The sequence below is a fragment of the Zalophus californianus genome, chromosome 8 (assembly GCF_009762305.2).
Source record: "Zalophus californianus isolate mZalCal1 chromosome 8, mZalCal1.pri.v2, whole genome shotgun sequence".
NCBI lineage: Eukaryota > Metazoa > Chordata > Mammalia > Carnivora > Otariidae > Zalophus > Zalophus californianus.
The window spans coordinates 128,518,473-128,661,817 of record NC_045602.1 but is presented as its reverse complement, the minus strand read 5'-3'; the positions used below and the strand labels follow the sequence as shown (position 1 = coordinate 128,661,817).

Sequence of the window (143,345 nt, the reverse complement as noted above, 5' to 3'; positions counted from 1 at the left end):
TTTCAGCAGAGGCAGAGAGCTCCATGTGCTTCTTCTCTGTTACACTTCTAGGCCCCACTAGGTTGGCAATGAAGGGATTCATTTTTTAAAAAGCCTAAGTCCTCTATCGCTTCTTGGCCTTTTGGCTAAGATCAAGTGTAAAAGCCTAAGTCCTCAAGGACTAGAGAACAGGAAAGGAGACAACGGTGACAACATCTTGGGGAAGAGAAAGCAGGTGGGTTTAAATGGCTCAACAAAACTGAGAAAATCCAATCCTCAGGCAGCAGAGGGGAAAGCCACAGTCCAGCCTGATTTACACCCCCACCCCGGAAAAGCCTCCGGAAGGCTCAGGAATTGGTGACACCAGGTGCCTTTGAAAGTAAAACTGAAATGGGAGTGGTAAGTGGGCGGAGGAGAGGAGGGTGTGAAAGAAAGGAAATTGGCTAAAAAGAAGCAGATTTTCATATGCTCCCAGCCCCCACTCAATTCTAGGCAACTGGGCACCTACTCGGGTGAGAGGTTGGAGGACTATTCTGTGGAGACAATAAAACAGGAGTGTGTCTGGACTTGTGGACCCCAGCATGCTTTAGGGCAGTGGCACTACATTGATAGTGGGGGATTCACTGGACACTAGTAAGTATGGCAGCTTCCTGGGGCTGCTATAAGACATTATCACAAACTGTGGGGTGTCACAATAGAAACATATTCTGTCACAGTCCTGGAGGTCTGAAATCAAAGTGTCAGCAGGGCTGTGCTCCTTCCAGAGGCTCTAGGAGAGAATCCATTCCTTGTCACTTCCAGTTTTTGGTGGCTGTTGGCATTCCTTGGCTTGTGGTCATATCTCTTTCCACTCCGTCTTTGCATTGTCCTCTCCTCCATGTCTCTGATCTCCCTCTGCCTTTCTCTTATGAGGATGCCTGTGATGGTGCTTAGAGCTCACTTGGATAATCCAGGATTATCTCCTCATCTCAAGAGCCTTAACTTAGTTGCAAAGATAGAGAGCATTCCCATGTTCCGGGGATTTACGTGGATATCTTTTTGTGGGCTGTTTTCTGGCCTGCATGCTGGGCTACCCTATTCTAGTCTTTCCCTACACCTGCAGGGCTGGCCCCATCAATCACATCCAGAGGAGCCAGGCAAATTGGATGCAGTGTCCCTACCCACATGGCTCTAGAACAGGCCAACCAGGCCATTCATTCTATTTCAGGCAGGAGACCAGGAGAGTCTTCTGCAGAAAATCTCAGACTCAGAGGAATCACCTAAAGATAGTTTGACATCAGGGGTCCCTAACAAAGTTCACAGGCATAACTCAAAGTCAACAGCCCCCTTTCCAACATACCCAATAATCAGCTTCTTGGTTCCCTACACTTAAACATGACCAGAAAATGAAGAAATATCAGATACCTGAGGATATCCTCCTTTGTGAAAATTTGAGACTAAACAAATAGAGAAAAGTAACTAGAGGAAACAGAAACAATGCGAGAGGAAAAAAAAAACAACAAGTTTTCAGAGAGCAACCCTGAAGGAAGAACAAGATGCTGTAAAAAAAGAAATATTTTGAGAACAAAGAGGGGCTCTTGGGAATTAAAAGCATGACAGTAGAAATTTTAAAAATTTAGTAAAAGGGTTGGAAGATAAATTTGAGGGTTTGTCTCAGAAAGTAGGACAAACAGACAAAGTTAGCAAATAGGAGAGAAAGGATAAGATGTTTAGGATAAAGATAAAAAAAAAAATCCCGCAGCTGAAAAATAGGCATTTTATCGAGAAATGCCCAATAGGCATTTATCCATTTATCATGGATAAAATAATTCACAAAAATTCTCCAGAACTAAAGGACATGAGTTTTCAGACTGGAAGAGTTTACTGAGTGTCCAGCATGTTGGATAAAAATAAATGCATAGTAAGGACATCTTCATGAAATTTCAAAATACCAAGAACAAACTTCTAGAAGGGGGGGTGTGTGTGGATAGGTCACATGTAAAACATTGAGAGCAGAACAATTTTGGACTTCTCAACCAAAACTTGGAAGCAAGAAGATGATGGAATAATACCTTCAAAATTCTGAAGGAAAAGGATTTCCAACCTAGAATTCCATACCCAGCCAAACAATCATCAAGGGAGCAAACAGAATAAACACATTTTCAGACATGGCAAGTCACAAAATTTCTGTCTCTCAACACCCTTTCTCAGGGAGCTGCAGAAGGCTGTGCTACCAAAAAGGGGGATCAGATGAGGAAGAATAAGACACATGACCCAGGAAACAGAGACCCAGCACAAAAGATAAACAGACAACATCCCCAGAAGATAATGGAGATCTCATGATGGCTGGGTACCAACGAGTACCAGTTCAGATACCAGTAGGTGTGAAGGCTCCACAGAGATTTCTTCCAAAAGATAAATGGATAGAATTTCTGATGCATTGGAAGGTGTTGAGAGGACACTTGGACCCTGGCAAAGAGTTCACAGTTAGACTGATAACAAATAATGAGAAAATTAGGTTGGCTTGGGGTGGGAATAGGGAATAAGACAATTATTAACTCAAGGAAAAATAAAAAAGCTGTGCAGGAAAGTAAAGGACAACCTGGTTTACTGTGGAGCTCAGCTGTGAGTGGCATTTACATAGTCACAATTATGTAAATAGTGGATATTGATCTCACCAAAATTACCATATAGCCATCTTGAGAGGATGGGGGGATGGGAAGGGTGTGCCTATCTGCTGGGGCCAAGTTCAGGGAGGGAAAGACAGCAGAACCCTCACATCCTAGGGTGGAAAAGCAGATTATACTGAAAACTGAAAAAAAAAAATTAGAAGTGGAAATAGAAGCACGTTATTGAGACATACGGAATTAAACATCAAAAAGTCAGCTAAAAGTGGTCAAAGTGGTTGCCTTTGGGGAGGGGGAAATGAGCGGAGGGTGTGAAGTGAAGATTACTGTTTTTAGAAAATGTGACTCTTCGATTTATGTGACTATATAATCTTGATACAAATAAAATCTAAAGCCAAATAATAAAAAAGGACAGGAATAATATGTATTAAAATGTTGTTTTGATAGTAGTTGTCTCTGAATTGTGGCTCATGGGTATTTTTCTTTTCCTTTTGCTTATTTGTTATTTTTTAACAGTTTTGTTCTGCAAATGATATACAGTGTGAAAAAAATAGGAGAGAAAAGAAGTTATTTTTAAAAGGGAGAAAGAAAAAAGTCATGCCCGGGGGCAGCCTGGAAACTAGTGTTTCCATCTGTCACCAGGTCGCAAAGTGGGGACAGTTGGAAGGATCCAAGAGTGAAGGGGTGAGGGACGGGGGAGGAAGAACTGACAGAGCTTGGTGACTCACAGAAGAGGGAGGTGAGGCAGTGTCAAAGACAGAAGTATCAAATAACCAGGGCCTTGACTTCTTGTTCTTAAATAAATATGACAAGCTGGCATAATGCTAATTTGTGAAAGCTGACTGGCAGTTCCTGAATGTTTCCAGTATCGGGCACAGTGTCAAAGGGCTTTGCTTATATTTTCTGCCTCTACTTTCACTTGCCTGCTATTTACTTTACGTGGCAGTCCAAGCCGTCCTTTTGAAGCATTTATCAGATCGAGTTGCTCCGCTCAAACCATTCCATGGCCCCTCATTTCACTGAGCACAAAACCCAAACTCCTCTTAGTGGGTCTGCAGGGCCTGGTTTGGGCTGCTTCCTGTCCCCCCCCCCCCCCGCCCCCGGGAGTCTCTGAGCCCTTCTTACACCTTTTCCACTGTACTGCTCCAGCTCCTCTCACCTATATCCTCCTTGAAGGTGCCAAACTTGTCCCCACCTCAGGACCTTTGCACATACTGATCCTTCACCTACCTTCTTCCAGATATTTTTATAGCTGCCTCCTAGTCATAATTCAGGACCTGTCACCACTGTCACTCCCTCAGAGGGGCCACCCTGCTCCCTTGCAGTTATTATCTCTGCCAACAGTTTACTCTCTTGGCCTCACTGTACATATCACTGTGTATCATATATGCGCTTTGTTTTAAAAATTATTATTGAGGGGCGCCTGGGTGGCTCAGTCGTTAAGCGTCTGCCTTCAGCTCGGGTCATGATCCCGGGGTCCTGGAATCTAGCCCCACATCGGGCTCCCTGCTAAGAGGGAAGCCTGCTTCTCCCTCTCCCGCTCCCCCTGCTTGTGCTCCCTCTCTCGCTGTCTCTCTCTCTCTGTTGAAAAATAAATAAAATCTTTAAAAAAAAAATAAAAAACATTATTATTGAGAGGTAATTCACATAGCATAAACTTCACCATTTACAAGTGTGCAATTCAATGGCATTTAGTATATTTGTTATGTTGCGTGGCCATCAAGACTATCTGATTCCCAAACATTTCCGCCACCCTGACAAGAAATCCTGTGCCCGTTAGCAGCCATTCTCTCTCCCCCATCCCGTGGCAAGCACTAATCTACTTTTTCTGTCTCTATGGATTTGCCTTTCTGAACATTCCATAGAAATGGAATCATGTATATGGCATTTTGTGTCTGGCTTCTCTCTCTTAGCATAATATTCTGTTTCTTTTTAAAAACTGACTTCCTTATTCATCCCCATTAAACTCTCAGGACCTCCGATACCTAGATAGTGCCCAGCATAAGTCATTAAATATGGATTAAGCATCTCTTATGTGCTATACACACAGTAGCACAAAAAAACCCTCTCTAGGAAAGACTTCTCTAACCTCCATTTTCCCCCCAGTAATCTTCAGGTCTCCCCTTGTGCATCCCCAGGGTGGGTGATGGGCTAAGGGTTAGTGGGCTGGTTTGGGGAAGTCTACCCTTTCCTGGCTCAGGAGCCATGGCTGAGCTCTTCTAGAAAGGAACACTTCACACCAGCACAGTGGTCCCCACCAAAACTGAAACAAAAGAAAATTCCCACTGAGTACCTGTTTCTAAGGGGGTTCCCTGTCCTTTTGTATCTTATTCAAGACAAATCTGTGGGTCAGTTAAGATCGTCACCTTAAGGAAAAAGTGGAAGGAACTATATAAGACAAGGAGTGTGGGACACCTCTAGTTGCAGGGAGAATAGCCTCCACCAGCAGCAGCAAGCGAGGAAACTGGGGCCTCAGTCCCAGCCTACAGGAAACTGAATCCTGCCCACAACCTGAATGAATCTGGAAGCGGATTCTTCCCAGAGCTTCCTGATGAGGAAGCAGGCAGGCTGCCATCTTTGACCTCGGCCTGTGAGACCCGGGGCATAGAACACAGCAGAGCCTGCACGGGCTTAGGACCTAAGAACTCTGAGCTGGATGTTGTTTGAGGAAAAAATTTGACTTGTGCTTTCAGCCCCGCGCTGAAGGCAGGCTTGCTTTGAAGACCCCAGGGCTGGCTGGCTGGCTGAGTTGGGCCAATGGGTAGACAGAGAGTTAGAATAGGAGTTAAGAACCCATACCCAGTGCAGCCAAATTTCCAGGGTTCAAATCCCAGCACGGGGCTTATGATCTCCTCTTGTCATCTTGGGCAAGTTAGTCCCCCAGTGCCACAGTTTCCCCGGTAGGTATTTCAGGATATTCTTTTTGGATCAAGTGAGTTCACATTCATGAAGTGCTTAGACCCATGCCTGGCACAAGATAAGTACTTTATGGATGTTTTGCAAATAGAAGTAACCGCCCCCCCAGACACCAATGTATGTGCACATAATGGGGTGACTGCTTCCAAGTGGTGCTGAACTCCTTTATTGCTTCTCTTTGATTAGAAATACTGGTTGGGAGGGGCACGTGGGTGGCTCAGTCGGTTAAGCCTCTGACTCTTGATTTCAGCTCAGGTCATGATCTCAGGCTCATGGGATGGAGCCTACATCAGGTTCCGTGCTCAGTGGGGAGCCTGCTTGAAGATTCTCTCTCTCCTTCTCCCTCTGCCCCTCCCCCTGCTCACACACACTCTCTCTTTTTCTCTCAAAATAAATAAATAAATCTTTAAAAAAAAGAAAAGGAAAGAAATACTGGTTGTGGTAACATCTACCCACAGTTTTCTCAGCTCATTTGAAGACCAAAAGGGAAATTTTTCTCTATTTCCTAATAGGGGAAATTAGAAAAATCCCATTTATCCATTAATAGAAGGATAAATGCAGATACTGAAAAGGGTGACTCATATCATCATCAGTGATGATGCTGAAAGAAGCCTGCCCTCTGCCTTGACCATGTAGTGGAGTAGTTAGGTTCACAGGCTTAAAGCTAGACCCCAGCTTGGTCACCTACAGCTGTTTGAACTTAGGTAAATCACTTAATCTCTCCGTGTTTCAGCTTCCCCATCTGTAAAATGGGGTTAATCAGAGTGTTTATCACACAGAACTATTAATATACAAGGAGCAATGAAAACATGCATTGTAGATACTCAATAAACTTTAGTGATTACTGTTGAATAAAAAGTAGCACAGATTCGCTTTAGTGTTTAAACGTATGTTGATGAATTGAAAAAAATCTATGAGATAATTTACAAAATGTTCTAAAAGTATGACTGTTGGGTGCCTGGGTGGCTCAGATGGTTAAGCGTCTGCCTTCGGCTCAGGTCGTGATCCCAGGGTCCTGGGATCGAGCCCTGCACCAGGATTCCTGCTCTGCGGGGAGCCTGCTTCTCCCTCTCCCTCTGCCTCTCCCCCTGCTCATGCTCTCTCTCTCTCTCTCTCTCTCTCTCTCTGTAACTCTGTGTCTCAAATGAATAAATAAAATCTTAATAAATAAATAAACAAATAAACAAATAAATAAAAGTATGTATGACTGTTTTTCACCCTCACTTCTTTTCTGTATTGTCTGAAATTTGTAAAATAATAACAATCCAATACTACTTTTGTAATTAGAAAAACTTTTTTTAATTAATTCCATTTGGGAGTGGAGGGCTTAATAAACAAGTCTGCCCTCCAGTGTTGAGGTGATCACTGAATTATTTGTTTGTCCTTGCCTTTGTGTGTTTGAGGACTGTTTTTGCCTGGGAAATTCTTGAGCTAGAACATGAAGTCATCCGTGTCTGCTCACATCCTCTCTCTGTGAATCAGGATGAGCCTGTTAAAGGCTGGGAGGATTCTCTTTCCCCATGCCCTACTGTGTGTCGCAGGGGAGGAGGTACTGACCCACCAAACCCCTGGTTCATTTGGCTTCCTCCCTCCCTCCCTCCCTCCCTCCTTTCCTTCCTTCCTTTTTAAAAAAGATTTTATTTATTTATTTGAGAGACAGAGAGAGCATGAGTAGGGCGAGGGCACAGGGAGAGGGAGAGGGACAAGCAGACTCCCCTTCGAGCCCAGAGCCCAACCCAGCTCGAACCAGGGCTTGACTCCAGGACCCTGAGATCATGACCTGAGCTGAAGTCAGACACTTAACCCAACTAAGCCACCCAGGTGCCCCCATTTGGCTTTTTATTTCATTCAGTTATTCAACAGGGCTTGGGAAAACAAACATGGCCCAACAAATCAATAGTGTTCTATGCATTTGAATCAAAGATTGAGGCAGATCCATATCTATTACCCTGAAAAGATGTTTGTGATCATACTGCTCAGTTAAACGTACCAACTACAGAATATTTATTCAACAAATAGGTATTGAATATTTAACCACTCTGTTCAAGGCACTGGGGACATGGCAATGGTAAGCAGAGAAAAATCCCTGCCCTTATAGAGCTGACATTCTGCAAGAAGAGAAAGTGCACAAGTAAACAAAATAAGTTAATTTGGGTAATGAAAAATGCTGTGATGCAAGAAAGCAGGACTAAGGTGGAGCTATTTAGATGGGGTGATCATGGAAGGCCTCTTTGAGGAGGTGGCCTTTGAACTGAAAATGTACAGTGTGATTCCATCTTTGTAAAAATATTCCTCAAGGGCGCCTGGGTGGCTCAGTTGGTTAAGCGACTGCCTTCGGCTCAGGTCATGATCCTGGAGTCCCGGGATCGAGTCCCATGTCGGGCTCCCTGCTCTGCGGGGAGTCTGCTTCTCCCTCTGACCCTCTTCCCTCTTGTGCTCTCTATCTCTCATTCTCTCTCTCAAATAAATAAATAAAATCTTTTAAAAAAAAATTCCTCTATGTGTGTGTATATGTCTGTTTATTTTTTTTTTAAAGATTTATTTATTTATTTATTTGAGAGGGAGAGAATGAGAGACAGAGAGCACAAGAGAGAAGAGGGTCAGAGGGAGAAGCAGACTCCCCGCTGAGCAGGGAGCCCGACGCGGGACTCGATCCCGGGACTCCAGGATCATGACCTGAGCCGAAGGCAGTCGCTTAACCAACTGAGCCACCCAGGCGCCCCTATATGTCTGTTTATTAAAGCATAGAAAAAAAGTCTGGAGGGATACTCACCAGACTGTTTGCACTTTTAACTCCAATTACTTCTAGAGTTCTATTCTATGCATGGGCCTGAACAAAACTCTCAGGACACCAAGCTGATTTGGGCAGGCATGGTCCTCAGAGGACTACCTCCTTCTCTGATTCTCCAACTTAGCAGGGCTAGGCTGCACTATGAACTCATCATCACAAGCAAAAGAACCTCAAGCTAGTTTAAAGGAGATGTGGTATAACTAGTTCAGGCATGGTTGGATCCAGGAGCTCCAGAGTGTCAACAGGCCTCTACCTCTCTCATCTCCCTCTCTACTTCCCCTTCTGTTGGTTTCACTCTCAGGCAGGCTCTTCCCAAGAGGTGACCAAGAGTCTCCAGTAGCTCCTAGCTTCTGTTCTAGCTCAGAAATCCTAGAGACAAAAGAGAGTACCCCTTTCCTTGGCAAGACCAGCAAAATTCTGGAGCTGCCTATCATTGATATATTTTGGATCATATGTGTTCCCTGAACCAATCACATTGGCCTTGTTGCAGGGGGAGGGGGGGCAGTGCAGGAATCCAGGTGAGGATAATGCATCCATTCCCGGAGTCAGAAGGAGGAGTGTCCCTCACTTGGAGCACATCTACTGGAAGGAAAGGTCACCCAAATTGCTACTGGGAAGATAACAAACAAACAAACAAAAAAAAACAAGCAAACAACTCCCCCAAAAAACAAATAACAAAAACCCAGCACAGATTGAGCAGTAACTATTTGCCACACAATAATGACATGGCTTAGGAGCTCTTATCATTTCCGTTTTACATAGAATTGAAGGTTGGCAACTTGTATAAGGCCACCCCGCTAAGAAGTGGAGAAACTCTTTAATTGAAATCTGTCTGATGCCAAGGTCCCCAAATGATGATGGTGATGTTGATGATGACAGTAATAAGAACTACTGTTTATGAAATAACCAGTGTGTGCTAAACTTTGCAAAGCATGATGTCATTTCATTCCTTCTGCTACTCTTTGAGGTTTAGGGGACTGTGCAGGTAACTCCTTGACATCCATTCCCGCCCAGCCTGGGACCCAATTAGTCTGAGCCAATCATAGAATTGCATCCCTTCGCTAGAGATTGGTTCAAAAATAGGCATGTGACCCAAATTTGGCCAATGAGAAGCGAGGAGACGTCTGCCAGGAAAGTTCTTCCTCATTCTTCCAGCAAAGGGTCTGGAAGGGAGCGTGTTTTGCAACTGAACATGAAAGAGTCTGATAGCCTTTGGCAAGTCATCCTGTGATCACGAGGAGGACCAACCTTAGGATGAAACCAACACGAGTCAGCAGAACAGAGAGATGGAGAGAACCTAGGTCCTTGATGATAGCATTAGGCTGCTAGATCTATCACTGTCTTGCAGTTGGTCTGAGCTGGATATCCTTTCGCGGGGGGGAGGGTTAGGTTAAGTGGTTCTGGCTAGGACCCTTTGAATTTTCTCAGCTTCTTCTTTCTAGCAAAAGGCATTCTAATGGGCTCAGTACGGGTTTTTAAAATCTTTATTTCACAGATTGGGAAACTGAGGCTCAGAGAGATCAAGTGAGTCGCCCAAGGTAACACAGTGAGTGGGCTCTGAGCCAGGGTTTGTCTGATTCCAAACTCATCATGCAGCAGTTTCCCATACAGTCGTAGCTTTCCTTCTGTTAGATGCTTTTTAAGCACCATAACACTGAATCCTCATGACTACCTTGCGAAGTTAAGTGCTTTTCTTATCCCCATTTTGTTGATCAGAAACGTCCATAGGAGAGGGGAGGCTGTTTAGCAGATAGACTTTGGATCTGAGGCTTTGCTTTTAAGTTTATGATTCAGAGCCAAGGGCAGACAATGGTCAGGTGGGAGGTGGGAGGGGGGTGGGAGCAGGGAGTAAGGAAATCCTGGAGGTTACAAAACACTGGAATCTTATTGCAATCCTGATGAAGTGTTGAGCCAGGAGGATTGGAAAAAATAGAGCCTCAGAAACTCACTTGTCCTCTCTCAGGATTGGCTCTTAATTTTAAATTTGAGTAAAAAAAAACACATGTAGGAAATACATCACCGTTTCAGAAAAAAATGAAATATAGGCACATAATAAGATAAGAAAATTCAAAAATCTTACCCATACTCCAGCTGTGTAATTACAATTATGCTCAATCTCTTCATGCCTTTGTGTCCTCTAAACAGGAGAGTCAGGAAAGCCTCTCTGAGGAGGTGGCATTTGACCTGAGGCCTGAAGGTTGAGATGGAGTTGCCATGAGAAGAGCGTTCCAGGCAGCGGGAATAGCACATGCAAAGGCCCTGAGGTAGGAGTGAAGTTGGCTGACTGAAGGGACAGGAGGATGGCCAGTGGGGTTCACAAGAAACAAGGAGAGGAGATCAGGGAGATAAACTAGAGTCAGATCACAGAGGAGAAAGTGGGTTTGGGGCCAGGGAGCTGCTCATGTGTCCAGCACACAGACGATGGGCCAATAATATAAGCAGAAGTGTTATTAAGCACCATCAGGCTTCTGGAAGGAGAGAAGGGTGAGACACTCTGCCAGTTCAGTCTAGTACATTTTTACCAAGCGCCTACCCTGTGCCAGGCTCTGCCTGGAGTTCTGGACTCTAGGAGCATCTGCTTTGAAGATCAGAAATCAGGAGCAGCCAAGGCTAAAAAAAAAAAAAAGGCATTTTTTTTTTTCCAAAGAGGACACCTGACAGGCCATCAAATGGATGGAACAATCCTCAAGGTCCCTCCAAAGTAGGCAACGAAAGGTCAAATATTTATTGATATTTCGCAGCCAGAGACAACAATTTGAAAATCAGAAAATACCAAAGTATAGAAACACTCTGCCATTCCTAGCTGAGTGATTTGGGGCTAGTTACTCTACCTCTCTGTGCCTCCCTTTTCTCTCTCTATCAAATGGGAATGATCATTGATTTTACCTCAAAGCTTTTTGGGAGGGTTACATGAGTTGTTTCATGTTAAATGTTGAGAAAGTGTCTGGCACATAATTAGTGCCATATGTGGCGGTGGTGTATTATAATTGGTGAGGGAGTGGGGTAATGGGAACTCTCCTACACTACGGTTTGGCAAATTGGAATGCATGCACTCTGTGACCAACCATCCCACTTCCAGGTACTCACCCTAGAGAAGCTCTAGCATGTGCGAAGCCCGGTAGCTTCACCCATCATAGGCAGAATCAACTGGATAGGCGTCAGTGGGTAAATAAGCAGTGACATACTCCCATAAAGGAATTCCAGTGAGCAGTAAAAGTGAATAATCTAGATCGAAATAGGTCTTTATAATGTTGAGTAAGAAAAGAAACTTTCAGAAGTAAACTCTTAGGATCATACTCATGGAACCATTAAAGCCACAAAACAACATTTTATGTCTACGGTAATAGCAGGGGTGATATTGAAAGATTTAACAACTGGCACGATCCAGGCACCAACCAGGCAGAACAGAGGCTGACCGTGTGGATCCCGAGGGGCAGCCCGTGGTTCCCGTTGCTCCTCAGATAGGGATGTGGCTTCTCTGTCCTCACCAGCCCTCCCATCTTCCCACCCCTGTTCTGACCATTCTGTTGCTTCTCAGCTGTGTGACATCAGGCAAGTTGATTAATCTCTCTGGGCCTCAGCGTTTTCATGTGTACAGTGAGAATAATAGCTGAAAAAGCTGACACAGACATGGTTTCCCATGTGCTAAACATTCAGTATAATCCTCATAATAACCCTTTGTGGTAAGTTCTGTTATTACCACCATTGTGCATATGTGAAAACTGAGGCACAGAGAGGGGTCTGAGAAACTTGCTCTTGTCCTGTAGAGCCTGACTTATAGGACTGTTGCAAATAGATGCTAAGTGATACGTGTTAAGAGCTTAGAAAAAGGTCCGTCTCCAAATAAGTGTTCAATAAATGTTAGGGGTTGTTATTATGTCACTGCCCTGCTCATGTGTCTTTGGTGGGTCACCATTGCCCTTAGGAGACATGGACTGCAAGGTCAGGGTCTGTTGCCTTCTTACTCTTCTACTGCCTTCCCCCTATTTCCCCTTGTTCTCTGTCCTCCAGTCATCTGGCCTTCTCCCAATTGCTCCCACAACCCTCACCTTTCCTGACACTGGCCCTTTGCACAGGATATTGTCCCTTGCCTGAAATGCTGTTCCCTCCTGCTCTTTTACATGGTTAGCCTCTAACCCCCTTCACAAGTTCCATACAATGACACCTCTTTCAGGAGGCCCTGCTGGAATGGGTTAAGTCCTCCTCGTCTATGTTCTCATAATTTCTCAAATTTCCCTTGAGTAATACTTTCCCCTCCCGGAATTATTTCATTAGTGTTGGCCTCCCCCTATCAACTGTGAGCTCTTGGAAAACAGAACTTTTCTGAATTTATCATTGTTATGAGCCTATGACCGGCATTACAGACCTGCCTCTCCTGTTCTGTCCCGATCCCATTCTAACGTGGCTTCCTGTACCGTAAAGGCAAAACAGTGAAAAAACACATTTCCCAGACGCCCTTGCAACAAACTGGAGTGACTTATGTGATCCAGGTTCCCCTGGTGAAGCCTTAGAGACAAACACAAGCTGTGGGACACCAAGAGGCTGCATCTTTGGGCAAGCACAGCAGTCGGAGTATCTGGGCCTCCTAGGGAATAGTTGTGGCGGGGGGGAATCCCATCAGCCAATCCCTAGCAGCTCCCTAAGTCCTGAGCTGAGGTGGGGCAGCAGTAGCCACATTTCTGTTGAAACAGTGCAGCAGTGAGGGTGGGTATTTCTCCTGGCTCTGGTGCTTCTACCCATGCCATTTATGGTTATTTAGCATGCAGGATACTACCTGAAACATTTAATAGGTCCCTTTCTGCTTAAACTGGCTCTAGTTGTTTCTACTGTCTTCAATTCAAAACGCCTTGCCCAAGCACTCAATAAATATTTGTTGGATGGTTGGATGGATGAATGGTGACCTCTTAGGAACCTCCCGGTTCTCGTTGCTTTTATCCCCAGAGGTAACGTCACAAGCCCTGGATGCGTACTGTTCCTACAAAGGTCAGGGACAGGAAGATGACGTAGTATGTCTTATCCTGCCAGTGATAAGACAGAACAGTGAGGTCTTACAGATAAAAGAGAGTCTGGGGAGGGACCTGGGGCCCTCTCCCGGGGTGGGCGGGGCAGCTGGACGGGGGAAGAGGCAGGGGGATCACTGAGCTGTCCCAGGGCCAGCCAGGGGCGTTTCTCCTCTCAGGGCCCTTTCTGCCTTGTATACCAGGAGGCCAGTGGACGTGCTGCTTATCAGCTGAAAAACAGGTTGGAAAAATAGAGTTAGGAGGCATGTGTGTTCAAAGAATGCTTGAACTACGTGTCAGCCAGAGCGCTTTTGGCTGTGAGTGACAGCAAGCTGATCTTGGGAAGTGCTTAGGTTGGGTTTCCATAGAAGAGGATCTGAGACAAGGATGTGTGGGCAAGGAATTTATTTAAGAGATGATGGCAGGTGGGATCCGTGGTGGGGGAAGCAGGAAGGGAGACAGGACAGAGAAAGAAGCAAGATAAGTTACTGAGCAGGTGGTCACTCTGGGCAACCCCGCCGTGGAACCGCGGGACTCAGAGTAGAACAGTCCTCAGTATCGTCCACCCAGGGCTCAAGGAAGTAGGGCTATTTATCCACCAACTCCTGTCAGTCATTGGTTAAGATGCTGCCAGGGGAGGGTGAGCCCCCGGCATTCTTGCCTATTTGAGCTAACGGTCTTTGGGAACAAAGGCCGCCGACAGAGAGCGCAGGGGTTGGAGATTGGCAGCCTTTAGGCTGTTGAGCATCACAATGACAACTGCCAAGGGGATATGGGGACAGAGGACCAACATCGTCTGCCATGGTGACCGCAAGCCAAAACACAGCCATCTGGGCTCAGGGAGAATAACACGCCCAGGGATATGCGGGCTTCAGGTACAGCTGCGATTCAGGGGATTCATCAGTTGTCAGAGCTGAGTCTCTCCCTCTCTCACTAGTGGCCGCCTTGAGCTTCAGGCCCTCGCCACACTCTTCCAGAACAGCAGAAAGAAAACAGGGCGAGGCCAGTGATTCTAAAACCCGAGGGCTGGCTCACTGGTCCACGTGGGGCGCATGCCCATCCCTGAACCAATCCCCATGGGCAGAGAGGTGAGGCACTGATTGGCCAGTTTAGGGCACCTGGCCTGCCCTGGAGCCAAGGATGGAGTTTGCCCCATATGCTTCCAGGGACAGGGAGTAGAGAAGGGGGCTTCCAGGAAAAAATCAGGGTGCTGTTACCAGACATCGGGAACTTGACACTGAGTAGATAACACCAAGAGGACAGATGTCGTCCAACCCAAGGTCACTCGTTCTGGCAGTGGCAACCCATATTCTGGGTCTTTTTTTTTTTTTTTAATTTATTTATTTGAGAGAGCACAAGCAGGGGGAGTGGCAGAGGGAGAGGGAGAAGCAGACTCTCAGCTGAGCAGGGAGCTCTACAGGGGGGCTCCATCCCAGGACACGGAGCTCTATCCCAGGACCCTGGGATCATGACCTGAGCCGAAGGCAGCCACTTAACCGCTTAACAGATGGAGCCACCCAGGCGCCCCAACCCCGCTTCTGTCTTAACCCATCTTTCCTCTAGAAGCCTGTGGCCTCTCAATAAACAGCACCTGTTTAACCAAAACAAACCCTTTAGCACCCTCCCAGCCAAACTCCTTTCTCAATTCATGCCTTCTGTGACTCTAACACATATGTCCCTGCTTTTGTGAAATATCTAAGCCCTCATTCCCCAAGCAGAGATACTGAGAGGTTAAAAAAAAAAAAAAAAGAAAGAAAAGATGTAATGCAGGGGTTGGCAGACTCTTTCTGTAAAGAGTTAAATAGTAAATATTTAAGGCTTTGCAGACCACATAAAGCTCTGTTGCATATTCCTCTCTTCCTCCTCCCTTCAACCCTTTAAATATGTGGCAACCATCCTTAGTTGCAAGGGCCCACAGGCCACCATCTGCCAGTCCCAGGTGTAATCGAAGGACATAAGACTTGGTGTTTCAGAGGGTTGGCTCTGGCGCTTCCCAGCTGTGTGATCTAGAGCATCTATTAAGCCCCTCAACTATTAAGAGGCCACCATACTTCCTCTCTCGTGAGGCGGACCCGAGAAATAAAGATTATGAATCTAAGGTGTTATATATTAGGCTACAAACCAGGGACCCAAAATAACTATGACTTAACAAGGGAAAAGTTTGTTGTCTTCTTAAAAATGGAGATGAAATTCACATTACACACAAGTCACCATTTTAACCACTTACAAATAGACAATCCAATGAAGAGGGATGTTTTTTATTTCTTTTTAAAATCTTTCTTGGAATTGTGTGGGTGTCAGTACTCCAGGACCAGGGTGACTCCCCAACACTGTGGCTGTCATTTCAGCCAGAGGGAAGGGGTACAGTGGAGGAAAGAGCATTGCCCATTCCTTGGGAAAGGCAGGACCCAGAAGTTGGTCCTTTGGATGTGTGGGAGCAGAGCTTTCCATTGGCTGTCACTTAATCTAAACATGGCTCCACCTCACTGCAAAGAAGGGTGGGATATGTGGTGAAGCCCTGGAAAATTGTGGGTCCAGCTAAAAATCATTTGTTCTCTTAATAGTAGAGAGAAGGCAGGAACATATATGGGGAGGGGGGGGTCATTCATAATCTTGATCCAAAGCATCTGGCTCAGAGAAGCTCTACAAAAGACACCTGCTATTTTTATTTTATTTTATTTTATTTTATTTTGAGAGGGAGAGCATGTGCAAGCGGTGGGGGGAGGGGGCAGAGGGAGAGACAGAATCCCAAGCAGACTCCCTGCTCCGTGTGGAGCCCAATGCGGGGCTCGATCCCAGGACCCTGAGATCGAGCTTTAATCAAGAGTCAGACACTTAACCAACTGAGGTGCCCCCTCAGTAGGTATATTTGAAAGATGCACATAAATGCTGGGTACTGACACCACCCTGCACTGGACTTTGGAATCAATACAGTAAAGGTTAAATCTTAGCTGTGCAACCTTGGGTAAGTTACCTAACCTCCCTGAATCCTACCTCCATCATCTGTCAAGCAGGGATAAAGGCATATTCCTCATTCAGGGGCTGGGAAAATCAAGTAAAGCTCAAGCACAATGTTCAGCTCAAAGAGAGTGTTCAATAAGTGGTCATTTTATCAAAAAGAAGTGTGTATGGTGGGTAAGAAAATTCTTCGGAGATCAGACAGACCTAGGTTCAAATGCAGACTCTTTGCTTCATAGCTGAACAAATTATTAAAGCTCTTTGTGCCTTAGTCCTCTCATCTGCGACATGGAAGCAATAACAATTGCAGCTCATGGAATGGTTTTGAGGCTCCAAGGAATGGCCGGTATGTTGAAACCAGCCAAGCGGAGTTATTAGGATCCCATTCCCACTTTGAGCTTGTGGAGGAAGGGGTGAGGTCTTTGCAGCCATTGCTGCAAACATAATGTCGTGCAAAGAAGTAATAAACAAAAGAATGAGCCCTGTATGATGCCATTACATGAAGTGCAAAAACAGGCCAAAATAGTCATTGGTGTTGGAAATCGGGGTCATTGTTACTGTTGAGGGTGGTGGTAGAGACTGGAAAGGGTCTTCTAGGGGACCGGGAATGTTCTGTTCCTTGGTCTAGGGGCTGGTTACCCTAGTGAGTTGCCTTTGTGGAAATGTACTGAGCTGTCGCTTACACGTGCATTTTTCTGTATGCATGTTACATTTCAATAAAAAGTATCTGTGGTCTATTGGAAGCCGTTAGTGGCTGAGGGGCCGAGGGGCACAGGTGGCGGCATCCTTCCTTACCAGCCACTGCAGTTTCTGTTTCGACCCGAAGTACAGGCATCAGCTTCCCCAAATGCTCCACCCCTGGAGCCTCTGGCCACAAAATTCCCCTTTCCCCTGTGATGTGGCCTGATTACCACATCCCGGGGCCAGGCTGCTGCCAGCCGCTTGACTGCCCACGTTACTAGCTCCTGGACTATGGAACAGTCTTCTTTAATCCAGGAAACTTCCATAAGTCACTATGAACTACAGCCTCAGATCATTGATCTCACAAGTGGGATTTGTGCTTTTCATTCTTTATTTCGTGAATTCAACCCTTTTTGGGTGCCCGCTATGCACGTAGCTCTAGGCAAGTTTGTGTTTGGTACAACGATGCTTTATTCATTCATTTATTCATTCGTGCAATAAATATTAACGGAGCACCTACCAGGCACTGTGCTAGGTACTGGGGGTGCGTCTGTGTACACACAGACGTGGTCCCTGCTCTCTCTGACTGTTAGTGGAGGTTTAGATGTTGACCAGCTCTAAGGAGAAAAATTAAGCAGAGAGAGGACTATGGAATGCAAGACATGTTCGGGGAGGTTGCAATTTTTGTTTGGGGAATGCCTCCCTGAGGAGGGGACGTTTAAGCAACGACTTGAAGAAGGAGAGGATACGGGCCATGTAGGAGAGAACATTCCAGCCAGAAAGGAGAGTGGGGAGCTGAGGTCAGAGAAGTTGCAGGCCACCTGATCTCTCAGGTCCTCGTGGGCCAGGGTGAGGATTTTGGCTTTTCCTCTGAATGGGACGGCAGTTATTAGAGGGATTTGAGCAGGGAAGGGGCATGGCCTGATTCTACCTTAACTTTCGCTTTCGATTTGAGAGTCAGTTATTGGGGGAAAAAAAGCAACAAATCTCTTGAGGAGGCTGCTGGAATAATCCCAATGAGAAATGACAGTGGTTTGGCCCAAAATGGTGTCAGCAGAGAAGTGCTGATTCTGGATATATTTATTTATGTATTTTTTAGAGAGAGGGGGTGGGGAGGGGCAGAGGGAGAGAGAATCTTAAGCAGGCTCCACACCCAGCACGGAGCCTGATGTGAGCCTTGATCTCACAACCTTGAGATCATGACCACAGCAGAAACCAAGAGATCATGACCTGCCCAGAAACCAAGAGTTGGATGCTTAACCAACTGAGCCACCCAGGCGCTCTGATTCTGGATGTATTTTAAAGGTGGTACCAAGAAGACAAGTTGGTTTGGATGTGGGGGATGAGGGACAGAGAGGAGTCCAGGATGGTGCACAGATTTTTGGCCTGGGCAGAGACATTAACTAAGATGGGGCTGGTTGGGTGAGGAGAAGGTCAGAATTTGGATTTGGGGTGTGTTCCTTTTGAGATGGCTGCTAGATATCTAAGTGGAGATATGGAAGAGGTAGATGGAACTCTGATCCTGAAGTTCAAGAGAGAGGTCTTGGCCGAAGACACACATCTGGGGATGTCAGTGTTGAGATGCTATTTCAAGCCAGGAGTCTGGCTGGGAGAAGACGTTTGCAGACTGAGCTGCGGGGCACATCCGACATGATCAAGATCAGAGAGATGAGGAGAAGCAGCAAAGGAACGTGGGCTGGAGCAGCCATCACTAAAATTATACTGACCCATCGTAATGAAAATAAAAGCTGACCTTGAAAAAGATTATACCAAGATGGAATGCACTCCAGGATACACCTTTACAAGAAAACAAGACAAACAAATGTGTATATTTCTGTGAACAAAAATATGTTTTAAATTTTTATTTATGTATTTATTTGAGAGAGAGAGCGTGCACGAGTGGGGAGAGGGGCAGATGGGACAAGCAGATTCCCCACTGAGCAGGGAGTCCGATGCGGGGCTCGATCCCAGGACCCCAAGATCATAACCTGAGCTGAAGTCAGATGCTTCACTGACTGAGCCACCAAGGTGCCCCGAAAAAAATATATAATATTTTAAAACCATCACAGACTGATTCAGGCAAAAATTAATAACGAATGCTTAATCTAAGAGCTCAGAGAAATTTATAAGGAACAAAATATTTCATTGGTCTTCACATGTTCTCCCCAACAGATTATGTATCAGTTTTAAGGAGAACTCTACTTTCACCAGGAGATCAAAATCAACATCATCAAGGAGAGGAGAGCGACATTATGTCTCTCCAAATGTGACTCCCTGAGAAAGATACACCCCTTAAGTCACATTTCAGCTGGGGGTGCATAACCAGAATCAAACTGGAGCAGATTATATTTTCCACAGATGGTCATACCAATATTTATCCCATCCCGAGTGCTTTTCTTATGAAGTGGCATTGGCATGCCTCCTCCAGATGTGGAGTCCATGTTCCCTGCCCTTGAACCTGGGTAGAAAACAATAATTTCCTCAACTAATAGAATGCAGCCAAAATGCCAGTGCGTGACCTCCAAGGCCAGGTCATAAAAGGCAATATAGCTTCCTCCATTCTCTCTCTCTTACTTGGCTGCTTGCCTTTCCATCCCAGCCACCATACTGTAAGGAAGCTCGGGATCCATGGAGATGCCCTGTGTGGATGCTCAGACCACGAGCCCAGCTAAGCCCCAGCCAGCAGCCAGATAGGTGAATAAGTAAGGCTGATATATGACAGGCTTCTCCACTATGCTCTTTCTGGTTTCTCGTTCTGTAGAAATTTGGGGTAATTTGTTACATAGCAATGTTAAGCAGACAAATCCTAAATGAGGAATATTCTATGCAATAATTGGGCTGTATGATTTAAAAATATTAATGTTGGGGCACCTGGGTGGCTCAGTCAGTTAAGCGTCTGCCTTTGGCTCAGGTCATGATCTCAGGGTCCTGGGATCGAGTCCCGCATCAGGCTCCCTGCTCAGCAGGGAGTCTGCTTCTCCCTCTCCCTCTGCCCCTCCCCTGGCTCATGCGAGGGTTCTCTCTGTCTCGAATAAATAAATAAATAAAATCTTTTAAAAAATAAAAAAATGTCAATGTCATAAAAGACAAAGAAAAGCTGAGGAATCATTCCAGATTAAAGAAAACTAGAGAGAGGGGCACCTGGGTGGTTCAGTTGTTAAGCGTCTGCCTTTGGCTCAGGTCATGATCCCGGGGTCCTGGGATTGAGCCCCACGTCGGGCTCCCTGCTCCACACGAAGCCTGCTTCTCCCTCTCCCACTCCCCCTGCTTGTGTTCCCTCTCTCGCTGTCTCTCTCTTTGTCAAATAAATAAATAAAATCTTTAAAAAAAATAAAGAAAACTAGAGACATAATAACTAAGTGCAAAACATGGTCTTGACCCTCAAACAAATAATACATTATATGTTAATAATAATAATAATAATAAACAAAGCAAACAAACCAAAAACATGGTCTTGATCTGGATTCTGTCCTAGAAGGAAATAATGACTAAAGGACATTATTGCAACAGTTGACAAAACTGGAATATGGTGGTAGATTACAGTATTGTATCAAGGTAAATTTCCTGAATTTGGTAGCCATGCTTGGTTATATAAAATAATATTCTGTTCTTAGGAAGTATATGCTGAAATTTTAAGGGGCAAATGGTGCATGATGTATGTAATCTATTCTCAAATGGTTCAGAAAAATAAATATATTTTTTTAAAGATTTTATTTATTTATTTGAGAGAGAGAGAGAGAATGAGTGGGGGAAGAAGAGGGAGCTGGACCAGCCGACTCCCTGCTGAACACAGAGCCTGTTGCAGGGCTCAACCCCACCACCTTGAGATCATGACCTGAGCCGAAATCAAGAGTCAGATGCCTAACCGACTGAGCCACCCAGATGCCCCCCAGAAAAATAAACATTAATAATGAATACATATATTCACATGAAGAAAGAGAGGATGATCAAAACAAACATGGCAAAATATTTTTAAAAATTGGTGAATTGGGGTAATGGGTATACTGGAATTCTTAGAATTATTCTTGCAACATTTCTGTAAATTTAAAGATATTTTATTTTTCATTTGACAGAGAGAGAGCACAAGCAGGGGGAGCAGCAGGCAGAGGGAGAGGGAGAAGCAGGCTCCCCGCCCAGCAGGGAGCCTGATGTGGGGCTCGATCCCAGGACCCCGGGACCATGACCCGAGCCGAAGGCAGGTGCCTAATGACTGAGCCACCCAGGCGCCCCATTTCTGTAAATTTAAAACTATTTTGCAACCCATGATTGTGGTGTGTCTGGGGAAGGGGAAGTAGGTGGGGAAAGGAACAAGGAAGAAGAGAGACTGACTTTTCAACCTTTTGTACTTTTTATAGGTATGGCCTAGCCCAGTAAATAAGTAAAAGGTGAAAAATAACAGAAGTTCATGTATTAGACACAAATTCTAGGCATTGTGGGAAGTCACTTACACACTTGAGATGATTCTCTTTATTCCTTTCAATTATGCGCATTGCATGGAGGAGGAAGCTGAGGCTCAGAGAAATGAGGTGATTGGACCAGAACCGGAAATTAACCCAGGTCAGTCTCATTTCAGAGGCCTCAAAATCAGTTGTGCAGGATCTTTGCCTTTAAGGAGAGGAGATTTCTCGGGGCGCCTGGGTGGCTCAGATGGTTAAGCTTCTGCCTTCGGCTCAGGTCATGATCCCAGAGTCCTGGGATTGAGCCCCGCATCGGGGTCCCTGCTTGGCGGGGATCCTGCCTCTCCCTCTGCTGTTCCCCCTGCTTGTGCTCTCTTGCTCTCCTTGTCAAATAAATAAATAAAATCTTAAAAAAAAAACAAAAACAAAAACAAAAGGAGAGGAGATTCCTCAAAACCTCCTTCATTGTTTAGAAGAAATAAAAAAGCATATGACTTTTAGCCTGGTGGGTGTGCATTGTCCACTGTGAAGATTATTAATTTGGGGTGTAGCTATTTGACCAGTCATTCAGCAAACATTTATTGAAAATCTTTATTGGGTCCAAAGGCAGGTTTACCATGATTTACCAGTACTGGGAGGTATTAGGAGTTCTAGAGTGCTCTGGGGTCAGTGAGGGGCAGCTGGGGTACCACCGGGAAGCATTTCCATATAAATTTCCTAAAGAGATCTCAGAAGAAAGGGTCTTGACTCTCCAAGCGACCGGTAATTAGAGATGAGCTATTTTTTTGTCAATGAATACTTTCTTCCCTACTTAATATTTACAGTTTTGTATTCTTTTTCTAAAATTGCGTGAACTTCAGAACCCATAACCATCAAGAGTCAGAAGAGGGAGCTCAGTGAGGCTCGGCTGGGGGAAGTAGAGGCACTGTGGGCCGACAGCTCCAGAGCCAGTCACCCAGGGCTGTCTCTTCCTCTTTCTTCACGGTTTGACCAGTGATTGATATTCTTATTATCTGTTTTCCTGCTGTCCCCAAAGTGACGTGGGGAACGAGATGGCTCATCGGCATGTGTGATCATTGTAGATAAGGTAATGACTGCTCATGGTGTGCTAGGCACCCCTGCAAACACTTTACCGAATTCATCTCATTTACACCACGGAATAGTCCTGTGACGGACAGGGGACTGTTATTGTGATCTGTGTAAAACAGGTTTTACAGGTAGTAAGGCGTGGAAAGGTTTAGCACTTTGCCAAGGTCACAGAGCTAGCAAGTGGAGGAAGAAGGAGTCCAACCTGGGCAGTGGGTCCACGGTCCCTCAATACCATGGGCATTGCACCTGCCCAGAATCCCGATTATCTTTTGGGGGCCCATTTGCCCCCACTTCTGACCATGTGGTTTTGGGGGACCTGACCGTACTTTTGGCTCTAGGGTGGTTCATGTCACCCAGTCCTGGACCATCAGAGCAACAAATTGTTCTGGCCACAGTGAGTAGTGCAAGGGCGATCCAGGCCAGGTCAATGCGGACCCTCCCCCTAAGCCTTTACTGATACTATGCAGAATCCCCAGGGTGGCAGGGATGTTTAAGAGTGAGGCAGCTTGGAGCAGCCAAAGCCATCTTTGTCACCTGCTTGAAAAGGCAACACAGGCTAGTCTGAGCTTGACAAAGCCCATTGACAGTTCGGTAGCGCCTGGATCCAGCCATGCCTGAAATGTCTGTGAGCTTTTCCATTCTGCTTTCCCCCTGCCCCTGCCCCCGCCCCTTGTTGGCTCAGGCTAGTTAAGCAGAGTAGCAGATTCTCAGTCTGTCCTCTTATTTTTTTTTAAAGTTTTTTTCTTTAACAGCTTTATTGAGATATAATTCACATACAATATAATTCCCCCATTTCAAGTGTACGATTCAATGGTTTTTCATATATTCAGAGCTGTGCAGCCATCAGCCTAAGAAGAAGATTTTCATCATCCTAAAGAGAAACCTCGTACCCATTACCGGTCACCCTCCATTTCCCTTCAACCCCTGACTCCATCCCAGCCCCTGGCACTCACTAATTTACTTTCTTTTTTTTTTTTTAAGATTTTATTTATTTATTTGACAGAAAGAGACACAGCGAGAGAGGGAACACAAGCAGGGGGAGTGGGAGAGGGAGAAGCAGGCCTCCCGCGGAGCAGGGAGCCCGATGCGGGGCTCGATCCCAAGACCCTGAGATCATGACCTGAGCTGAAGGCAGACGCTTAACGACTGAGCCACCCAGGCGCCCCTTACTTTCTGTCTCTATAGATTTGCCCATTCTGCACATTTCATATCCATAGAATCATAGAATATGTGTTTCTTTGGGGCTTTCTTTCACTTTGCATGTTTTTGGGATCCATCCATAGTGTAGTTTGTGTCACAACTTTATTCCTTTTCATGGCAGAATAAGACCCCATTGTACAAATAGACCCACTTTTTTTTTTTTTTTTTTTTTTTTTATCCATTCACCAGTTGGTGGACATTTGGGTTGTTTCTACTTTGGGCTATAATAAATTATGCTGCTGTAAACCTACCTGTGCATGTTTTTGTGTGGAGATACGTTATCCATTCTTGGGTTTATTCCTGAGAGTGGAGTGGCTAGGTGCTATGGTTGGTAACGCTATGTTTAACCTTTGGAGGAAATGCCAAACTATTTCCCAAAGAGGCTGCACCATTTCACCTTCCTACACAGCAACCACACTCTTGCTGTGTGATTCTCTTTTGCTGTGTGACTCTGGCAAGTTGTGTCATTTCTCTGAGCTTCAGTTTCCCCATTTTCGAAACAGGGATGCACTGTAGTGAGGATGAAAAAGAGATCGTGCATGTGAGGTTTGGAACAAGTCTCCTAAATTCTGGGCCTCGGTTCTCATCTGTGTAATGGGGATAGCCAAAGCATTTCCCTCATAGGGTTCTTCTCAGGAGGAAAGGAGACTCAGCTGCTAGGGATAGGACCCACTCAATAAAACGTGGTTGTAGACCTGGTTATAATGTGATTCTCCTCTTTCCACTTGAACAAAACTTGCCTGAACATCTGTGGGCTATGCACCCGGCTTGTAGCATATGTATTAATGCTCCCTTGATTTTCGAGTTGGAATTCCTTTGCCTTGTGAAACTCTGGAAGAATTGTTGTCCAATCTGGGACTATCAGCTGACATTCAGGAACCCACCGAGTGGATCAGTGGGGTGACATGATCTGCTGATGAATGACACATTTGCTGAGATACAGAAACTGTGCCAGGCTGGAAGCCAGAGAGTGTGAAAACCCCATGACTGAGTCATGATCAGGGGACTGGGATGGGGGTGAGGGGGTGGAGGAGGGGTGGGGAGGGGCCTGGCTAAAATTGCAATTCCCCGAAGGCATCCCTCCTTTCTCTCTGACCTCATCACTTCCGCTCTCTCCCCGTACAGTACCCCTGGGTCAGACTAAATCACTCACATTTTCTGGAATAAGCAATGTTCTCCAGACCTTTGTACATGCCGTTCCCTCTGCCAGGTACACCCTTTCTGCTCCTTTTCTCCCTATCACCTGGCATAGTCCAGCTCATTCCTGAGTTTTTCAGCTTAGAGGTCAATGTTTCCAGGAAGCTTTCTATAGTGGGGATCTTTTATCTTCCTTGTACAACATTGGTTTTCTCTGGATCAGAAAACAGCATCTCGATTTCCTGTTGGGGAACCACTCCCTCTCCCCCATTTATCCATTGGGGTTCAAGTAGGAGCTCCTGGCTCTATGGGTGAGCCTGGCCGATCAGCATATTCCATCTGTGCACCCTCCCCCCCAGTGATTGGTTTGTCCTCATTCCTGCAAGGGAGGACTTGGAGCGTCCTGGCCATCTTTGTCAACAGGTGCAGAAAGCCTGTCTGAAAGTAAATCCAAAACAGAGGAAAGCGGAGCGCAGAGATGGAGAGAGAGAACCAGAGAGAGGAAAGAGAAGAGACAGAGAGATGTAGATTTTTACATAATTTGAGCCCCTGGATCCAGGCACACGTGAAGGCAGTCTTACATCATGATTTCTCATAAAGCAATGAATCACTCTCCCCTTCGTCATCTGTTTCACTAGTTAGTGGGTATTCTGTCACTTAAAACCTAAATACACCTGACTAGTACTCCCTGGCCCCCCACGCCCCCTGGGATGGAGTGGGTACCCTTTTGGATTTTCAAAACAGCCCCTGTTTCCCCATTTTCCTTGCACTTAATAGATTGTGTTATAATGATCTCTTTGTTTGGTTGTAGTTCCCACAATGCTCAAGGAGCAACTAGCTGTCCCTCTTTTACGGCTGTATCACTAGCACCTAGTTAGTCATGCCTGGCACATAAGAGCATCTCAGTAAAATCAATTTTAATTCTTTTTTTTTTTTAATTGCAAAATAGTTCATGATGGCATACATTCAAATACACACAAAACAATTCAAAACTTTTCTATGGATCTGCATGGATACACACCAAAGAAGTCTGGAAAGAGCCCACCCATGAGTCATAGTGGTGAGCTACCTTGCATCTTGGTGGTTACAAGGAGACTGTACTTATGTATCACTCGTTATTAAAAATTAATTAAAAACAAAACTGAACAAAAGAGCGTGTGCTCTTTGTAATATTGAGTGCATACAGTTCAAAAGGATATTGTTAAAGAGTTACATTACCCTTCCCAATAATTATGTGTTGAATAAAGGAATAAAAGGCATAACTATACATAGTTGATGTAGAAATGATTGAATAAGAAAACAGCTCTGTCAGGATAGACTTCGGTTCAAGATGACCCCCCTTACCCCCAGCCCAGTGGGCCAGCTGGTTTCCCTGAAAGTCTGGGCCTTGGGCCAATGTTTTATTTTTTTCTGGGATGGACCTGTGTCTGGGAGTCCTTTTTCCCTGGAGCCTCAGAGAATGACTCACAGAGTTTTGCGTGGGCAAGGAGTCCCCTAGTGACTGGCGGGTCACCTTCTGTTCCTTAAGCAGGTGGATTCTGAGTAGAGTCTCTGCGGGGGGTGGGTTGTCAGGGGAAGGGAGGCTCCTGTGTTTGCATGGCCAGTGGCTGATTGCTGTTCCCCAGGAAACAGTCTCTAGCAGAAACTCAGTCCCCAGTTGTAACAGTGTAGAAAGTCTGCTGGCCCAGACTGTGGGCTCAAGGTCCAGTCTTGCCAATTAACTTGCTGTGGAGCCTTTCCCAGCTATAAAATGAGGGAGGTATGTGGCAGATGCTGATGGGTACCTATCTAGTAACCATCTTGCCCCTTCTTTCTTGCTTACAGAACCTCACTTTGAGGGTGGGGAGCACTGGATGGCCATGTGTTTAAGGGGAAGGCTGAGCCTGTCTTCAGCCCTAATTTTCTGTGTCTGGGTGCACACACACGTAAATCTTATATAGCCTAAGTGAATCACAATAGTGCCATAACATCTACTTGCCAATAATGGGTTGAGGCATGTAATGACATTCTTCTCATTTCTATGTGGCTTTGGGCTTAATCTCACTTAAACTCTTTTTGCCTCAGTTTCTCCTTTAAAATGGGAATGGTTCTTACGTGCCAATGTTTGTTGTGGGCCTTAAAAATAACCCCGCTGGGGTGCCTGGGTGGCTCAGTTGGTTGGGCGACTGCCTTCGGCTCAGGTCATGGTCCCGGAGTCCCAGGATCGAGTCCCACATCGGGCTCCCTGCTCAGCGGGGAGTCTGCTTCTCCCTCTGACCCTCCCTCTTCTCATGCTCTCTCTCTCTCTCTCTCTCTCTCTCTCTCTCTCAAATAAATAAATAAATAAGATCTTTAAAAAAAAAAAGAAACCATATTAAAAAAAAATAATAACCCCGCTGAAAGGCCCCAGGTACAGCAGAAGTTAGAGTACCAGTTCTTAGACACACTGTTGGCTTCATTCTCTGTTTGAGGACACCTTGGATTTTTTCATAGGTACTCGGTGAGTGACAGTTATTAACTGAGTCTGCTAATCCAGCTAATCTCATCTGGAAAATGTGTGAATTATTACAATAAAAGCAGATTTTGTTTGATAAGCAAAATAATTTCAAAACATTGGGGGTACATACAGGCGAAAAGCTCTAAGGACAGAGGATGGGAGCCGTGAAATATTGAGAGCTGCTGGTGTCTGGAAAGTCTTGATATCTGGAAAGCCACCTTGTGGGTTATACAAAGCTGCTGGCTCCATTCCTAAAGGTTCAGACGCAGTGGGTCTGGGGTGGGGCTGGGACCTCTGGTAATGAGGATTTTATCAGCTAGAGAGTTTGAGACTTACTGTCTTTTGTGTGTGTGTGTGTGTGTGTGTGTGTGGTTTTTTTAGAAGATTTATTTATTTATTATTTTAGAGGTGGGAGAGGGCCAAAGGAGAGGGAGAGAGAGAATCTCCAGCAGACTCCCCGCTGAGCGCGGAGCCCAACATAGGACTCGATCTGATGACCCTGAGATCGTGACCTGAGCTGAAATCCAGAGCTGGACGCTTAACCAACTGAGCCACCCAGGCGCCCTGTGAATCACTGGTTCTGGACATTAACTCTAATTCCTTACTTTGCCCTTTACCATTTAGACAAGTCCTCCTATTTCCATTCCCTGGTTTCATCATCTGTAAAATGATGATGATATTATCAACCTTAGTAGTTTGTAGGACAGATTAACAATGGTTCTCAGCCACGGTGATTTCATACCCCAGAGGACATGCAGTGATGTCTAGAAACATTGTTGGTTGTCCCAATTGGGGGAGGGCGCTACTGGCATCTAGTGGGTACAAGCCAGAGATGTTGCCAAACATCCTTCAGTGCACAGGATGGCCCCCTACAACAGAGAATTATCCAGCCCTAAGTATTAATAGGGCCAAGGTCAAGAAACTTGGGTTAAATGTATTAATGTGCCATGAGGTTGGAGGCCAAGGAGACCATTCTATTGCCTTAGCATAAACACAGTTGCCCACAACATAAAGGCCTTCTCCAGTTCAGGCAAATAGAGTTAAGTGGGTGTGTGGAGAAGGTTGGAGAGCCAAAGAGAGTTCCATTGTTCTGTGTGTGGTTGGGGGGGGGGGGGCGGGTAGTGGCAGTGGTTCCAGAGTCCATGTGTGACTCACTGGGAGAAGCCACCTGGCTGGCAGGGGATGCCGGGGCCTTCATTGCAAGGTGCATGTGTGTGATGAGCTTGAGGTTTTTGTGTAGATGGTATCCACAGCTCAATGCAAATGACTATATTTTCTAAGTTGCTTATTGCTATGCTTTATATAATATTAAGGAAACATCGATGGTCTACATCAGTGGTCCTGAACCAGGGGTGATTTTTTCTCCTAGGGGACATCTGGAAGTGCCAGAGACATTTGTGATTGTCACAATAGTGGAGGAGGCTGCTGGCATTGGGTGGGTAAAGACCAAAGGATGCTGCTGAACATCCTACAGTGCACAGGACAGGACCCCCCCCCAATATTATTTGGCCTCAAATGTCAATAGTGTAAATGTTGAGAAACCTCAGTTTATACTAGGATACTGTTGTTATTGGGGTCGAAAAGCCACCTCCAGCTGTCAGGGGATGATGGGGGACAGGTTTGGGGGATGGAAGTGATAACTTGTGTTTGGACAGGTCAAGCAGTCCCTGAGATCATTTGGGAGCTAGAAGGGGACCCTAGAGGTATTTCACTGAGTGTTTCTTGAGACCACATGACATGACATGCCTTCTGCCCTCTGCTGACCACAAGGGCATGTTAGAGGGAGTTTATCTCAGTTCTGGAGAAATGTCCAGTTAGCTGAACGACACACATTAAGGATTTTGAGGGGTACAGAGTCCTGACTTTGTTTCTGTGGGACCAGCAAGTGCTTTCTCTGCTCTGGTCCTTCATTTCTAGCTCCACAAGCCCTGGAGTCCCGGGGCTGAGATGTCGAGAAACAAGATGGTAGGACATGGGGGATTCTGGAAGCTGGACAGAGGTTCTGGCATCACTCGGGTTCCCAGTGGAGGATCAAGGAGGTCCAGCAATGAGGACAGAGCATAGGCAGAAGGCCTGGCCACCTTTTAGTCAAAGAGGAAATGATGAAGGGAAAGAAGCTTGTTAGGAGGAGGAGACAGTACAGAGGTTACACTTCTCAAACTGGAGTTAGGGTCTCGAGTGACATGAGTATGGCAGCATTGACCAGAACCCTCTTGTCCCAAACTGGGATGGTCGGTCACCCTGCTCCAACTGCCCATTTCCAATCTCCTGACCTGGCCACTGTTCAAACCCTCCGTGGACGCTGGCCCAGACTTTATCTCTTTGTCTGAGAACTTTCTTAGGTCGCCAGGGACCAGTTGGTTCTTGCATACTTAAAATTATGGGTAATTAACTCTCCTGGGAGTAGCTCTCAGACAAGGATTAACAGGAGTTGGTAGCTAAACCCCTCAGTGCCCTCAACCCTACAATGGGATACCTCTGTGATGCATGTTCTACACTGGCTCCCAGAGTTCCCCGATGGGATTAAGCTCCAATTGTCCACAGTGGTAACTTGTTCGAAAACGTACTGACTGGGGCACCTGGGTCAGTTGTTAAGCATCTGCCTTTGGCTCAGGTCATGATCCCAGGGTCCTGGGATCGAGCCCCGCATCGGGCTCCCTGCTCGGCGGGAAGCCTGCTTCTCCCTCTCCCACTCCCCCTGCTTGTGTTCCTTCTCTCGCTGTGTCTCTCTCTGTCAAATAAATAAATAAAATCTTAAAAAAAAGAAGAAAACATATTGACTGCCTACCTTTCCCTGTCTCATTCCCTCAAGCCCCTAATGGTGCTACCTGGGATCATCTCCCAAACAATCAGTTGCACTTGAAATCTTTGTATTGGGGTCTCCTTGAAGGGGAGCACAAGCTAAGGGATGCAACTATCCTCCCTGTTCCTGGGTCTCCATCTGTATGTGCTGGAAGTGAGACTGACCCCACCCGGCGACTCCAGGGTGGGCACACGAGTCGCATCTGACCAGTCACAGCACCATACCTCTTTGGTACGGTGATTGGTTCAGGAATCACCATGTGACCCCCAAGCCAGGCCAGTGGCAGCTTCTTCCCGGACTTCTGGTTAAACAATTGAGAACGAGAACATCTTTCTGCTGTGGTTCCTAAACTGTTCTGGAACTGGCTTGGGGGCTGGCGTTCCCTGACAGTGAAGCCACCTCAGAGGACAGTGGTGCTGAGTTGAGGAAGAGAAGTCAGATCCTGGTGGCCATCTGTGCATCCCTGGATCCAGTGCAGTGTAGCCATAATTTTACGTGTCATTTATTAGCGTGGGACGTCCTGAGCGCTCCTGTTCCCCATAGGCAGGCCTATTTCCCGTTGCTTCACAGGTGTGCTCTCCCTATCTGGTCCCCCAAGTGACAGGGTTTGCAGTCCCTGGGTTTGGCTGGGAAATAGTTCTTGCCTGATTGTTCTGAGTTGCTTTAGCAACACTGTGGAGCAAGGGGAGTTACCAAAGTTTACGGGGGTGGCATAGCCTGATTGAGAAATCAACTACTTTTCATTTCCTCAACCCCAGAGTCATTGAGAAAGAATGAAAGGTTTTCCCCTACTCTTTGCCAAGAAGGTAGCTGGACTTTGTGATTGAAAGGTCCGAATTTCTTTTACTATCTTTATTTCTTTACTATCTTTCACTATCCCCTAGTGAGGATAACAGACCATTCTTCCCCAAGGTCCTAGAGGCTCAGATTGGGGTGGGCAGGACCACCTACATTGGGGACTTGGAGGAGCTTGTTCCAAAGTGGAGTCAAGCCCCAGCCCCGGTTGGGGGGGGGTTCGGGAGGGGGAATTAGTCACAAATCTTTGGGGACCAGACCAGGGAATTGACCTTTCAAACATGCTTCTCCAAAGGCTGAGAAACTTGGGATTTTTTTAATTTATAAATGACAGAAAACCCATTTGAAACTGGCTTTCTGCAAAAGAGGCAATATATTGGCTTAAGTAACTGAAAAAGTACTGGCTGAAGTAACTGGAGAGTTCTGGCTTTAGGCCTGCCTAGATCCATGAACTCAAATGAAGTTGCCAGACATAGTCTCTTGCCATCTCTTGCCTTTGTTCTCCAGTGTGTTGGCTCCATTCTCAGACTCCACTTGACAAGATGGTGACCAGTAGCTCTAGGCCTACATCCTGCCAGGTACAAGTCTGGTGGGAAAAAGAGGGTCATTTCCTGAAAACTCTGCTGTAGTTCCAGCATCCACTCTGGACTAACTTAGGTCATGGTCTGTCTCTGAACCAATCACTGTCACCCCAGGAAGACAATGTTCTGATTATCCAGGCCTGGTCACGTGCCTGTTGAGGTAGAGATAGCCTCACCCGAACTACAGGGACTGGACACGGGGAGGGGAAGTTCCCCAAAGAAATACTGAGTGCTGTAAGCAAACATGGGGCAATAAATGCTGGACAGGCAAGACGATGGTGTCCAGTGTAGAGTCCCTGGTATAGGCCATGTATCTTGAGGGCTCTGGGCTTTTGGCACTCTTGTGAGCCTAAGTTATTCTTTGGTTCAGATCATGAGAAGAGAACCAAGGCACCCACTCAGGAAACAACCAAAACCATGAAGGAGACTCTGTTGATGGCTTCACTCCCCTCCTTCCTTGCTATCAGAGCCTAATTTTGTTGGGATTAGGAGCAATATGTAAGGCTCAGAGAATGAATTTTTTTTTAAGATTTTATTTATTTGAAAGAGAGAGAGAGTGAGGTCACAAGCAGGGGGAAGGGTAGAGGGAGAAGCAGACTCCCCACTAAGCAGAGAGCGCAATGTGAGACTCGACCCCAGGACCCCAAGATCATGACCTGAGCTGAAAGCAGACGCTTAACCGACTGAGCCACCCAGGTGCCCCCAGAGAATGAATTTTGATTGGTCTAAGCCGGCCATGGCAATCCTGTCTCCATTTGTCCTAGTCCTGGGGTAAGCATGGGACCCACTTCTGGCCAGTGAGGCAGCAGGGGTAGTCTGCTGAAGGCTTCCAGGCAGGATTCTCCTCCCTGTTAAAAGAGAGATGTTTTCTCCCCCAACCCCTTTTCTTTCATACATACATTCTTCCATCTTTTGGACATTGTTGTGCTAGGATGTGACCTTTGGAGCTACAGCAGTTGTTCTGAGACTATAACAGAAAGGCGAAGGGAATCCTCAAGAAGCAGACCCGTTGCGCTAATACTGAGATGCCGAAATATCCAATCCTGAAACATCTTACTTATTGATTTATTGTTACCTGAGATAACAAAGATCGACATTTAAGGCTCTCTTTTTTTTAAACCTTTTTTTTTTTAAAGATTTTATTTATTTATTTGAGAGAGAGAGAGAATGAGAGATAGAGAGCATGAGAGAGAAGAGGGTCAGAGGGCGAAGCAGACTCTCCGCTGAGCAGGGAGCCCGATGTGGGACTCGATCCCGGGACTCCAGGATCATGACCTGAGCCGAAGGCAGTCGCTTAACCAACTGAGCCACCCAGGCGCACAAGGCTCTCTTGATGGAGTGTCCAGTTACCTGTAGTCCAAAGCGCCCTAACTGGTCCACCTTTAGACTATAAAAGTTTCAGGTCAAGAAGGCAGAACAAAAAAGGCTACCACGGCTCTGAGATTTTCTGGTTCTAAAGCTGATCACGCTTCTCTCATTTTGCTCTTTGACTGTTCCATTATAAAGCCCTTGCAGCTGATAAGCATTAATAATTCATCAGGACCCTACCACTCTGGACTGAATTTTGTGAACTTCCTCGTAAGTCTAAAAGTTGCCTGAAACCCTGTGTGAGCATTTACCATGTAGAGGGTAAGACTGGGCTGACCTAGGAGTTTGGCCTCTAACATTTTAATTTTTGTTTTGAATTTTTTTATTTGTGAATAATATTAAAGCTACAGAAGAGTTAGATGAACAAAAATAGGACAAAGAACACCATATACTCTTCACCTCAATGTACCTATTGTTAATATTTTACCTTCTGTTCTTTATCATTTGTACCTCACTCTTGCTCTCGCTCTCTCTCTCTGTCTCTGTTGACATAAGTTTTTGAACCATTTGAGCATAAGTTACATATATCATGGCCCCTTACCATGAAATGCTTTTAGTATATATTTGCTAAGAATAGGAAAATGCCTTACAGGACCCCAATACAGTTATCAATCTTGGTACCTTTTTTTTTAAAGATTGTATTTTTTAAAATTATTTATTTATTTATTTGAGAGAGACAGAGAGAGAGTGTGAGCAGGGGGAGGGGTAAAGGGAGAGGGAGACAAGCAAACTCTCCGTTGAGTGGGGAGCCCAACAAGGGCTTTGATTCCAGGACCCTGGGATCATGACTTGAGCCAAAATCAGGGGTCAGACACTCCACCAACTGAGCCAGCCAGCACCCTCCCCCAAACTTGGTACTTTAACATTGATAAAATTCTTTTTTTTAAAAAGATTTATTTATTTATTTGAGAGAGCAAGAATGAGAGAAGAGAGAGAGTACATGAGAGGGGGGAGGGTTAGAGGGAGAAGCAGGCTCCCCGCTGAGCAGGGAGCCCGATGTGGGACTTGATCCCGGGACTCCAGGATCATGACTTGAGCCGAAGGCAGTCGCCCAACCAACTGAGCCACCCAGGCGCCCCGATAAAATTCTTTAATCTACTATTTCTACTATTTGTATTACAATAAAATACAAATTTTACCAACTGCATACCAGTTTTGCTAATTGATCCACTAATGTCCTGAAGTGTTTTTTTTTCCCTCCAGCACAAGATCCAGTTAGTTTAGCGTCAAATATTGCATTTAGTTGTCACGTCTCTTTAGTTTCCTTTAATCTGGAACATTCACAGTCTTTCTTTTATTACATTGACGTTTTTGAATAATAGTCTCCCCCACCCCTTGTCTTTTTTTTTTTTAATAATATTTCTTATTTTGGGAATTGTCTGATATTTTCTCATGATCAGATTCAGATTGTGCATTCTCAATCTGTCCTCTAATTTTTTTTAAAGATTTTATTTATTTATTTGACACAGAGACAGAGCGAGAGAGAGAGAGGGAGAGAGCACAAGCAGGGGGAGTGGCAGGCAGAGGGAGAAGCAGGCTTCCTGCATGAGCAGGGAGCCCGATGTGGGGCTCGATCCCAGGACCCTGGGATCATGACCTGAGCTGAAGGCAGCGGTTTAACCAACTGAGCCACCCAGACGCCCCTGTCCTCTAATTTTTATTCGAACAGAACCTAGTAAAAAAAAAACCCCAAGCAAGCTGTATTGCCTCTTTGAGCCTCAATTTCCCCATCTGTAATAAAAAAGCATTGAATTAAATGATCACTACAATCCTTTCTTAAGGAGTCTACTATCATTTTCATATGACACCAGCCCTCTAAATTCTTTTCTTGCTTCTCGGGGCATGTGGGTGCCTCAGTCAGTTAAGCATCTGGCTCATGATCTCAGCTCAGGTCTTGATCTCAGGGTCATGAGTTCAAGCCCTGTGTTGGGCTCCATGGGCTGGGCATAGAGCCTACTTTAAAAAACTCTCTTCTTGCTTTTAAAAAGAAAAAAAATGAATAAGAAGAATTAATAATAGAAGTAAATAGCTATTGTAGGGGCGCCTGGGTGGCTCAGTCGGTTGGGCGTCTGCCTTCGGCTCAGGTCATGATCCCAGGGTCCCAAGATCCAGTCCCATGCCGGGCTCCCTGCTCAGCAGGGAGTCTGCTTCTCCCTCTCCCTCTGTCGCTCCCCACCTTTCATTCTCTTTCTCCCTCAAATAAATAGATAAAATCTTTAAAAAAAGAGATGTGTTATAGGAAGTGGACCACCCACAATTATGAGAGGAGTTGGAAGTGAAAGTTCGGAAGAGGGCTTGAAGGATCAGAAAAGAGTCACCAGTCAAACTGAGAAACAAAGTATGTCCAGCTGCAAAAGTAAAACTGATTTGCAAGGATCGTGTGTCCATTCTGGACCAATCATTGCTGAAGGGGAATGGGATCGCTGCTTCTACTTAAGATGGGTCATGATTTATCTGCTGGGGCTGGTGAGCAACCCACCCTCCAAAGATCAAGGGATTTCTACCCCTTAGCTGAGCCCCAAGTCAAGGGAGTTACTGGAGAGATCTATGGGAAGCAGTTGCCTCTGTGAGTCAACAGCCAAGCATCTGGCCACGGGCCCAAGATAGCTTTTGGTCAGCGGGACTAACAGGGGAAAGAGCTGGACATGGCATAGTGGAGAGCAAAGACAAGTTCACCAGTCCTGAGAACAGACAATTATAATCTAGTCTGATAAGGATTTTTCTAAGTTTATTTCTTTCTTTTAGTATTCTCTATACCCAATGTGGGGCTTGAACTCATGACCTGGAGATCAAGAGTCACATGCTCTTCCAACTGAACCAGCCAGGCGCCCCTTCATAAGTGTTTTAATAGAGGTTAGCATAAGGTACAATTTTTAAGAGCTGTAAGGATTTACTGAATCCAGTCTAGAAATCAAGGAAGTCTTCCTGGAGGAGACAACATTTGAGCTGAGACCTGAAGAGTAAAGAGAGAGCCAGAGGAAATGGGGGAGGAGTAGAGAAATTAGCACGTGCAAACACCTAGAGGTAGAGGTAAGATAGGGTATCGGGACTAAAAGCAGTTCAGTCTGGCTGGGGCCCAAGGAAGAGGTAAAGAGGGTCAGCGTGATGCCAGGGTGCTTGCAGGTCTTTACAATGAGGAGTCTGAACTCTGTCCTAAGAGCAATGGGAAGTCATGGAAGGATTTGAAGCAGGGGAGAGGTAAGTGTCATATGTAGATGTTAGCGATTTGGAAATGGGAGGATTTTCTGAATGTCTCCCTTCCAGGGAAAGCCCAAATATCCCTACGGGAACTCTGAGCTCTGCACCTCCAGGGGTTTGCCAGCTGTGGTTTCCATCCATCCCCCCAGGCAATCTGGGTAATAGAGCATCGGGAAAGTGACCGCATCCGTTACGCTACTTTCAACTGCAAGTGACAGCATGTCTGACTAATAGTGGCTTCGGCGAAGAAGAAATGTAATTCTCTTTTATAACAAAAAGTCTGGAGGTCGGCAGCTCTGAAGTTGCTGCAGCGGCTCCGTGGTGTTGTCAGGGACCCAGGCAGGCTCTTCTCATCTTTTGGCTCCGTCTTCTCCAGCCGTTGGCTTTCGGCCTCAGACCCGTCACCCATCACAGCTATGGCGGCATCACATGCCATTTGATCACAGGACACCGGTCAAAGCAGGAAGGAAGGGACGGGGGCAAAAGGCTTTTGTGCCCTGAAGCTCTATCCTATTAGTGAAGTGAACCCCCAGATTTCCCCCGACCTTTCACTGGCCAAGAGCTGGATCATGTGCCCGTTCTGGACCAATCATTGCTGAAGGGGAATGGGATCACTGCTTTCCTAAAGACGGGTCATGATTTTATCTGCTGGGACTGGAGAGCAACCCACCCTCCAAAGATCGAGGGATTTCTACCTCTTCACTGAGCCCCAAATCGAGGTTCTTTGGGCAGGGAAGATGTGGACGTGGGGTGGGAATGCCTGCGGGGCAGCAAGGGGCAGTGTGTCAGCTCATGCCCTCTGGGAAGCAGATGCTAAGATGGAGTGAGGTTTACAGAGGGTAGGAGAGGTGTTATGCTTGTGAAAAATGAATATGAGAGAAAGCAGAATTGATCGAGGGAGCCTCAGACTGCAATGCAGACCTGCCAAGTCCTTGTCAACTCCATGGGGGCCCCAGAGCAGAGATTAGAGGAGCCCCATGTTGGGCAGAGATGGCCAGCCCTGGAACCCTCCCATGCTCAGTCATTGACTGAGGCTACTCAGGAAGAGCATGGCGTTGGATTTGAAAGTTGAGACAGATCCCAGAGATGCTGCAGCTGGAGGCTGTCAGCTAACTGCATTCTTCACAAGGGAACAGCACGTTCTTCTTGAAGCTGTGCCCCTCCAAGACTGTCATAGGGTGTCCAGGGTCTGGCCTGGGTATGCCCAAGGAAGTCAAATTTGAGGTGACAAATCCATTTCTGCCCGGGACTAGCATCGAGTTTGACAGAAGGAGTTAGAAGAACAATTGAGAGATTAGGCTCAATTCAGAAATTGAGTTTCATTTGAGAAAAACATTTTCTTTCCCCAGAGAATACTTTTATTACACTAAAGTGAGAAATTGTACCTATGCACAAAGAAGAAAACAAAAATCAATCATAATTCTTCCACCATAGATGAGGATATGATTAAGACAATAATAACTACCATTTATAGAATGATAATTATGTACCAGGCACTGTGATATACCATTCATAATCTCTTTTAATCCCAGCTCTGCTGCTTGAATGAGTTACTTAGCCCCTCGATGCCTCAGTTTTCTCATCTGCCTCATGGGGAGATACAATAGCATCTATCACTTGGGGTCGTTCTGTGGATTCAACGAAGTTAATCCATGGGAAGTGCTTGCAACATTGCCTAGCTCAAATAACTGCTCGATAAATACTAGTTATTTTCCTTACAAGCCCCCATTCTTTTTATCTACAATTCTGAAATTTGTTTTAAAAAGCTGTGAAAACCAACAGTTTCCCAAAGTCTGGCACCAAAACTCACTTGGGAGCAAACGCTGACCTGATCTGAGGTTATTTATAATCTTGTCAAACCCTCTTCATGTGAATCCGCATTCATATGTTTCAAATCAATGTGTTTGATTATGGGATGCTATAAAATATACGGCATATAAACTGCATTTCTTTTCTAAAATCCAGAAATTTCTATATTTTGAAACACTGGTCACCCTCATGACAACTCTGTGAGAAGGGTACTATTAATAACCTTATTTTATTGATGTGGAAGTTGAGAGTCTGAGTCATTATGTGCTTTGCCCAGGGCCCCCCAGCCAGGAGGTTGGAAGAGTGAGGTTTTGGATGCAGGTAGACTGATTCCAGGGTTTCTGTTTGGGGGGGATTTTTTTTTTTTTTTTGAGTAGTTTCCTTTCCAATAGGACTTTCCAGAGGCTTTCATTTGCTAACATGCTCTGTAAATCTCCAGAAAGGGGCTATAGAAATAGAATGCAGCATTCTCCAAACTCATGGACTTTAAATGTCAAGGTCATTTTTTCAAGGCGATCCTCCCAGTGCTGACACTGAGCATCAGTGAGGCCCCTAGGAAGAGATAAGGAACGCCAGGCAGACCAGGAGCATGAAGGGGCCAAACTAAATACACCCACGCAGATAGGGGAATCCCTCCTGGTCATCAATTAGACTTTGTGTGACCTTGAAAAAAAAAAAAAAATCCCACCTCCTGACTTCTAAAACGGATGGCAAAACCATCTTTGAGGTCTCTTAGCTCGTCAGCAACATTTTCTTTACAGTCTTCAGAGAAGAAGCCGGCTGATGCATTTGAAATAGTCATTCAAAAGAATGTCAAGGGGGTGTGGCTGGTGTTAGTTTACTGGAAATCCTTTGGAACGTCAGGCTGGGTTGACTGAGCTGCTCAGTGGCAGGAAGGCAGGCAGGAAAAATTCTGAATGTCCCTGGAGGTTTGCGTGCTGGGTCCCAGATCACCTTCCCACCCTTAAGTAACTGAACTTGTCAACATTTCTTCTTTTGCCATCCTAACGGCCTCTCAGAGATTATTTCAGCAAGGACCAGGCTTGCCACATTAAATTTATTTATTTCATGCACTTTAAAGAAATGTAAAACTCAATTGTTCCACTGACTTTTGAAGTTTTAGTTTCTAGTTTTTGAAATAGGAAAAACTGACTCGAGGTAAACAAAATTCAAGCAGAATAAAAATATCCAGAAAAAGTGAGTCTCCCCTGGGGCGCCTGGGTGGCCAGCCGGTTAATCGTCCGCCTGCGGCTCAGGTCATGATCCCAGGGTTCTGGAATCGTGCCTCGCATCGGCTCCCTGCTCGGCGGGGAGTCTTCTCTCTCTGCCTTCCCCTGCTGGTGCTCACACTCTCTCTCCCTCTCTCTCTCAGATAAATAAATAAAATCTTTAAAAAAAAAAAAAGTGAGTCTCCCTCTCATTGGCTTCTCACTGCCTCCCGTGCCCCTCCCAGGCGGCATCCACATCCCCTTCCAGGTAAACCTCAGATGCACGTAAGCTTATGTCTTTGTATCTATTGAGATCCTTTTGGCTGTAAGTACAAAACATCACCCAATCTACAAATGAATGCCTTACTTATAAGATGTCTGGGTGTAGAACAGTTTCAGAGTTGGTTCATTTAGGAGAGCAATGATATCATCAAAGATCCAGATTCCTTCCCTTCCTCTGCTCCAGCCTCCTTAGCAGTATGACATTTGTCTCTGCACCTTTGTGTCTCGATATTAGGTGAGTCAGTACGTGGGCCATAGGAGGGTTCTGGAAGCTGCTATGTCAGGACAGCAGGCCGTACCTTCACTGTGCTTAGAAGAGATGGACAGCTTTGTGATCACACCCACTAAGCCCAAACTGAACGGAGTCCCCAGTTTAGCTTACCTTCAGCTGATCCCCCCAAGTGCCATGGCTCCCCAATGCCACCTGATGCTAAGGCAGGGATGTGGGGAAGTTGGAGAGACAGCAGACTTGATGATTGCAGTTACAATACCTTACCTTTTGCAGGTGTTACAGAATCACATGGTCCTGTGGCCACATTGAAAGCACTGTCCAAATGAGGCGCCCCGAACTCTTGCTTCATTCACTTCATGGTACATCTGCCTCTGGGTTTACAGGAAAGCCAGGCAGGACTGGATGATGGACTGGATGGTACAAGTGAGTCAGAGAGAAATCAAGAGTGATTCTAATGAGCTTTTGGCCTTGAGCAACCAGGTGTTTAGTAGGGAGAAATAGGTTTTTGGGGATTCAGGAATCAAAAGTTCAACTTTGACCATGTTAAATTTGTTAAATTTCTGTTAAACATCAATAAGTAACAGGTGGACACATGAAACAGGCATTTTTTTATCTCCAGACTTTTTGATAATTAAAAATACATTTGTTGGTTGGTTTTTTTCTTTTTTGGTGCTTACAGCCAAAAACATTAACAGATATAATATAGGCATTTACATGTATGTGTATGTATACATATCATATATAGGTCTATCTATCTATCTAATCTAAAATTTACCTAGAAGGTGGGTTGCCTGGGTGGCTCAGTCAGTTAAGTGTCCGACTCTTGATTTTGGCTCAAGTCGCGAACTCAGGGTCATGAGATCAAGCCCCATGTCGGGCAACGGGAGTCTGCTTGGGATTCCCTCTCCCCCTCTTCCTCTGCTCCTCTCTCCACTTGCTCTTTAAAAATAAATAAATAAATCTTTTTAAAAAATAAATAAAATAAAATTTGCCTGGAAGGTGATATATGAACCTAGTAATGATGAACGCATTGTGGGCATGGGGCGACTGGGAGCAGCGGGTTGGGGGAAGGAGAGAGAATGATACTTTTTAGATACTATTATTCTGCTTGTAGGAGGAAATGGAGGCTCAAATGTAACTTGCCTAAGGCCCAGGCAGCGTGTGGGGGACCGAGCTGCCATTTGAAACAGAGGTTGGCCTGGCCCCAGAGTCCAAGTTTCTTCTATTCTAACAGACTCACTCCAAATGAGCCCCTCCAGGATAAAGGCTGGTCTCCTCACCGTCCTCTGCCTGGACTGGTTCCTCTGTATGTCTCCCTGGGGCATCTCCTATAGCTGAATGTCAATACCGGCCTAGAAGGATTCCTGTCTGTGGCTGGGAAAGGCTGTATGCACTCTTTCCCCCTCCGTTACGGAAACCACAAATCCTGTGGCTACAGCTGCGAGTAAAAATAGTCCTGGAAGGCCCCCCACACTAAACACCTGCCCCCAGTGGATGAATGTCTCTTTTCCTTTCTTTACCTAAGAATTAGAGCTGCTTGGGATTCCAGGTGAGGAGGCCTGGGTTCTAACCCCTATCCCACCACTGCTGATGGAGCTGTGTGTCCTTGGGCAAGTTACTTACCTTCTCTGTGCCTCAGTCGACTCATCTGCAAAAGTGATATTAAAAATCTCACAGGAGGGCGCCTGGGTGGCTCAGTCATTACGCGTCTGCCTTCGGCTCAGGTCATGGTCCCAGGGTCCTGGGATCGAGTCCCACATCGGGCTCCCTGCTCTGCGGGAAGCCTGCTTCTCCCTCTCCCACTCCCCCTGCTTGCGTTCCTGCTCTCGCTGTGTCTCTCTCTGTCAAATAAATAAATAAAATCTTTAAAAATAAATAAATAAATAAATAAATAAAAATAAAAATCTCACAGGAGGGACACCTGGGTGGCTCAGTCGTTGGGGCGTCTGCCTTCAGCTCGGGTCATGATCCCAGGGTCCTGGGATCGAGTCCCGCATCGGGCTCCTTGCTCAGTGGGGAGCCTGCTTCTCCCTCTCCCTCTACTGCTCCCCCTGCTTGTGCTCTCTCTCTCTGACAAAAAAATAAATAAAAATATTTTTTAAAAAATCTCACAGGATTGTTGTAAGGGTTCAATGAGTCAGCAGGTGTACATTGCTTCTTTCTCGGTATGTCTACCTGGCTCACCGTTAGTCTACTTGCATTGCTCTTGCTTCCCACACTCCCTCCCCCTACAGGGCCTTAGCTCCTGTTCTTCCCTCTACCTAGAATGCTGTTCCCTTCCCTCTTTGTCTAATTAGTGACTGTCGGTCCTTCAGACCCTCCAGCCCTTGACTATAACCTTCGTGAGGGCAGGATCATTTTTGCTCTCTACTGTGCGCCCAACACCCAGCACACACATGTTTGGCACACAGTGGGTGTTCATTAAATATTTGTTCAGGGAGTGAGTGAAAATGGACAAATGAGATAAGTGATCAGTTAATGCTAAGTCATTCAACAAGTGCTCTGCAATGAGGATGCTAAGTATCTACTTCATTGTATCATCATGAGGATTAAAAATATTATGCATTTAAAATATCTACAATGAAGCCTGGTAGTACCACTGAATAAGGATTACTATTAGCACTCTTTCATGTTATTATTATGATTGATATTTCCTGCAGGTGTTCTCGTGGCTTCCTGGTGGGATAAGGCTCTGGTTGGATGCTCCTCCAGGCCCCGTGGAGCTCCACCCGACCACTGGGTCCATTTGTTCATGCAAGCAGCCCTCAGCCTTCCCCCAGAAGCAAGGCTCCATCCTGTCCCGAAGAAACAAATTCCTGGCTTCTGGTGCAGCTTCTGCGACTTGGCTTCAGTCTCTTTGTAGATTACCTCATTCAGGTACAGAGCATCGGGGACACATTATGTGGGGTCTGGCCAGTCCATGGCAACCCCTCTCTTTGCAACAGGTGTGGACACCCTAGGAAGCCATGCTTACAACTACACAACCCTGCCCTCCAGCCAGAGCTGACTGGATAAAGCTGGGGACCTGATTAAATGAGTCAACCAGATCCTCTCTCTTGAGATTTTGGGATTATGATGGAGTGATTTTTGTCAGCTGTTGCTTAAGGAAGGGATTGCGTGCTTAGGTGCTATAAGGTAGCCATATTTGGTCGTGGGCTTGGGGAAGGAGAGAGCGAGAGAGAAGAGAAGCAGAGATGAAGGAATCTGTGGGCAGAATGATAAAGGGACACAGAATATGGATGCCATAATTCCAGGTGACTTTTCAGATGCTAGGTCCAGAAATGTCTGAAGCCAATGCACTTCCTGCCCTTGTGTTTGCCATGAGAACAGCAGTTCTCACATAAAGACAGCTGGGTGGGACAGTTGACACCTACTGTCTTTGCTTTTCAGGCATCCTGGCTTCTGAGTTCAGGGCCTGACCACTGGGCTGGAGCCCTCCCCGTGAGCCGTCTCCGTGCCTGAGACTCACCCTGGGAATTCCCAAGCCCATCAGCCTGGTTACAGTGAAGTCCGGTCCAGGGTGAGAGCCTGCAGTGTCTCCTCAGATGGCCTCGCAGGGCCCCTTGCCAGGCCCTTTTTTCCTCTGGAGCCTGGCCTAGCTCACACAGGCCGCTCTGTGAGGCTGTGGGCAGGAGGCCTCTCTTTGCCAGCAGTGTTCAGTTACCCCAGTGACATTCAATTGTTCCTAAGAGAAGAGGCCTGTATTTGGCAGCTCCTAGACCTGGATTCCAGGAAGCTCTGCCTGACTCCTTTCCTGTTTGTTTCCAATCAGCCAGTCGGCCAGTATCACTTTCCACCAGGTTGCGTAAGTCCACCGGCTGCTCTCATTCCCTCTCCCTCTCTCTCTCTCTCTCTCTCTCTCTCTCTCTCTCTCGCTGTTGTCTCCGTACCACTCTGAGCTCACACCAGCCTGGGAGGAAGACGCAGGGCATATCAGCAGGAGTTTGGTGCTGCCCAGATAGACCCAAATTGCAGCTTGGCCCCACCAAGTTTCCAGTTTCCAGGGATGTGTGACTTACCCTAGAACAAGGATCCCAGGGTCTCAGCCCAGAAATGAGATCCCTAGGGTGGCATTTCAGCCCCGTGGGAGGGACCTATGGCTGTGTGTACACGGGCATGGCCCCTTTACCCTCTGCAGAGTAGTTTGGCAGGAGCTAGGAAAACTGAAATTGGACATGCAACTCTGGAAGCAACTGCTTGAGCTCAAATCCTGGCTCTGTCACTTACCGGCTGTGTGACTTTGGGCAAATTACTGAACCTCTCTGTGCTCAGTTTCTGCATCTGTACTACACAGATAATCACAAAATCTCCTTTATTAGACTGTAATAAGATTTAAATCATGTAACACATGTAAAGGGCTCAGTACAATGCCTGGCACATAATAAAGCCTGAATAAATACAAGAGATTATTATTATAATTATAACAATGACTATTATTAATATTCATGAGAGAAAGGTCATATTTATGCCTAAGGAGATAGGATAGCAGTATTCATTGCAGCATGATTTTTAATGGTAACAGATTGAAAACCACCTGAATATTTCTCAGTAGGAAATGGCTAAACCAATTACGGTACATGCCCCCTATGGAATTCTGTGCAGTGGCTGTAAAGAATGGGGCAGAGCTATATGGCCTGATATGAAAGTACTTCCAAAATATAGTGGTCAGCCAAATAAAGCAAAAAGCGGAAGGATACAAAGAACATGAAAACTTATGTAAAACACCAAAATGCAAAACAGTCTTATCAGTAACATACATATGTAAATGCACAGGAAAAAAAAAAGTCCAGAACAGCACTATGGGCTACAGTTGTCACCAGCCCATATGTAGCTATTTACATTTAAATGTAAATTCATTAAAATTAAATAAAACTTAAAACTCAGCTCCTTGGTGGTATCAGCCACACTTCAAGTGCTCAGTAGCCACATGTGGCCAGTGGCTAGCGGCTAGCGTATTAGATCGTGCAAATATAGACTATCTCCTTCTTTATAGTACATTCTATTGGATGGTGCTGGTCTGGATGGTCAAAAAAAAAAAGTCAAATTGAGGGAAAACTCCTGCATAAAATAAGTAACTTGGAATAGACCAAAAAAAAAAAAAAAAAAGCCAAATTGATAATAGCAATTCCTTTGGCATGGAGGGACGAAGGATGGCAGAATATCATTTATTCTTTTCTTTTTTTTTTAAGATTTTATTTATTTATTTGACAGGGAGAGAGATAGCGAGAGCAGGAACACAAGCAGGGGGAGTGGGAGAGGGAGAAGCAGGCTTCCCGCTGAGCAGGGAGCCCGATGTGGGGCTGGATCCCAGGACCCTGGGATCATGACCTGAGCCGAAGGCAGACGCTTAACGACTGAGTCACCCAGGCGCCCCATTTATTCTTTTCACAGGTGTTTACTGAACACTTGCTCTATGCCAGGCACTATCCCCAAACTGGGAACTCGGCTGTGAACACAACAGACCCAATTCCCTGCCCTCTTGGACTTTTTGTTCCAGTGGGTGGTACGTTTAGTGGAAATGGGTGCTTTGGTGAAAAACAGAACAGAGGGTGTGGATAAAGAATGCTAGCAGATGAAGGGGCGCCTGGGTGGCTCAGTTATGAAGCGTCTGCCTTCGGCTCAGGTCATGATCCCAGGGTCCTGGGATGGAGCCCCGCATCGGGCTCCCTGCTCTGCGGGAAGCCTGCTTCTTCCTCTCCCTCTCCAGCCCTGCTGTGTTCCCTCTCTCACTGTGTCTCTCTGTTAAATAAATAAAATCTTAAAAAAAAAAAAAAAGAAGAAGAAGAATGCTAGCAGATGGCCCAGGGTGATCATCAAAGACATTTTTTACACTTACCTGCATTTTTTTTTTAAAAATGAGGAGACTGCCTTACTTGTGTAATTAAACATTTATAAAAGGAAACAAAAGTACCTCAGCCCCGCAGAGGAGAAACCTGGATTCCTGCCCCGGTTCTGTTCCTAACTCATGCACTCCGTGGCTGGCGGCTTGACCATTCCAGTCCTCCATTTCTTTCCCTTGATGCACATTCGACTAGGGCTCTGAGGCCCTGCCAGCCCTCCATCCTGTAATTGAATGTCTCCACCCATATGTCCACCTGTCCAGGAAACCCGTAGATCACTGGAGGGAGCTATTTGGAAGTGTTAACAGGTAAAGATTCTGCAGGAACCTGTTGCAAGAATCACAACAAACTGGGGCGCCTCAGTAGCTCAGCTGGTTAAGCATTCAACACTTGACTTTGGCTCTGGTCATGATCTCAGGGTCGTGAGATCAAGTTCCACCTAGGGCTCTGCACTCAGCGGGGAGTCTGCTTAAGATTCTCTCTCTCCCTCTGCCTCTGTCACTCCCCCTGCTTGCCTGCTCTTTCTAAATAAATAAATAAGTAAAATCTTAAAAAAAAAAAAAAGAATTACAACAAACCCTAGATGGGAGAGGGGAAAGGGCGGAGGGAGGAGGCAAAGACCTGCAGTCAGCAGAGGCTTGAATCTCCACCAATCTCCCCTGAGGGCTGCCTATCGGCACCCAGATTAAATCAACACAGAATTCCTGAGAAGTTCTTATTAGAGTCCTGCAGACAGACACTTTGTAGTAATAGCTAATATTTACTGAGCACTGACCATGCTCTTGGTATCCTTCATATAGATTAACTCATTTAATCCTCACAACTTTGTGGAGGTCAGTACAATTTATCAACCCCATTTTATAGGGAAAAAAAGAACAAAACCCTGAGGTTCCAACAAACTAAATAACACAGGATTATTAGGTGGGGAGGCTGGGCTTCAACCCAGGGACCAGCCTCTGGAGCCCTTGGTCTTAACCACTGTGTTTGCACCTGCTTATAGATAACTAGAATATAAAACAAACAAAAAAAATAAAATAAAGGCTTCTGCTTGTTTAAAGCAGTTCATGCATGGGTTCTGGGTGCACAGACCAAGTGGGCATTCATTCTGATTGAGGGTGTTGGGTCTTCTTGCTTCTGCTCTCACCAGCCACCCTCTGGAACACAAAGGAATCCTAAATCAGACTATGTCCCTCTGCTCAAAACGCTCATGGCTCCCACCTCATTTGGGGTAAAAGCCTTACTATGATTGATAAGGCCTTCGGTGATGGCACAACCCCCCTGCATTACCTCTGATCTCCTTCCTCCAGCTTCCCCCCATTCCACTCCTCCCTGCTGCCCCAACTCACCACCTTGGTCCCTCCCCTGGGCTCTTGTGTGAGCTGTAACCTCTACCAGGGAAGCTTCCTGGTGGAGGTCAAGTCTGAGCTGAGCTTGGCAGGTGTATAGGTGTGTGTGAGCCTAAGAGAGTGGGAAGGGCAGGGGTGGCTTTCAGGGAAACCATGTGTGTGTATGTGAGGGGGTAGGGGGATAGAGAGAGAAAGGGGGGGCAAAGAGAGAGAGAGTCAATGAGAGAGAGAAAGGGAATGGTTCATTCAAGCAACATAAAAGCAAACCACCAGTGAGATCCATGTTCTTGAAAAGAAACTAGGAGGAAGATAGAATCCAGCTCATGCAGAGCCTGGCAAACACAGGGCATTTGGATTTTCTCTTGAGGGCCATGGGGAGCTATGGAAGTTTTGAGCAAAGGAAGGACATATTTAAATTTGCTTTTCCCTAGCCCATTCAGTCTTTCCGGGAGCACTTTGCTAGTCTTGACTTGCTGTGTTTGGCTACAGTGACCTTCAGTCTCATTTCCATCACTAACTCACTCAATTTTTTTTTAATTATGTCTTTTTCTATCTTGGGGTATGTGTGTGCGCATGCGTGTGTGTGCTCTTAAGATCTTTTTTTAAGATTTTATTTTTATGTAATCTCTACACCAATGTGGGGCTCAAACTCACAACCCTAAGATCAAGAGTTGTATGCTCCACTGACTGAGCCAGCCAGGTGCCCCAGGTTCTTGTTTGTTTGCTTGTTTGTTTAAAGATTTTATTTATTTATTTATTTGACAGAGAGAAAGACAGCCAGAGAGGGAACACAAGCAGGGGGAGTGGGAGAGGGAGAAGCAGGCTTCCCACGGAGCAGGGAGCCCGATGCGGGGCTCAATCCCAGGACCCTGGGATCATGACCTGAGCCGAAGGCAGACGCTTAACAACTGAACCACCCAGGCACCCCCAAGATCTTGTTTTTTAAGAGCAGTTTTAGGTTTACAACAAAACTGAAAGGGAGGTACAGAAGCTTCCCATATACCTCCTGCCCCTTCTCATGCATAGCCTCTGCCATCTTCAACATCACTCACCAGAATGGCACACGTTTTTGCAAGGATGAGTCTATACTGACACATCATAGTCACCCAGAGTCCCCAGTTTACCTTAGAGTTGTACATTCACTCTTGGTGTTGTATATTCTATGGGTTTGGACAAAAGTATAATGGCATATATCCATCATTAACATACAGAGTAATTTCTCCACCCTAAAAATTGTCTGTGCTCTGCCTCTTCATCTCCCCCACTCCTTGTCCCTGGCAACCACTGATCTTTATATTGTCTCCATAGTTTTGTCTTTTCTGGAATGTCATATAATTGGAATCATACAGTATACGGGCCTTTTCAGATTGGCTTCTTTTTTTAAAAAATTTTTTATTGTTATGTTAATCACCATACATTACATCATTAGTTCTTGATGTAGTGTTCCATGATTCATTGTTTGTGCATAACACCCAGTGCTCCACGCAGAACGTGCCCTCTTTAATACCCATCACCAGGCTAACCCATCCCCCCACCCCCCTCCCCTCTAGAACCCTCAGTTTGTTTTTCAGAGTCCATCGTCTCTCATGGTTCGTCTCCCCCTCCGACTTACTCCCCTTCATTCTTCCCCTCCTGCTATCTTCTTTTCTTTTTTCTTAACATATCTTGCATTATTTGTTTCAGAAGTACAGATCTGTGATTCAACAGTCTTGCACAATTCACAGCACTCACCATAGCACATACACTACCCAAGGTCTATCACCCAGCCACCCCATCCCTCCCACCCCCCACCCCTCAGCAACACTCAGTTTGTTTCCTGAGATTAAGAATTCCTCATATCAGTGAGGTCACATGATACATGTCTTTCTCTGATTGACTTATTTCACTCAGCATAACACCCTCCAGTTCCATCCACGTCGTTGCAAATGGCAAGATCTCATTCCTTTTGATGGCTGCATAATATTCCATTGTGTGTATATACCACATCTTCTTTATCCATTCATCTGTCGATGGACATCAGATTGGCTTCTTTCACTTAGTAATCTGCACTTAAACTTTCCATTCTGGGGTCATTATGACTGATGTTGCTATCAACATCTGTGTACAAGTTTTTGTGTGGACAGATATTTTCAATCCTTTTGTGTATATATGTACAAGTGAAATTTCTGGCTCATTTGATAACTTGATATTTAACCATCAGAGAAACTGCCACGCTCTTTTCCAAAGTAGCTGCGCCATTTTACATCCCCACCAGCTGTGTGCAAGGGTTCCAATTTTTGGATACCTTTTAATACCTTTTGGTTTTTTGTGACACACACAACTGTGTGAACATCTAAGTAGAAGGAGGTGAAGAAAGGTGGGCAGAGTGTGACAAGATGGGGTTGGAGGGGAAGGCTGGTACCTGATCACGCAGGGCCTCTAGGCTTCAGTCAAGTGTTGTGTTTTATTGTGATTTCAGGGGGCAGCTCTGGGAGCCTTTAAAAAAATTTTTTTTCAGGTTTTATTTATTTATTTATTTATTTATTTGACACAGAGAGAGCGCACACAAGCAGGGAGAACAGCAGAGGGAGCGGGAGAAGCAGACTCTCTGCTGAGCAGGGATCCTGATGGCGGGGCTCGATCCCAATACCCAGGGATCATGACCTGAGCTGAAGGCAGACGCTTAACTGACTAAGCCATCCAGGTGCCCCTATGGGAGCCTTTTAAGCAGAGAAGAAACACAAACTGATTTATGTGTGTGTGTAATGTGTGTTTTCATTGCTTTTACATTTAATCCCTAAATGGGTAATGACTTATAGGTTTCTCTCCCCCTGCAAGAGTTAACTATTGTTTTAATTTCTCATGTGTTCATTTGGAGTTTCTTTTGGCATACATAAGCAAATACAAACACATTTTTGTTTTCCTACTGTTTTTATACAAGGTGGATACTATCATGCTTGCTTTTCCACACAGCACTTAATGTATATTAAAGACTTCTCTGTACCAATCTGTAGAGAACACTACCATTCTTTTTCCAAATCTACATATATTCTGTGATTTGATGGATCACAATTTATGCTACCAGTCTCCTCATAATGGATAATGGGGTTGTTTTCCTTTTTTTTTTTTTTTGCTATTACAACCCATGCTTTCCATAAACGATTACATACAAATGTCATCTCACTCATGCAGGACAAATTCCCGGAAATGGAATTGCTGGATCAAAAAGGTCTATGCACGTGTTATTTTGATAGATTTTGCCAAATTGCCCTTCAGAGAGGTTGGGCCAATTTATACCCCACCGGGAATTCTGAAGGTGCCCTCTGGCCTCAAACTCTTATCAGGCTTCCAGAATGTTGCCACTGTGCGAGTCGGAGCAGGGTGATTTGTATTTGCATTTCTTAGAATGAGAGCCGAGGAGCAGTTTTTCCATCTGTTTAACAGCCATTTGAGTTTCCTTCTTTATGAACTGCCTATTTGTGTCCTTTGCCCTTTTATTTCTATTGGGTTGTTGTCCATTTTTCTTATCTAAGAGCTCTTCTGATATGAGGGAGAGTAGCTCTTTGTGGTAGGAGGTGCAAGAATTTTTCTGTGGTTTGTCATGTGTGTTTTGACTTTGTATATAGTGTTTTTTGCTATTACCCTGTTTTTGCCATAAAGGTTTTTTTTTTAATGTAGTCAAATCTATTAATCTTTTCTTTTATGGCTTCTGGATTATTTATTTATTTATTTATTTTTAAAAGATTTTATTTATTTATTTATTTGTCAGAGAGAGAGAGACAGTGAGAGAGGGAACACAAGCAGGGGGAGGGTCAGAGGGAGAAGCAGGCTCCCCGCTGAGCAGGGAGCCCGATGCGGGGCTCGATCCCAGGCCCTGAGATCATGACCTGAGCTGAAGGCAGTCGCTTAACCAACTGAGCCACCCAGGCGCCCCTGGCTTCTGGATTTTTTAAAAAAGATTTTATTTACTTTATTTGAGAGAGAGAGAGAGAGAGAGTGCAAGGGGAGGGGCAGAGAGAGAGAGATTCTCAAGTAGACTCCCCACTGAGCACAGAGCTGGATGCGGGGCTCCATCGCACCACCCTGAGATCATGACCTGAGCAGAAATCAAGAGTTGGATGCCTAACCAACCCAGCCACCCAGGCACCCTTAAGGCTTCTGGACTCTTAATCATAGATAGAAAGCCCTCTTTCATATTTTCTTGTCATATTTATAGTTCCATTGTTTATATGGTTTACAATTCGGCCAAATGTTATCCTACTTTGTGTCTCATTCTGTAGCTTGCTGTTTTCTCACATTGATACATAGAGAAGCTTTAGTTCATTGGTTGTAACTGCTACATAGTATGCCATCATGTGACTAGTAAAACCATATTTTATTAGCCTGTTCCTCTAATAACAGAATTTAGTTTGCCTGCAAATGTTCACATTTAGACTCAATGCTGCAATGAACACCCTGTATATATCTCCTTATGCTCACTTGCCAGAATTTCTTTGGAGCACATACGTAGAAGTAGAATTTCTGTCAATCTCTGGATTTAAGCAGTATCTGATTCTGGTTTTAATTTGCATTTCCCTGATTAATCTGGAGATGGAACATCTTTTCATATGTTTCCCATTCTCACAGAAATTCTTTTCAAACCCTTACATCCTTTTTCATTGGGATGATTGTTTTTTCTTTCTTATTAATCTATTTGAGTTCTTTATAAATTCTGGATTTAATTCCTTTGTTATATTGGTTGCGAGTATCTTCTCCCAGCTTGTCACTTGTTTTTCCCCTTTGTGAGTTCTTTTGCCATATAGGAAATATTCAATTTTGAATTACTCCTATCTGTATATTAATCTTTTCCTTTATAGTTAGTGCTTTTTGTGCCTGGTTTAGGAAATCCCTTTCTCTCCAAAGTCATAAAGATATTCTTCTATGTGTTTCTTTCATCATTTTAGAGTTTTTGAAGAAAAAAATTTCTTTTATAATCTAAGATGATGCCAAAGGAGACTGAGATGCTTTTATGTTTATTGAAATGGGGTATGGGTTAAGAAAACTGAGAAACAGAGCTATAACCTCTGCCCGTCCTGTGGCCTCTAGCTCAGGGCAATCTTATATTTGCCGTCATGTGGGTTGATTGATTATGGCTGGGCTCTGGGATGTTAAGACCCTAGACTCAGATTTTCCTTCACTGTCTTTGATCAACACTCCTCTTTCCTGCTTGTGACCCTGGGGCTTAGCTATGGCCATAGCTCCTTGCTCTGGCCCCCATCACTCCGCTCCAAGTACTGTTGCTAGCTCAAAGCCCTCCCTTGAGACTCAGAGGATGTGTAGGGGGAGGAAGGTGGAGAAACAGAAACAGCTGTTTTTCCTTCCTGAGACCATGACAATATCTGATTCTGCCAGACACCTGCCACAATGTAATGTCCTTGGCTAATTGGCTTTCCCTGCTGCTGTCATGGGCTTCCGTTCCCCTAATCAGTGGTGATATTTGGAGCCCAGTCCATTTCTGGGGAGTTTCCCAGCTTTGGAATGTCAGTGTTCTGATCAGGAGCTAGGCTGGACAGGGGCAGCACGTGGCTTGGAGATAGGAGTCCTCTGACCTTCCCACAGGAACTTTCCAGCACCTTCCCCATCTGGGGCCACTTTAGGACTTTCCTGGGCTTCTGTCATGACTTTTTAAGGCCCACGCATATCCTATTAAGCATAACAAAATGCACCCCCATGACCCACTAGATACAATTAGATGTAATCATGTGAATTCAGAAGCAGTTGACTAGTTGCCTTAGTATTATATTTTGTAGACATTTTAATTAAGCAGATTAATTTCGATTTTTGCAGCTTCCTTTTTTAAAAAAATATTTTATTTATTTATTTAACAGAGAGAGACACAGCGAGAGAGGGAACACAAGCAGGGCGAGTGGGAGAGGGAGAAGCAGGCCTCCAGCTGAGCAGGGAGCCCGACACCGGCTCAATCCCAGGACCCTGGGATCATGACTTGAGCTGAAGGCAGACGCTTAATAGACTGAGCCACCCAGGTGCCCCTGCAGCTTCCATTTTATATTCTGGGATCAATATTGTTTTTAGGTCTAAAACATTTTTATGTGCACTTGAAATATTTGGAGGCTCTGGCCTCTGGTGTCCATTGGTAAAACTGCCCAGCCCCCAGCTTTCCTTCATAAGACCAGATTTGCCGAGCGCACTATAGCCCACAAAATCCCCAAGCTTTTGCCAAGCACCCTCCTGTGTATTAAATCATGAACTGCTTCCATATCATTTTATATGTAACACTGGAGGATATTTGCAGAGATTCTTTGTCCTCTTGGTTGAATCAAGGAGTATTTGCTGGACCCCCTTCATCTGTGTAAGATCTTGGAATGTGTTCTGAACCCTCTCCTACGTATCAAATCATGAGCTATTTGCAGAATACCATCTTGTATACAATCATGGTGTGCATGCATGGCCCCCTCCTCTGTGTGAAATCAAGAAATATTTACAGAATGCCCTCCTATCTGTAGCAGCACTAATTTCATATAGTTCCCTATGTTTAGGACCATGGGATATTTATAGAGCACCCTTGTTCTAGGTGGAATCAGGGGAATAAACACTCTCCTCCATGTAGAATCACTGATTGTTTGCAAATCCCTCTCTAGAATCACCGTTTGCAAAGCACATCGGGAAATCAAGGAAGATCTACATAGCCTTATTCTATCTATAGAATTACATAATTTGCAGTCTCCTCCTAGGTATAAAATCCTAAAATGTTTACAGAGCACTCCCTGTATCTGGAATTTTAGGGTGTTTGAATAACTTTTCTTTCCTGTATATAGAATTATGAACTGTTTTTGAGGAACACCCTCATGTATACAGAATCATGGAATGTTTGCAGAGCCTCTTCTTGTGGCTTGAATCTTATATGATTTACAGAACACCTGCCTCTACAAAATCATTGAGTGTTTGCAGAGCCTCTTTGCTTATCATCATGGAATGTCTGTAGAGCTTCTTTATCTGTATGGACATAAGGAATGTTAGCTGAACCCCCTTCTGTGTAGAATCATGGAATGTTGACTGAGCACGCTACAGTATAGAATCATAGAATATTACTAAGCATACTCCTCACTATACAACTTGAGATGTTTACATCCCCACTTACACGTTGGAAAGAAGAGATACAAAGGGTCAGGATCAGATCATGGAGGGTCTTAAAGGTCAAATGAAGATTAGGTTTTGTCCTATAAGCTATAGGGAGCCACCAAAGTTTTTGATTAATAAAGCGACTTGACAAAAATTATGTTCTCTGAGCTTAATATAGTGAAGGAAGTACATGAGATCAACTAAAGGGTAGTGGCTTAAGAATAATTTTTTAAAACAGGGGCGCCTGGGTGACTCAGTCAGTTAAGTGGCTGCCTTTGGTTTGGGTCATGATCTCAGGGTCTGGGATGGAGCCCCACATCTGGCTCCCTGCTCATCGGGGAGTCTGCTTCTTCCTCTGCCCTTCCCTGCCTTATGTTCTCTCTCCCTCTCTCAAATAAATAAATAAATAAATAATCTTTAAAACAAAGCAGAAATTAAGGTACTGATTGATTTTACTAACTGCAATAATCTGTAGTAAATACTTTGATAAAATAAAGACTCATTCTCTAGTGCAGGGGTTAGCAAACTACAAGCCAGGGGCCAAATCTGGCCCACTACCTGTCTTTGAAAATAAACTTTAATTGGAATACAGCCACATTAGCTCTTGTCCAAGAGCAGAATTAAGTGGTTGTGACAGAGCCTGCAAAACCAAAAACATCTGGCCCTTTACAAAAGAAGTTTGCTTTTCTGTGCTTTATGGGGAGAAGAAACACCTTGAACTTTTTTTTTAATATTTGGATTTTTGGGGTATTTAAAAATTTTCTCACAGCAGACTCAGTTGAATTCATAAAGTTTCATTCATTCATTCATTCATGCATTCACTTTCATTCAAAGATCTACATTGTGCCAGGCCCTGATTTAGGCACTGGAGGGCAAAGGTAGAAAAAAAGACAGCCGTTGCCCTCAAAGAAATGTGTAATCTAACCAGAACTGTCATATAATTTATAAGAAACCAGCTGTGTGACTTTGGGCAAGTTCCTTAATGTTTCTAGGTTTCAGTTTCCTCATCTGCAAATGAGGACAATGGTAGTGCCTACCTCAAGATGTTTTTGTAAGGATTAAGTAAGTTGCTATGTATAAAGTGCTTAGAACAGTGCCTGACACTGAGTAAGTACTATTTAAGTGCTTCTTTAAATATGTACATACACTCGAACATAATGTCCTTGTGTACATATGTACATGTAAAACAGTGTGACTAGTGCCCCAATAGAGGCGTCTATAGTTACTCTACATGGGAGAGCTATACACTTGTGATACGTGTATGTTTCTGTATTTATGTTATACTTCAAAACAAGACAAAACAGGGGTGCCAGGTGCTCATTTAAGCATCTGACTCTTTTTTTTTTAAGATTTTATTTATTTATTCGAGGGAGAGAGAATGAGAGATAGAGAGCATGAGAGGGCGGAGGGTCAGAGGGAGAAGCAGACTCCCTGCTGAGCAGGAAGCCCGATGTGGGACTCGATCCCGGGACTCCAGGATCATGACCTGAGCCGAAGGCAGTCGCTTAACCAACTGAGCCACCCAGGCGCCCTAAGCATCCGACTCTTGACTTCGGCTCAGGTCATGATCTCAGGGTCATGCACTGGGTGTGGAGCCTGCTTAAGATTCTCTCCCTCTCCCACTACCCCTCCCCCCTGCTCACTTGTTCTCTCTCTAAAAACAAAACAAAACAAAACAAAACAGAAAAACCTCAGCAGGTGCAAAACTGGGGGGTAAAATGATGGCCGCCAGGGCTAACTGGTTTCAGGATTCAAATTATATCATCATTGCTTGCATCAGTCTCTTTCCATATGCCAGCTTCATTCCCAGGTTCCACATGTTGATAAAATGGCTGCCATTGCTCCAGCCTCACAACACTTCATATTTATGTTTAGCATGAAAGAGAAAGTTGGTTTCTCCAAATGCACACATTTACATATCTGGGAGTTGAGTCTCATTGGCTCTGATCAGTCTGTCCAACCCCAAACCAATCACTATTACCAGAGGAATACAATGTTCTGACTGACCAGGCTGGCTCACATAACAAGTCTGAAGGTGGAAATGGATTCAGTAACCCCAGAAAACCACATAGAATGAAAGAAAGCAAAAGAAGGAAATTGGAGTTGTTGTGGAAGGTGAATGAACGTTAAGTGGCTTAAAAAGTTCAACAAATGCCTGGTACCTAGACGACATCATCATCATCATCATCATCATCATCATCATCATCATCATTTCTGTTAGCATTTATAAAAATGCCTGGCACATAGTCTGGTACTTGTTAAATATTTGTTGAATGAGAAAATTACTTCTCCGGGCACCTGGGTGGCTCAGTTGGTTGAATGTCTGACTCTTCATCTTGGCTCAGGTCTTGAGCTCAGGGTCATAAGTTCAAGCCCCTCATTGGGGCTCCAGCATGGAGCCTACTTAAAAACAAAACAAAACAAAAAAGCAAAAAAGAAAATTAGTTCTATCAGCTAATACTTCCCAGGAGCAGCCCTATGCCTAGGGCCTTCCTATCCAGGATAGAAAGGACAGTGGCAGATTTTTTAAAAGAGATGTAAGTCAGTCTTTGACTGCAAAAACATAGCCCTCTATAGAATCAATGCTCTTGGAAGACTTGCTGACTCTTTTATACCAGTTCCTCATATCTTTCTCTCTACAGAGGAGTTTCACAGCAGAAGGTCAGAGCCTTGGGAAAGTCAGATCAGAGCAACTGTGGGTGAGGCAGGAAGTCACAGGAACCCTCATTCACTGCTGCATGAGTGTAAATGGGTACACCCATTTTGAAAACCAATTTGGAAATAGTTAGGCAGAAGATGTGCAAACCCTATTGCTCAGCAAATCCACTCTTGTATGTATGTGCTCTGGAGAAACTCTAGTCCATATGCACAGGATATGTATAGAAGGGTGCTGTTACAGTTAATATCACTGTATAACAAACCACTCCAAGCTTGGTGTGTAAACAGTAACTATTTTATTATGCTCATGGGTGTGGAAAGGGCACAGTGGGGACAGCATGTCTGGGGCTTCAGCTGGGAAGACTGGAAGGTCCAGGGTGACTTCACAGCTGGGGGCTGGAATATGTTCTCTCTCATGTCTGGTGATTGACGCTGATTGTTGGCTGGGATCTTTACGGGGACCGTTGACCGGAGCATCTATCTATGGCCACTCCATGTGGCTAAAAGTTCCAAAGGTGTGTGTCCCAATCAACAAGTCAGAAGCTGTGTGGTGTCACTTCCACGTCTTTTTATTGGCTTATATGTGATTCACAATCCCACCCAGATTCAAAGAAAGGGGAATTAAAGGAAGTTCTAGAAGAGCATGGGGATGGGAAATATTGCTGAGACCATCTTTGGAAAATACACTCTGCCATAGATGCTCATTGCAGCAGTGCTTGTATTGGGTCACCGTCCCTTATCCAAATCCCTTGGGGTCAGATGTGTTTTAAAATTGTGAAAATCACAAAATTTTGAAAGGTTATACTGTACATACACTGAATATTTATATAACACCCCTTGAGAAGGATGGGTCACTCTGTAAACAAAAATCTACATATTTCCTCGGTGAAACATGTGAATATTCACAGTGAGATAAAGATTATAGACAGCTTTCTGTCTATTGAGGTCAAGTTTTGCCACTAAAGATGTTCAGGTTGGGTCAGGTCTTGTTGCCAAATAAATTATGAAAAAGCTTTCAGGTCTTAGGTTTTTTTGGAGTTTGCATTTTAGCTAAGGATTGCTGGACCAGTAATAGCAAAAAAGGAAACAACCTGAATAGATATCATCAGGGAAGAAGACTTAAAAAGTGTGGCCTAGTTATATGGTGAAATGCCATATAGCAGTGCAAATGAATAAAGTCAAGCTACCTGCTTCACTGTGGATAAAGCTTTATAAAAATAATGGTGAGAGAAAGCATGTTGCAGAAAAGTATATTCATGATCAGTTAGAATAAGCCAGATTGTGCCATAGTAACAAATAGCCCCTGTATCTCTGAGGCTTAAAACCAAGTTTTATTTCTTGATCATGATGGGGTTGGGGGAGTTTCCTCCTCACTCTGGACCTCAGCTGATGGGGCATCTGCTCTGCAGAACATTGAAGATTATTGTGGCAGAGGGAAAGGAGTGGCAAAGGGTGCACTGACCCTGAAACCTGCTGTCACTTCTGCTCTGAACTTCAGATGCCTCTGAAAGGGGCTGATAAACCACTGTGTGGCTGCAGGTTACCAGGGTGAGCCCCCCAGTCAATGCTCAGTCAACAGGAATTACTGGCACCGGAGGCACTCGGCGCCAGGGCTCCTCCGACATGGAGGGCGGTCACAACACATGTCAACAATCTTTATCTGCCCATGCCTCTGGGAGTTCGAACTGAGATAGTCATTGCTCTATGATCTTATACTCCTGGTGATTAGTGTTCGTGGATTGAGCAATGGCTGCCTCAGGCGGGTTCCTGAAACCTTCTCCAGTAGAGTAGGAGAGGGTGGTAGGAAGGGCATGGTATCACTTGTGACCTTTTACTTTCGGCTATGGGTCCTTTTGTTGATGTGTTTGATTTGGGCAAGCCTGTTAATTGGGTGCTGACAAGCACACATAAGGCCCAACTTGTGCTCTCTGGGATTTCTTCAGGGACCTCTCTTTCTTTAGGTCACTCCCCTCCTCCAAAACCTTCAAGGGCTCCATATGGCCCACAGGAAAAAGTATGAGGACAGCAACAGGGATTGAATACCTGCTATGTGCCAGACACTTTATAGATACTATCTCAAATCCTCCTCATTAAAACCCTGGCAGAAGGAACCAGATGTAGAAATGGAGGCTCAGAGAGGTGGAATGATTTGCCCAGATCACAGGGTGAAAACAAGGAAGAGGCAGGACTGGTTGGTCTCCAGATCTTTTTGACTCAGGGGCCCCTGCTGAGCCACAGGGTCAAGCTACCTCCAGCCTTGCCAGTTTTCTTTTCCTTGTCCTAGGGCTGACTGGCTGCTCCAGCCAGGCAGGCCTCCTCTCACTGCCCCTTGAGCAAGCCTGTCTCAACTCCCCTTCAAAGTCCATCTAGAATCTTACAAGACGCCTCCCCTGACTGCTGGCGTGAGAGTCCTTTCCTTATCACCTTGTACCACAGTTACCCACTCTCCTGTTGGTGCCACCACTGCACTCCAAGAACCTCCTCTTAGGCACCTGTGTACCCACCATGCCCAGCATGCTCAGTGCACACCTGCTATTTCTTCACCATTCCTCTAACAATTATTGAGTACCTGCTGGGTGCCAGGCACTGTGCTAGATGCAAGGATACAGCAGAAAATGAAACAAAATCCCCGACATCATGGAGCTTATATTCTGATATGGGAGACAGAAAATGAAAAAATAAACACATACATTTACAATATCATGTCAAAGATGAAAAGTACTATGAAGATTAAAAAAAAAAAAAAAAAAGCCACATAAGGGGAGAGTTCCCGGGTAGAGAGAAAGATATTTTAGAGGAACGGGCTCTTAGAGGAGGTACCATTTAAGCAGAGATCAGAATGCAGTGAGCTTGTTTGACTGAGGGGCTGAATAGTAAATGAAGGATGAATGAATGGAAGCATGTTTGAGCTAGTTGGAAACCTAACATGAGATGAAAAGGTTAAATAAAACCCCAATCTTCTTCAATACCGTGTTATTTCAGATGAGACAGGAGAAGAGATTGGTCATCAGTACCTAGTCCAGTAGGTAGTAGGAAGGCTTCTCTGTCTCTTTTTACAAGGGAACAGCAGAATTCCTTGCTCACCTAGGCTAGGGTGGAGGTGGATGGTAAGGGAATCCAATTGTAAAGGACATTTGTTTTGAGTCGGCTGGATCTCCACCACCCCCTTCCTAATTGGAGCCCGTTTTGTATCCTCCAGAGGGGCCAGACCCTCTTTTGCCTTGTGTGGTCAGAAGTGCACAAGTCCCTGAGATATTTCCGGAACCCCCCATCCCCCCATACACTGAGGAAATCAGTCCTAGGAGTGCCATTTTACAGATGGGGAATGACGGAGTGCTGGATTCCAAAAGAGGCATTCAAAGCCAGGTCAGCCTACCCACAAGGACAGAGGCACCTCTTCCCTTGGCTTCCAGAGCACTCAGCCTCCTGGCTTTGCCTCCTGCCTCTCAGTCTGCTTGGCAGAGTCACACTTTCCTACTACTCGGCCGTTCAAAGCCTTGGCTGCAAGCTCTCCCTCTCTTCCTTAGAACCAGGGCCCACAGATGGGGTGTGGTTTTCCTTTGCATTTTTCAGAAGATTTAAGCACCTTTTCATGTGCTTATTGGCCATTTAGATACCTTCTTTTACGAACTGCCTGGTCAAGTCTTTTTTTTTTTTTTTTTCTTTCCTTATTTGGTTGTCAGTCTTGTCTGTAAGTTGGTGGGTTTTTATAAAAAGTTCTGTCTGAGTTCTTTATAAGTTATGTATTTCTATTTTTTTTTTTATTGTGCTGCCTGTCATTTTCCTTACTGGTGCCTTTTGATGATGAGAAATTCTTATTTTAATGCAGTCCATTTTATCAAAGTTTTCCCCTCTGTTTGGTGTTTGTGTCCTCTGACAAATCTCTGCCCACCCCAAGGACATGAAGACATTCTTCTTTGCTTTCATCTAAAAGCTTTTTTGTGATCGTTCACATTTAGATTTACAATCCGTCTTGAATTGATTTTGTGGATAGCGTAAGGTAGGAGTGAAGAGTCCGCTTTTTCCCTACGTGGAAATCCAATTGATCCAGCGCTAGTTCAGTTAAACAAAACATTGCATGGTGGTACATGGCTGTTCGCTGTATCATTCTCTCAACTTCCCTATAGGTTTAAAAATATTTTAAAATAAAATGTTGGGAGAAATGATGTAAAAAAGGTACAGACGCTGTTGTAGGTAAATAAATACTATGGCAATCATTCCAAATATAATGTTAAGCCTTGATTTGATACTGTTGAGAAAAACACCTATAAAAGACATCCTTTAAGCAGTTGGGGAAATTTAGGAACGCACTGGCTATTACAGCATATTACAGTGTGGCAACTTACTTTTAAATAATTTGAGGTTGCGGCGCCTGGGCGGCTCAGTCGTTAAGCGTCTGCCTTCGACTCAGGTCATGGTCCCAGGGTCCTGGGATCGAGCCCCCGCATCGGGCTCCCTGCTCCGCGGGAAGCCTGCTTCTCCCTCTCCCACTCCCCCTGCTTGTGTTCCCTCTCTCGCTGTGTCTCTCTCTCTGTCACATAAATAAAATAAAATCTTTTTTAAAAAAAATAAATAAATAATTTGAGGGGTGTGTGTGTGGGGGGGGAATTGGACTTATGAACATAGAAAGATAAATCTGGAAAAATGATAACAATCGATGAATCCAGGTGGAGAGTGTACAGGTGCTCCTTGTACTATTCTTTCTTTTCATACTTTTCTGTATGTTTGGAAAATGTTTATTACAGACATGGTAGGGGAGGCGCCATGGTGTGGGCCTAACAAAAAGTAGTTGCAGGTCAGATTATTCCAGCTAGTTTGACATTTCTCCTTTCTTTTTTTTTTTTTAAAGATTTTATTTATTTGACAGAGAGAGACATAGCGAGAGAGGGAACACAAGCGGGGGAGTGAGAGAGGGAGAAGCAGGCTTCCCGCCGAGCAGAGAGCCCGATGCGGGCTCCATCCCAGGACCCTGGGATCATGACCTGAGCCGAAAGCAGACGCTTAACGACTGAGCCACCCAGGTGCCCCTAGTTTGACATTTCTGGTCTAGGGCCTCAGCTCAGCTAACTCACTTACTCCAAATCATATGCCTGCAGCTATGGGCAACACTGGGTCCATTTTACAGACAATGAATAGAATCTGAGGGGTAAGTGACTTAGCCTAGGGTCACATAGCCAGCTGAGACCAAGGCAAGATTTGAACCTGAATCTGAGTCAAAATTCCCTGCTTTTCTTTTTTGTTGTTTGTTTCTTCTGCCCCATCCTGTTTCCCAAGCGTGTTGGTCAGGTGAGAGCTACATGCATTTACCATGTGCCTGGCTTTGCTTATTACTCAAGTCCTCACAACAACCCCATGCAGTTATTACCAATAATATCCCCATTTTACTGAGAGGCACAGATAGGTTAAGTAACTTGCCTAAAGTCACTCAGCTAAGAATGGAAGAGGTAAGAGTCAGGGAATCTAAATAGTCTGGCTCTAGAGCCCTCACTTGAAGGGTCAAACACTGTAAAAAGTAGGAAACACTTTAGGAATAGAAAGCAGGATTATTGTTGGTTCCCAAAGAATCCTGCGGACTCCTCTCTCATGACTGCTTCTGCCAAGACAGCCTCTCCAGGTTGAGATGTGTCTACACAGGGAACACTTTCCTCCCCAGTTCAGCTGGCAGCTTCTCGAAGCTGGGGCTGGTTCTTCCAGCCTTCACCGTGAGTCTACGGTGATTGCCTACTGTCTCTGGAGGTCTTTTGGCCGGAGGCTGATCTTAAAGCATTGTTTTGGTTGCTGTCGCACACTATCCTCTTGAGTAGGATACCAATATGCCTGCAGGATGGGAATTAGGAGCAGGAGGGGAATGCTGAGGTAAATTACCACCTCGTGGTCACAGGTTGGCCTTGGGAGACAGTCAGTTTTGATGTGAGCCCTTATCGCAAGGGTTGGGCGGTCTGCTTCTCCATCTAGGAGCCTCAGTTTCCTCATTTGTAGGATAGGAATAATAAGAGCACGCATTTTAGGGCTGCTGGGGCAATTTAAAGAGATAAGTAAACACCCGCGTCTTTCAACGCAAGTCTTCACATTGATAACCGTTATCATAACACTCCTTATGGTTCTGTGGGATGTGGACTTTGCCTTGCCTAGAGATCTAACCTTATTCCTGCCGCTCTACTTGCCTCACTAGATTTTATCTGTGCTGACCTTGGATAACCAGGAGACGGAGGAGGCTTTTTAGCCTCAGGGCCTTTGTGCCTGCTCTTCACCCTTTTATGTCTCATCTCGTGTCATCTGCTCAACGAGGCCTTCCCCGACCACACTAGCCTGCCTCCAATACATTCTCCTGTTTGTGTTCATATCATTTATCAGTACCCGATACTATGACTTGATTTGTCTCCTTTTCTCCTCCCATTTGAGTGTAAGTTCATGAAGCCAGATTTTGTCTGTTTTGTTCTTTGTAGAATCCCCAGCACCAAGAATAGTGTCTGGTCTATGTCTGGCCTTCAATAAATGGTGAATTGAATGAATGAATGATTGAATGAATGAGGGAAGGTGTATGCCGAGCCCCTGTGCCTACAGTATCCGCTCCACTGTCGCAGTGGGCGACCAGACGCGTCCGACATTGCAGACCGCCCCTTGGCTGCGGGGCTGGGGGCGCCCTTGCGCGGAGCCGGCCGGCACTTGAGCGACGCTCCCCGAAAGCCTGGGCGGTGGCTGCGCCAGAAGAGGGGCTGTCGCCATTTAGCGACGTTCCCTGCGGGCCGCCGCTCCGCCGCGGGAGCCGGACCGGGGGGTCGGGCGGAGGGCGCGCGCGCGCGGGTCTTTTGCGACGGTGCCCGGCGGCGCTGGACCCGCCCCCGCCCCGCCTCCCGCGCCGTCCGCCCCGCCCCGTCTCTGCCGCTGCCCTCGCTCCGGGCCGCTCTGGCCCCCGCCCGCTTCATGTGGCCCGGCCCGCGGCGGCCGGCGGCTGGGAGCGGCGAGGCGGCGGCTGGGAGCGGCGGCCCGAGAGGCCCGGGAGGTGGTGGCCGAGGCCCAGGCAGCGGCGGCGGCCCAGGAGGCGGCGGACGGGGAGCGGCGGGAGCAGGCCCGGCCCGACTCTCCAGCGGCTGCCCGGCTGCAGCATGCGCGTCCGCCGGGGGCTGCTGCTGCGGCTGCCGCGCCGCTCGTTGCTCGCCGCGCTCTTCTTCTTCTCTCTCTCGTCCTCGCTGCTCTACTTCGTCTATGTGGCGCCTGGCATAGGTAGGAAGGGGGTCTGGGGTCCTGGGGGGTGCCGCTCCGGCCTCGGGGGGGATCCCGGGACCCTCCCCCCGCCCCACCCTGATGGGACTCCGGTCCTCAGAGGACCCCGGCCCGAGGCCACCCCGAGCCTGGCCCTCAGAAGACTGCGGGGACCCCGGCTCGACCCTCGGGAGACCCCACGCCCGGCCCTCGGGGGACGCCAGGACATTCCCGCCCTCGGCACCCCGACGGTCCCAGGAACCCATATCCCCCGGCAGCCTCCCACGCACCCCCCGGCCCTCCTAACCCCATCCCCGGCCCTCCTAACCCCATCCCCTGGCGAACCCGACGGTACCTCCATCCCCACCCCCCCGTGCCAGGACGCCCCCTTTCCCGCCTTTGCCTCCCTCGAGTCCCCCTTCCGGCTGCTTGGCTCGAGAACTCCCGCTCCTCCTACCCCGGGGTCTCCCGAGGCCCCGGCTCCCGGCATTCCGCGGACCCCGAACCCCCTCGGCCCGCCTGCTTCTCCTAGCCGAGCCCAGGAGCTCGGGTCTCGAGGCGCCCCGCCTCCCCGGTTCGCATCCATCCTTCCCCTTTCCTCCCGGTTGAGTTCACCGTTTCCTGCCCCCCCCTCCCTACCCTTTCTTCCCTCCACTTTCCTGTTACATCCACCTCCAGGTCCTCCTCCCCAGCATACACATTCTCCATCTCCTAGTGGCCCCGTTCCTCACCGGGTGACACCCCCCTCTTATGGAGGTACCCCCCATTCAATCTAACCCCTGAGTTTCCCACGTCGCCTCCCCATCTCGGTCTCCTCCCACCTCCCCCAAGGGCACACCCTTGTTGTTAACCTCCGCCCCTGTACCTCTTTTCCTTCCCCAAATTCTACCCCCCCCACCTCTGGTCCTCGGCCACGGTTTCCTCCTTGAATGAAGACTTGGGGAGAGGGTGCTGTCTGGATCTTTCCACGCTTTCACTGCTGCCCTCTCTTCGTCTTGAGGTAGAAGCTGGCCCTTCAGTATCCTATGGTTCCTGCCCAGGGACCGAGAGGACATGTAAATTGGCCCTAGAGGAGGATTTGTGATAAGAGCCTTGGGGAAATGGTGCCAGGTGGGAAGGAGGAGCATGGAGAAAAAAATGGAATGGGTACTCATTCTTCTCAAAGGCATGTCCTTTAAAGGCAAGACAGTCTCTGGGGAAACTGAACACTGCCCATAGACTTTGTAAGACCACTGAGCAGACATTTAGGACATGAAGAAAGAGACTGGAAGGAAATACAGCATGAGGGTTAAGGTTAGAGGACACTGAGGTCAGACTTGGATTCAAATCCCTGCCCTTTTATGACCTTGGGCAAGTTACCAAGCCTCAGCTTTTCTCCTCTGTAAAGTGGGAGTACTAATCCTAACCTCATAGGTTTTAAGGAAGTAGATAAATTCCCTTTTAAAGCACATAATGATGCATAGGGAGTTTTGTTTTTTAAAGCAGTTATATATAACTTTTGAGAAAGAAGGGAGTAGATGGAAAGTTTAAAGAATGTACTTGCCTGACATGGCATCACCACAGGCTCTAGAGAAAACTTCAGTTCAGGGTGAAAAAATGACCAGAAGATGCCATTGGAGCTGGGGCAAGGAGAGTAAATTCTGCTCTAAAAAGTCTGGGTCATTTGGATGTTAGGAGAGGGTTGATGGTTTAACTCTAGGGGAATGCTCTTTAGGATTGTAGTAATGACTAGTGCCATTCTCTGTTGACCTGTCAACACTGAACTAGCTGAATAGAGAAATTTCCAGATCGAGCAGGAGATTGTCTCCTGATTTTTTTTTTTTTAGAGCATATTTCACTTGATGGTGAATATTGATGATTTGTACTATAAACTAGATCTGGGAAGGTAGAACAGGCAACATCAGATTGCCCTAACAGTTTATGAAGTATCTAAGGAAAAAGCATCCCTCTAGGAGAGTACAGTGTGTGGCCTGATGGATCAGATGAGGAGATAGGAATTTTGGCAGAACAAGAACAGGTGCGTAATTAGTGGAACTAATTGAGAAAAGAGGTCATTTTCATATTGGATATCAGACTTAATAACAATGTGTGTGAAATGATAGATTCGGACCTAGATGCAGTCTTGGAGCCATAAGTGATGGGGGTTATTTCTGTTGTTTGTACATAAATCAGCCATATCCAAATGGCAGAATAATCCCCCTGGGATGGTGATCACCTTTTAGATTAGAAAGGTTAGAAGCCAGATTCTCCAGCAGAAATTCCTCAAGGATAGATTTTTAGGTCAGTGGAACCCCAGTGTAAAGTGATGGGCATCTACTGTGCTTAGATTCTTGTATCACTGATAAGTGAAGAAGATGCAAAGCACTTAAATTTTCACTGGTTTCTCCTTAAATGGAAGTCTTCTAAAGGGCAGATCTACTTAGGATTCAGATTCTGTTAGTGGGAAAGGAGAGCCATAAAAAAGATGTGGAATGGCTTTAGGGTTCCTGCAAGCACAGTTACATTCAGCAGTTTGGTGGTTTTTTGTTTGTGTGTTTGTTTTTAATCTTGACGTTCTTGCTAATAGACTTAATTTTTCAAATGACCAGCTTTGGACAGTGGGGTGGCAAATCTTTCCAAAGGTTAAGGTAATCTAGAGAAATATAAGGTTTTTTGTGCCTTGGGTTGTGAAGACCTTAATTTGAGACAATTACTAAAATGAGCTTAGAAAATAATAATAGGTTGAACCATATGAAATTTCCGTTTTTGCAGGTCAAAAACGGTTGTATAGTGTCAGTGTCATAGTAGCTCAACCTAATTCATTTCCAAAAAATGACAATTCTGACTTTTGGCATAATGGAAAGTGTTAGACATACTTCCTTCTGGGTTTAATTTTTTCCAGTCCTGCTTTTGAATTGTTTTGTATACCTTGTGACCATGTTTTGCTCAAGGGCCTAAAGAGAAATCAGTCCAGAGAGTGTGTTACAACTATATTCAGAAATAGGTAGGCTTGAATTGAATTTGAGATAAGAGAAAAATCATGTTAGTTATAAATGTTTTAAAGTTGTTCATATACGATATAATCCAGCCACAATGTCAGCCTACCCATTGACTTAATATTTTTCACATCTAATGCCAGCTCTTAATATTGGTCACCTGTAGTCTTAGAGCAAAGGGAAATTTTCCTGGATTTGAGGGTCATGCGAAATGGGGCTAATGGTGCCATTTGACTTAGAAAATTGGATGCGAGGAGTGTTAACTAAATATGACTATGGTGTGTTTGTAGCAAATACAGAGTGCTCTCAGCTAATTTTAATATCCCTATCCCAATCCAGTTAGTGATTTCAAAGTATGGCTTCACTGGACATTACATTTTTGTTATTAATTCAAAAGTAGTGTCTTATATCAGCAGTTTGAAAGTAGAAATGAAAAGGATGGGGCAGAAGTGTGATGTAGGGGTGCCTGGGTGGCTCAGTCAGTTAAGCATCCGACTCTCGATCTCAGTTCAGGGCTTGATCTCAGGGTGGTGAGTTCAAGCCCTGCCCTGGGCTCCACTCCCACTTTAAAAAAAAAAAAAAAAAAAGAGAAAGAAAGAAACAGTGATGGAGATGGTGGATTTGAAATAGAAGAGGAAGCTGATGTGTTGATGAAGATGCATCCGTGCCTCCTCTCTCTTGCTCTCTCCCAGCCACAGCCTGACTGATTCTCATTTACTTAATCACTGTTTCACCTGTCCTGGTGAAATATCCCTATTCCTTTCAGAGTTCTGAAGAAAACTTTGAACTTATTTATGTTGCTTTAACTTAAAAAAAAAAAAAAAAGGAATCTAACAGCTTAGAGTACATCCATATTTCAGTCTGACCAGGTCTTTTAGAAGATAAGTGAACTGTTTATAAATATAAATATGAAGTGCTGATTGGAAAACATCTTAATAAGTTTAGGGTGGGGCGCCTGGGTGGCTCAGTTGGTTAAGCGACTGCCTTCGGCTCAGGTCTTGATCCTGGAGTCCCCGGATCGAGTCCCGCATCAGGCTCCCTGCTCAGCAGGGAGTCTGCTTCTCCCTCTGACCCTCTTCCCTCTCGTGCTCTCTCTCATTCTCTCTCTCTCAAATAAATAGATAAAATCTTAAAAAAAAAATAAGTTTAGGGTGCTCTCAGATGGGAAGATTGTAGAGAGGTTACTGACCTTTGCAAATTGCTAAAACAGTTACCGATTTTGAGAGAGGTACCTGTGCATGGTTAGAGGTACTAGTCTATGTATTGATGAAATTTTATTAACTGAAGTTCTGCCACTTAAACTGATTTTTCTTTTGCCCTTTGATTATTGAGAAAAGGAAATGGGGAACGATTTTTCCCTTTTGGTCTGCTTAGTTCCAAGAAGAGTTTGATTTATGGCTGGCTTTTGGAAGGCAGGAACCAGTAATTCTAATCCCACCTCATTTGACCAAATGACCTTGAGCAAGTCACTTGATTCTCTTGGCAAAAATCCAAAGCTGTTTGAAAAACTAGAACTGCATCTTAACCAAACTTTTTTTTTAAAGATTTTATTTATTTGAGATAGAGCGAGAGAGAGAGTGCGTGCAGGAGTGTGTATGCACAGGGAGGGGGGTGGGCAGAGGGAGAGGGAGAAGCAGGCTCTCTGCTGAGCAGGGAGCCTGACGGGGGGCTCCGATCCCCAGAGCAGAGGCTTAATCGACTGAGCCACCCAGGTGCCCCCTAACCAAACTCTTAATGAGATGTTTTTACATACAGAAAGTTGATCATTCATTCATTCTGTATAAATATTGGACCTAAGATTTTAGGTGAGTGTTTTATGTAATCAAATGCAACTTTTTCTTTCTTTCTTTTTCTTTTTCTTTTTTTTTTTAAGATTTTACTTACTTGAGAGGGAGCGAGAGAGACAGAGACAGCTAGAAAGAGCACAAGTGGGGAGGAGAGGGAGAAGCAGGCTCCCTGCTGTGGGGTTCGATCCCAGGACCCTGGGACTGTGACCTGAGCCGAAGGCAGATGCTTAACGACTGAGCCACCCAGGCGCCCCCGAATGCAACTTTTCAAATAACCACAGGAAAATTTCAGATTCCCCAGCTTAGTATGAGAACGGCCTCTTTTTTTTCCCCCCTCACATGAAAATGCCCTCTAAATGCCTCAGTGCACGTAGTTCTTGAGCTTTTGTAGAAGGATATACATGCAGTGGAATGTGTGTTACTTTATTGTAAAAAGGTAAAAAATGTCATCCTGTTAAAGATCCTCACCTCCCACATGCCCATGAGCACTCACTCACTCACATATTTTCTGAGTCGTGTCATTCTTAGAAGGAAACCATATTTAGGGAACAGGTGGAAGTTTTTAAAACCGAACAGCACACTTTTGACCAGGACTTCGGTGATGTTTTACATCTTCCCTGAAGAATTTTGCTATGTTGGACACAAGGTCTGGGTTTGGAGTCGAAATGTCTTTTAACAGTGAAAATGCGCTAATCTTGGACAGTCTTTAGAATCAGTGTCAGCTACTGTACCAGACCATCAGTAGTGTGGCCAGTAGATGAGTCTGCTCAAATTCTGACATTTCTCCCCACTCCTGCCCACCGCCCGTCCCCAGCCTGACAGGCCAGTGGGAGCAGCATATATTAAATTACCAGGAAGAAGAGTCTCTCTTGCTACGACTCTTCAGAACTCTTCAGGAGAGTAGAAATTCCAAAGCTGTAGAAGCCAGAATGCTATTGACTTCCCTAATTCTGCAGCTTTTTTGATCACAGAAGATCTGTCGGACACATCCAACCATATAAAGCAAACAGAACTTGAGCAAGCAAGAAATAAGGAATGTGATGCTGCTGAGACCTGTCAAAGAAATAGAGAAAATTGGGCGCCTGGGTGGCTCAGTTGGTTGAGCGACTGCCTTCGGCTCAGGTCATGATCCTGGAGTCCCGGGATCGAGTCCCGCATCGGGCTCCCTGCTCGGCAGGGAGTCTGCTTCTCCCTCTGACCCTCCCCCCTCTCATGTGCTCTCTATCTCTCATTCTCTCTCTCTCAAATAAATAAAATCTTTAAAAAAAAAAAAAAGAAATAGAGAAAATGAGGTTAACACTGGTCAAGATAAAGGATAATCAGAAGCAAACAGATTGGGTGTGGCTTAAAAGAGGTTAATGGAGAGGTCCTGAGAGGCAGGCCTGCACACTAGCCTAAGTGCCCTTATTCTTTAGGTTTCTAACAATGCTGCTAAGTAAACATGTGCCTGTCTTTGCACAGTAGGTGTATTTTTGTAGAAAGTTGTAAGAAAATGAATTTGAGATCTATGGGTCAGTAATTAGTATTTGAGTGTCCGCCTATTATGTTACCAGCTCTGGGAGATACTTGAATTCTAGACTTCTGACTGCTTTTCATTTTATAGGTGATTGTATAAGCCCATGTTGAGTCATTAACTCTCCCAAAGTTGAGAATGATAAGATATCCCTGAGGCACACCCAATATGGTTGAAAAGACAAGATTAATCCCAAGAAACAACTAGGGAAAAATAGAAGATAGTTTTTAGTAAGTTGCTACATTATATGATACTCGTTCTTAATGAGATGGGAGTTCAGACAGAGGCATTCATTCCCCCCCTTTTTTTTTTAAGATTTTATTTATTTGACAGAGAGAGACACAGCGAGAGAGGAAACACAAGCAGGGGGAGTGGGAGAGGGAGAAGCAGGCTTCCTGCTGAGCGGGGAGCCCGATGCGGGGCTCGATCCCAGGACCCTGGGATCATGACCTGAGCTGAAGACAGACGCGTAACGACTGAGCCACCCAGGCGCCCCAAGAGGCATTCGTTCCTTTATTCAACCAGTAGTTCTTTTGAGTGCCTCCTCCTCGGTTATCGAGCATTCTAGAAATGAATAAGGCAGAACGTTTCTACCGTCATGGTGGCTTTTATTTCAGTGAAAGGTTTTTGCCCTTATGGTGCTTTTATCCTAATGGGGGCACAGCCAATACAGAAGACAATTTCAGATAGTGGCAGGAGTGACTGAGTGTTTTAGATTGAGTGGTTAGGGAAAGCCTTGTTGAAGAGGTGATACTTGCCTTGAAGGTGTAGAGTGAGTCACAGGTTTTGGAGTGGGGGGCAGGGTGGGGATGGGGGGGCACTCAGCACATGTAAAAGCCCAGAGGCAAGGATGAGTTTGAAGGTTGACTGGGTTTTTTCAGTGACGGGAGAATGGTAGGAGATGAATTCAGAAAGGTGGGAGAGCTCAGGCCATGTAGGACCCTGGAGCCATGGTAAGGACTGTAGGAGTGAATAATAGCTTTGAAATCAGCCAGAACTAGGTTTGAATCAACCCACTGAATGGGCAGATTTTTTTAAAGATATTTATTGTTAAGTAGGCTCTACACCCAGTGTGGGGCTAGAACTCACCACTCTGATATTAAGAGTCACCTGCTCTACTGAGTGAGACATCCCCAGGTACCTCCGGCAAATTATTTTCAATTTTCCTACCTACCAGGTAGAAGATACTATCTTCCACCTGGTTGTTGTGAGAATTAAGTAGAATATACATGTAAAAGGGCTTACACAGAGCCTGACACCAAGCTCCATGTTTATGATGATTATTTGTAAGTGGGAGATGTCCTATCTGGTCTCATGCTGGTGTGGCACTGAGCTGGGAGGCTGCGGGCTCCAGTCCGACTTTACCACCAATAACTAGATAGGAAGTGTTACCTCAGTTTTTCTCCTCTGTGAACGGAGGACCTGGTTAATAGTACAGATTCTAGGGTCCCTTTCAGATCTGAGGTTTTTTGTTTGTTTTTTTTTTAAGATTTTATTTATTTATTCATGAGAGACAGAGAGAGAGAGAGAGGCAGAGGGAGAAGCAGGCTCCCAAGGAGCAGGGAGCCCAATGCAGGACTCGATCCCAGGACCCTGGGATCATGACCTGAGCCGAAGGCAGACGCTTAACCATCTGAGCCACCCAGGCGCCCTCAGATCCGAGGTTACATGAGTCTAAGCAAGCGTGGGTTGAACCTGCAAGTGGAAGGAGGAATGACAACTTGTGACAAGTAAAAGCCCCCCATTTTTTAAAAATTCAGATTTCCTCCTCACTTGGTTTCCCCCCTTTGGTGCAGTCCTGAGCGTGGCTTCTGTGGCGTGGCTGGAGTGGCAAAGTGTGTGAACCGACACACGACCCGGCTTCACCCTTTGGGGTGATGAAGTTCACACTGTGCAGTCTTTTGTTTTCTGACACTTGCCCTAAAAAGAATTTTTGCACTGAAGTCTGTATGTTTGAAATCACTATGATAAAAAATTTGTGTTGTCTTGGTCAAGGGAAAAAACTAAAAAGAATTTTATGGGAATATCTTCAGGATGTTAAGACCATTTCTACCCCCTTTTTTCTTTTCTTTCTTTCTTTCTTTCTTTTTTTTTTTTGTCCTTGGGGAAATCCTTTTAAGTTTTAATCTGCTAAATCCGTCCTTTCCCTAGTTTCACACTTTGGCTTTTAAGCATGAGAGAGAGCCCTGGACTCATCAGCTCCTGCCCCATTCTCTGTCCTCTAGGTAATTGCATGTTAAATGAAAATGAATATTACATTTTGACCCAGTAAATTCTTTTTTATATTGTGGCTTTATCCTGAAGAACACTCATGCCTCCTGCTGATCCCCTGAATGCAGTGTTTTCCCAGGCACGGAGGCCCCACTGAATCATTTGAAGTACTGTCTCTTCAGTGCCCCTGTCCCCCCTTATTTCAGTAGTTTGAGTAAGCAATTATTAGACTCTAGGTGTTGTTCTCCTCTTTCCCAGGTTACAGATACCCAGGTACTTTGCAGCGATTAGAAGGGAACCTGGTCATTGTTTCTGAGTTGCCTTAGTTACTGTCATCAATTATGAACAGTTCTCTGAGGCGATTCGTGGCCTAATTATGGTGATGAAAATGCTGTGGAGTGTCAGGTACAGACAGGCGTGGATTGTAGGGAAGCTCGGTGTTGTGTATTAAAACTTAAATTAATCTAGGCTATGCTACTGAGCACGATTGTTTATTATTTTCATTAAAGAGATGTAAAACATGTAGATATAAAGAGGGAACTGTTTTCTTCACTCTCCAGGTGGTCCTAAAAGTATGATTAATAGACATTTAAACCTTTTGCTCACTTCTCATTGTTGAACAACCATGCACTCGGAAAGATGGGAAGACGGGAGTATTTTTTTCCTTGTAAAACTACTAATTATCCCATTTTAAGGAGTTCTCCATTTAGGCACCATGCCTAAATTATACTCAGGCTTGTGATGTATGCGTGTGTGTGTGTGTGTGTGTGTGTGTGTGTGTGTGTGTGTGTGTGTATAAATATTTAATTTATTTATTTGAGAGAGAGTGAAAGCATGTGCGGGAGGGGCAGAAGGAGAGAGAGAGAGAAAATCCCAAGCTGACTCCCTGCTGAGCATCAAGCCTGATGCAGGGGCTTCATCCCATGACCCTGAGATCATGACCTGAGCCGAAACCAAAAGTTGGATGCCCAACCGACTGAGCCACCCAGGCGCCCTTTTATTTTCTGATTGGTAGACCATTGTCTTGTGAAGGTCAGAAAATAGCATTTTCCTAATTGCTGTGCTGTGGTCATGTTTATGTATTAAAAAAAAAAATCCCTTATTCCAGTTTAGAAAATGACAAATTCGCAACTTAAGGAAGTTAAACCATATGGACCAAAGATGGTAGTAGACTGGCTTTAGGATTTTTGATGTACTTACTATGAAACTATATACTTTAAATAAAAGCATTTAATCTTTTATTAAGAAAAACTCACTTTATCCATATCCGCATAACCTATAGAGTAGTGATAGGAAAGTTTTCTGGATTGTGATTTTTCTTGTGCCTAGGATAGTGCCTAGCACATTGTACGCACTTAAACATTTAATGAAATGAATGAAGATAACTCTTGTCTGGGTCAACCAGTCTCTTCGTTGTTGGGATTGCATTTACTCTGCAGGAAGGATCACTTCTTCTGTTAATCCTGATTTTGAAGTGATTCTGAATTCATTTTGCCCCACACTACTTTGGAGTATTGTTTTCCTTGCTGTTTCTTTGGGGTAAATATATATAACATGATATTTGCTATGTATTTTGGTAATTTAAATGTGTAATTCTGTGGCTTTCATTACATTCACAATGTTATGCAACCATCACCACTGTTTCTAAAAATTTCGTCTCTCCAGGTAGAAACTCTGTTCCCATTAAGTCATAATTCCTCATTCCCCTCTTTCCTCAGCCCCTGTTACCATCTGATCTAATTTCTGTCAATATGAATTTGCCTTTTCTAGGTGCTTCACATAAGTGGAATCATCATATTGTTCTTTTGTATCTAGCTTATTTCACATCACATCGTGTTTTCAAGGCTCATCCATGTGATAGCATGTATCAGATTTGTTCTTTTTATGGCTGCCTAATACTCCATTGTATGTGTCTGCCACCACATTTTGTTTATTCATCTGTTGTTGAGCACTTGAATTGTTTCCATCTTTTGGGTATGTGAGTAACTTCCGCTTAACTTTTGAGTATCTGTTTGAGTCTGTTTTTAATTCTTTTGGGTATATATTTAGGATTGGAATTGCTGGGTGATATGGTAATTCTAGTTAATTTTTTGAGGAACTGCCTGACTTTTCCACAGTCACTGCACACCATTTTACATTCCTACCAGCAGTGGATGAGGGTTCCAATTTCCCATATCCTGGCCAACACTTGTTATCCATTTTTTGGGTTGTTTCTGCTATTTATTTATTTATTTATTTATTTATAGATAAGATTTTCTTTATTTGACAGAGAGAGACAGTGAGAGAGGGAACACAAAAAGGGGGGGGTGGGAGAGGGAGAAGCAGGCTTCCGGCTGAGCAGGGAGCCCCATCTGGGGCTCCATCCCAGGACCCGGGGAACATGACCCGAGCCAAAGGCAGACACTTAACTTGACTGAGCCACCCAGGTGCCCCTTTGTTTTTGTTTTTAAAGCATAGGCATCTTAGTAGGTGTGAAATGATGGCTCATTGTGGTTTTGCTTTGCATTTCCTTAATGACAAATGATCAGCATCTTTTCATGTGTTTATTGGCCATTTGTGTATCTTGTTTGGAGAAATGTCTGTTCTGGTCCTTTGCCCATTTTTTAAATTGGATTGTCTGTGTTGTTGAGTTGTGAGAAGCTCTCTATAGTTTCTGAATATTAAACTGTTATCAGATGTACGGTTTGCAAATATCTCCTCCCATTCTGTGGGTTGTCTTCTCACTCTCTTGATAGTGTCCTTTGATGTGCAAAAGTTTTTTAATTTTAATGAGGTTCAATTTATCTCTTTTTCTTTTGTTTGTACTTTAAAAAATGTACCACTCTCTAAGTACGACTTAACTTTTGCTCCCTGCAGCATGCCCATTACTTTTTCTGCCCATGAAGGTCTGATAGGCACTTCTTAAAATGCTTTAAGTTACCAAAAGGCATTTCCTGCACAAGCTGTTACTGATCTGATTATTGAGGAAGCAGGAGTCAAGGGTTTTTGGTTTATCTTGGTCTTAACCTCCTTAATGAGTTTGATGTTGGTTGCTTGATTTCTGACTCTTTGTCTTTAAAATGGTTACTCTGTGGGGCGCCTGGGGTGCTCTGTCAGTTAAGCCTCCTACTCCTGTTTTCTGCTCAGGTCATGATCTCAGGGTTGTGAGATCGAGCCCCAAGTTGGGCTCTGCGTTGAGTCTGCCTGAGATTCTTACCCTCTGCGTCTCCCCCTGCCCTCTCTCTCTCTCAAATAAATAAATAAAATGGTTACTCTTTTTGTCACACTTGACAGGCTCTGTGGATTGTGTTAACTATTTCACGTCTTAGAAGGGTCCTAGGACTTTCTGGTAGAAGGGGGACTGTCCATATCTTCTTTGATTTTTTTGTTAATTATTTTGTTTAATAGGACTGAAATATAACTTAAATGTTTTCTACTTATAGTTGCAGTTCTCAGAAAGTCCATGTAAGGCAAGGCCAGATGTTGAGACACCAAATTTTTGGTGTTGGGGGCAATACAGTCTACTGATTAAACATATGCTATAGAAGAGAAATTTGGAAAATATTATAGATTGGTGAACATAGTTAATGAAACACTGGACTCATTACTTTCCATTACAGAAATGAAAGGGGCTGATGACTTTTAAGATAGGGAAAAGTAAGTTTTTTTTTTAAAGATTTTATTTATTTATTTGAGAGAGAGAGAATGAGAGGTAGAGAGCACGAGAGGGAAGAGGGTCAGAGGGAGAAGCAGACTCCTGCTGAGCAGGGAGTCCGATGTGGGGCTCGATCCCGGGACTCCAGGATCATGACCTGAGCCGAAGGCAGTCGCTTAACCAACTGAGCCACCCAGGCGCCCGGGAAAAGTAAGTTTTACTTGGCATTTTTTTGACCCCAGATCTCCATTAACCAGCACCTTTTGTATTTTGTTATTTAGAGTGAAGACATGGAGGCATGACTTTCAATTTGGTATCAAGTGTGGGGTTTTGTTTGTTTTCTGTCTTCTCATTCGGTGAAAATTGGTAATTCCTTATTCACCAGAGCGTTCTGTTTCCCGATGCCTCCCAGTCAATGGCACAGGCACAGGGTGGCAGGTGGAGGTAAGGGATGGGCTCACGTTCCTTACCTCCACCTGCCACCTGTCCCTGCATGACTGGGAGGTGTGTGATGCAAACACAGGGTTTCCTCCCCATGTTTCCTTCATAAATAACATTATCAGAAAATGAACGGAGTGCTAAAGAATGAGTATAGAAAAATCTAATTTGTAAAACCTGCTGAACTCCTATACCTCAAGGTAAAATACAACAGTTGTATTTTTTTGTCCTGGGTACCAGCTGAACTGCAAAGGTATTGATCTAAATGTGAGTGATAATGGTAGTGATTAAAGACAGGTGGGTACTTAGAAAATGTTTATGTTTTGAGGCCTGTGATAAAAGAAAAAATATATAAGCTTGGCTTTTCATTTGTCTGATTTTGGCTATTAGAGTGAACTTTATTAACTTAATCTCTGTGTATTACACCCCTACAGTGTGCTGAGTCGGGGGCTTAGTGATGAATGAAGCAGACACCAAGGCTCTGTTACATTTTAAGTATTCAGCTAGGGAGTACAGCTTCGTAGTAAGAAATTTTCAGTTTTGAGTGATTTTATACTCCTGGTTGGGTGTGTTTAATTGAAGGTCAGTTCAATCAGTTCAGCTGCTGTTCAATTGGTGTTAACATTCCTTAACTGCTAGAAATAATAGTGAATATACTTTAACTGTGGGTGTTTAAGACAGCAAAAAAGCTTTTAAGAAATTCTTGAAAACACATTCAGTTTCCTACCCCATTGGCTCATTGGTTGTGCCTGTTTTTGGTGGTGGTCATATTTACAAGCAATGTGTCTGCTGTTTATCTCCCGAGTGGAGTCATGGTGATGGTGGTAAGCAGTGACCTGAAGTTTCTTTATAACACCAGTGCTCTCTGGACCGATGGAGGAGTCGCACGTTTACGTGCCAAGGCCTCCTCCCTCCTCCCTTGAAGAGTATTGGTTTTAGAATACAAGTTTGGCACTGAGTAGGTGCTCAGGAGGAGTTTGTCAGACATGATGAATTTGTCTTCGACCCTTCAGGGACTTTCATTACCCTTGGGATAGAGTTCCGACTCCTTGTTGTAGCTCGAAAGGCCTTTTGTGATCTGGCTTCTGTCTCCCTCTCCAGCCTCATTTTCTGCCACTCCTCTCCTATCCCTCCAGCATGGACTAGGCTTTTTCCTTTCCTTGCTGACTCCTGTACTCCTGCCCATCCCCAGACCTCTAATTCAGTGTTAAATGGGTGGGACTTACCTTTCTTGATCATTGTTGTATTCCTGCCTAGAACACTGTTTTGGCACACAGTAGGTGCTCAGTCAATATTTATTTAAGTCAGGGAAGTGAAGTGGAGGTGGATAGTCAATCTGAGGTGCTGAAAAGTACAATTAGCCAGTTCCCTGCTCAGCCTGCTCCTTTGGGTACGTTAAAGGTTGCTGTGCTAATCATTAAGATTTCAAGGTGAGGAACTAAAAGGATCATATAAAAGCACAATGGATTTGTAAATATGTTCATTATAATTGAAAATATGATTCATAGCATAGTTTTAGATTAATTATGCCCAGCACAGTCAAATATTTGGTTATGTGGGGGCCTGGTTTGCAGGCAGATAACAAGTAGGAGTTTTAAGTTTTGCCCGTTTTGTATTCAACAAGGATTTTAACCCTTCTAAGTGCTTTGTATTGTACATACTATGTGTGTGATAATGCGTTGGAATTGGATGTCACAGATAAATTTATTAATGGTTTGTCTCGTACCTAAACTTGATATTTAGATGAAAAGAAGGACAAACATAGGAAAACAATCAGTCCTGATTTAGGATGGGGCAACTACAGTAATTCTCGTATATTGCTAGGAACATTGTTTCTTATTTTTAATTAGAAAAGTATTTAGGTGAATGGCTTTGGTGTTTTCAGATTTATAAAAGCTACACCTTTATGTTGTGAATATGCTTGCCAATCTTTGAGAGAGAGTTTTTGCCTAGGACATGAGAAGTTGTTTTATATTTTACTTCATCCAGGAAGAGATGAAGATAAAACCCTTTCTGATAGCGGAAAGTCCATGTGGATGGAATGGAAAGTAAGCCTGTTCATAAATAACTAGTCTCTTGTGCTTCATGCTACTGGATGGAAGGTGGAAATGATCTTGCCTCTATCACTAAGATTATGTTTTCAATACAAGCTTGAGCTGATTAGTGCTAGGCCAACACCCATCAGTTGCACCGTCTGGAAGGGACAATTAGAATTCTCCATTGTGCTGTGTGTGTGTGTGTGTGTGTGTGTGTGTGTGAGAGAGAGAGAGAGAGAGAGAGAGAGAGAATGTATGTGAGGGGGAAGTGAAATGTTTTGCTGTTGGTTTGATTGTCTATTTCGTCATTGACTTGGTTTGTCTGGCTTTTTCATTCTGGTTAAGTATCGAGAAGTCTTAAGATTTGTGTGAATTAGAAGATTTGGATTTATTTGAACTCCACTGGCAATTAACTTCAGGTAGGAGCTATGTTTTTTGGTTGGCTTTATGTTTGAGATCATTTTTTTCCTTAATTTTTAAATTTTATTACAGAAAATTCCAAACCTTTACAAAAGCAGAGTGAAAAGTATAGTGGATCCCCATGAACAAAGGTAATTTTTTGATGTGACCTTGGTATTTATGAAGAATATAAAGGTAAAAGGGCCCAAAGACTCCCCCTTCCAAAAGAAAAAAACCCCACAAAAAAACAAACAAAACATAAGGATAGGCTTATTTTATTTTATTTTTAAAGATTTTATTTATTTGACAGAGAGAGACACAGTGAGAGCAGGAACACAAGCAGCGGGAGAGGGAGAAGCAGGCTTCGTGTGGAGCAGGGAGCCCGATGTGGGGCTCGATCCCAGGACCCTGGGATCATGACCTGAGCCGAAGGCAGATGCTTAACAACTGAGCCACCCAGGCGCCCCTAAAGCTTTTGATTTCATTTTTGTTCAGATGTGTTGCTGATCCAGTTACCTAAATGAGTGTGTTTCTTAATATGTAAACGCAGTATATAAACGCAGGATTATTGCAACGATAAAGGAGAGAGATCATCACATGTTTGCAAGTCTTGGTACTAGTTAAGTATTCACCAGATCACTGTCCCCTCCCCCTTCCCCAGCCTCTTGATCACAGTGCTCAGTTGGAGTAGAGACAGGAAGGGAAGTCAGGAAACTTCCTGCTAGGGTTACCAGCTCCCGTGAACGGGTGTCTAATAGACCAGGGCTGAAGCAGTTGATTGCAGCGAAGTTTCTGGAGGATTTAATTTTTTCCATTACCCCGTTCTTCATTTGAGCCTTCAAATTTAGAGCTACAAGAACAAGGGTCAGCATGTTTGCAAAGGATAAATCTTTCCATGCTGTGGTATTACCTGGCAGGTTCTGCTGAGCTTGAGGAGCAGGTGCTATGGCTAAGGCTGCTGAAGCCTTGGGGGGCCCTTGGGAGCAGACCATTACTGCCAGTGTGTCTACCACCTGTGTTCTTTTGGTTTCCATGGCCTTTTTTTCTGAGACTATATTGCTAATTTCTCTAGCTATTTATGTTGGCTTTGACCAAAGCCAAATACAAATCTTGCAAAGGAAAGTGGAAAAAAATACTTCTTTTAGGACTTGTTTTGGCATAGGTTTTGTGGTTTGTGTTTAGTAACATTCCCCAGGATCCACAAATTAAACATTACCACCACTGATTTAGTTTTAGTATTATTCGGTTAATTTAATTTAATTTAATTTTTTTAAAGATTTTATTTATTTGAGAGAGAGAGAGAATGAGAGATAGAAAGCACGAGAGGGAAGAGGGTCAGAGGGAGAAGCAGACTCCCTGCCGAGCAGGGAGCCCGATGTGGGACTCGATCCCGGGACTCCAGGATCATGACCCGAGCCAAAGGCAGTCGCCTAACCAACTGAGCCACCCAGGCGCCCCCTATTCGGTTAATTTTATAGTTCTGTAATTAAAATAGTAAAACAGTCTGCATAGATTGAGGCTATAGTTTTGGGTTGATTGTATGTGTGAAAAACTGACTCTTTTCATTGTGATATCTGATTAAACTTACCAGTAGGTTATTTATATAAGTTTATGTCATCAGAAACATTCCGGAATGAATCATGTTTAATTAGAAACTCACAAATGTTACCACCCTTGTCCTGTTGAACAGTATTGTTAAACTATTAAATCAACTTCAACAATGATAAAATTATAATAATTTATTCATAATCACATTTTCATCACAAGTGTTTTCATTTCTTGGTTTCCTTCTCATCTTTATACACACTTGGGTATTTGAAAATTTTGTACCTTAGGAATTGTTAGTCTGAGAGAGTTGATTTTAGAAGAGTGGTAGCAATTTAGTCAATGCCGTTTTGTGCTGAAATAATCTTTTGCAATTTCTCCGCTCTAACATCTTTTCCTGGTTAGTTCTGTGTTTCCCTCACTATAACTAAACATAATGGCTTGCTAGAAGATTATTTCTGGCAAGGGAATTCTGGAAAGAAAATGATAAAGAAAACATACTTGTTGTGTTTACTGATACGCAAAAAACCTGATAGGAAATTGTAGCCCCTTTGGTGTCAAGTTGATTTAATCTCATTTCTAAAGATTATTAGTAAAATTAAGTCAAAGAATTTAAAGTTTCATGACATCATACACCAGTGGGCTAATTTAATGTGAAAGTGTAATATTTGATCTAGTTCCTCCTTTGATTGGATTCAGCAAAGTAGAAATAAAGGCTTTCCCACAAATCTTGTACTTAGTGATTATTTTTCTCCAGTCTGGTATTTTTTCTCTAGTTTGTCAGAAGTAACTAAACTTTGAATGATGGAGAAGTTACTCAAAGGTAAGTTAGAGCAGATCAAAACAGAGGGTCGGTTGGGCTGCTCTGGCCACATTAAAACGTGCACATTGCTGTCATTATTTCCCTGGTGTTTTCAAATGTAGCTGTGTGACACACTATGCCCTCTAACTCTGTAGTTAAAGGAATTAACTATGTAGTTAATTTGTGTGGCCTGCTCTAGACTTTCTGGGCTTTTCTAGTCCTTTGGAAGATCCCAGCTGGAACCATTAGACAAAGTGAAAATTCAGGATATTCCTTTTCTTCTGAGTTGCTGGGAATTTAGGTTGCAACTAAATGTCATGTTTTCTTTTTCCACCTCTTTTCTATACCTAATATGTACAGAATAGGGACACCATTGATGTCATGCAAGTTATTCTCTGTAAAGGTGGTTATATTAATAAATACAGTTAGTTCTGTTATAACATGACTTGAACATTCCTAAAAATCACCATGCTCCACAAAATTGTTGAATAAAAGCCATAGAACTTATGGAAAAAGTGAGTTTAGGTACATAATGCTTAAGAGCTTTATTAGTGACTCATTTAAAAAACAAAGGAACCTAATGAAAAAGGAAACTAATGAAAACAGAGCACAGGTTTACACCTATTAAGTGGATAAGAAAAACCATAAATAGGGCACTTTACTTTGAAAAGACCGGAAGTTTGCTCGTGGTTGTGGGCATCGGGACAGCACCCTCCCTGAGTTATTACACAGTGGTGGAAGGAGGATTGTCTGATACAGTACCAAATGTTGTCACGTCAGAAGTGTATAGGACACCTGCTCAGTGAAGTGAGGTAGCTGGTAGATGTTTGGGGTATGTACATGTGTGTGTGTCTGCTCAGCTGGGTGTAGTTTTCTGGGTGTTCCTTATGGGTGAAATTGCACATAAGCAAATGTGAAATTCTAATTTTGTTCATCCTTGTCAAATATATCAATTGTCTTGGAACAAATGTGCATTTTCAAAATAAGCATCATAGCAGAACTGTCTATAAGACAAAATGTGGGGGCGCCTGGGTGGCTCAGTCGTTAAGCGTCTGCCTTCGGCTCAGGTCATGATCCCAAGGTCCTGGGATCGAGCCCCGCATCTGGCTCCCTGCTCAGCGGGAAGCCTGCTTCTCCCTCTGGCACGCCCCCCTGCTTGTGTTCCCTCTCTCACTGTCTCTCTGTCAAATAAATAAATAAAATCTTAAAAAAAAAAGGATCTAATTTGGATACATGTGTGAGACTATTTAAAAATGATTTTTTAAAAATTCTGAAATCACAAACTTATGGAAAAGGTGCAATTATAGTACATTGACTTTTTCTTGAATCATTTGGTGACATGATTTTCTATCACCCCCAAATACTAGACTGTGTTTTTCAACAAGCAAGGATATTCCAGCAAAGGACCATCCAACCATCAAAGTTAAGAAATTAACATTGATACTTTATGGTCATCTAATCCTTCAGCCCCCGTCAGAGTGCTGCCAGTTGCCCCAGTAATGTGTTTTATATCAAAAAGAATTCAGTTCAGAATCACTTTTTTACTTTCTGACATAACAACATATTCTAGGTCCTTTGTGCCTTCCTTATCCCAGACCTGGAATCAGCTATTTCTCCAAAGAACTCTTGAGTCTTTTTAGTGGAGAATGCATATTTAGAAGCCAAGATCCAGGTGCTGGGTGGGGGTACTCATTGCTATTGGAGTGTTAAGGCTTCTTGCCTTGATGTATAAAGCTGCAGAATACATACGTATGTGTATACATCCACGCATGTTGACATCTGTATTTCTACATGTATATAAATGGGAAATTGTGGAGTTCACATTCATACCTGTAATTTAGATCTAACACCTCAGGGTTCATTCTAGTTTTCTCCCTTTCTGTATTTGTAACTCTTTTCTCTGGCAGTGAGAATCCTAGCTCCCATTTTTCTTAATATATTTACTTAGTTGATCAATCCCTTGTATGTAGCATGCTGCTTTATCCCCAATCCCTGTTTGGACATCCTTTTCGCCCAAAGCAGTTCAGTTCCCTTTCCTGGGCTTTCTTCTCTCCTCATCCCACTAAAGCTCCCACACCCTGCATCAGCCCACCTGCCAGCATGGGTGTCCTCCACACCCCACTTGGGCCCCACCTAATGGCTTTAGGACTGAGTGGTTTTGGAAAAGGGAAAAGCCGATATAAAACTTTTTGATACGTAAATTCACATTTTGGGGGGGCAGAAATTGCCTGGTTTTGCAATTCTGAAAATATAGTCGCCACACCTGTCAAATTCTTTTTAGGTTATTTTCTGTGTCTCTCGATAGACAGGCTGTTCTTGATTTCTTCCTATAGGCTGCACATTTTTAGCTGACCAGAGGGTGACAGAGTGAAACATTTAACCCACATAATCCTGATGAGTCTTTTTCCCTCCTTCTTCAGTCTTTCCTCAGGCATAGATAGGGACTGTAGTCTCGGAAAAAGCCTGCTTTCCAGAAGTGACTGCCTTGGTCAGTAGTTTGCATTTCTGTCTCTCCCTTCCAGCTTGGTGGCCTTCGTGTGTCCCAACATGACAGTGGCAGCAGGTGCTGCTTCCATTAGCTGAGCCTTTTCTGTAGGTGTTTTGCATGTGTTATCCTATTAAAACACCCTACCTCTGTGAGGTGTAGGTGTTTTATGGCTGAGGAAACCAAGGCTAGGAGGGGTTAAATTTGTTCAAGGTCACATAACTTGTAAGAGGTTAGAGGTACAGTTTGAACCCAAGCCTGCTTTTTTTTTTTCTAGAGCCTGTGCTCTTGACTGTGCTGCTTCTGTATGATTATGGTAAATTTGATGATTGATACTGAGTTTTTTAGTCACAGTTTTTGTTTCCTTTTGATTTGGGTTAGGAAGAGGAAGCATAAGCTCTCGAAAGTTAGAGTTGGAAGAAGAATAGATGCTATTGGCTGTTTGGAAACAGTGCCACTCAGGTATTCCTGGAAAGGGAATGGGCCCACAGGAGTGGTTGGTGTGTGAAATGGGCTGGATAAGCCCATTTCTCCTGTGATCTGGGCACAATTCCACTCTTCATACAGAAAGGGCACTTTGAAGTACAAGGATCAAAACCCTTCTAAATTCTGTTTGGAAGCTGATGTGAATATTAGTAAGGTCTTTCATAAAGTATATTTAAGCTGTCTGATGTTCTGTAAGGAAGAGCGGCTTCGCATTGACTCAGTTTATCAGCCCATCTCAGTCTTGTCATTTCTCTGTGAATGGAATGATGTGGCTAATTGTGTTGAAAGTGGGTGTCCATCATGTGGTTTTGGGAGTTACTTTGCAGGTGCAGAGATGAATCGTTTGTGCCTTTGCCCCCCTTCTCGACAGCTCTCCGTTGTGACTTATGTCAGGCTTCTGTGAGGCAGCCGTGTTGGACTGGGGAGCTTCCCCCAGGCTACTCCTTATGCAGAGAGGTGTTCTTTATGCAAAGCTGCGGGCCTGCCCTGGAGTCGAACTGGCACGGTAACCTCATTTGCACTGCTCTCTAACCATGGGGCTGAGCTAATCATATCTGAGAATAAACATGCTGTCAGCCAGGCTTTTGGAAAAGTGGCTGAGGAAAGTAAGCTTGTTTCTTAATGATGTATAACCATGAGAATAGTAAGGATATTTGTACTCAATCCCTGGACTCCTTGAAACAGAGGTGTAGAAAGCTAGCTAGCTTGCTTTCTGTCTCTCTTTACCCTTCCAATCTGTCAGTCATCTGCCTTACAGATCTTTAGAAACACCCAAGTTATACATATACTGTGTTTACTGTTTTGTTCAGGACAAAGGGAATGTGCCTGACATAGGAGATAAAAAACTGCATTGGTCTGTGGAGCCACACCTTCTGAGCTCATGTCCCCGCTCCTCAGTTTGCTGGTTTTGTGACTTGGGGCAAATTACTGAACCATTCCGTTCCTACTTGAGCTCTCTCATGGGGTGATAATAGTTCCTACCTCATAGTGAAGTGAGGTTCCTGGCAACGGTAAGCATACTCAGTAAATGTTAGTTGCTACTGTGATTGATATTCTGCCCTCTGGGAGATTATAATCTTAGATGTGTTTTGGGGACTAGGTTACATATGCAGAATAGAACAGGCTCAAAGAATTACAACATAAAAGAGAGGGAGAGGGTATTCAAGATTACTGGAACAACCTCTGTATTTTACAGATGGGAAATGGAATTTTAGAGATGGTGAAGGATTTACTCAGTCTTACGGGCAGTACCAAGACTAGAGCTCATTCCCAGTCTAATTGTTAAACCAAGGATTTTCATAAAGGTGGCATTGGTGATGATGATGATGATGATGATGATGATACCACCAGGATTTTTGTTGTTGGGGTGAGGCAGAGAGAGGCTTTTGTATAAATAGAAAAAGCACACTCAACATACCTATTGTTTTTATAGTGCAGACTACAGTGAATGAGTTAAAAAAAAAACTTGGCAGATAGGAATATACTGAATATAGTGAGAAAGCATGATTGTGGGGGCATAGGTTTAAAACAGTTCAAGTACTGTCTGCTGTCCTTACAGACGTGGGGTAAGTGGGATGTAAGGGTGTTTTGCTGTTGTGAAAACCAGGTTATATGCATCTTTGGGGTGAGCAGCAAGTATAAAACAGGTACAGAGGGCATTGTAGCTCCATAATCAGAGTGGGATGGGGATCATTACAGGTCAGTTACAGCTAGGGTTTTGTTTTTTTCCTAGTTAATACTTATTTTGGATTATAAAAGTAATACACTGAAAGTGTAAAATGTGGAAAATACAGCCAAGCATAAAGAAAATAAAGACAGCATAAATTCTTAACTATTAACATTTTGGGTTTTGTGGTTTGTTTTTTTTTTTTTTTTTTTAGTATGTGTGTGTTTTTTCAGAAACATAATTGAGCTCATATTGTATGTATGGTTTTATATATTAACTTAAAATGTTAAAGTATAATGTAGAGGCAGAGTGTGAGGTTTCCAGTCCTCTGTGAAAATGTGGACTTCATCATGCCATAGAAGCACATTCTTTGCTATGTTTTATATAATAGTAATATCTAAGTCAGGCTGATAGTGCTGCACCTTTGGTTTTATCAGTGTGACTCATATTTCCCCATCTGTAGGCAGTCTCAGAAATTAAAATAATAAATTAATCCTCAAGGAAGTTTTGCCTGACTCAGCAAGCGCTGTTTTGATCACTTACAGCTCTTATCTGTTGTTAAATAATATTCTAGGACCAGAGCTCAGGCAGCCTGCTAATTTAATGTTAAATTAACCGGTTGCCAGGTAAAGTGAAGCAACCAAAGTTCACAGCAGAGAGAACAATCCATTCTTGCCAAGAAAGATTTGGTTTGGTCATACACAGAAAGGGAAATCCAAGTATTCAAGGAATGTAAATTATGGATAAAATTGAAATCCGTGGCTGAGGGATTCTTCCCTAGAATATTTTATGCTTCCATGAATTAATAAAAATAGAATTTCAGCAAACAAGAATAGTTGTTAAATAAAGGATTCATATGTTGCACATACCAATCAGTGTGCTGCCTTTGGGGCTAAATATTACTACATTAAAAGGTACTGGCAGCAAATTAACTATTAGATTAATATCACTTAAAGTGGAATTTAAAGGAACTATAGGAATTTAAAGATGTCACTTTTTCCCAACTTCTCGTATATATGTTTTAACTTTAGGAATGTGCTTTCATTTAATATTTTATAATTAAAATGGCCTTTTTAAGCATTGCTTTTCTAAGATTGATTCCTCACACCATAGACTTGAAGATTATTCAAAATGCATTTCTGGAAATGAGTAGGTTAGAAATGACACTTGCTCTGGGAAGGGGGAAATGAGTGTTGGGATTGACCGGAAAGAGGCTGAGGAAACTGTCAGAGGTGATGGTGTTTCATATCTTGATACAGGGATTTGGGCTACACAGGTGTGCAGTTATCAAAACTCAGCAAATGCACACTTTCATTTTATGAAACTTTATATCCAAAGGGGAAAAATTATGCAAATGTTGAACTCTTACTAATGATATGCTGAAGTATTTAGAGAGCAATTTACTGATCTCTGCAATTGGAAATGCATGAAAAAAATAAGATGAATGGATGAATGGCTAGATGGATATATTTGTGATAAGAAAGTTGAGAATAGAATCAAGATGGTTAGTATATGGGTTTTCACTGTAAAATTCTTTCAACTTTGCTGTATGTTTGAAATTTTTCATAATGTTAGTTTAAATAATGTTGTAAATTAGTATCTCTAAGATTCTGTCACCATGGGGCAGAAATGGAGCCATTTGAATCTGACCACTGCCTTGATCATTTTAACTTTGAGACTGATAGAGAACTAAGAATTGTTGGATTCTTGATCTTTGCTACGTTAAGAATCTCGGGACACCTGGGGGGTGCAGTCAGTTTAGTGTCCAACTCTTGGTTTCAGCTCAGGTCTGATCTCAGGTCATGAGATTGAGCCCCATGTTGGGCCCCACGCTCAGCGGCTCAGCACAGAGTCTGCTTGAGTTTCTCTCTCCCCCCTCTTTTTCTGCCCCCCCAGACTCCTCACATGTGTGGCCCCCCTCAAATAAATAAATCTTTTTTAAAAAAGAAAAGACTCTCTCAGTGTCTTTCTCACTGAGTCCCAAGATTATTGTCTGATTATTTGACTGTTCCAGAAATAACCAAGTAACATAAACCCTGTATAATTGTCAAAGAGGTAGCACCTGTGTTCATTTCCACATGCAGTATCCAGTGGACACATAAACACTGTTTGCCAAGACACTTTCTAAGGCTAATGCTCAATACAAATCTGTATTTTTCTGTTCTTCCCTCCAGACTTCAATCTGGATATTTTCTATTGCCCTGACATCTAGTTCACTAATTCTCCTTTTTTGCTATATCTAATCCAATGTTAAACCCATCAATTAACTTCTTAATTTCAGTTACTGTATTTCTTAGTTCTACAGTGTTTACTTGGTACTTTTTTATAGTTTCCAATTTTATGATGAAATTCACCATTTCCTCCTCATCTTTATTCTTTTTTTTTAACTGAGTAAACAGATTTTAAAAGGCACACTTTCATAGAGTTTCTTCACAGTGCATCTTAGAAATGAAGCAAATTTTGATTCGCTAGTACACAGTGATATTAATGTCTTACAGTGTATTAATGTGTTACATTAATGTATTACTGTGGCTCTTTTCCTGTTGTCTGGTTCTTTTGATATTCAGTCATTTGGTCCTGTCTCTTGGCATGCTTGGTAATTTTGATTGAAAACTGGATGGTGTGTATAAAAAATTAAAGCAGCCCTGTATGATTTCATCCTTCTCTGGAGTGGGCTCACTCCATTTGCCTGGCAAAATAGGGTGGGGACTGATCCCATTCATCCTATCAGGGCGTGAGCCACCAAAGGTAGGGTGTGGCTGTGGTAAGGCTCCACTGACCTCTGGTTTGCCTGGACTCTTACGGAGTAGCCCTGTGGGAGTTCTGAGAACCTGGGATGTTCACCACAGTGTGTCCTGGACTTCAGTCTTTGTCTCCTTAGCACACGGAATGGGTGAACTCTGCTCTGCTCTTCAGAGGCTTTCTGTTTGGTGTCTTAGCCTCCTAACCTTTGCAGCGGTGGGATTCTAGAAATCTCTTAAGGGGAAAACTGGTTCAATTCTTTTCACTAGGGTTCTGGCCCGTTAAATCTCTATTTTTGTTTCTTCATACAAGGAGATATTGCCAAAGTTCTGCTGGTTTCTCTGCCTCTTAGTAGTGACTCCAGTCCTGTGCCCAGACTGCCTGCTCCCTCAGCCTTATTCTTGGTACCTGTAATTGGCAAGTGCCCTGAATGATAAACCCATTGCGGTAAGCTGGCTTGCTTCTAAGGGGTTCGCCCTTCTCCAGGATCCTGTCGAAGTCCTGGTTGCCTCAGCAGTTCTCCAGAGACTTCATACTTTTTTTTTTTTTTTAGTCTGGCTTTTCTAGGTGTTCTCTGAGGGATCCCCGATCTATGGCAAGCTACTGAGTCATAGTCAGAAGCAGAGCTACTTTATATGATTCTTGTTCATGTGTTTTGTTCCTTATGTTGTAGAAAAGATATTAGTCTGTGCTGTATTGAAGAAGACACGTTTAGTTCAAAGGGAATTGAAAGAAATATCTGTTTATTAATCTAAAATGAACCATCATTATAAAGTTACTTGTACGTTACTACTATGCTTTTTGTGTAACAGTATCAACAGTTAACTTAAAAGTAAGTTTTAACATAAAGAAGTTAAATGCAGAGTTTCTCAGTCCCAGCACTAGTGACATTTTGGGCTGGATAATGCTTTGCTGTTGGAGGCTGTCCTGCACACCGCAGAATTCTAGCATTGTCCCTGGCCTTTTACCCACTAGATCCAGTAGTACCCTTCTCCCTGATCTGCAACAACCAAAAATGCCTCCAGGTGTTGCAGCCTGTCCCCTGGGGAGCAAAATCACCCCTGCTTGAGAACCACTGGTCTAAGAGGCAGGATTATTTTTCCTAATCTGGTATAGTGCCAGAGAAGTGGAACTCTGCGTTACGCAGGTCATTGTCTTCCATCCTTGGATGGCTCTTCAGCCTCATTCTGGCCTGATCATTTGATAGTAGATACTGGGGTGCTAAAGTGGTATTAAGAGGACGTGGATTTGTTCACCATTCGCTTGCCTGCTGTGAATGGGGAGTTGAAGTCACTTGTTCACTTGTCCTAGAGTTGAGAGGACAGACTCATGATTTCTAGCTGACGGGGACTGTTGCAGTGTGTGATATCTCCCGTGTGTGGTATCTCCTCGGTCTTCTGCAGAACAGTATTGTTGCAGTCTATTCTCACTGTGATCTGGTGCACGTACAGCCTTTAAGCTGACAGGAGCAAATGAACACAGAGAAATCTGCTCAGAGAATGTAGATAACCATTTGGAATTTAAGGTAGGAAGGACATAAAGAGAGCCAAATTAGGGCTTAAAACTAAGGGTTAAAAGAGAAAGGCTGCTTACGAAGAGAAATGACTTCGAGTGGACATCTCTGAATGGTATGACGCTGCCAAAAGTGATTTAAGCTGCTTGCTACTCTTCTTACTCTGCAGACATTTTCCTGTTTTCCAAATCATTCTACTTTGATGCCAAGGCTCTTGTTAATAATGCATGGCTTTTTTATGGTACTCCTTTCCCATCGTGCCTTTTAGGTGCTGAGTCAGAGGGGATGGCAGAGCAGCATCCCGGCACCGGTGAGGAGGAGCAATCCTCTGCAGTGTCCAAACACTGCCATTCTTTTTGCACATACATCTTGTAGCAAGTGTTCCACACGAATTACTCTAACGCCTTGATTCAGATGATGCTTTCTTCTTACTCTTAAAAAATGAGGCTTTAGAAGTGCCTGGGTGGCTCAGTCGGTTGAGCGTCCCGACTCTTGATTTCGGCTCAGGTCATGATCTCAGGATTGTGAGATCGAGGACCGCATCGGGCTCCGTGCTCAGCCCTGAGTCGCTTAAGATTCTCTCCCTCTGCCCTTCCACTGCTCGCCATCTCGTCCCCTCTCTCTCAAATAAATTAAAAAAAAAAAAGTATCTTAAAAAGAATGAGGCTTTAAAAACTATCCAGAGGGGTGCCTGGGTGGCTCAGTCGTTAAACGTCTGCCTTCAGCTCGGGTCATGATCCCAGGGTCCTGGGATTGAGCCCCGCATCAGGCTCCCTGCTCTGCGGGGGGCCTGCTTCTCCCTCCCACTCCCCCTGCTTGTGTTCCCTCTCTCGCTGTGTCTCTCTCTGTTAAATAAATAAATGAAATCTTTTTAAAAAATAAAATAAAAACTACCCAGAAATGTCTGTGACAGGAGGTGTTTGAGAGCTCATCAAAGTGAATCTGAAACAAAAAAAAAAGTTGGTCCAAATGTTAGTGTGAATCATACTCAACTTCTGGGACAATAGCTGTTATTTTCCCGCTTTTCTAGCTGTTGTCTGGGCATGTCTCTTCTGAGTCTCTAATTTCTATTTTGTAAAATGTAAAATGATATTTTCACATTACCTTTTTGATAGGTGGCTGCTAGGAGTCAAACACATATGAAGGAATGGGACTGATAATTAATTGTTCAGTGCGTGCTCGGATCCAGGCTCACATCCAACATTTTTTTCCCCTACCTTTGCCAGCCCGCAGCATTCTGGACGGCCACTCAGAGTCTGACCTTCGAGAGCCCAGCAGCTGCTATCCCTGCTGCTTTCAAATGCAGGCCTGTCTGGGCCACAGAGTTTTTCATTTTCTGGTTGGTTAGGAAATACTGTGGTGTGATGGGCTCTGCAGGGCATAAAAGGTGTTTTTGTGACTCAAGGAGATACCCTCACACCTGCTGAAGCTCTTGTCGGAGATGGTAACGTGGAGAAGGTGTTGCTACGCCTGTGATGAGCATAGTAGCCTCTTGCTCACGTCTGCCTTTAAACGTATCTTAGGACACATCTAAATAGACCTGTTAAATCGGTCCACTGATGCGGTCTGGTGTGTTTAAGTGCTTCAAGCAGGATTTTCCCGGAGTGACTGTCTTCACTATTGTCATGCGTTTTAAAAGTAGCTTAGAAGTCATTTCACTGTCTTTACAACTGGAATAACAATGTGGATAAAAGTCAGAATTGTATGGGAACTCTTTGTAATAAATTCACTGTTTTTCTGTAAATCTAAAATTATTCTAAAATTGAAGGCATGTAAAAAGGATAATAACTGTGACTTCCTGAAGGCCCACTCTATTCTAATCACTAACTCAGGGGTCTGACATTTGTTATTTCTAAAGCCTCACAGGACTGTGAGAAGTTCGGTCATGAGCTCAGAACCACAGGATCAGAGCCGAAGGAAAGATGACTCGCACCCCATTCAGCTTCCTCTCTGTCTGCTGGGGAGTGGGGATAGGAGTATTTGAACAAGCAGCTCTTCAGCGTGTCATTTAAGCCCACATGTATGCCTTGGTTTCTTTCTATTATAGCACCAGTAATAGTGCGTGGCACTTAACTGATTTGTACACTCGTGTTCCTGCCGTGTGGCCTCCATCAGCTCAGGGACCAACGTTTTCTCTCTCCTTTCTTCATTAATTTTTAAGAGTTTTTATTTAAATTCCAGTTAGTTAACATACAGTGTAATATTAGTTTCAGGTGTACAATTTAGTGATTTCTTTCAATAAATTTTGAACTAACCCGAGTGTTAACCATATATAAGGCCCTGGTCTTTGAACTTTGCATGTGTTGCTTATCTTCCCTAGCCCAATGAGATAGGTGTTATTATTTGCTTCATGTTAATAGGTGAGGAAAGTGAGGTTCAGAGAGGCTAAGTAACATGACCAAGTCTACACAGTTAATATGTGACAAAGCTTGTGCTCAGGTCCAGGGGTTTTCCTCTGGAGGCCAGCTCTTAACTACTAAGCTGTAGTTCCGTTTTAGTGTCTTTGGATCTTCATTGTTTCATGGATGGTTAGTGGGGTGCCTCTCTGGATGGGGGCCTCAAATGTGGGGTGACTCGATTGGGTGGAAGCCCGTGCAGTGACAGGATGCACCTGAGGCAGATGGAAGTTTATCGAATACACAGCAAGGGAGCAGCTCTCTGGCCGTATTTAAAGGGGGAAGGTGAGGACGTATGGGGACATAGGGGATTTTCCCTTTTTTGGCAACTGTGCCTGGTTGGAAGTAGCCCATTGGTTGGTCGGGGCCTGTGGGTATTTTGAGGTGGGTCACCTAATGAGCTGGTTTGCACTCAGCTTCGTGGTCGACGTGGGGCCCTTCTGGGTTGGTCATGTTTCCACTGCTCAAGCATGTTGCCTAAAAGGCACCTCTATGGTTAGATTAATAATATAAAAGTAACTCCTTGGAGAATAGAAACACATAATTTTATAAAATATTTTCCTTTTTCAGTTTAGATCAGAGGGCATAAATGGGGGATTAGGGTCAACTAAAAAGATTGTGTTCTGTTCAAAGGAGAGAGCCACTGGGCTACTCAGCACCTGATGATTGCATCAAGGTAGCAAGGTGGGAATTTTATGCTCGTTTTTGCTAGATCTTCCAATATTTTGAGAGACTCTAGAAATCTGGATTTTTATATGAATGATAATAAGCACTTATTTTTTTTAAAGATTTTATTTATTTATTTGACAGAGACAGAGATAGACAAAGCAGGAACATAAGCAGGGGGAGTGGGAGAGAGAGAAGCAGGCTCCCCGCCGAGCAGGGAGCCCGATGCGGGGCTCGATCCCAGGACCCTGGGATCATGGCCTGAGCTGAAGGCAGACACTTAACATCTGAGCCACCCAGGCTCCCCAATAATAAGCATTTAAATAAATGTAGTTCTTATTTTGTTGTAGGCTTTCTTCTTGGTGTTTTACAAATATTAACTCATTTAATCCTAAAGGAAGTACAAATATTGTTGTCCCTATTTTATGGATGAAGAAACTGAGGCACAGAATGGTTAAGTAATTTGCCTAAGGTCGTTCAGCCAACTGTGATTTAACCCCAGGTAGTTTACCTCCAAACTTGATACTTTTTAAAAAAGTATTTGTTTATTTTTATTTATTTGAGAGAGAGAGAGCATGGAGCATGAGGGGGGGGGGGGGGAGAGACGGAGAAGCAGACTCCCCCCTGAAAGGGAGCCTGACGCTGGCTCGATCCCGGGACTTTGGGATCATGACCTGAGCCGAAGGCAGTTGCTTAACCACTTAACTGACTGAGCCACCCAGGTGCCCCCAAAGTTGATGCTTTTAGCTACCAAACTATTTACCTGGTAGTTAAGCCACAGTTTAAAGATAAAAGGAAACCAGAAGACCTCTACACACAAAACAACCTTTGTTGTTTTGTGTGTAGATACTTTGCAACTTCTCATCTGAACGTTCTCAGATCAAAACAGTTTATTTCTAACATAACTGCTTCATTAATAGTTGTTTTTGGGAATTTTTATCTGCTGGATCTAAGCTTGTTTCACTCTTCTGTATCATTTCTATATTTTTCTTTTGCAAAAGAATATGGAGTTATAGAAGATTAAAATGTTACAGAAATGTATAATCATAGAAAGTTAAAAGCCCTGCATAACCCCACCATTCCTCCAAGCAATTGCTATTAAGCTGCCTGGTACATATTTTTCTAAGCTTTTTTCCTAAACATAAACTAATAATAGTTTTTTAGTTCATTTCAGGTATATTATTCTTGTTAAATGTCAAAGTTGTATTTATCAAGCTGTTGCCCCTTAAGTCCAATTTGTTAGAAATGTCCTTGATGTTCTTGATTGTGGGGGCAGAGAATTTACTACCATTCTTCCATTTTTGACTTTTCTTGCATGATACGTTTTTCTTCTTTTAAATATTGCTTATAGAAACTAGAGTTATCGGGTGCCTGGGTGGCTTAGTCCATTAAGCGTCTGCCTTTGGCTCAGGTCATGATCCCAGGGTCCTGGGATGGAGCCCCCGACAGGCTCCCTGCTCAGCGGGGAGTCTGCTTCTCCCTCTGCCCCTTCCCACTGCTTGTGCTCTCTCACTCTCTCTCTCTCTCAAAGATAAATAAATAAAATCTTAAAAAGAAACTAGAGTTGGGGTACCTGGGTGGCTCAGTCGTTGAGTGTCTGCCTTTGGCTCAGGTCATGATCCCAGGGTCCTGGGATTGAGCCCCGTGTCGGGCTTCCTGCTCGGCAGGAAGCCTGCTTCTCCCCCCTCCACTCCCCCTGCTTGTGTTCCCTCCCTCGCTGTCTCTTTCTCTCTCTGTCAAATAAATAAAAATAAATCTTAAAAAAAAAAAAAAAAAAACTAGAGTTACCCATTTTCTTTCTTTTTTTTTATTAAAGATTTTTTTTATTTGAGAGAGAGTGAGAGAGAGCATGAGAGGGGAGAGGGTCAGAGGGAGAAGCAGACTCCCCACTGAGCGGGGAGCCCAATGTGGAACTCGATCCCCGGACTCCAGGATCACGACCTGAGCCGAAGGCAGTTGCTCAACCAACTGAGCCACCCAGGCGCCCGAGTTATCCATTTTCTCAGCTCCGGGTTGGTGTCTTCTTTTGCTAATACAACTTTTCTTTAACCTCAAAACAGGAGGGTTTTTTTTTTTCCCCACCTAGTTCTGGTCATTTCAGCCAAGAAGGTGGAATAAAAATCGGTAGTAATGGGAACTGGAATGGAATGATAGGATTTATATAAATTAAGATGTTGACTTTGAAGATTAAAAATAAAGTTCAGTAGGATATGAATAAATTGGAAAGCTAGAGCTTGAAACAGGTTTCAGATTATGAGCACAGATGGTATTTATTAATTGCAACTCTAGACCAGTGTTAGATTTTTTTTTAATTGAAAAATTTGTCTTTAACTTTAGAAGTATTTGTCTATATTTGGAATGTGTCATAAGCCAAAATTGTATTTTCAGATTCTTTTTAAGTATGGATCCTAATTTTTTCCATCTCTTCTGTTAATCATTTAACCCTTCCCCCCATTAGAATAGAGATCTTGAATTTTTCCTTAGGCTAGGTAGCCATACCACACACACTCAGCTCCAGGTAACATGTTATTTATTTACTGGGCTGCTACTGTATGCTGGCTACTGTACGCTGGACACTGGGATAAGTGAACAGAAATCACAAAAATCTATGTCCTCTGGAGCTATAGGGTTAAGTCAGACAAAAAAGAAAATTATGTATCATATTAAGTGATTAGCGCTGTGGAGAAAGATAAACAGGAAAAGGGAAGGTGCTGGTTTTTGTTTTTTTTTTTTTTGCTGGGCAAGGGTTGCAATTTTAAATATAGTGTGGTTAGGGAAGATCTCACTGAAGTGACAACTGAATACTTTCAGGAATTGTGTGAGCAAGCCTTGCAGGTGCGTGGGGAGAGAGCTCCCTGGGCAATGGCCTTGAGGTAGGAGCTTGCCTAGGGTACCCAGGAACAGCAGGAAGGCCACTGTGGCTGGAGCAGAGTGAGTGAGGCTGAGAGAAAAAGGACCTGCCCTCAGAGGGGGTGAGGACAAGGCACAAATCCTTTGGAGCCTGGGCGGGCCGACTTTGTATGCAAAGGGCCAGCTGTAACTGTTGCAGGCTGCGCAGTCTCCCGCAAGCAACTATTCCACTAGTTGGAGCTTGGAGGTGGAAGCAGCCACAGACAACCATGGGTGTGGCAGTGTTCCAGTAATGTTTTGTTTATAAAAACGGGGTGGGCAGGATCTGGCCCCCCAAGTTTGCAGACTCCTGATTTAGGAGACAGCCATGGTCCACAGTTTGACTTTAACTCCGAGAGAAATGAGGATTCATTGGAAGTTTTTGAAGAGGGAGGACTGAAACCATCTGACTTCTGTTGAAAGAGGATGTCTCACAGTTCCTGGTTGAGAATGGCTGTGAAGGGGTGAGGTGGCAGGGTAGGGTTGTACTTAAACCAAGACAGGAAGGCTGTAGGTGGGGCGGTTGGTGGGTGAGGACAGTGATTTGGTTTAGACAAGTTAAGTTTGGGGAGACTGGTAAGACATCCAAGTGGGGACGTCAAGGGTGCAGTTGGCCTGCAGACCAGTGCATAGGAGAAGTCAAGGTGGGACTCAGTCAGGAGCCTTCAGCGTGCACGTGACATTCAAGGTCATGAGGCTGAATGGAGAAGAGTGGGAGCGGCTATAGCTTTGGACTGTTTTCTACACTTTGGGAATGTGGATTCTTTTCTTTTGTTTTTTTAAGTGGGGGAGGGGCAGAGGGAGAAAGAATCTTAAGCAGGCTCCACGCCCAGCACGGAGCTGTAGCCGGACTCAGGGCTTGATCTCCTGACCTGAGCTGAATCAAGAGTCGGACGCTTACCTGACTGAGCCACCCAGGCGCCCTGATTCTTTTCACTCTTAAATGGATTTGAAGTACAGAACCTTCGTGCCCCTTGGTTTCGGCTTATTATTTACCACCGCTAATCTTACTAATTCTAGGTCTTACATACAGCTTTTTGAAACTGTGGTAAAATGCACATAACATAAAATTGATCATTGTACCCATTGTTAAGTATGCAGTCAAGCGGCATTTAGTTCACTGCGAATATTGTGCAGCCATCACCCCTGTGCATTCCTGGAACTTTTGCTCATCCCAAACAAAAACTCTGCGCCTGTTAAACAACAACTCCCCAGTCCTGCTTTTTCCTGGTCCTTGAAAATCACATTTCTACTCTGTCTCTCTGAATGTGCTTGTTAGAGGTCCCTCGTATAAATAGAATCATGCAGTATTTGTGCTTTTGTGTCTGGCTTATTTCACTTAGCTTAACGTCCTCAAGGTTCATCCATGTTGTAGCCCTGTCAGTGCTTTCATTACTTTTTTTTTAAAGTTCTTTGAATAATTAATACAAACCTCTTATATTGAGTCCTGTTTCGAAGAGGAGTTCCTTGCTTCTGAGCGGTCTCAGTGACTCAGCCTTGTGTTCCAGAACATTCCTAGTCTGTGCATCTGGGAAGCCGTAAGAGCTTGAGGAAGTGCTCCTTCAGCCCATGCAGCCCTCTTTTTATTTGTGCAACTAGTAAAATAGTGACAATGATAATAAATAGCTGGATGATTGACTCTCTAATGTGATCTGATGGATTTTCTGATATTATGGCATTTTTAATCAGGATAAGGTGAAATCGATAGAAAACCTTAAGGGACAGCTTATAGGTAGCAGTTGTGTCAGAATAGATCCTTCTGGAAATGGGATGAGAGGTATTTCTGGAGAGCATAATTTTACAGCTTGCTCATTTGACAAATTGCTAAGATTGGGGGCAAGTCCTGTATTGTTTGCCTGTTACTTCAAGGCATTTGTGGTGTTATTCGCCTTATCTCCTAAATAAGCTCTTGACTCTGCTAGATAACAGCAGTATTTATGGCAGGGAGTGCATTGAGGGAGAACCTGGCCCTCCTTTGGGGTTCAGGAGTTAAGGCCACTGAAAGCTCAGTTGACATGTGAACAAGGCATTGTTTGTCTAACCAACACTGAGTTTTCTAGGCAAGGCTCAGTAATGTTCTTTACTGTGGTGCCAGAGAATGATGGATAGTAGAACGAAAATTAATTTTTAATTTCACTGGAAGATCGGCAATTGCAAAAAAAAAAATCTTTGTTAAAAAAAATTTTTTTTTGAGAAGAAAATTAGAGGCAAGAGGTTGTTTTCAGGACCCAGCCCTGAGCTCGTAGTTTCGGTAGAGTTTTCAAGTTACTTCCCAGAGCTCATTGAGTCATCCCAGCAGTGCTGAAAACGGTCCACTGTAAGGAGTTGAAAAGGAAGATCAAAGTATCCATTGTTCTCTCCTTTTGAAGAGAGGAGGGTTAGTTTTGGGTCTGGCCCTAGGTTTTTATTTTTATTTATTTATTTATTTTAAAGATTTTGTTTATTTATTTGAGAGAGAGAATGAGATAGAGAGAGAGCATGAGAAGGGAGAGGGTCAGAGGGAGAAGCAGACTCCCCGCCGAGCAGGGAGCCCGATGCGGGACCCGATCCCAGGACTCCAGGATCATGACCTGAGCCGAAGGCAGTCGCTTAACCAACTGAGCCACCCAGGCGCCCTGGCCCTAGGTTTTTAAATTTTTCTTTTTTTCTCTTTTTATGTAACCATCTAGTGGGCAAGGGATGAAATTAATATATCTGGGAGGTTGTAGGGGACTTTGCTTTGGGCTCCATGAACGCTGAGAACTTTTCATTTTTGCCCGTTAGCTGTAAGGGCAATGGCAGCCGGTACTGAGGTACTTCCGGAGGCCAAGGATCACCAAGGCCTTAGTAGCAAGCTTGGTGAGAACTTGTAGGCCACGTCAAAGCAATATTTGACTCTGTTTTTCTATAAAATGGAAATAATGATACTTCATCGAAATTAAATGAAACCCCTTAACTCTTAATTTTCTTCTTGATTAAGGCTTGTGCAAGGAGGAAGTTTGAAAAGAATATGCCCTTGTTACCTGTCTGCCCCACTTTGTTCCACCACAGCCCCTGTGAGCCCCTGGATGGCTTCCAGGGCTCAGTGATTATGTATCTTATCAAGCAAACATTGCTAGGCTTTTCTTCAAGACCTCCTGGCCAGCTGATTGTAAGTTTTGCCGTGCAGAGGCGGTGTCCACACCATTGGGTGTATCTGCTTGAGGACTCATGGCTGGTGCCTAGCTCAGGGCTACAATAGGAGGAAGGTACCTACATTCTTTGAACAGTAGGTGAATCAGCTCAGGAAAGGGCCTAAACTCTTGTCCAGCTGAATTACCTACTTGTTCTGGACTATAAATAATGCTGTGACATGCATTTAATCCTATTTGAGTTCCAGGGTTGGTTCTGCTTTTCTATCTTGATTCCCTTGGGCTGTCGCTGGGAAATTAGTAACCAAGTTGACCTTCATCTTTTAATTTAGCTCAGGAGCCCTAGGCTGTATCTGATTGGTATATCAGGAGGGGTGAGATCTAGGCTCCCTTCCAGTGTCATTTGATTCTCTTACTTTGCTATTTTCCTGTGCTCTGAAGAAATAAAATTTATTTACTCTGTGTCTTAAGGTGGAAAATAGCTCTTTTTTAAAAAAATTGCTATTTTTAAAATTTATTTAACTTTTTTTCTTAAGATTTTATTTATCTGACAGAGATCACAAGCAGGGGGTGGGGGCAGGGAGATGCAAGGCTTGATCCCAGGACCCCAGGACCACGACCTAGGCCGAAGGCAGATGCCCAATCGACTGAGCCACCCAGGCGCCCCTAAAATTTATTTATTTTTAAGTACTCTCTGTGCCCAGTGTGGGGCTTGAATTCACAACCCCGACAGTAAGAATTGCATGCTCTTCCAGCTGAGCCAGCCAGGCGCCCCAAGATGGAAAGCATCTTTTAGAACACCTGCTTATGACCTAAAAGATATTTCGCCTATCACGTTAGCCAAATCTATATGTAATTTTGCAGGACGTAACTCTTATTTTGTATTGCATTCTGGTTATATTTAGATTTTGTTTTATCCATTCAGCTGCATAATAAAAAAGCTGTGTCCCCCCTTTCCCTACGGAGAGAGTTCCACTTCAGAAATCAGAAATAGATCGGATAAGAATCAAGAAAGCCTTACTTTAACATCATTGCCAGGAAGTGTGTACACCTAGCATTAGGGATCAGACATCGGTGTTCACAGTCTTAAGTGGTATGAAAGGGGATTAAAAATTAGAAATAATAATGCATGTTAGCCTGAGTTGTCTGGATTAAAGAGCAGTGCTGTTTTGGAAGTGCTGCCTTGGGGAAACTACTTTTGGGTGCGGGGAGAGGGGCGGGATGGATGGCATGATGCATGTTTTACCAGACACAGTGTTATCTTAGGGCCGGGCTCTGGGGAGGGAGAGTCAGACTTCTCATACTAAGGAGGAACTTGTGTTTTAGTTGAGTGTGGGTCATCTATGCACAACAGCTCGTTTGGTTGTGCCCACCTTTGAAGCCCTGTGGTTCCTTTCTAGCCCATGCTCACCACTTGACATCAGAAAGTTGTAGTGCTCTCTGGCTAACACTCTTAAGCTTCTTCTGAAAAGGCTGCATGCAGACAAAGAAGTCAGCAAAACTGTAGCACCTCTAAAAAAAGCACACACACGTCATCGGGTGGTATTCGGATGCCCCGGTCCCATAATTTGAGGATGATTATGCCTTTATGTAGGTAGAGGAATACAGAAGTAATTCTCTGCTTCTCAGAATGACTCCCCTTCATTTTTATTCACCAGAAAGCAGCAGGTACTCATCATCGTAAACGCAGAGGATGAATGCCATATAACCTTGTTCTTCTAAAGAGTGAGAACACTCACTGTGTAGTGCTTCCTTTTCCTCCCCCAGCATGGGCTGGCACAGCTGCTGACTGTCTTGTATCCGGTTGGTGCCTCTCCTCCCTTCAACCAGCTTCTTAGTAGTTTTGCTATGTGCTACTCTAGCCCTGGCATCACGGGGCCTTCGCACACTTTGCAGTCAGTGCGCATCTGCCAAGTGCAAACGGTGTTGCCCGTAAGAGCAACGGGACTTCTTCAAGGAGGAGGAGATCATTTGGCAGGTTCATCTGTGCTGGGTCTGGAAGGTACCCACTCATCCTTCTCTCTCTCTCTGTTTGACAAGGTTAGTATCTTCAATCACTAGCTTAACTTCATCTCTGCTTTTATTACCACTCCCAGCATGAATTATTTAGTACAAACTCAGACATAATCTCATAAAATTACTTGGTGTTAGTGTCCTGCTGTGAGCATCATTTTCTTGAGTGTGTTGTGCTCTGCCCGCAAATTAGCAAAAGCCACTTCAAGAAAATCTGTGGGTCCATTTAGAGAGGTTTAGTTGGTGTTACCTGATAATTTTTTTTTCATTTTCTTTTTATTCTTTTTTTTTTTTTTTTTCCCCCTTAAAGTAGGCTCCACACCCAGTGTAGAGCCTAACGCAGGGCTTGAACTTCACAACCCTGAACTTCACAATCAGGAACTGGCTGAGATCCAGAGTCAGATGCTTAACTGACTGAGCCACCCAGCCGCTCCTACTTTCATTCTTACATAGTTCACAGCTTTCCTAGAACAATTTTTTTTTTTAAGTTTCTCTTTTTACCTGATAATAACCCCTCAAAAATTTCTCAGTGGGCTGGTCATTTTATGAGCAGGGATCCAAGAAGTGCCAAGCTTTGTTTGGGGGGCTGGATTTGGAGGAGAGGGGAGTCTTCTCTAACCAGAAGACTCCAGGCCTGTAGTCGTTTAAGAATTGGGTTTTTTTGGGGTGCCTGGGTGGCTCAGTCGTTGGGTGTCTGCCTTCGGCTCGGGTCATGATCCCAGGGTCCTGGGATCGAGCCCCACATCGGGCTCCCTGCTCGGCGGGGAGCCTGCTTCTTCCTCTCCCACTCCCCCTGCTTGTGTTCCCTCTCTCGCTATGTCTCTCTCTGTCAAATAAATAAATAAAATCTTTAAAAAAAAAGAATTGGGTTTTTTTAGGGTGGCATAGTACAATGACCCTGCTCTAAAGATAAAAATCACTCATCCCCTTAATAATTTGCCAGATTGTTGAAATAAAGTCTAGAGCTAAAATTTATGCTCCCTTTTAACAGTGATCTAATTGTGAAAATCACAGATGGCTACTGACAGTTTATGAGCGTTAGGCATTTGCTGATTTTCAAAATAACTGTAGGAAAGGAAAATCCAAGGTGAGAAGAGAAACTAAAAATCATACAGCCACATTATTGGGTGTTGGCGTCTTCAGACAGCAAAAGAAGCAAAACAGTACAGACATAGGAAGTTAGCTCTCATGGTTATACTAGTTCAAGTTCGGCCTCCCTTTACGCCGAGCCCCTAGAGCCCTAGAGCATTGCGGGAGCTTATGGGTCAGGGGCCCCTGCCAACAAACCCACAGGGCCCTACAGCAACTTGGAAGCCTAGGTGTTGGGCGTGGTGGGAGATGTTAATTGGCCTCTGAGTGAACTCCGTATACTGCTAGGATTCTTATCCCTTGATAAACTTACTCCCTCGGGCAGTCTTGTTAATATTTAAAAATAGTGCTAAATCTATTACAAAGCACCATAATTTAATTTTTGTGGCATTTCAGTGCTCTGTGGTTGTCAGCCCAGGGTCGTTTAAAAAGTCTTTGGGCATACTGAGTTTTAACTCTTAACCTATAAAAGGTTTTCTTGTTTTTTGTTTTTTGATTGTGGGGTGTGCAGTCCTAGGAATTTTTGTCTGAGAGTAAGGTCAGCCTCAGGAATTTTTAGTTACTTTCCTTTCCGTAAACCTGCAGATGTAACTTTGAAAGGGAGCGGCAAACAAGCCAAGCTAGGAATGCTACACTAAGAGAGAGGGTGTGGCTTTCGCTGGCATCTTCTCCGTTCCCCCTCCCTGTTCATCCTGAGCACATGCTTTTGTTGTGATGGTTGATTTTTCCTGGAACTTTTTCCTTGTCTTTATCTTGGGTTTTGTGTCTTTAAGTTCCGGGCAAGAGGAGCAGTGTTGTCTGAGATCTTGGCTGGTTGCAGAGAGTTGCTGATGCCCACCGAGGGTGGGATTGGGGAGTGGCAAGAGAAGAGATTGCAGAGACAGGCCAAGTTTCATGGACTCTTGTAAGTTATGCTGTGCAAGAGGAATTTGAACTTGACCTTGACGGCAGTGGAAAGCCGTTCAAATATAAATTGAGGGAGCAACAGGAAAATTTATTTGTAATTTCTCTGCAGTTCTATGAAATTATATGAAAAGAGTAAATGCGGTTCTTGGTTTCAGAAACAAAATAATTTTTTGTTGGCATAGAATAGCCACCGAATGCTTTAACTTCTTATGTAAACATTACTTAGGTATTTACTCCCCGTATTATAATTTGTGATCCACTTACAGGATTCTTGGTATGGTATTAATATACTTTAATTTAGATTTAGTTGGCAATTTAGATAGCATCCAAAATCAAACTCTTCTCCCAGCTTTTTATTATGAAAAGAATTTAAACCTACAGAAAAAGTTAAAAGAATAACACAGTGTACGCATTACCCTTCATCTAGGGTCAACAATTATTACCATTTTGCTTTATTTATTTTAACTCTGGCTCCCCCCGCCAGCCATGTGAAATTAAACTGTAGACACAGCAAGACATTTAACCTCTAAATACATCAGCACACATCTCTTAAAAATGATAAGGATTGGGGTGCCTGGCTGGCTCAGTCAGTGGAACATGCAATTCTTGATCTTGGGGTTGTGAGTTCAACCCCCACGTTGGGTGTAGAAATTGCTTAAAAATAAAATCTTTTAAAAAAATGATAGATATAACCACAATACTGTTATTGAAATTAACAGTACTTTGAAAATATCTTCTGATATCCAGACCGTATCCAAATTCCCCAAGTGGTGCTCAAAGTGTATTTAGCCGCCCTCCCCTCAAATCACATACTATATTTGAGTGTGTCTCTTTGGTCTCAGTCTGTAGCTGCCTTCCCGCCCCAACCCATACTCCTCATTATAGTAACTTTTTGTTTTTGTTTTTTTAAAGATTTTATTTATTTATTCATGAGAGACAGAGAGAGAGAAAGAGAGAGAAGCAGAAGGAGAAGCAGGCTCCCAAGGAGCAGGGAGCCCAATGTGGGACTCGATCCCAGGACTCTGGGATCATGACCCGAGCCGAAGGCAGACGCTTAACCATCTGAGCTACCCAAGCGCCCCTATAGTAACTTTTTGAAGAGACCAGGCCAGTTGTTTACAGATAATGTTCTACATTCTGGAATTGCTTGGTGTCAGTTTGATGTGTTTTTTAATCCCCTGAATTTTTCTAAACTGGGAGACAGTTCTGAAAGCTTGATTAGATTGAGGTTATGAGTTTCTGGCAAGAATATTCTGAAGGTAATGTCAGCTTGTTCCAGTGTTAGGGATGCCCAGCTTGATCCCATGGTCAAGGGGTGCCTGTCTGAATTCTCCATTGTAAACGTACACTTTCCCCTTTGCAATCAAGTAATCTGTGGGAAGAATTTTTTTTTAATGTTTAGGAATAGTCTTACAAGTTTTGACCATGCCTTATGCTTTCCAGGATTCTCTTGGTTGGTCCTTCTGTTTCTGTGGACTTGTTGGTCTTGCATTGCTTAAACATGTGAACATCACTTAGCTAAAGAAAGAAATGCTAATGTCTGAACATTCTGGATCAAGTGAAAGGCAAAGCAATATAAGAGATGAGAGAAAATGAGTCCAGCACTTTGCATGGCTCAGAGGACCCATTTCTAGGACAGTTTCAATGTCTGCTAAGGACAAACCATCTGGTCTGAAGGAAGGGTTCATACCTATAGGGTGTCAAGGGAAGATCTTTCTTTGCTAAGTGTTTATGCCGAGAGTCAGGACATTTTCAAGTGCTTTCTCTGGTAATTTTTGCCTTTCTATGGAAATGATGGCTCTGATTTCATGTGTCTGACAGTGTGTTAATCTCAGCTAGAATGATGCCTTTTGGAAACAAATTCCTAAAGAGTAGATAACCCTATTAGTCTGTTATAGTCTTCCAGGCTAACAGTAATATGATTATAATATATTATCCCCATGGGACATGGAGAATAATCTCCTTTCCAGAAGAGGATCAGGAGGGAGGCCAGAGAACTGTCAGTGGACAAATACTTTGGGATTGTGGGCTAGGTAGAGGAAGCTTGCTTGGTGAGCTTTTAACTAGAAAGATCAGAAGTTTTAGGATAATTATGAATCATTGGGTGTAGGTGAAGGTGGAATAATGGTTCAAGATTGGGGAAATTATCTGGAGCAATAAAGAGTGAGGGGCTAATAAGGCAAAAGCTCTGTTGTGTTTTTGTACTGCCTGCTTCTCCCCCCCCCCCCGGCATTAAAATGTATGATTGTTTTAAAAAATGAAAAGAAAGAGGGGCGCCTGGGTGGTTCAGTCGGTTAAGCTTCCTTCCGAGTCTTGGTTTCGGCTCAGGTCATGATCTCATGGTCAGAGCTGGAGCCCTGCTTTAGCTCACACTCAGCACAGAATCTGCTTGAGATTCCCTCTCCCTCTCTGCCCCTCACCCCTTGAGCACGTGTTCGCTCACTCACTGTCTTTCTCTCTCAAATAAATCTTTAAAAAAAAAATGAAAAGAAAGAAAAAGACCCATGTTTGAAGGCATCATTCCTAGAGTGTGTTCATAGATATTCAGTGGGTGCTATGTGAAAAAGGCATTCTCAGTAACTCTGGAAACTTCAAAATTTGGGGTCAGTTCAAACAGATTTGGTTACTGCCAGAACTTTCACTATTGGAACAGAGAACTTCTTTATTATACAAAGATTTTTCTGATGGCTATGGAAATGCTGCATTGCAACAAAGAAAAGAAAGTGCAGATGACCCCATAATTCTAAGCAGAGATGGCACTGAACATTTAAAAATTGTTTTATGCGTGTATTTTCCTCTGTGTCTTTTTCTTTAATCCAAATGTGGTATACTATATACATTGTTCTACAGGATGATTTTTTAGATGAAGTAATGATTGCTTAGATTTCCATGGCATGACTTTGCCATAATTTTTGTCCCTAGTCCCTTTTGTTGCACATTTAGGTAGGTGTGTGGTTTTGCTTTTATAAATAGTACCGAGATAAACATCCTTGAACACACTTATTTATCCAGTTACTTCTTTTTTTTTTTTTTTAAAGATTTTATTTATTTATTTGACAGAGAGGGACACAGCGAGAGAGGGAACACAAGCAGGGGGAGAGGGAGAGGGAGAAGCAGGCTTCCCGCGGAGCAGGGAGCCTGATGCGGGGCTCGATCCCAGGACCCTGGGATCATGACCTGAGCCGAAGGCAGACTCTTAACGACCGAGCCACCCAGGCGCCCCTATCCAATTATTTCTATAGGACAAATATCTGAAAGTGGTAACTGTTGGGTTAGAGTGTGAGCATTTCATTTTGATATACATTGCCAGATGGCCCTCTAAGGGTTGGTTATCCCAATTTATGTTCCTTTCAGCAGGCATGAGATACCTATTTCCCTGCATCCTCACCAACATTCATTATTATCAGTCCCTTTTTTTATTTTTTATTAAGTAGGCTCCATGCCCAGTCTGGAACCCAACACGGGGCTTGAACTCTCAACCCTGAGCTGAAATGGAGAGTCAGAAGCCTAACTGACTGAACCATCCAGACACCCCCATTATTATCAGTCTTTTGAAAATGCAAGCAACTTCTAGCTTCATCCTAAAATCTTATGTTTCATATTTGCAAAAGGATAGAAGAAACTTAGTTGTAGCCAGATAGCATTTCAGAGGTAGAGAGATTTAGCTCTTTGCTATAGAATTGCATTCTTTTTTTTTTTTAAAGGTTTTTTAGGTTTTTTTTTTTTAAGATTTTATTTATTTGAGAGAGAGAATGAGAGAGAGAGAGAGCATGAGAAGGGGGAGGGTCAGAGGGAGAAGCAGACTCCCCGCTGAGCAGGGAGCCAGATGCGGGACTCGATCCCGGGACTCCAGGATCATGACCTGAGCTGAAGGCAGTCGCTTAACCAACTGAACCACCCAGGCGCCCTAGAATTGCATTCTTTTAAATCATCACTAAATTATAATTTTTTAGCATGATAAGAGAGGAAATAGAATTAGAAGCCCTTTTGTGACCCTTGTTCATTGTAGGTAGCTCCAGTATAATATCCTGACCAACTTGTTTGGAGAAGGAGGTGGCTCTGGGAATGTGCTTTTCCATCCATTCAGGTGCCCTCCAGCTTTATCAAGAAGGGGGCTGAAGCACCGTCGTTCTAGAAATGAAGGCCAATAGTGTAGGACAGTCAAACCCTAACCAGCTATGGAAAAGGAGAGGAGAGAAGGCAGACAAACGTAAATCTGAGGTGTATGCAACCCAGTTTTTCCAAAGCGAGGAAAGGAGAAAACACATTTAGAATTGTGAGATTTTGAGTGTAAGGAGGCTTGGCAGTTCAGTGATCCTCAAGGTCCAAAGGGAAGGGAGAAGAATCAGAAGGTTTCAGTACTTATATAACCTTATATTTTGAATGCATGTAGTGTAATTTTATCTGCAGATCTCCTGTGTATCAGTGATGGGGGTTGAGGCTTGGTTGGAAAGATTGAGAAAACCACATGCAGTTCAACATGAATGTTGTAAAGATGGGGCGGCCGAGGTCCAGAGACCACAGAGCCAGCCAGGGACAGTACTCAAAACCAGTGTTGTTGACCTCCCCAGTCAAGGAATTTCCTCTCCACCATCTTCCTTAGAAGGCAGATTTTTATGAGGGGTTTCTTACTCTTCCTGTCATTTGTGCGGTATATGTACGCTCCCCAAAGACAGGAAACTAGAACTCCCTGTCAGTACGTAAATTCCTGGATTCTGTAGACATTTCTGGTTCTAAGAAGCTTTCCTGGGTTTCAGGGTAGGGAGGACTTGAGGAGTGGCCGTCATTGACCACCTTTCTAGAACAGAATGTTGATGTGGAGATAATTCAAGTATGACAGCTGCATACTTTACATACTTGCTCCTCTCCCCACCCCCAGTCTGACAGCTAAAGAATGAAATTGCGAATGTTTTGTTTATTAATGTCTATTGTCAGATAAATTCAGTCTGGCTGGAGGAATCGTTTATTTATTTATTTTTCTGTATTACATATTTATTTTTTTAAAAACTGTTGTAGAGAAAAGTTGTAGAAGCAGAAGGAAGTCAACTCACATACTGTTAACACCTAAGCACATGGGTAACCTTGCTTCTAGTCTTCTTTTGCCTTATGCATTTACTTACTCTTTAGCACTAGTTACCGTAATATGACAGAACTTTTCTCATGTTAAGTGTGGTAGTCTGTGCCAGGTGTTCTACATTTGTTACGTTTATGAGGTTTCATAGCTTTTTAAAGCTATGTAAGATCCTGTCAGGTGTATGTATCACAGTTAACTTATCTGTTATCTTATTGTTGCTTTTGAGTTGTTTTCCAAGTTTTTGCTTTTCTAGATCATTTAATAAAAGACTTTGTGCAAAGAATGTCTACATATTTGGAATAGTTTCCTTGAAATTGCCAGATCAGAGGATATGAGCATTTTTATGGCTCTTTGTTGAATTTGCAAACAGTTTTTCCAAAGGGTTATACCAATTTACACTGGTAAACCAGCAAAATTATCAAGTGTATGTTTCACTCTGCCCTTTTCTGGCTGAATCTTTGTGGTGTGGTTGCAGAAAAGCCACTATACTTAGAGCTTTTGAAAACAGGTCACCTCCACCAAATGGCCATAACAGCATGCTGTGTGCTGAGCTGTAATTCATTAATTTAATAAATAGCTAAGTGTTTACAATTTATCAGACATTACAGATTAAAAAAGAAAAAGAATAAGGCATTCTGCACTCTCACAGCTTCTGAAAGAACCATGCTCAGATGTATAGGATCATGGATAAGAGTTTATGTATCAATTGGAAAAGAGCCTGGACCGTTCTAATCCTGGGGAGGGGGGGTGGGATAATATCAGGAAAAGCTATGAAAGGGGCCATGGAAGCTTAGTATGAGTATGAGCAGGTATCGCCAGAGCACAGTCAGACGGAGGAGCAGTTCTGCCTGGCCGTGGGGAGGTGAGGCCCAAGAGGTGGGCAGAGCCTTTGTCTGGAGTCAGCTGCGGAAAGCGTGTTGCTCGTTGGTTCCAACAGTGACATCTCCACCCTCTCTGAGACTTTACCGCCCAGGGCAGGGCCAGGGTACCTGCAGGTATTCAATGGGAACAGTGACAGAAAGGTAATTTCTAGTTTTCTTTGACCCAGGGTTCCATGCAGGTTACACAGTGCAAAATTGGGGCATCCATGTTGGCCGAGCCCCTTGTGGGTATGTACTTGTGGAGGTTGGTAACCATGCTGTTAAGAATTTGGGGGGAAACAAAGCTAAAGTGACTGCCTTAGGCTGCTCGGCTAGTTAATACCGGTTTAGGCAGAATTTTCATTTCTAATCTCATGTACAGTTTAATAATTTAACAGATAATAGACTAACAGGTCTGTAGAAATGTTTACAGAGTATTTCATAGTTGTTAATTTTTACCACTTTTTTTTTTAATAGCTGGGAATAAAAACTAGGGAGGGTGGAAAATAGAACCTGTGATTGACTTGGTGGTTTTTCTGCTTCAGATGGGGAGAACTAGGAAAGCAAAAGACTTGTCAAGTGAAATTTTTCCCCCAAAATAATTTTGGGGGTTCCTTACTCTCTTAATGTCTCCCCTGCCAACACCCAGTTTTCTTTAAATACTTTTTGTGTGAAAATTGCTACACAGTTGCTCTTGAACGTCAAAATAGATATGCCAAAGGCTGTAAATTTCTTGTCAAAAAATTCCTTGCATTTTTTTTTTTTTTTAGACCGAGCAGGGAGGAGAGGGTGGGGGGATGGGGGGAGAGAGAGAATCTTAATTAAGCAGGCTCCACACCCCAGTGCAGAGGCCCACGCCAGGCTCCATTTCAGGACCTTGAGATCAAGACCTGAGCGGAAATCAAGAATTGGAGGCTTAACCGACTGAGCCACCAGGTGCCCTGAAAAAATTCCTTGCATCTTAAAAAAAACAAAAAACAGGTTTATTTTCTTTCTTAAATATGTGTCACTGTGCACCCACAACCTTGGATCTTAATATTTCTCAGTGTATAGTGTGAGCCTCCAACATTTTAAGTAGATCTGAAACGTAAAAAATCAGGATTTACATTAGAGCTTCAAACTTACTACATTTTTATAAAACTTAATAAAATTTTAGGGACGCACCATACTATATATCATGAGCATTGGCATCCACTACTGAAGTGTGATGCTGGGAGCCAATCAGGTATAAGATATTGACACTGAGGATCCAGATAAAAGGAATCTGTAAGCAAAGTGTGGGAACAAGAGCTGTGTGTTCAAGGGATTTCTAGGCATTTGAGAACCTGAGAAGATGATGGAACATAGTATTTGTTAAAAACTTGGGTTCTGGAGATAAATCTTGGTTACACACAGTCAAGTTACCTTTCTGGGCCTGAGTCCCCGCATCTATAAAATGAGGGGGTAACCTACCTTCATTTAGTGTAAGGAAAGAATGAGACGACACAAGTATTTGGGAAAGTGTTGGCACACACGGGCTCAGTAAATGTATTACTTCCCCCAGGAATCCATCTCCTTATAAGCAGAATAAGTGAATGCATTCTTTACAGAACACCTCCGTGTAGAGCAGCGAACATTGATAATCTCTGTTTTTGGTTGTAGAGATCAGTAGTTTTTTCTGGTTCTTACTTTTCTCAGAAAAGATTGGTCAAAAAGGTAGTGTAGGTTTTGCAGATAGACTCTCGCATGGCAAAACTCAAGTCCAAAACTCCTAAGACACATCTCTGTTCTTTGTTTCCCCTTCATTTGTATTGTATCTTCTATGTGTCTCTTGTATGTGGGGGACGGGAGAGAAAGTGAGCAGCCTTCCTGTTTTCCTCTAGTTATTCCTTTTCTGCTTCTTCTGTTCTCTTTACATTCTCTCTTTCCCCAACCTTTATTATATTTTGAGAGTATGGACATCCGAATGGGGTATAACCCTGGTTCATAAGATTTGTTACAGTGTTTTCCTGGAACGTATTTGACACTGTTATAAATCACACATTCTGTGGTCTGTAGGGGGAACAGAACAGAGATGCCTGGTGTGAGTAAATCCAGGGAAAGAACAGGGAGTCTGGCAGCCCACTCCAATGCGAAGCAGCACCTTTGCGGACTGTCAAAAGCCCGCGCCACACCCCAGCCCTCCCCAGCTGTAGTTAGTATGAGTAGTCTCCAGCTTTCTATCTTGACGTCTTCTCTCCATCTGCTGGCTCCAAGATTTGGCAGAGAGGAGATTCCTCCTGCTGCTTCACGTCGAGGGCAAATACGGCCTTTGGTAAGATTTGGACACCCAGCTTTTAATAACCAAGTGGGATTCTGCACAGACAGCCTCAGTCAGTTCATCCAAAGAACTTCCTTTCTTTGATTAAGGCACTTAGGTCTAGATGCTAAAAATATCAGCCCTTTATCTGGAGCCATGAATGTAAGTAGGAGTGAATTTACTTGTTTTAATACCTACTAGTTGGCCCACTGGAAATCTGATCCTGGACTATTTCTTCAGTGTCAGGCCCCTAAATATGGCACATAAAGCCCTTTATGATCTCGCCCCCTCTGTTTTTCTAGCCTCCTCTCGTTTTTGCCATACATACCCTTCAGTCCAGCCATACCGAACTGCTTTTCGACCCTCAGACATGTTTTCTCCTTTGATATCCGTTCGTCTTCATGGGTGCTCTTCCCCAGCCTATTCTGCACTCTTCTTTCGAGACCCAACCATAGACTCAACTTCTTTTTTTTTTTTCTTTTTAAGATTTTAATTTATTTGACAAGAGAGGGGGAGAGCACAGCTAGGCAGTGGGAGAGGGAGAAGCAGACTCCCCGTCAAGCGGGGAGCCCGATGCAGGGCTTGATCCCAGGACCCTGGTATCATGACCTGAGCTGAAGGCAGACGCTTAACTGACTGAGCCAACCAGGCGCCCCTAGACTCAGCCTCTCCTTGAGAGTATTTTCCCTTCCCTGCCCTCACAGTCTGATTTAGGAGCCACTCTGCTGTCCCTTGGAAACATGACTAATTACAGGTTTCCTTGTCTGGGTCCTGCACTGCAGAAAATCACAAGGACTGTATCTTATTTATAATTAACTTTTTATCCACAGAGCAGAGGGCAGTTCTTGGCACATAATACGTGTATAATGAGTGTTTTTACCTGGTTTGCCTTTTGTATGTTTCTTTTTATAAAAATGTGTGAGAGTATAAATTTCATCTCATTGCTGAAACAGCACACATGCGTGCATGTGCACGCTGTTAAGGCTCTGGCTTTTTTTTTTTTCATTTAACAAGATATCCTGGAATTCAGTTCACAGATTTTCTTTATTCTTTTGGGGGGGTAAATTTTATGGAAATATACTTATTAAAGTATTCACAGGTAAGTGAACAGCTTGGTGAATTTTTACAAAATGAACACACCTTTGTGTGCTCAAGAAATAAAACAATTACCAGAAGTCCCCTTCCAACCCCACTGCCCACTCCAAGGATACCTATTTTCCTAACTTCTTATACTATAGACTGGTTGTGGCTGTTTTAGACTTTATGTACATGGAATGATACCGTGTGCTCTTTGGTGTCCTTGTTCCACATCATGTACGAGAGATCCATTTGTGTGGTTGCATATAGTTACAGTTTGTTCATTCTGGTTGCTGTATAGTATTCCAAGATTCAGATAAGCTACAAGTTTTTAATCTGTTTTACTGTAGATGGACTTGTGGGTTCTTTCCAGTTTGGGGCTATTATTAATGGTTCCTCCCTCTTCTTTACGGCCTCATAGTACTCCATCCATGTGAATGTACAATAATTTATTCAACTAGTCTTTTTTGGATAGACATTTAGGTTTTTCCCAGTGTTTTTCTGTTACAAATAATGTACAAGGTTTTTGGGTTGTTTCTTTCTTTCTTTCTTTCTTTTTTTTTTTTTTTTTAGATTTATTCATTTATTTGAGAGAGAGAGCATGCAAGAGGGTGGGGAGAGAGGGAGAGGGAGAATCTTTAAGCAGACTCCCCGCTGAGTGGGGAGCCCGATGCGGGGCTTGATCTCATAACCCATGAGATCATGACCTGAGCTGAAACCAAGAGTCAGTTGCTTAACTGACTGAGCCACCCAGGTGCCCCTTTTGTATGAGGTTTTGAATAAACTTGTGCATTATATTAAGGAACATGAAAGAAAACCAAACAACTTCGTGAGGAGGGAGAGTACCAGAGAACATATTTTGGGGGGAAAAAAATAATCTGTTTGGCAGTTACGCTCAATTGGTAAAAAGGAATTGCTGAACTTTCCTTAGGAACAGGTTAGTTCAGGGAACAACATTTGGGGTTTCTCTCGTAAAGGAGAGAGAGCTAATGTAAGAGGGGGGCTTGGAATCCCATATCTCTGCTTCCTTGGGCACAGCCTAGTTCAGAAGATTCCATTGTTTAGGGTCCTGACTTACTCACATATTGGTTGTGCATCTTCTGGGTGCCAGACACACTCTTCTAGCCACCAGGGTATAGCTCCTTGCCCTCATGGAGCTCACATTCTTGTAAGGGTGGTAACAGTAGACAAGGCAAATAAGAAAATGTGTAGTATGTCAAATGGGAAAATAAAGCAGGGAAGGCAGATTGGGCTGCGTGTGTATGTGCATGTGTGCATGTTGGGGTGTGTGCGTATTGGGGGTAAGACACAGATCTTCCTGAGTGGTCAGGAAAAGAATGTCTTTTCTTTTTCTCCTTGTAGTTTACCAAGGCAGATGTAACAAACATGAAGAATACACATGTTTAGGATAAAAAATTATGAACTCTTTAAGTATATAGGATCTTGTAATTTTGTCTTTTCCTCAAATTATTTTGCTCCTCATCTGGGATGTCAGACCTCATTATCTTGTGAGGAATTTTTATGAGTCAGAGTCATTTATTAATGTGTGTGTTCAAGTGAAAATCATTTACTGATTCATATGGATATGGAGGCTGACCAGAATTCTAATGGAGAGGAGAGTATGTCTTCTGGTTAGGAGACCCAGTGATTTGCTCCCACAAATGCTCCAGTTAAAGCCATGGCCCAGGGCTACTTACATTGGCACCTGGATGGAAATTTCCAATTATGCAAACCTGAGTGGGGCTTAGTCTTGTCCACTACATTATGGTCGTAAGAGATCCCTCAGCCCAGATACCGGCGGTACATAATAATTATGGTTTCTCATGAAAGTGTAAAAAAGTTATTAGTAAGCCTGACTTAGTAGTAAATGTTACTTTAGCGTTTGTCACCCTGCATTATAATTCCTTGTTTGTGTCTGTACCTTACTCTGTGTTGTCCTATTCATCTTTGGCCCCCTGTGGCCTAGGACTGCCTGTAAAAAGTACCCAGGAAAGCAGGTGCTCCGTAGGTACTTGTTGACACAATGCAGGACTTAACCACTGTGTGCCAATTTAAATTAGGGTTTTTTAGCTGTGATTCAGCCACCATTGATCAAGATCATATTATTGGAAAGTACTGTTTTCCCAAAAGCTCATCGAAATGTTAGGGAACACCTGATTTCACCTCTCTCTGGTTTTTTTGACTTTGCTGACCATGTGACCTTGGGTAAATGACTTCTGTGCCTTCCTTATCTAAAATAAAAAAATTGAGATGATATCTACCTCACAAAGATGTGAATTTTAGATGAGGTAATTTAGATGGAAAGCAATGTGTGTGTGCATATGCACTTCCTGGTTTAGGCCAGAGCCACACGCATAATTTAGTGACAGGACTTTTAATGGGGACATTTGTAAGGTCCTGTAGTTTGAGCTATATAACCAGCTTGCATGAGCACAGGACAGGAAGGGAGCGGCTTTAGCAGCCCATATCTGGAAAGACTGAGGATTTTTGACTCCAGCAAGCTTCCTATGAATCAGTGTGGTGTGACTCCTGTTTATCAATGACAATTCAGTAATTCCCAGGTGATTACCTGCCGGGAATGGAAAATTCTAATTTCTATTAATAGAAATACGTAAAACAGAATTTCCCAGAGTTCTGCAGAGAATCACTTGTTGTTGCCAGTTATCATTGGAGGAAATGGGGCTGGTTTGGGAAGTGGCCGGTTTTAGATAATTGAACATTGTTGTAGAATTTCTTTGGCCTTGTGTTATCCTGCATTGTGAATCTCCAAGAGTGGGTCGAGTGGACCACTTTGTAACAGATGGAACAGGGTTGCTGGTGCTCCTGCTTGTTTCTGAGCCCATCAGACTGCACCCGGACCGTTTTGTCAGCATGGCACCACCCTTTGTCAAGTGTAGACTGCTGGGCCTGTATCCAGAGGCCAGCAGCCAGGATGCAGAGGGCACACAAAGGAAGTAGGGCTGCCTAGCCTTGAGGGACGGGAGAAGGTTAGGTGGGTCGAGGTGAGGGTGCAGGGAGATCGAAAATGCTGTCCTTGGCTATCCTGGGTGGGGGAAAGGGATTTGACTGTTCGGTCACGAGGTGGAATGAGAACCAGTGGGTAAAGGGGATTGGGAAACACTTTGGACGGAACCCAAAGGAGGATTTTCTAAGAAGATGGCTGTGTTTTACATACTGACACAGTCTTCTTGGAAGGCAAGATTTGGGGTTGGTGTGGAGGCATTAAATGGTGATGAAAAGTGTTCTTTAAATCCCATCCAATGCTGAGTCTGTGAATTTGTGATTATTTTCTTTTGTTTGGCAAAATTTATTTCCTCAGCCTTTTATTTTTTTCAGCGTTGTGCTAATTCCTGTAGATAATCAGAAAAAGCATTAATAGGTGGTTTGTGTACATTGTTAGTTGAATGGCAAGACCAACATGTGAGACAGTGGTTAGCCAACTAAGACAAAACATAAACGAGGCAGAATTTTGATAATCTGTAACAGTACCACAGAAATTCCAGAAGAGGAGGACTGAAGAAGGATGTAAACTGGGGGTTGAAAGTTTAATGAGATTTGCATGGCAGACAGGAGAGCAGAAGCCCCCAGGTGGAAGGCTTTTGAGCAGGAGCAGTGTGGATAAATCTGTAATTAAGGAAAATCCATCTGGCAGCTTTGTGGAGGAGATAAAGATTGGAGAGCTGGCTCCTTAGCAGTAATCGTGTAAGCCATGTGGGTTCCTGAAATCTTTGAGGGAGACGCTGTGGCTGTAGCACGGATGAGCAAGGTCTTAAAGCTTAGTCCTTTGAGCACAGGTACACCTGGTGTAGGGTCCATTCTCAGCTGACCTTGGTGAAGCAGCATGGAGAAACTGAAGCCTAGAAATGGACTGTGAGTTGAATAGTATTACTTGTCTCTTAGGATAATTATGAGAATTAAATGAGATAATAATTAAGTGCTCAATGGATGTTACTCACGGTTTATTATGTAGCTGAAGTTCTCTAGAGCCATGGTTCTGGAAATGTTCTCAGACTCCCCACATTGGTATCACTTGTGAGCTTGCTACAAGTGCAAATTCATGGGCCCCACTTGGGATTCCAGATCAAAGAAAGGGTGAGGGGCGCCTGGGTGGCTCAGTTGGTTGAGCATCCGGCTCTTGGGGTCCTGGGATCAAGCCCCATATTGCACTCTCTGCTCAGTGGGGCATCTGCTTGTCTCCCTCTCCCTTTACCCCTCCCCCTGCTCTCTAAAATAAATTAATAAATCTTTAGAAAGGGAGGGCGAAGAATTTAAAAGAGGGGCCAACAACAGTGTCCTTACAGAAGATAAAAGTACCCAGAAGACTGAAATTTAGGGGAAGGGAAGTAGTATGTTTTTTGCAGGGCCCAGCCTTACATGCAATGTTTAATGAATATTTGTTTTCTTATTTTTTTTTTTAAGATTTTATTTGAGAGAGTGAGTGAGCGAGAGGGAGAGAGCCCATGGGCAGAGGGAGAGGGAGAGGGAGAAGCAGGCTCCTCATGGAGCAGGGAGCCTGACGCAGGGCCTGATCCCAGGACCCTGGGATCATGACCTGAGCCAAAAGCAGCCGCTTAACCTACTGAGCCACCCAGGCGCCCCATTGTTTTCATATTATTGAAGACAGCTGGTTTAGTATTACGTTGGCGATGGAAGGAACATTTCAGGGCAGTTATATATAATATGTATAATGTACATATTCTGTAGCCCAAATGATGAAAAAATACCATGAAACCACATTAGAAATTTGATATTGGATGGAGTTTAAATCTTCTGTTCAGGGATACTTCTAGACTGCCTACCTCCTGTGACCTGTGCTGTCCATCTGCTATAGATAAAAACTGCGATGTGACTCTTGCTTTCAGAGGCTTCACAGAGTTACACTTTTTGAAGGACTTGAAGCTGTCTTCTCCTATAACTTTTCTGGCCACAGAGAGTAAATATTCTCTCTGATGTCTTCTCTGCCGCGGTCAGAGGTTAACGTGTGGTGTCTTCCACTTGGTCGCTGCAAGGCCTACTTTGAAACCACTTCATTTCTGAAAGCATTATAGACATTAATTTTTTTGTTTATTATTTTATGGCTCAGGACATACCTTAGACATCATTTAAATCCTTTGCAAGATTTTATGTCCGTGTTTAATGTGGGCCACCTGGGGTTTTCATGGAGAATTGTGCCAGTTGGTCTGTCCCCATCCCCAGCCCTGTCACAGTATAAGCACCAAACAGAGTAGCTTGAAATAAAGTAAATTGACGGCTAGGCTTCATCCATTTAGTCATTATTTACTGCCCATTGTGTGCAGGACACTGTGGATAATAATGATGAAGTGGTGTCAATAAAATATGCCTCGTGGAAGAGCCAGGACAGCCCGAGGCCTTGTGTATCGAGCCTGGCAGAGTGGCCCAGGCGGTTGGTAGCATACCTGCCTGGGGCCTGGTTGGACGGCAGCCAAGTGTTCAGATGATCTCCAGCACACACCAGAGTTTGGATGTGTAAATGTGTCACCCCTGAGGGACACCCCTCTTTTACAGTGGTGAAGAGAAAAGAGATTAGATTAGAATGGCTGGTTAAGAAGTTGTGTTTTGACGGGGCGCCTGGGTGGCTCAGTCTGTTAAGCGTCTGCCTTCGGCTCAAGTCATGATCCTGGGGTCCTGGGATCGAGCCCCACATCGGGCTCCCTGCTCAGCGGGGAGCCTGCTTCTCCCTCTCCCTCTGCCTGCCGTTCTGCCTACCTGTGCTCTCTCTCCCTCTCTGTCAAATAAATACAATCTTTTAAAAAAATTATAAAAATAAAAAAAGTTGTGTTTTGAAACCTTATAATTTCTTGAAAATGAATGGCATGGTGTTTGAGATTGCAAAGGGGCATACCAGAACCGTACTAACTCGTCTTTGTGACTCCCTAGTTTCCCGTCTCAGAGATACTTCAGAAAAACATGAGTGGAGATCATTTCCCAGAGATGATGACCGGTTAATCTGAATAATTATTTGTTAAGAGTAAATTTTTTGTTTTGTTTTGCTTTTATTAAAATATAGTTGAGGGGCGCCTGAGTGGCTCAGTCGTTAAGCGTTTGCCTTCGGCTCAGGTCATGATCCCAGGGTCCTGGAATGGAGCCCTGCATTGGGCTCCCTGCTCTCCCTGCTTGTGTTCCCTCTCTCGCTGTCAAATAAATAAAATCTTTAAAAAATAATAATAAAATATAGTTGACATATTGGTCACAGGTGTGCAATGTAATAGTTCAATATTTGTATATATAATGAAGGGAATATGTTTCAGTTGACACTTGGATCAAGTTGCGTGTTCTTTTCCCATTGCTTTGGGCTTTCGGGCTGAGGTGGGTGGGTAAGTCAGACCGATGACAGTCTCTCATTATCTTCTTGTCTCTCCAAATCCCCTGAAGAAAGGTAGCTGGAGCCCTAGTCCACCACTTTCAAAGGTTGCCAAGACCAGATCTGGACCTAAATGTTTCTAGTAGGCAGAGTGGACAGTGATTCCCTTTCTCTGAGTAGAGCCAGTGGGTGTTGAGAAGGTCACCTTAAAGCAAGATGAGATCTTTTTTAAGTGTTTTAATCTAATCCATAAAGGTTTTGTGATCATCACAGTGATAGAATACAGATTGGATATTTGAAGACCTGGTGGAATAGAACTTTTGTAATTTATGGGTTTGTTTTTTTTTCTAAAACTGCTGAATATTGACAGAAATTCCCCTTAGTCCTACAGAGCTACCCAAGAAATGTTGGTAACCTGGAAACATTGAGCCCAGAATGGAAAATAGAGTTAAGGCATTTTGGGGTTTTAGAACTGAAAGAAGTTTTTTTTTTTTTTTTTTAAAGAAAGAAACCCCAAGTATGTGTGTTTGTTTTGTTTTGCTTTAACGATTGTTTTTGAATTCACCTCTTTTTCTCTCCCCTTCTGTTTTCTGCAGTGAACACCTACCTCTTCATGATGCAAGCTCAAGGCATTCTGATCCGGGACAACATGAGAACAATTGGCGCTCAGGTTTATGAGCAGGTGGTTCGGAGTGCTTATGCCAAGAGGAATAGCAGCATGAATGACTCAGGTATATTTTTAGTAAAGAGGTGGTCTGATTAGAATGTCTACTCCCGGGGCGCCTGGGTGGGTCAGTCGTTGGGTGTCTGACTTCAGCTCAGGTCATGATCCCAGGGTCCTGGGATCGAGCCCCACGTCGGGCTCCCTGCTCGGCGGGGAGCCTGCTTCTCCCTCTCCCCACTCCCCCTGCTTGTGTCCCCTCTCTCGCTGTGTCTCTCTCTGTCAAATAAAATAAAATCTTAAAAAAAGAAAAAAGAATGTCTACTCCCCACAGAGGTAAATTTGGTTCAAATAATTATTTTTGATGGAGAAAAGTGCATTGTAAAAGAAGGTTTGGCTGAGTCTTACCTTATTACTAAAAAAGAGATTCTTGTAAAATGAATCTTTGTTCGTTTTGCTAACAGTATATTAAGGGTGGCTGGATGACTCCAGTTTGCTCCTAAGACTTTTCAGGGTCAGGGAGGTAAGACATATCTTTTAAGACCCTGTTTTTCAGTGCACTAGCCTCCAAGAGGGTACCAAAATTAAGCTTGTGTTTAGGACACAAGCAGAACAGGAGCACCAAAAGCTGTTTCTGGAAATACTTTGATTTCAAAAAAGTGTTCCGCACAACCAGACTTTCTTCTACTTACTTATTTTAGGGTTCAACACTGTGGGGTTGGTTGGTTGGTTTTGTTTTGTTTAGTTGCCTGTGGTGGTGGTAGTGGTCCATAGTGTTTTCAAAGCAAGTCTGGCCCTGGTTGCCACACTAGAAGAGTTGCTTCAACTCTGTTCTTCCTGTCGGACTCTCCTCGAATTTGGTCAGTCCAGGAGGATTTGTTTACCTCGTTTACGAATGCTTCGAGACTTAACAAATTTCTACTTCATAGTAATCACGTAATCTCAGACAGTATCCACAAATTTAAAAAAAAAAAAAAAATTTAATCATTTACCTGGTTTACTTTCCCTCATCAGGTGTGGTTTTCATCCTGTGGTTTAATTCCAGCTACGTGACTGAGTTTGGTGGTTGGAATCATTCAGCTTTGCAGAAAGCTTTTCAGACTATTTCGCTAAAGATGGCAATGACAGACACAAGAGTGAACATTTCTGCCTTCTCAATCTTCGGAGCTTTTACCTGTGGCTTTTATTATCTTATAAGCACTAATTATATAAAGAGGAAAAAAGAACACAGAGCTTAGGTGACTTGCCTAACATTATGTTAAAAGAACTTGTTCCAGAATCATGATTTTGACTCTATTTTTATAAAGGCTAAACACGGCAAGTGCTTCACCTTTGAAAGCTTTTTTGTCTCTCTTTTTAACTCTTCCAAAAATTGAACATAGGAAGTATTTCCACATGGTTAAATGGGATAGTCGTGAGGCTTCTCCTCTCTGGCCAGGGATGATTTTTATTTAAAAAATAGATTCTGAGGGCGCCTGGGTGGCTCAGTTGGTTAAGCAACTGCCTTCGGCTCAGGTCATGATCCTGGAGTCCCGGGATTGAGTCCCACATGGGGCTCCCTGCTCAGCAGGGAGTCTGCTTCTCCCTCTGACCCTCTTCCCTCTCGTGCTATCTCTCATTCTCTCTCTCAAATAAATAAAATAAAATCTTAAAAAAAAATAGATTCTGAGATTTTATTTTGCTAAGCATTTATGATTTGCCTTTTATTTCTTTAACTGAGAACTAGAGTGCTTTCCTGGGGCTCCTTACTGATTTCACTCAAGCCTAGTGCAGTATTATAAAATGAGTACTAGTTTAAGAAATATTCTTTCCTCTTTTCTTCTGTAGTAAGTTCTGCAATTGTCCAGAGCTCACTATAGAATGTGAAATTGCTTTGCAAACATTGCAAATGAGAATTCTGTGGTGCTTGGGATCTCAGGAGAAAGCATTGTCTCTCAAAGGGAAATGAAATCCTTAAAAGAACTGACCACATCCTGGTTTATCTTCAGTCTGCCCTGCTGGCTAACTTAGCAACAAAGGAGTATAGTTAGCAAACTGAAGCTTTAATACTTCCTTTCTTCTTGTTTGCAAAGAGCAAGTTATTGACTTTTCAGAGCTTTTCGGCCAAATTGTGGCTTCAGGGGACAATTACCTGAGCTCTGACTCAGACCTGGAAGAGGAACTGGATGAACGCCTGAAGTCGTGGGAGAAGGCTGAGCACACTTTTGTTTCCTCATTCATTGTGTGTGGCTTTAGGTTTTGCAAATAATCCCCTCACACGTTGTCTCCCTTGACTCCAGCATGGCCCTGTCAGGTAGGCAGGATTGTATGTGACTTCATTTCTTCGGTGTAGTACAAATAATCTGGGGGGGGGGGGGGGCGGTTTGGAGTGACTGGGTCGTGTGATGTTTCCTGAACCCCACCCGAACCTGCTGGTCATCGTGTGCTGAAACTAGGGAGTCCTTTGACTGCTTCTCCAGAGCTCTTTGCCCTGATGAGTCAGGAAAAAGGAACGTTTGTGCTGCCGTGACATTGATCCTGTCCAAGTGTTCATGCCTCTCCAAGGTCAGATGATGCTGGGACTTCCACCCGGGCATTTGGCGAAGTAGTCTGCCCTCTCCCAGAAGTTAGAGGGGCACACACAGAATCCCGTCCCTCCACAAGCACAGGCTCTCACTAACTCCCCCACGGGTGGTTGTCCTTGAAAACCAAGCACCAAGTGAGTTGTGCCCTTGGAAGGCATATCCAGGGACCCGTTATTATTTGACTTAGCATGTGTTTATTTTCAGGTTATCATACACTGAAATAATTTTTCCCAGCATCCCTCTGGTTGGAATAATCACCCTTTTTGTGTTCATGGTGTCTATTTCCCTTATAAATTGGAAGTCTTTGCTATCACATTTGCTCTGTGCTGGATGCTTAACTTGCATTGCCTCGTGGACTTGTCAGGAACTCAGTAGGGTAACTGCGGTGTCCCCACTTGAGGGATGAGAGTGTGGAGGCACCCAGGAGTCACGGCCTGGGTGTGGCTGTGGGGTTGGGCCTGCTGACCTCTGGAACCTTGCAGTGCCTTCATGGTCTCTCCCGTCTATGTAGCCCCAGTGCGTTGTACACTGCCTAGCACGTAGGCCCTCAGGAAGTGGGTTTTGAGTGCGTGAGTGAATAGATTTAACAAGAAAACATTTTAAGTGTTGTGACCTAATTCCGAGATTACTGTCTTAATTGGCTTCTGTGTTGTTGGCCCATCCATGGGGAGTGGGTATTAAAGAGGAAATGTTATTTCATTGGCAGTGTATCCAGTGAAAACCCACCATTTTTATTCATTTCAAAGCAGTTCTCTGCCTGGCACCCTCAGAGAGGGCACTCTGGACCTAAAGCTGCTGAGATAATTGGGTGACTGTCATTTCTGACCCGACCACTCCCACCAGGGGCTTGACAAGGATAGCAGGACTGAGGTGGTCCGTGAGCTCTGCTGCTCCACCCTGGACACAGTGCTGGGGGCACACACCCACATTCAGTGGCCTTCATTAGGCCAAGTGTAGCTGAAAAGCTCTGTGTGACAGAAGTAATGCTAGCTTTCTTTACCCTTGAAAGTTAAAGTGGTAATTGTCTAATAAGAATGCACTTTAGGTGGGGCGCCTGGGTGGCTCAGTCGTTAAGCGTCTGCCTTTGGCTCAGGTCATGATCCCGGGGTCCTGGGATCGAGCCCCGCATCGGGCTCCCTGCTTGGTGGGGAGCCTGTTTCTCCCTCTCCCACTCCCCCTGCTTGTGTTCCCTCTCGCTGTCTCTCTCTCTGTCAAATAAATAAATAAAATCTTAAAAAAATTAAAAAAAAAAAAAAAAGAATGCGCTTTAGGGTATGAGGACTGTGAGCCAGGAAATACACCTGATGTGATAAGCTAGAGAAGAAGCTTCTTGTCACTGAAAGCCATGTGGAGTATGAGATCAGGAATCTGCAGAACTTCCTGTGAGCAGTGGGGGAGATGCTCAAAAGAACATTGGCATCAGAAGAAAACTCCCACTTAGGTTTTTTTTTATATTATGTTTATTTATGTTTTTTAGTAATCGCTACCCCCACAGTGGGACTCAAACCCACCTGAGATCAAGTGTTGAACATTCCTGTGACTCAGCCAGCCAGGCACCCTCCTGCCACTTAGTTTTATAGTTAGGGCGAGTGGTTGGGTGGCCTGTCCTTTCTCGTCCTTAAATATGAGTTTACAGGTGTCCTTCTACCTGTAACTTTCACCCAGAGGGAGATTTCTTACCTCTGTACACACGTGTGCACGCACATGCATGCAAACCTTCCCACGCCTCCGGCCCCAACCCTCTTTGTGTTCAAATACTCAGAAAAATGTTCTCTTGCCCACATCCTTGGAAACAGGATTGTTGCCATAGGTGAATAAAGTCATTGCTAGGGCGCTTTGTAATATAGTCAATGAGCTGGATATTCTTACCTTCTTTCTCTCTGGTTTTTAGGCGCTTAGTCCATAGTCTTCCTACGTCTACTCACCCAGCAGGTACAGGGTCATCCTTAGGTGTGCTAACTTGTGAAAAATGCTAATTCTATTTTACAGATATTTGTTCTGATGACATCATTCTAGCATATATAAGTTTGTACGTTTTCCAAGCAGAGAGGGAAGTATTTGGTCTTTTCTCAAATGGAAGGGAAAGGTGGTGGTTCTTCCTGTAATCTCTTGGTCAGCATTTCCCAGTCCCTGCTCCACTGGATCTGGTAAGATAAGGGAGAAGGCAGATTTTTGCTACCCCTGTGTATTGGGGTAGTCATGTCAACCCCAGTGCATCTGAAAACCCCTGCCAAGGTGGGGCTTTAAAAAATACCAAAGCCTGCACCCCACCCCCAGAGGTTCTTATTTAATTAGTCTGGGAAAAAGCCTGGGCATTATTAGGATTTTTAAAAGCCTCGTAGATGATCTAATGTGCAGGCGTGGCTGCCGAACCATTGGTGTAAAGCAAAGTTGAATCATCAGGGCCATCTGAATTTGTAGGTAGGAAGGATGTCTGTTGTTTTTCCATTTTATAAATGTAGAAACAGTGCCTTCTTTGCCCTTCTACCTCCCTTGCTGGGAGGACATGTCCTGATTTAAAATAGATTACACTTAGGGGCGCCTGGGTAGCTCAGCCGTTAAGCGTCTGCCTTCAGCTCAGGTCATGATCCCGGGTTCCTGGGATCAAGCCCCGCATCGGGCTCCCTGCTCGGCAGAGGCCTGCTTCTCCCTCTCCCACTCCCCCTGCTTGTGTTGCCTCTCTCATTGTGTCTCTTTCTGTCAAATAAATAAATAAAATCTTTAAAAAAAAAATAAAATAGATTACACTTAACTTAAAAAATAAAGCCATGGCCATAGAAATTCAGTAGGCTCGCTTTATCCTTGCAGCTGCTCCCTCGTTCAGTAGGGACACGCTGAGGAAGGGGAAGAGGAAGGGTTGCCTGGCCGGCTCTGTGGGAGGAGCGTGCGACTCTTGATCTCCGGGTTGTGAGTTCGAGCCGCTCCCACGCTGGGTGTAGGGATTACTTTAAAAATAAAATCTAGGGGCGCCTGGGTGGCTCAGTCGTTAAGCCTCTGCCTTCAGCTCAGGTCATGATCCCAGGGTCCTGGGATCGAGCCCCGCATCGGGCTCCCTGCTCGGCAGAGGCCTGCTTCTCCTTCTCCCACTCCCCCTGCTTGTGTTCCCTCTCTCGCTGTGTCTCTGTCAAATAAATAAATAAAATCTAAAAAAAAAAAGGAAGAGGAAGAAGCTGTCATTGAGATGTGCCCATTTCTGGGCAGCTGGGGAGCAGAGCTGGTAGCCCATAGAAACCATGCAGCGTTAACCATGTCACGAGCAGTTAATTTCCTCTGCCTCTTCCACTTCTTTAAAAGGTTTCTACTGGTGAGAAAGCAGATTTCAATTGCATTTTTATGTAAAGAATTTAAAATTAGAAATGAGGAAATGAAGGTTTTTGTTGGGGGGGTTTCGCCTCAAGGTGTAGGGCAGGGCTACTGCCACTTGGAAGTTGTGTGTTTGTGGGTTCTATAAAAAATGATTTCAGGGGCACCTGGGTGGCTCAGTTGTTAAGTGTCTGCCTTCGGCTCAGGTCATGATTCCAGGGTCCTGGGATCAAGCCCCGCGTCGGGCTCCCTGCTCAGCAGGAAGCCTGCTTCTCCCTCTCCCACTCCCCCCTGCTTGTGTTCCCTCTCTCGCTGTGTCTCTCTCTGTCAAATAAATAACATCTTAAAAAAAAAATGATTTCATTAATTTAGTAATCAGAAGAAAAATAAGTGGTACCGATTTTGTCTCGTTTTGTTTTATGCTGGTTGCTTACTAGGCTTATTAATATTTGAAGGGAGTAGAAAGGGGTTTATCTGTGTCTTCACGCAAACCCCCAAAGGTAGGATCATTAAGGCTGGAAAGTGTCTTGTCTCTTCTACATGTTAGTTTTTTGTTTTTATTTTTTTTTTAAGATTTTTATTTATTTGACAGAGAGACAGCAAGAGAGGGAACACAAGCAGGGGGAGTGGGAGAGGGAGAAGCAGGCTTCCCGCTGAGCAGGGAGCCTGATGCGGGGCTCGACCCCAGGACCCTGGGATCAGGACCTGAGCCAAAGGCAGACGCTTAATGACTGAGCCACCCGGGCGCCCCTGTTTTTTTTTTTTTTAAGATTTTATTTATTTGACAGACACAGCGAGAGAGGGAACACAAGCAGGGGGAGTGGGAGAGGGAGAAGCAGGCTTCCCGCTGAGCATGGAGCCCGATGTGGGGCTCAATCCCGGGACCCTGGGATCACAACCTGAGCCAAAAGGCAGATGCTTAACGACTGAGCCGTCCAGGTGCCCTGTTTCTGTTTTTGTTTTTACTTCTTATTTCCTGTTTAGGTTGTAGTTCTAAGGCTTGGTTCTGTCATTACCCAGAATTACTATTCTCTTCTTCTGTGGCTTTTTTTTTTTTTTTTTTTGCTTATGAAAATGCCATTATAATGCCTCTGGGAATTTCTTCTGTTTCGGAGGCAAATGTAGTTACTGTGATGCTGTTTTGGAGCAGCTTCTCCCTCCACACATGTGCATATCTCAAAATACACCTTTTCTAGTACACATGAAAACTTTTCTTAAAGAGAATCATTTGTATATTTATACACACACACGCACATATATAATTAAGAAGCAAAATTAGAATTATCCAGAGTAATGATGAGTACTGGGGGTTCTTGACATAGGTTTTTATACCTAGTGTTAATACCTTCAAGAAAGATCAATTTAGTAGGACAGGTTTGCATGTACGAACTGAGGACTTTTGGGCTAATTTCTGCATAAATGTAATTTTGCCTTGGAGTTTATGCCGGCTCTGTTTATGTCTGTATAATGCAGGCTTGGTGTTTTTTCAGGAAAGCTACCACTGAAAAGGACAGAAAGCATTCTGTTCCTCTCCTCCCCTGTTAAGAGACTTAATTCTCTTCCAGTCGACTCGGACTGAGTTGTATCCTGTGGGCACTTGTAGAGCAGACAGCGTGTGCCTGTGGATTCTTGGAAACCTTCTCACAGTGTTGCTTAAAAAATATCTGAGTTGAAGATTGTAGAATTCTCCAGTGCAAAAACGAGTTTGAATAGGAAGTTTTAATTTTCATAGAATCCGCATGAATCCCAAAGAGGACTGGTGAGAGAGATTTTAATACTCTGAAAAAATAGTACAGCGTACCGGAAAGATCACTAACCCAGAGTTTAGTCGGGGCTCTGTTGTACAGTAGCCAAGTCTCCTTACACCGGTTGTGTATACGGTGCCTTGATTTCTTTATCTGTAAAAAAAAAAAAAGAAGTTGGAGGGCCCCCTTCATGCAGATTTCCCTAGGAAGAAGGCATCCACTTCTCACTCTTAAAGTCCCACTAAAATGACAGTAAAGAGGGTGTGTGTGCGCGTGCACGTGTGCATGTGTGTGTGTTCAATGGCATAAACCCCAGAGAATGAAGAGAACCAGAAGTAGGAAGTCGGAAAGCAGACCGACGAGTGATACAGGGCTCAACAGGTCGAAGAAAATGGACTGCTGATGTGGCCGCAGGGAAAGCCGCTACCACCCCAGAATCCCCCAGAAGGTCAGGAATTAGCAGTGTCAAGTACTTTTGCAGATAAGAATAAAAGTGGCAACTAAGATAAAATTTGGTTGAAAGCTATTTAAAGAGCAGTCGGACATCCAGGTCCTTTCCCCATCCTGGCAGAGGACTGAAGACTTGATCGCCCTCAGGGATGGTGAAACAGGGGCCCCTCAACTTGGGGGCTCCTGGCTTGGCCTAGGTGCCCCCAGCCCCTTTCTTCTCTTCTGTCCCAATGTGCTTGTAGCAAGGACTGCAACCTTCTGGCAGGAGGTTAGAATAGAGTGCTCTGGGGGCACCTGGCTGGCTCAATCAGAGAGCGTGCAATTCTTGATCTAAGGGTTGTGAGTTCAAGCCCCACGTTGGCGGTAGAGATTACTTAAACACACAAACAAAAAAAAGAATAGCGTTCTCTGGGGAATCTGATTGGACCAAGAAGGAAGACCCTAAGATACTGACGCTAGAGGCTTCCACAGCAGACTTCTGGCCAGAACACTCTGTAATGAAGAGCCTCAGTCCAAGCCCTTCCAGTTAGCTGGTTAGTGTCCCACTCGTTTTTTTTTTTTTTTTTTTAAGACTTTATTTATTTATTTGACAGAGAGAGGGAACACAAGCAGGGGGAGTGGGAGAGGGAGAAGCAGGCTCTCCGCCGAGCAGGGAGCCCGATGCGGGGCTCCATCCAGGACCCTGGGATCATGACCCGAGCCGAAGGCAGACGCTTAACGACTGAGCCACCCGGGCGTCCAAGTGCCCCACTCTTAAATATTAGTAGGTGACCAAGGAGCACTGTGCTAGGGATCAAAACAAACAAGCAGCAGCAAACAGAACAGGTTATGCTGGGAGAAGAAAATGCAAAAGAGCTATCCCACGTTCTCAAGGGTGAGGGGAAAGGGATCGCAAACATGCAAAAAGAGTATATTGTAAGAAATGAACATTCAGAAAATAAAAAGGACTTTTTAAAATTAAAAAAATAGCATAAGTGAAAATTAAAAGAATGGCCAGGGGCGCCTGGGTGGCACAGTTGGTTAAGCAGCTGCCTTAGGCTCAGGTCATGATCCTGGGGTCCTGGGATGGAGCCCCGCATCCAGCTCCCTGCTCTGGGGAGTCTGCGTCTCCTCCCTCTGCCCCTCCCTCCACCCGTGCTCTCTTTCTCTCTCTCTCAAATAAATAAGATTAAAAAAAAAAAAAGATTGAAAAGAGAAAATCAGAGGACCAGGAGGTCCAACATCTAACTCATGTTTTCTGTTCTCCCGAAGGAGGTTGCAGAATACAGAAGGGAGGGAGATCGTCACCACAGTGATACCTCTAGTCCTGCCCCCAAATTCTAGAACAGGAGGACACGAATTTCTAGACTGTAAAGGTCAAATGGTCAACACAGTGGGTGAGAATAGAACTCAAAATAGAAATGTGACATTTCCTGAACCAAAAGGAAGTTCATCACACTTTTAGAAAGAAATTCCCAGTCACCTTCACAAAGAGCCGGAGTTGGAATGGCTTCAGAATTAACAGGTGTAGGTAGAGTCTAGAAGGCAGTGGGTAGCACTTGCCCACTCCTCAGGGGGAGTTGTTTCCAGCCGAGCATTCTGTAAACCCAGCCACCCCATGAATCAAGTGAGAAAGAACAAAAACAGTGAGATGTACAAGATTTCAAAACCACTTCCCATTGCCCCCTGCTTAGGAAGCTACTTGGAAGATGTGTTCCAGCAAGAAAAAGGGGGACATTGAAGCCAGGCACCGTGAGGTTTCACCCTGGTGAGAAGTGAAGGGAGTCTCTAGAACGCTGAGAGGAGGGGAGACCTCAGGGCGGCGTCTGCACAGCGGGCACAGGGGAGAGCCAGTTGGGAAGACAAAGTTGAGAGAATGCCTGATGCTGGTGGACATCCTGAGAGCGACCGTAGTGGCAGAGGGCATGGTGTTGAGTTAGTCATGATGCCATATAAAACTAAGCATACAGAGAAAGCAGTCCCTTCAGGAAAAAACGAATTATGTGGGAAAAGAAAAGGAATCATAACTTTGCACATTTCTCAGCTATGAATAGTATCTATAGAATAAATACTTCAGTGTAAAAATACTAAAGATGGGCTGAACCACGGCGACCATAGATGTTGGGAGACAGGAAGGCAAAGCGGGGGTATGTGCGGTGGGGGGTGGGGGCAGGGGAGGGAAGGAAGCAAAATCCGCAGGCCCCACAGTGGGAAGTCAGTGGGTAAGACTTAAGAAGCATCTCGAACAGTTGTATAAGAAGTAAACACTAAAGTAGTTGGCTAAAAGAAGCGAAACTAGTTCCTGTAGAGAGTAAGACATGGGGGGAGGGGGGTGCTGGTTGTTTTTTTGTTGGTTTTTAATTACGTCGTAGAGTTCTTCGACGGGACACTGAGTGCGTATAAAGCTGTGATAACAGTAAGAATAGAGACACTGGTTAAAATGGTATCATCTGGTTAACCTTTTTATTGATGGGTTCAAATTTTTAGCTCCAGTGAAGAGCTAGTCCAGAGTCCTGATTCTGCAAAAGATGATACCTAAGAAAAATGCTTTGGTAGGCCTCTGAGAATTGCAGAATTGACGACCTGTGCCGGTCTGAGCTGCCTATTTTCTTCCCTCTCTAGATTATCCTCTTGACTTGAACCACAGTGAAACCTTCCTACAAACCACAACATTTCTTCCTGAAGACTTCACCTACTTTGCAAACCATACCTGCCCCGAGAGGCTCCCTTCCATGAGTGAGTAGTGCGTTCCCTGCTTTTCAAACTGACGTGTCCGTTTCTTTGATTAAAATGAAAGGGAGAGTGTTCTCAGTTTCTCAGGATGCCTCCCCTATGTGGAGAATAGAACAGGGATTTGGAACTGGAAACAGGGATTACAAAAGCTATTTGTGTCCTGACCCTTCTTCAGCCCTTCTGCGAGGTTGCCTATGTTCCTGGTGCCATTTTCTACCGTATTTTTCGGTCTTTCCTTTGCACGTACCCCCTGCTCGGTGACTTGGGGTCTGTAAGATGTCCTAGAGAAAAGTACAGGCAACCAGCTTTATCTTTTAGTACAAAAGATAAAATCCCACGCTGATTATAACTTGTTTGATCATATGACGAACGTGACTCCCTCCAAGTGCTGGTTCAGAAGAATCCTGGGATCTTTTTCTCTCTCCATTCTTAGCGTCTCATGTGTAATCTGAAGCAATGGCAGGAAGCCCTTGTACCTTTTCCGTGCCTTCGGGCTTCTCGGACAGGGCCCCTTCTTCACTTAAGTCAGTGATGACAAGTGTTTGGGGTTTGGGCAGCATCACTTGGGATCACTGATGAGTGAATTGGGACCCTGTGTCTGCTTGCCTCTGGAGCACGCAGAGAGGCTCCAAGCTTAGCCTCGCTCTTTCCTCCTTCCTCTTTGAGAAGTTCAGCTGCCGTTCCACTCAGTCTTAATTTCTCAACTTGCTGCTTTACCCAATACTAGTGATGAACTGAAATGCAAGGAGTTGCAAAGCAGAGGAAGCGCCTCCCATCTCTGTGAAAAACAAATCAGCTGGAAAAAAAAAGCATTGAACCTCCCTAGAGAGTGAAACCCTGGTCATTGGGGCAGGGGGAGGCATTCTGACCCTTTCTGGACTCTTAATACTTTTTCTCCTCCCCCCCCCCACTGCCAACTCTCTGTTCAGAGGGCCCAATAGACATAAACATGAGTGAAATTGCAATGGATGACATCCATGAAATCTTCTCTAAAGACCCAGCCATCAAGCTCGGAGGTCACTGGAAGCCTTCAGATTGCGTGCCTCGATGGAAGGTAGGGTGTGGAGTCAGGCCCGAGGTGCTGGGAGGCCCACCTGGCCTTGCTATCATTCCAAGCTACCGTGGGGTTCACAGACTGTGGTAATTCGTAATTTGCACACTATGACCCGATGCAGAATATCTGCATTTGATGGAAACACGTCGGAGGCATGGGTTTCCCGAAGGACATTCTGTAGCCCCAGAAACGTGCATCGCTCCTATGACTGAGCAGGACCCTTTTTGTCGTCTTCATAGGATCTGGCTAAGCAAGGGGGAGGCTTCGTAGGTCTCTTGTGCCACATTTGTAAAAGCCACCTTCACAAATTCACTGCTTCGTACCTTTTTCGGCATTGTTACTCTGAGTTTAGTGCAACAAAGAGGGGAGCTATCCAGCCCGACACTGAGAATTGCTTATTGGTTTTCCTGCATGACTCGAAGCCATCAGTATGTGGATCTGGCTCCTGACACTGGCTTAAGTCCATTCTTTTAGCAAGTTACTTGCTCCAGTGCTTATTCTGTGCCAGGCCTGCAATGAGCAAGGCAGATCTGGAATAGGTGGGCGTTTCCAGCCCGTCGCTGGGATGCCATACCAATTCAGTGACCAGCATTTTAAAAAAAAAAGTATATATATAAAAGATACACATATGTCAAAGTGCACTGCATGTCCTAAGGGGTGTACTGTTCTGTGGAGTGCGTTTTAGTTGTGTGCTTATATCTGTGGACGTGTTTGTGTGCGGGTCATGGTGTAGAATGAGTATCTTCCTCTGGGATGTGGTCTAGAGTGAATTCATTCGGCGGGTCGACTGTGTGCACAGTATGGTGTGTGTAAGAACAAAGTCCGCTTACTTCCAAGGGTCTCCCTGCCAGCATAGCTTTTCATTTAGTGGAGGTCGAAGACAAGGCAGCCTTCCAGAACGCCCCAGGGGCAGGCTGGTCACAATTCTGTGGCAGTGTCCTGCTACAAAGTGGAAGTTGAGGGGATGAACGGGGCGGCTTCCTCTGCTGTGCCCTGCTCCAGGTGGCGATCCTCATTCCTTTCCGGAACCGCCACGAGCACCTCCCGGTCCTGCTCAGACACCTGATTCCCATGCTTCAGCGCCAGCGCCTGCGGTTCGCGTTTTATGTGGTTGAGCAGGTGAGTGGCCTGTCCTTTGCTGTTCTTTCTGTTCTGAGACAGCAGTTCACAGTGCTTTGAGCCCGTCCATCCGCCTTTGGAGTACAGAGCCAGTGAAACTGCTATCTTAGGACTGAGCTACCCAGAGGTGAAAGGAGGAGCAGAGAGCAGTTCTGGGCTTCTGGTTTGAGATGTTACTCAACACGGGCAGACTGGAGTGAGTCCAGGATGGAACTTTGTTTACCCTTGAATAAAGGCCCCTTGTGTGGTGGTTTAGCCAGAGGTGCTTTGGGTGGTGTCTTTGGTCTCCAGACCCAGGAAATTCCCCTTAAGATAAGAAGCCATGGGTATGGGCGCCTGGGTGGCTCAGTTGGTTAAGCGACTGCCTTCGGCTCAGGTCATGATCCTGGAGTCCCGGGATCGAGTCCCGCATCCGGCTCCCTGCTCAGCAGGGAGTCTGCTTCTCCCTCTGACCCTCTTCCCTCTCGTGCTCTCTCTCTCTCATTCTCTCTCTCTCAAATAAATAAATAAAATCTTTAAAAAAAAAAAAAAAAGCCATGGGTAGAAATGGCCCTTCTTGTTCTGTCTTCCCTTTATGGGGCTGGGTACTTCTCCAAATGCTGTGATAGGTCAGATGCCTGCTTTCATGACAGTCTTGGGAGAGAGGAGCTTGGGCTTGTTACCCTTCTTGTTTCTAAGGAAATCGAGGCCAGATGTCAAGTGGCTTGCGAGGCAGTGAAGAGCGTGCTGGCCAAGCCCTCCTCTGGCTCGGTGATCTGTCCCAGTCAGGTTCATTAAAGCTCTCCTTTAGGCAGGGCTGAGGCAGCGAATCTGTTGCTCCACAAGTCCTGTTAAAAATAAAGTTCTGCTTCTTTTTTAGGTTGGCACCCAACCCTTTAATCGAGCCATGCTTTTCAATGTCGGTTTTCAAGAAGCAATGAAAGATCTGGACTGGGACTGTCTTATTTTTCACGATGTGGATCATATACCGGAAAGCGATCGGAACTACTATGGATGTGGGCAGATGCCAAGGCACTTTGCAACTAAGTTGGACAAGTATATGTATCTGTGAGTATCATTTCCTCTGGAAAAGGTTAAATCTAAAAGGATGCTGAGAGATGCAAAGATGGCAAAATCCAATTAGCTCCACCCCAGTGTGCATCCTCTGGCGAATGGATAAATAAAATGGAGTGCAACCACAGCTTGGAACACTGTTAGGCAATAAAAAGGAATGGAGTCCTGCTACATGTGGCCGGAGGGATGAACCTTTGAAAACACTGCTTTGTGAAAGAAGCTAGTTACCAAAGGCCACATGTTGCATGATTGTGCTCCCATGACTTGTTCAGAATCGGCAAATCCATAGAGACAGAACAGTGGTTGCATCGGGTTGCGGAGTGGGAATGAGGAGTGACTGATGGATTCAAGGCTCCTTTTTGGGGTGATGAAAGGTATTAAAATGGATTGGGGTTCATGGTTGCACAACTCCGCGAATATCCTAAAAATGATGGAATTGCACACTTTATAAATGGGTGAATCATTTGGAATGTTAGTTATGTTTCAGTAAAGCTGTTACGAAACAAATCAATTTGAGAAAGATGCAGTTCGCCGCAAAGGTCGATGCGTCCCAGTGTGAGGAAACGGTTGCGGGTGGTTGAGGGCAGTAGGTGCTGTACTGTGTAGGACACGGTTCTCCAGTGCCACGGTGGCCCTCCCCAGGGGAAGAAACCATCCTTTGATTCCCAGATGATTCAAGCTGTGCATCTCCTTCTAGGCTTCCTTACGCCGAGTTCTTTGGTGGAGTGAGCGGCTTAACAGTGGAGCAGTTTCGGAAGATCAATGGCTTTCCGAACGCTTTCTGGGGTTGGGGTGGAGAAGATGACGACCTGTGGAACAGGTACTCCCCTCTTCCGGTCCGGGGCCTTCTAGAAATGCCACCTTTGGCTCCCCAGACCGGAGCCACACAGGAGGGATAGGGTGCAAGCCATGTAGGTAATGTGAAACGTCCTAGTAGCCGTGTTTAAAAAGGTTAAAAAAAGGCTTTTTGAGGTGGAATTCATTTTAGTGTAGTAATAAAACATGCCAGTAGTATATTTATCACAATATATCAAAAATAATATCATTCCAACATATAATCAATATGAGATGTTAATGAGATACTTCACATTTGTTTCTCTTACAATATCTTTGAAATCTGGTACTATTTTACATTCATAGCGCATTTCACTGAAACCTCCCCAAACAGGAGGTCATGTATTAGTGATAGGTGTACCCAGATTTACCTATCCTATCGGATAAGGCTTGTATTACACAAGTTTGCGAGAACGATGCTGTATTTGAGTAGTGTAAACTAATCTTTTTACAGACTAAGGAAATAGTAACCTAATGAGGAGCAAATAAGCAAAAGAATCTCCACCTTGTATCTGTTGACTTTCTAGATGGGCTCTAAAAAAGAAAGTTACATGTAGCTTATTAATTACAAAGTAATACTTGCTGGTAAAAATTCACAGAATAAAGGTGCATAAACCGGGGCGCCTGGGCGGCTCAGTCGTTGAGCGTCTGCCTTCGGCTCAGGTCATGATCCCAGGGTCCTGGGTTCGAGCCCCGCATCGGGCTCCCTGCTCGGTGGGAGGCCTGCTTCTCCCTCTCTCACTCTCCCAGCTTGTGTTCCCTCTCTCGTGGTGCCTCTCTCTGTCAAATAAATAAAATCTTAAAAAAAAAAAGTGCATAAACCAAAAGGTATAATTCTTTAATGCTGTGCTGTCTTGTTCCCAGGAAGTAGTATTTTAACAGGGCTGTTTCTTTCTCTGCTTTGTATTCATACACAAACAACCCAGACCCATCCCTTCTCCCCTCCCAACCATTTTAATACAGAGAGAGCCACTTCATTATCTTTAACAATTGCATGGTTTTCCTTTATGGAGATACACGATATTTTATTTTAACCCTCGTGTCAATGAACATTGTTTACAATTTTTGAATATCCTTGTTCATGTGTGCAAATAGCTCTTCAGATTGAATTCCTAGTTGTGGAACTGCAAAGTCAAGTAAATGTTCTTTTAAATTTGCATAGTTATCATCAGGATTTCTCCCCAAAAGAGATCGCAGAAAGATTCCAAGCAGCGGTGCATCAACATTCCCGCTTTCTCACATCACCGCCAGCATTGGTTATAGACAACCTTTTGCGTTTTGCTACATTTCAGCCCTTCAGCAGCCATGTGTGGCTCGAGGCTGCCTGTACTGGACAAAGGAGCTCCAGACAATTCTTTTCTCAATCTGAGAGGTAAAAATGGCATCTCATCCTCTTAGTTTGGGTTTCTTAGGGACCTAGTGAGGATGAACAGCTTTTCCGTAGCATAACTGGTTTGACTGGTCCTTGAATCCAGTTGAGCTCTCCCAGGATATCTGTTGTAATTCTCAGCTCACCTGGAGCCCCTGGGCTCAAGAACAGGAGCTGGTTCTCCCCAGTGCCCTGCACAGTTCCCAGGCGCACAGTAGGCGTTCTCTATATATTTATCAAATCAGAGCGAGAACACATTTCCCAATATCAAAAGGAGAGTATAATTTGGAGCCAAGAGGAGGATGTTGAAATAATACTCCCCCCAAGTTTTTTAAAATATGAAGACAACCGTAGATTTCACATAGATATCCAAAGTCTACCTCCATGTATTAATTATTTCTTACACCCCTATCAAGTTTCCAGTAAATCCAGCTTGTGAAATTCTGGTCTTTATCACATTAAGGATAAATAACCGAACACCTCCTTAAGTTTTGCTTTCCTCCTAGTGATGTGAAATTTTACATTGAGATCAGAGGACATCATACAAATTAGTTCATCTCCCTGGTCATGGGGGAGGTGGGCAGAATGGTTAAGTTCATAAGCAGGGAAAACACAGTGCAACTCTGAGTACTGATTTGCTTTATAGTAGGTTGTGGACAGGAAAGGTGCTGTCCACTGGTGAGAAAAGCCTTTTTGATAGGACCCAGACCAGCCAGCGGAGAGAGAGTGAGAGTGCACACTTATCTCCTGGGGAATGCTCACTGCTGAACCTGTCACTGAGAACCCGTGTCACACCTTACTCTCAAGAATTTTGAATTCCTTTTCTTTTTCAAAACTTTTTGGTATTGTAGACCTCTTTTCTAAAGCCATGAACTTATCCAGAGGAATGGGCAATTGAATATTCAGACACAGAAGAAGTTCTCTTGTTCAACTTGGGGTTCTCAACCTTGGCCATCTGTGGTCATCTATGGTACTTGATCATTTTATCTGAAAGCCCAATCTCTTTGTCTCGGACAGAGTACAGAACGCAGGCTACTCTGTGAGCCGGCCGGAAGGTGACACAGGGAAGTACAAGTCTATTCCTCATCACCATCGAGGAGAAGTCCAATTTCTTGGAAGGTGGGCACAATTTATTTATTCTTCTTGCAAATAGCCTTTATACTTTGCATTTCCGGATGTCCCAGAGCATATCATATTGCAACCCCTCGGCTTACTCCCCTCCTCCTCTCTACGGTCCTGTTATGGCTGCTTTATAGTTCCTAGATAGATTTTCATTTACCTGTGAGGCAGGCGTTTGTGTGAAATCAGATTATCGGTGAAAATTTTGATCGAAGATCTTTGAAGGAAATCACTCATTTGGCCCCTTAAGCCTCATGGTCTCCTCTGTAGCCTTCAGGGAGTTGGAGAGAGGTCCACTCGGTCAAAGGTCCCTGTGTAACTTCCACTGACAGGACAAAGCAGAGTTGGCACCCTTTCTGCGAGCTCCAGTTCTGGAAGGGTGCCCCCGAGCCTCTGTTCGTGCGGGTGCCCTTGATAAGGAAGTTCTGTACTGCACTAATTGGGGCATGTGGATGGAGTGACATCTCTGTTTTCAGGAATGCCCTTTTGTCTTGTTAACTGGGAGGACGGCCCTCTGGACACCACCAGGTCTGATTGCATGAGCTCTGTCATCCGGGGAGTAAGAAGGCACTGAGTGCGGACCCCGCCCTGGCTCATCTGATGTAGTTTTAATATCTTACCTCCCACTTCTCCCTTCCGTGACCTTACCTTGAGCAAGTCATGGAACACCGGGGGGCCTTGGTTTCCTCATTTGCTTAAGGAGCGGTGCATTCAGTGAAATGAATGGCATGAGGCAGGAAATGTTTCTAATAATAAGCCCCAGCAGGGAGCAGCTGGGCGGGGTGGGCCAGCCCCTCCGCCCCGTGGTGCCGGAGAGCCGCCCTGTGGTGCCAGAGAGCCACCCGGGGTCGGGGCCCCTGCTGCGGGCTGCCCTGCTCTGTCCTCTGCCCTGAGGCGGCCGGGCCCTCACTCAGAGCCGCCCCTCTGCTCTCTGCTCAAACAGGTACGCTCTGCTGCGCAAGTCCAAAGAACGGCAAGGGCTGGACGGCCTCAACAACTTGAACTACTTTGCGAACGTCACACACGACGCCCTGTATAAAAACATTACCGTGAACCTGACACCCGAGCTGGCTCAGGTGACCGAGTACTGAGCCGGGGAGACAGGCTGGGTTTGCTTTACCCCCCGCCGCCAGGGAAGCCCACCTGGGGAGAGGTCTTGGGGCTCCACACAGGAAGAGAATAGAAACACGGTGTCTGATGAAGGATTACAGGGTTCGAGGAGAAAACCTGAACAGAGTACGCGCACAGAACGCCTTCGCTGTGGCCAGGGACATCCTTCGTCAGGACCGGCTGTCTGTTTCCACAGGACGGACGTCGGTCCTGCCACTTTTCCCCCCTGGTCCCGAACCCCAGCGTCCCGTCCCAGCCGGGCTCTCCAGAACAGCAGCTGACATCTCCTGTGGTCCTGGCTTCGAGCCCGTTCCTACGAATGGCCTTTGGAGCTTCTCGGCCTTCAGAGCAAAGAGGCAACCCCACCACAGGGCTCTTTTAGGAAGAGCAAATGAAACTCCACACACCATTCTTCTCCATCTCTGGTGTTCTCTTTGGTTTAGTTTTTTTTTTTTTTTTTTTTTAATTACCTGCTTTGGGTGGGGATTGAGGGTGGGGCGGGGGAGGGACGGGGGAAGGTAAATAGACCTATAACAATCACTTCTTGAAGAAGTATAATTGTAAATAAGCCATGTAAAATGCCTTTTTTAAATTTAATTTTATAGCTGGCTCCAGTTCAAACTGAGGATTTATATATTAGATCACTTATTTGGTTGGCAAATGCAGGAACTCAGTTAAAATGCAGTGGAGAAGGGTATCACCTCCCGAATTGCTATCACTTTGGAAGGGAGTGGAGATAGGGCGTGTCACAAACAGATCGGGACAGTCCAGTCTGTCAGTGGTAGCTAACTCCTGCCCCCTCCCATCTTCTTCCAGAAGTCTTGCTCTTGACTTTCGCTGTGGACTCTCTCTTCCCTGTTGGGCACATACACTGTCATCCCGGTCTCCTGCTAAACAGGAGCCCTCCTTGCTCAAAGTGGACCCCTTCAGGGGGTCTCCCTGTGCACACGCCCCTGGATCTCTGGACTTCAGTCTTTGTCCTCTCATCACCAAGAGTGGTGGGGTTGGTTGGGTGGGTTTTCTGCCTCTTCTTTTTTTCCTTTTTTGTTTTTTTGCTCTTGTGGAACTTGGCCACAATTCCTGAAATCTGTGCCTGAATTATCAACTAGCTTCAGTGATTCCTCTGAATATTTTTCCCTTTTTGGTTTCCGGAAAGATTCTTTGTCAACATTACGAACTAGTTCATAGAACTAATGAGCGATGGACTGAAGAAGTCAGCCAGAGAGCAGGTGACACTTATGTGCTGTGGGTCAGTTGGGGGCCGGGGTGGACCCCGTCATGAGCTTCGCAGGTAGACGGACGGAGCTCTCGGATGCCAGGACCCAAGCCCAAAAGAATGCTGGGTTCACACCCCATGCACTTCTTGAAATTAGAGTCTAAATTGCCCTTGAAGTTGTGCCTCTCTGTTTTTCCCTGAGCCAAATCCCTCAATTTGTAGTCCCTCTTGGCTTCTGCAGGATTCTGAAAAAGGCCAGTCTTTTCCTCTCCTTTTCCATAAAACATATTTATATATTGTGATTAGGAGTACTTTCTGAAAAGTACTTCATATTTTTTTTAATTGCCTTGTTTGCCTTCAACTTCCTTAATTTTCATGGTTTACATGGATGTGTGTGTAGGGGGTATATTTGTGTATATACGTGTGGGTTGGGGTTTTCTCCGTTGCATGTGTTGGTTCCTTGGACGTATGATCCCCACAAGCTGTGGGAGTGATTGGCCAGGCCTTGTTTTTTGTTCATGCTTTTGTTCTTTTGAAGAATAGAGTGATATTGTAGAAAACCAACTGCATTACAAAGCTCTTATCGGCTCATATGAGAGAGCAGGCTGCTGCCCTTGAAAATGCTGGTAAGTTGTATCATATGTTTTAAAAGAATGTTCAGCATCTCATGCTTTAAAAGACTTTCACGAGGGAACATTACACACAGGAGCTAACTTGGTTTTCCTTTGAAGTCTGGTGCACAGAGCAATAAAGATTTCTTTCCCCTTTTCTCCCGCCTCCCCTCAGGCCTATGTGCTGGCCTTGACTCTCCTCCTCCCCCCTTCTGTCCTCTCCCATCCCTGAAGGCCGTGAGCGGCTTTCAGTGGGACACAGCCATGATGTCATTAGGAAGAATTTGCCAGAACAGACCGATCCTTGGTACACGGCAGTATTGTAAAATGGTCTCGTTTAAAGCTTTTCACGAACATACTTGCCACCAAGAACAAAACGTTGGCAAAAGGCTAAACAGCTGATTTGAAAAAGAAAATGCTGATTTGAGGACAAAAGGAAAGGTGTCTTTTCACTGCTTGAAGTAAGGTCACTGAAATCATTTTGCGATCATGTGTGAGTTTGTCTTATCAGTGTGAAATCTCTTACTGCGCACCGCTTAGTCATTTACCCACCAAGTTGAGTATCGTGTGGGAAAAATAGAAGTTGAAAACATACAGCCAGGCCCATGAGCTGTTAATGGTGTGAGAGTCTCATGTTAAAAAAAAAAAAAAAAGAATAAGAACCAAATGTGACCTTGTGTGTATTTTGGCAGCTGAAATTCTTTTAAGGCTACTGATGGGTGACCCCTTCAATCAGTCTTGTCTCAGCTGCGTGCAGGGAAACATTTCTCCTTTCACACTGTTTTTCTGGGTGAGGAGTTACTGCAAAAATCCTCCTTTTGACATGATGGGCTCCTGTTGGAGCTCCTCTACCACAGTCACGAATAGCTGAGCACCAGCCGCATGTACTGATTGTGTCCACTCACCGTTGACAATGGCATTGAACGTAGCTAGCTTCCTTCCATCACGATGTTTTTTTTGAGCTTGCTCTTATGTTGTAAGAGGTGCCAGGGGTACATTTTTGCACTGAAATCTAAAGATGTTTTAAAAACACTTTTCACAAAAATAGTCCTTTGTCATTACATTATTTACTCATGTGTTTGTACATTTTTGTATGTTAATTTATGAATGATTTTTTCAGTAAAAAATACATATTCAAGAACCAAACCTTGGTGGTCGTCTGTCTTTGCCTAGAACAGTTTGGCTTCTTGGAGGCCTTTCCTCTCTTTTTCTCGTGGGACTTCAGCTCCCGTGTGTTCCTTCACGTGGCTTGGCTTCCAGGTTGCTCGGCTGAGCCCTGGGTGCTCCCGAGAAAGACTGCCCGCCTGACCCGGCGACCAGACCAGATGAGTGAAAAACTCAGCTGATGGAGCAAAAGCACTAAACCCCACCGTACGATCCAGGCATCCTCCCACACTTGGGTTTTCTTTCCAGAATGGGCCCATGTGATGCCCACCGAGTCAAACAAGACATCTGGGCAACGAGAGGATGAGAGTGGATGGAGTTTGAATCAAGAAGGTCCTCTGAGGTCAGTCGAGAGTTTGCTTTCTGCCTGGTTCCGCTTGGAGATTGTAATCAAAGCTTCTATTTGTTGAACGTTTACCACTCACTGATATTGAGTGTCAAGTTCTGTGACCAGGTGCTAGGAATATAATGATGAGCAAAAAGGATAGGGTCAGTGGCCTCATAAAACTCACTGTCCTCCTGCCCCACACCCCCGGGGGGAGGGTATGATTAAAATTACAACCGGGACGCCTGGGTGGCTCAGTTGGTTAAGCGTCTGACTCTTGGTTTTGGCTCACGTGATGGCCTCAGGGTTCTGGGATTGAGTCCCCCACATCGGACTCCATGCTCATCGAGGAGTCTGCTTGCCCCCTCCCCAAAATAGATAAAATCTTAAAAAAAAAAAAAAATTACAACCACAAGGAGTGCTGCAAAGGACGTGGCTGCAGGCCTCAGGCGCACGGTGTGGAAGGGGTCCCTGGCGGGAGGTGGGTGAGCTACTGAGCTGCAGGAACAGAATTCTGTCGGGCTGGTGCAAAGGACAAAGGGCTGACCGGGGACTGCTAGGCTGGGGGGTGTATGAGGCCGGAATATGCCTTGTGGGGGCCTTGTGAGCCGAGGTAAGGATATTGGGTTTTAGCCTTAGAGCAGTGGCCTCGAGAGTTCCCAGCAGGTGGGGCTGTGCGTGATGTCGTTAGACGTAATCTTACTGGATGGCTCGGGCTGCAGGGAGAACGGGGCTATAGAGAAGCAACGGAGAAGTAGGGGACCAGGTAAGTGCACACAGTCCCGCGGGGAGAGTATGGAGGAGGGCCTGGGGGGATGCTGAGGGAACAGCTGGCTGTTGGGAGGGAGGAGTCCACCTAGCTTGTGGCTTCCCCGCCGAACAGATATGGCAAACAGACAGTTGGATATAGTCCAGTGTGGGGACTCCAGGGAACAGTGGGGACCAGGGTGGGTCGTGAGTCGCTAGATGAGCGCACAGCCAGGAGTGAATGCAGTGGGCTCTGGAGCTGCGTAGAGCAGGCGCCTAGAGGGAGAAGGTGGCCTTGGCCCAGGCCTCTCAGAGCTCCCTTTCTAATGGAAGCAGAGTGGGAGTGAGCAGGGCCGACCGTGGTAGGTGGAAGCCGCAGTGGGCAGGACAGGAAAGTGAAGGGAAGAGACGTTGGAGGGGAGGAGGGGAGGAGGGGGAGGCGGTCACCGTCTCGGGGCGGGCCAGAGGGGAGGGGCTGAGAAAGGGCCGCGAAGCAGGAGCAGCAGTCGGGGCAGCCGCCTCGAATCCCATGTGAAGGGCTAAGAAGAGAAGGCTGGGAGCCGAGCGAAGCCTGTGAGGCTCAGGGAGGCTTTTGATTTTGATTTTCCAACAAGAGAAACCTGAGTGGTGTGAACCATAGGGAGATGGGGACCAGAGAGAGAAAGCTGAACATCCAAGAGACAGAGGCTAATTTAGCAGGGATGTTCCTGCAGTCCTGGCAGCAGATGAGACCAGACGGGAGCCGGGAGGAATTAGGAGCCCTTCCTAGGGTGTTGGCAGACCCAAACGGCCTGTGAAGACCCATGTGGCTGTTCAAAAAAATCAAGGATCCCTTTCAGTCATAAGTCACCAGAATTGGAATTAGGCAGAACTGGTTCCTGGCATTACCACTTCCTCCCCACTCAAAAAAAAAAAATTTTTTTTTTTTAATTTGGGGGAAGTACAGTCCTAAAATTAGTAGTTCCCATTTGTTGATGTTTGTTTTGTGCCAGAGGCTGTGCCAATTCGTCTTCAGCCCTGTGAGGGAGACATTGCCCCTCTTTCTAGAACAAGGGTGCTCAGCCTTTGGCTCTGAAAATTCAGGGCTGGATCATTCTCTCTCTGCACGGGGCATGAGGGGGTGTTTAGCTGTACCGTTGGCCTCCACCCTCTACAGGCCAGTAGCAGCACCCCTAGCTCCCCAGTCGTGACGATGAAAATTGTCACCAGATACGGCCAAATGACCCTGGGGAGAGCAAAATCCCCCGGTGGCGGCTGTGGCTCTAGAGCTGAGGAACGGAAGCCAGTGTTCGCTGGAGGTCCCAGAACCAGCACACAGAGACAGCTGGGGTTTGAACACCCGTCGTTTTTACCCCGAGGTAAATGCTCTGAACCCCTACTCTACTTTTTTTTTTTGTATATGTGCTTTTAAATGCCTTTTGTTTACAGACAGTTCATAAATAGTTTGATTAATAAAAGTAACACGTGAATACAGGCTCATTGAAAAAGTTTTAAATCCCTCCCCCTGGAATGGTAGGAGTTTGGCTGGTATTGATGCCTGTCTGCCTACAGGCACGTATGGGAAAATAAAGACACGTTTACCTTAACAACAGAAATTGTCTTGCAATTACTTGTGGGTTTTTATCC

General features: G+C 44.4%; 1 protein-coding gene across 1 annotated transcript; it reads left to right on the top strand.

Moving 5' to 3' along the window:
• The first annotated feature begins 63,387 nt into the window (after window positions 1-63,387).
• B4GALT5 (beta-1,4-galactosyltransferase 5) lies at window positions 63,388-140,560 on the top strand. Its single transcript, XM_027621256.2, has 9 exons — window positions 63,388-63,672; window positions 119,160-119,294; window positions 129,888-130,001; window positions 130,928-131,052; window positions 132,055-132,171; window positions 133,031-133,218; window positions 133,922-134,044; window positions 136,445-136,546; window positions 137,490-140,560. The coding sequence occupies exons 1-9, from the start codon at window positions 63,555-63,557 to the stop codon at window positions 137,635-137,637; spliced, it is 1,170 nt and encodes a 389-aa protein (XP_027477057.1). The 5' UTR covers window positions 63,388-63,554; the 3' UTR covers window positions 137,638-140,560.
• The last annotated feature ends 2,785 nt before the right edge of the window (window positions 140,561-143,345 follow it).

What these genes read in the sequence shown, in the direction of transcription:
- B4GALT5 (XM_027621256.2), top strand. Translation starts at nt 63,555, where the DNA reads ATGCGCGTCCGCCGGGGGCTGCTGCTGCGGCTGCCGCGCCGCTCGTTG. An exon ending in CGTTTTATGTGGTTGAGCAG is followed by an intron (nt 132,172 to 133,030) that starts GTGAGTGGCCTG and finishes CTTCTTTTTTAG; the next exon opens with GTTGGCACCCAACCCTTTAA. An exon ending in GATGACGACCTGTGGAACAG is followed by an intron (nt 134,045 to 136,444) that starts GTACTCCCCTCT and finishes TGTCTCGGACAG; the next exon opens with AGTACAGAACGCAGGCTACT.